General features: G+C 39.8%; 1 protein-coding gene across 3 annotated transcripts; it reads right to left on the bottom strand.

The window, feature by feature from the left end:
* Nucleotides 1-1,489: 1,489 nt before the first annotated feature.
* Nucleotides 1,490-105,760, bottom strand: rbpjb (recombination signal binding protein for immunoglobulin kappa J region b). Of its 3 annotated transcripts, none has more exons than XM_043693566.2 (11): nt 105,703-105,760; nt 74,405-74,443; nt 73,475-73,570; nt 50,758-50,923; nt 39,946-40,120; nt 36,571-36,708; nt 29,519-29,631; nt 26,814-26,954; nt 23,746-23,901; nt 13,831-13,934; nt 1,490-11,838 (listed from the first exon to the last, which is right to left on the bottom strand). In XM_043693566.2, the coding sequence occupies exons 1-11, from the start codon at nt 105,720-105,722 to the stop codon at nt 11,526-11,528; spliced, it is 1,461 nt and encodes a 486-aa protein (XP_043549501.1). In that variant the 5' UTR covers nt 105,723-105,760; the 3' UTR covers nt 1,490-11,525. The 3 variants fall into 3 exon arrangements, with proteins under 3 accessions (XP_043549501.1, XP_043549530.1, XP_043549510.1); XM_043693595.2 differs by lacking the exon at nt 105,703-105,760 and adding an exon at nt 104,776-104,882; XM_043693575.2 differs by lacking the exon at nt 105,703-105,760 and adding an exon at nt 81,268-81,354.
* Between the last annotated feature and the right edge of the window lie 16,136 nt (nt 105,761-121,896).

The following is a 121,896-nucleotide window of genomic DNA, read 5'->3' as shown; positions in this document are numbered from 1 at the left end:
TCCAAATGTCCCATTACAGCTTCCTTAATAATTGATTCCAATTTCCCAGATGGTAAACTAAGTGGTGTCTTGTAGCCTATTTTCTGCCACCGCCTCCTCCCACTCCCTCCTCCCTTTTTAGAATTTTAGTAATCTGTCTTTAAAAGTCTCCTAATCCTCCCGATTGGTGCAACTTTTGCAATATGATATTGCTCAGCTTTTTCCACGTTATCGTTAACTTCCTTACTTAATCATGGATGCTTTCTCTCTCCTTTATAAACTTTTCCTTTTCTGGAATATATTTTAGTTGAGAGGAATGGAATCTCTCTAAATATTTTCCATTTCTTATTAACTGTCAAAACTTTTAGCAGTTCTGCCTAGTCCAGTAGGGTCAATTATGTCCTCATGCCTATGCAATTATTTGTTTAACTCCAGAACACTAGTATGGGACTCAAGTTTCTCATCCTCAAACTGAATTTGAAATTCCATTATGCAATTATTTCCCTTCCTTTACTATGAGGATCTTTCACCATGGAATTAATTTATCCCATCTCATTTCACAGTATCAAATTCAAAATAGTTTGTCCTCTGTTGGCTGTTCAACATATTATTCCACGAAATTATATCAAACTATGAACTTTTTCTTAAAGCTATCCTTGCTAATTTAATTAATCCAGTCTACATGCATATTAAAAATTACATTTATTGTATCTTTTTTACAAGTCCCATTTCCTTGTTTACATTGTGTCCTAATATTAGGGAATCTAAAGATGACTCCCACCAAGGACTTCACTCCATTGCTATTTCACATTTCTATACACAGACTGATTCGGTGTCTTGGTCCCCAGTGTCAGAGTCATAGAACACTATCCCAAGGAATTCCTCAATGTACCAATCTTCATAAAACTACAAAAATAGCTCAGATGTAGACCATTCAGCCTAGAAAGTCTGTTTTAATATATAATGAAATCACACCTGATCTGACAATCCTTAATTCCACACTTTTGCCCATCACCAACCAACCCCACCCCCAAAAAAGAACCCTCAATGCCCTTAATATAAAAAAAATCTTAATACAGTAGCCTGGGAATATATCTATTGGACCAGTCTTGGCAGCCATCTGCAGTAAAGACTTCCACAGATTCACAACACAGGAAAAGATCTCCTGTCATCACAGTCCCTTATTCCAAGACTAGCAGTCCAGAGCCCCAGAGCTCTGTGGTCAGAAGTTGGAATCTACCATGACAGATGGTAAAATTTGAATTCAATAAAAATCTAGAGTAGACAGCAGGCCTAATAGAAAGCACGTAATCATTGCTGACTGTTGTAAAAACCCACATGGTTCACTAAAGTCTTGTCAGGAAAGAAATCAGCCATTCTTATCTGGTCTGGCCTACATTGGTCAACCCACGGCAATATGGCTGACACAACTGCCTTCTGGGCAATACATACCACATCCCATTAAGCATACTACTTATATGTTGTGGCAATAGGAGGGTTACATAAAACATGAAAAATGATCAACTTTAATTCATATGAAATTGTAAATACAGTCACGATATTTAAAGCATTTGAAATTAAGCAAACTTTTAAACATATCAAACCTTTAAAAAATTTAAAAACAGATTATTTCAAATACCTATTTATTTACAAATGCCAGATACTGAGACCTAAGTTTATTAGTATTCTGAATGCAAAATAATCTCAAAAAAGTTGGCTATATTCCAAATCCAGTTAATAATTTGCAGAGCTGAAACTACTTTTAGTATTTCTCTTCCTACAAATCAAATTAATTGTTTCTCTGTTTTATAAATACATAATTTACAGTTACGAATAGCATAGGACTATCATGATTAAGTGCTTTAGGTTTGGAGTCACTGACCACAATCCATCACAAAAACAAGCGGGTAATATTGGAAGTACTTTTAAGGTAATTTTTTTCCCTTAAGTACAAACCTTTAGCTTCTTCTAATACTGCCTTGCCAGAGTGTGCCAGGACAAGTTGAATTCAGCTACAATAATTTTCCAATCCAAGTCCTGAAAATTCCTCCAACAATCTTGCCATCACATCAAATAATTTTGGTATTTGTCCTAATATGCAGCCTTCAGTATGACAAGACCTTTCATAATGATGTATTTAGGAGAGCTCACTGAACTTCTATACATCAAATCCAATTGCACCAGATTTTATTGATCTACATCAGGTAAATGATTGTGGGCTGGACATAATAGTTGGATGTCATTTACATATTATGATATTAATAATAGACCACATTTAACAAAGGAGTTTTCTGACATAGATGAGATATGGAAGCCACACATGACCAATGTGCTTTTAAAAATTTTGCTCCTTGTTTCACTTTTCCCATACTTAAAGCACTGACTCATTTGGCAAACAATTCTATTGGAAACAATAGTATGACTACACAAACATTCCAGCAGGGGTCACTGCTGGAATTCTTCCCTTCCCTTTCTATCCCTGCACATAATTACACAGCAATAATTTAGGTCTAGCTGTGAGCAACCGATTTGGCATACAAAACACACTAACTTGAAATTTTTTGATTGATTGTGGTTTAGAATCTCTCTGCATAAAACACAGGAAACCTGCACATTAATTCTCATCAGAAATTTCACTGTACTGGGTTTGAACGCTCATCCTAAATTTTTAAAAATTCATTTGTGGGACCTGGGCATCGTTGGCTAGCCAGTATTTATTGCTGGTCCAGAGCTGTCCTTGAGAAGGCGGTGGTGAACTACCTTGAATTGCTACAGCTGTTTTGGAGAGAATTGCAGGATTTTGACCCACTAACAATGAAGGAATAGTGATATATTTCCAAGTCAAATTTGCAATCTAAAGTCATTGTTAACATGCTTATTCTACTTTTCTTTTAACAGTTCTTCCTAAAGTGACAATTGCATTTGTTCTTACCAGGTTATTACAGGTAGATGGGAATCAAGAATTGCAAACACAAACAGCTGACTGAAGACCTGAAAGGTTGACTTACGTTTCTATGTCACATATTCATTTGGATGTAACAATTATCCATGCTACCTTAATGCAGACCACTTTGGTTTATAAAGTGCAGATGGTTTGTTAATCTGTTATATTAAAAAAACAAAACCATATAATGCTACTCCAGGTCACAACTATTTCTCTTCTAGTTTTGTTTTTACTCACTATATCACCAGTAACAATATCTGTCACTTATGACTCATTTTGCTTTAAGATATTTTCCCCATTCTGACGTAATTTTCAAAATGAGCAGTTTTGAGTTGACACAGTTCATTAAGATGTGTCACTTTGCTAACTCCATTAGTATGTGCTGAAATTGCTTTGCAATGTCAATTCATTAAAAAAAAATCTCTTCTATAAGCTGGGTAGAACTTGCTTTCACTTATTTGAAATACAAGCCTTAAAAATGAATGGACTCATACCTGCTTCCTAGGGGACAAAAAGTTTACTTTGATTAATGAAGAATTTCCCAGGTCACTGTAACCATCAGAAATATATTTATTTTTTTCCCAAGTATTAAAACTTTAGAATAAATGTACAACTATGAATGTGAATGACATTTATCCAAAAAGGATGTTTGCAACTTCAGAGTATGATAGACTTGCCACACTGCAAAATTTATAGGCATTTAGATTAGTGAACAGCAGCTAAACAAATGCATAGTTGAGCTTCTATTTGCTATCATAGGTTCAAAATAAGCACAAATTTGGAAGAAAAGATACTATCTTGCCCAAGTTCGCGAGGCAAGCTCATTTTGCTGCTTCTGATCTCGATCTGTGGCATTACTGCAGTGTGGATTCTTGGATTATTCAAATCTTTGGAAAGTAGATAAAGAGTGAAGTACTGTATTAGCAACACTGCACATGTAGCTTGGTTTGTAAGAAAAAAAGACAAATTTAAGTTGGAATAAGTCTAGCACAGACACAAACTTTGTAATACTTGTAAACAATATTAAGCAATTGGTGGAGATCTTTTTGACAGCTTTTTTCACTGCTTCACAACAATCGGTGATATAAAGTGGTTGTTTTATTACCATTCTCAAACAACTTTGTAACTGAATGGATCAAGTATCTGTGAAACCCACCTAACAAGCATAGGTGACAGAAGTCTTGGCATCACTCTTATAGAAGTGAAAAGAGGCCAAGTATATGTAGAAGCAAAACTGAATCGGACACACACCGTGAGTTGCCAGAGATCAGCCGTTTGTACTCATGCATATGTTGAATTGAACAGGCAGATGAAATGACTTCTTATTCATGTTGTATTACAGACAGATTTAAAATCAAGACATTAAAAGTGTGAATATATCAAAATGTGCATCCATAATTGTTTGTGTTGCAAACAGCCTGAAATCTACCTGCAACACAATTAGGAAAATTCTACAATTTAAAATTGTCTGTCCTGTATTGACCTCTGATCTAAAAGTGGTTCATATAATAAAACTAGCAAACTGCAGAAATATAAACTGAAAGAAATATTATTGGGTTTAACTTCATAAAATCATTTGTATTTTTGGATAGAAAATGGTACATAAAAAAGCCTGTGAACAAGGCAAAATAACATCAACAGTAAATGAAATCAAATGAATGATTGAAATTTAAGTAGCACCTTTTATGGCTTTGAGATGACACAAAGGTGGCAGGCTGAAGGAATCAAAAGGTATTAAGACAAGAATGGCCAACCGAAAAAAAAAGGAACCCAAAGAAGTGATTGACACATAAAATGGACTTCAAGATGAAAAATTATGCAAAATCAGTAATCAATTAGTTGCTGCAAATGGGGAGCAGTGGCCATAGTGCCGAGGAATGTGAGGAATGAATGCCCTCATTCAAAACCTTGTGGCTCTTATAAGGCTGTATTTTGATGCAGTAGGGCAACTACATGTGTGCAGTTAGTTCCACCTGTCCCATTAGATTTGTCCCATCAGATTTGTCCCATCATCCTTCAATATGAAACAACTGTGTTCACTAATTTGCTGAAAGCGCAGTCCATATCAGATTCATTTAGGCATGCAAATTTAAAAATTCTAAAAGAAACTAAGGCAAACTGCTAGTAGTTAGACTCCTTTTCTGTGCATTCAATCTTTAAGCTATTAAGAATTTGATGTAGTCCAGAATCAAAACAAACAGTTGGACAATTCTAGTCAACTGCAGATCCAGTGTATATTTATCACTATAGCAACAACATAGACCATATATGAAATCAAATCACACTACCCTTGCTCATTGGATTATTTCAGGATCACTTGAGAGACTTCTTTATTCATGTGTTGTATTTACTACCTGCTTTACTAGCTTAAGGCCTTGACCAAAAGTTGAATCAGTATTTTTCTTTCCATTGTTCACTAGCAGTGGGCAAAGACATTCTATTTGAATGCCATTCTTCCAGCTTCCATTTAGAAATAAGATCTTACTAAAAAAATCACATTTCATTTAATGGAACTAATCTCATACAAGTTTCATTTTCCCTTTGAGTGCCTCAGCCTCCATTTGAGTGAAAAAAATCCAATCGTTCTTTAGCATAGTATTCCGAATTAGCCCACCACAAGAAAGTTGATTTTGTAAATTTTAGTCAAATCAATTATATTGCTGCAGAGTTCTCAATTCTTACATTTTTTACTCAAAATAATGCAACTTGAGAATTTTTATATTTTTGTTCATCTCTGCAGATTTAAGTATTCAGCAATTTTCACAAAAACAATCCAACAGCATAAAATAATGATTCAATACAATGTAGTGCAAATTTACAACCACAGACTCAAATTTATTTTTTCAGCCAAGACTTTTGTGGTGGGGGGAGTTGAAGATTTACCTCCTGAGTTCAATTAGATGAATTCTGTTAAGTTTGTGTAAGACATTCACCTCAATGTATATGTAAATACAAATACTAAAAGGACTCTGGGAACTAGTAAGACTTTTGGAATGAAAAAGAGTTGGAAATGTGTACATCAAAAACACTTGATAAAAAAAATCCAGTGAATATTTTACAAAAGCTCCACCAATGCTCAAAATTTATCCTTGGGAAAACAAATGCTACATGCTCATATGGGGTCAACACAAACACAATGAATGAAACCAATGTGCTACATAAGATGCTGTTGCATTAACGAGAGAGAATATCTTTTATAAATCAAAGGATTTTTACATTTGTGGGACTGATGTACAATAGTGCGCTGGCAGGTACAGGCATATAGTAGTGCCATAATTAAGCTAATGGACTGGAAATCCATACGTAGGCCTGGGCTGATAAATCTAGACTGGAGTTCAAATTAGGCAAAAGTGAGTGGGCTTTTGCCTGAAACGTCGATTCTCCTGCTCCTCGGATGCTGCCTGACCTGCTGCGTTTTTTCAGCACCACACTATTCTGGAGTTCAAATTAGACCATGAAAACTTTAAATTCCATTTAAAAATCTAGAAATAAAAGTTATTAAACATTAAGACTGTCATAAAAACTCAAATAGCATGCGAATATTCTTCAGGGGGAAAGTCTGCCATGCTTACCTGATCTGGCCCATGTGCAACTCGAGTATATCACTTGCATGGTTGTTTTAATTGCCTTCCTAGTAAGGCATATATGTAGAACACTGCTAGAAAGCCACCTCAGAGTGAAAAAATAAAGGTCCAACAAACAATGGCACTGTCAAAACAATTAGCATCATAAAGAATGAATTGATAAGGTAATTTGGAAGGGGACAGGGGCAGACTGCGATGGCTTGGATAATATGCTTCACACCATCACTGACCTACGTAATCTACACAGTCAAGAAACCAATACTTTTTAAAACAACCTCGTCCCCAATCCCAAAGGTCTCACACACTATTAAACGAAAATGGGACTGCTCAACTGAGGCTGTCAATTGTCAAATGTGATGATGAACTCGTTAAGTGCAATATGTCAAACATCACTTGATATATTTAACCAGTTGACATTAATGTTTTTAAAAATGGCCAATAGACAAGATTAATAGTTGAACATTTTAAATTGAAAACTATTTGACATCAGATGTCTCTAGATGAACTGATCTCAGATTAGTTAGATGGTAACTTGGCAAAACAGGTTTTATGTAGTGCTGTACTTCTCCCATCTAAACAAAAACCACAAACACGCTTGCATGAACAGCTCTAAGGTTTCTAGTGAAATTCACCAATGCATCCATTCCTACACACAACATAGTGTTTGAAAACTGCAAATTTGAACATTTTGGAATCAAAATTCCAACAGAATAGTGAAAACCCAAGCAATTTTATTTCCAAAATTACCAAGTCTATAAAAACCTAGTCAATAGTATCAAAATACTAGTAGAAATACATCCATATCAGAACAATGAAATCCTAATATATGCCTTGAAAAACACAACTGTTTTAGTCACAAAATACAAAAGGTACTTTCTTCTGCTATTTTGCAGTATCAATTTTGAACTGCTCTTCAGAAAACTAACTTAAGCTGGTATTAAACACTATCCAGCACACATACATGACTATTTTTCATGAGTCTTAATGAGCATCAGTACGGAAACTGGCAAATAAACTTTAAACCTAACAAATGTAATGTAGTGAATTTTGGGAAAAAAGGTTGTACAAGTGGCACAGATACAAAGAATAGAATTAGCAGAGGACTATGCGGGAGTGACAACAGGTTCACCACTTTCAATGTTGAGAAAGTGTGTGTCAGCAATTTAAAAAATGAGAAAAATGATACATAGCATGAATAATAGATTACATGTCGACAAATATCGCATGAAGTTTTACAATGCATGAAACAACTTCCTGCAATATCAGGTATAAATCTGGTTACACTTTAAAATTGATAGAGATGCACTGACAAGGATGCAGAGAACAGTAAAAAGGATTACTGCAAGATGTAAAGTGGATGAGCTACAAGGAAAAATTGGAGAAGTTTAAATTCATCAAGGGAATAAAAATGCTAAATTGTAAAAATAAATATCAAACAACCTTTGTTAGATTAGATGTTTAGTGCAAAATAAATTCAAAACAGAGGCAGGGATGGATTACTGGGTGATAAACTAATCAAAGAATCCAGGGGAAAAGACAGAAAAATCAAACCCATCTGGGTGTTCAAGTTGAAGTTAAAGTGTTAGGTTAGATGAATTAAAAAACTAAAAAGCGACAAACTTAACGAGCTACTTGGCCTTTTCTCACACCTCACAGGAAAATATTGGATGCCCATCCTTCAAACTGACTTCCATTCTAGCCCAAGTTGTCTGACCAATGGAAACAGATCAAAATGTCAAATAACTTAAATTTTATTCCCTTTTTTTACACAAACAGTTGCTTCCATTCATAACTTGTTTATCAAGTGCCAAAAGTATACATGGAGTTGTCTCCAGAATTTGTTTAAATTCACTGTGCAGAAGAAATTACTTTTGATGACAATAGCAAGCCACCTTGAAATTAATAAATCTGAAACCGGACAGCATTTAGCCAACTGTTACAACTTTGTTGGCAAATTAGTAGCTTTTTGATCTTGAATGCCAACTGACCTCAGAGCTACTCAATATTGAGGTGATAAGCAATATCAGGTTAACAATTCAAGAGGGATTGACAACATCAAATCCACTAATTTTAAAAAAATACTTAACTTTGAAAGTACTTCCCTTATTTCTATAATATTTAGAGTTGAGGCAAATATAGGTGGAAATATCTTTCAAGGCAATAACTATTTATATTTTAAAGAAATTATACCCATTTGAGTCTTATACCCACCACGAAATGATTGTCAGTGTGACGCAGTGTACAGCATTCTTCTCTGAATCACAGGGTCTTGGTTCCAGCATCACTAGGAACATAAACACACATGACCTAGGCTGATAAGAGAAGACTGAGGAGACTGTTGCATTGCTAAAGGTGAGGCAACAGCTTTGCTAGATGTTCGATTAAAAAAAAAATCATGGTCCTGCTTGCAGCCGTTGCTCGATTTCCAGACCAACAAAATCTCCAATGTAAGCAGATCTCATATGCAATCAGCTAACATTCTGATACATAACAGTTACTATATTTCAAAAGCAATGCATTGGTTGTGAAGCACTTTGGAGAGTTCACAAGACAGAAAACATTAAGCAGTAGGCTGAGAGATCTTTACTATGATGCCATAGAATTTGTTCACCAAATAAGCTCAGCCATCTTTAACTCTGAAGGGTGAAGGAGGTAGCCATATTAACATTAGAAGGCAAAAAGATCCAGTTCCATAATACATGCACATAGACTATGGAAGGACAGAGGACAGTGCCTAACAGTACTTTCTTTTTCCATATTCTAGTTTTATGATCAATGTTTGCCATTTTAGTATACCCAAAAAGAGGTTATAAATCTATTTTACATTGAATGCCCTATCCATATTTGTTAACATACCTGTGGACACTAACATTTTAAATTCTGTCCAAATGCCAAACCTAGGACCTTTGGATATTCATGTTTCAACTTTTAGTGAAAGGACCAAAGGAACACTGGACCAAAATCCATAGGAATACAATCCTTGACCAAAATACAAACAGCCTTATTGCAGCTTGAATGTAACAGATGTGGCATCAATACGTTAGTGACAAATTTCTAAAGAACAAATTACACTTTAAACAACATTTATCACTTTTAACATGTGTAATAAAAAATAAGGTAAACCACTGTACCAAATAGCCAAAAAATAGAACTCACATGTAAGTGGATATATTGTTAATATGAAAGAGCTGAGAATATGTTTCAACATACAAAAGCAGTGCTCTGAGGGAAAATTACAAAATTAACTCAATACTTAATGGCCACATTCCCAATTCAGTTAATAGCAGAACCTCATTTATCAGGTGTCAGTATATCCATTAAACTTCAGTTTTTACTCAAAAAGCAAATCTATCAGATATTACTAAATACTGCTTTATTAAAATGATTGAAAAAATAAAGCTATGTTTGACATATCTGTACTGTTGTATGTATTGCAGACAGAGCAGAAGCTACTTAAAACTTCTGATATTTTTGTTTTTGAAGTACATTGGGATGCTCCACATGACAATGCAGCAAGAGATGATATGAAAGAATATCTCAATTTTGGATATATATAATAGTTAATGTGATAGCAGCCATAATCTGATCGCAGTGGTAATCCTGAGAATTCAGAACAAAAAATAACCCTTTTGGTATTCTTAAGTATGAGGAAGAACCAGTTGAACAGCACAAAAAAGCAGCAAAATGTGAATTAAAGTGTAGTCAATTGAGTTGTCACATAATGCTAAATTTTATAAAAGGAGATGTACACTAACTGGTATTGCATTTATCCACATTACTGTGTATTAAAACTATTTAAAGCAAGCTTGAAACTGCATGTACTACTCTCCTAATGTGACATCATGAAACTCCGTCATATGGTTTGCGTGTTGCTGTACAACATATCAAGATATCACATGAGGTGGAGCAGACCAAAAAAATTACTCATTACCAACCTGCTTCAAACCAGTGGTTTTTAACAGCAGCTTGGCAACTGAGACATGAGTAAGCATACAGACACCTAAGTTATTGCTGTGTGCTCTGCATAGTTGAATACACACCCCTTTAAAGAGACAGATTTGAAGAACTTACAATCTTATCACAAGGCTTGCAATTCACTAATTTTTCAAACTTATCACTGGAATCAAAGCTGTAATTGAAGAATCAGAATTCAACATTTCCTTCCTGCCTATTCGGTGTGAGTAACCTTTTATAGATTAAAGGAACCAGCTTACATCTGTGTTTAGGTTGCTTTTGTGTAACAGATCACATTTAGCCAGTTTGACTTTAGTGCTTCTTTAAGTTATGATAAAGATCATGATACTGTAACTGATTTTTGTCCCACATTATGGTGTCATATTGAGACATCCATTAAGTACAGTAATGCAGATTGACAGATAATCATAAAAATGAGGTTCTCCTCTCAAACACCACTTTCAATTAATAAAGTCACACGACTCAAGTTTTTTTATAAAAAAAATAAAAATTAGGACAGTTCCAGCCAGTGACCAAAATATAGGTCTTTACTGGTATAGTAGGTGATGAGAATATACAGCAAGGTCAGGCCTGGAACCTGGATACTTCAGAGCCCATTGCTCATAGGAAGAAAATATAAACTATTTGGTAACAAAAGTGTACTATATGTATAATACAAAAAAAGGTATGGTGAAACTGTACCTCCACTAAAGCTTATACAAGTTTCTTGGTCCATAGAAACTATGTTATTTTTGTATGCATTCTCTAGTCTTCTTCACCAACATCCCACCCAAATTCTTTATATCTTGCCCACACTTTAAACAGCTGAAAAATAGATTTCCATTTTAGCTCTTTATAAAGTTTTATACATAGGTGTATTTTCTTAATGTGGTAACACCCCTTGCAGATTATCAATGCTTGACATGTCCACCATCTGAACAAAGAGGTGATTTCCAGAATACCACAATTGTTGATACTAGTAGGGTTTTCTTTGCAGCACTTCAATAGTTTTGCATCTTCTCCCTTCCCAAGACTTGGCCACTGTCTTTAAACCACTTTAATAGTTAGGAGACTACTGTTGCTGCTGATGTGACAATAGTTGAGTTTGTGCTGACAGTTGTGTAACTTCCCTCACTGTTTGTATTCGAGTCATTTGATGCCATCAAGCTGGAATTAGCTCTAAGGATGGCTCCAGCAGCACTGCAGTGTGGTCTTGGTCCAGGCTCTGGTGTGTATGTGAAAGTAAGGCTCGTAGAGTAGATAATCCCATCATTTCGAACCAGAGTGACTGGGACCTGAACAGGTTGACGTACCCATCGCCAACCCTCTCGGAATGCAGAAATATCTGGAACAACACAGAGCATGCTCTCTGCACACCTTTTAAAACAAAATTGAAACCATTTAGCAAAGAGTTAGATAAATGATTTTTATTTCAACTACACCATGATTGCTTATAACAGTAGTGTATGCATTGAACATTATCTTGCACTAAGGGAATAAAACTTCATTCGATACCTTTGAAATTAACCTTATTGTCAGAAAGATCTCAAAGAGATACGAAAATGCAAGTGTGCCCAAAATTTTGGAATATGGGAATAAAATTGCTTCCATTGAAATATTAGAATTCTCACATGTAGCCAGGTTAAATCACATAAGAGTATACACTTGAAACATGTGCGTCCAGTGGATCAAAAACAACATTACCAGATCCCAATGTAAAAAGTGAAAACGCCTTGGTCATTTAAGTTACAGGTTTCCTGTTAAAATAAAACATACTCAAACCTTAGTTCAAAATTATGCAATATGTAATTGCAATAAAAATATAATGAGGTTATACTGCACCACGAGGTACAGAATATTTCAACAATTGTCTATATAGCATAGACTGACTTTGATTTTATTCCAAGGTTTAGGCTTCCATCTTGCCATAAAATTTGCCAGAAAATGATAGCATTTTAATTCTGTTTCAATAAAATACTATTGCCACTGTTGTGTCACATTTGCATGCCACAAAGTGGCATAAATACAACATCTGCATTGGTACTCTCAGCTTGAGCAGCTCAGACGTTGTCTAAAAATATTAAAAATTCACAAGAAATAATAGTACACAAAGAAAACATGCTTATTTCTGGCATTGGATGAGTGGAAAGCTGGCCAAATTTGCCTTTACCTCTTGCGCTGTGTTGAGATCAGTGCTCTAGCATGAATTGATGCCTTTTATATATAAAGGAGTGCAGACAAAGACCACAGCAACAGACAAATAACGAGACAACAATGATATGAAATGTTCAATAAGATGAAGTTGCATATAGGTAAATCTGATTTACAATTGTTTGGTCTGCAAACTAATTCTTTTAGCTTTGGCACAGTTTTTAGCATAGCTTCCCAGCTTCAAAGGCATTGCTGTTTTGCATGTCACTGTAAATTTAAATGCTGGATAAAAATCAAAATTTCAGTGCTACATTAACTGAATTATTTTGTTCACTGCTTATGCTAAATTGTACTACAATACAGTCCACAGGTTTAGAACACTCCAAAACTGCTACATTTCTGTAAGGACAAAATTAAAATCATGAATTCGATCAAACCTATAGGTCATTACATGAAGTCAGTTGGCTCAGTGCTCTCCGAGAGAGTTGGACACTCAAATGATATTGAAAGTTGCTTACACAATACTTCACCACAACTTCCCCAAAAAGTTTGAACAGTCTAGCCCAATGATTGTCACCTCAGTTTGTGTTAGCAATGTGTCTCCCTGAGTGGTGCTTTCATAAAAGTAATATTTCATCATGGAGTTAAGCAAAGTCTCTAGTTTAGCCTTCTCCAGGCTTGACCAGCAAATACTACTGAATTGTGATTAACAAACCAAACAATTGGATGCAGCCTTCTGGACCAGGGAACAAAATAAATCCAGGTTCCCTTATCCCAAAACGTTTCTATCAGTTTGACTTCTAGGTCTATTAAGAATACGCAGATAAAGATTTATCTATTAAACATGCATAAATATTAACAATATGAAACAGTGCTGACAGATAGATTGTGCCTATAGCCAAATAATGAAGCTAACAATACATATGGGATCACGTTTAAGGGCAACACAGCAGAAAAATGACAAAGTAGCAGTACTGAGCAAGTGTCAGTGAGATGAAGCTTCTTTAAATGCATATAAAGTGCCAGTATGTATGGATAACAGATCCTACGTAAATCAGCCAGACAGTAAAATTTAAATTGGGCTTAGCTACGCTAATATGCGGAAGCACAGAATAAAACAAAGTAAACCATTTTTCTTCCACCCCAACCACCTTAATGTGGTTCAACCAAATTAAACTCAAAATAGCCATCTATAAAACATTTAGTAAATTTCTTCACCTGTACATGGTCTCAGCTTCCACATCACCAAACCAAACTCGCAGATTAGGTGTAAAATTCTGTCCCGTGAGCTCAAGCATTGCAACGTCCCCGCCTCCATTTAACTATAAAAGAAAAGGTCAGTTGTACAAAGGCAGCTGTCGTATATACATCCACAATAAACGGCAAAGTTGTTGTATCATCGTTAATAATGATACACAATGCCTTAAACCTACCTGTTGGTGCCCAAAGCAAGAAAAGTAGAGTTCCTTTGCTAGTTTACACAAGGCTCATTTAAAACACTCACCAGTAAATTACAAACAGTTTAGTCATTCCATTGCCGAAAAAAAAATCTTTCAGCATAGAATCAGTTGCTACATAACATACTCGCCTACAGCCAAAAGAAACTCTTCAGACAGTCTCAAATTTATGGATGCTGCTGCAATAAATTTTTATTACATAGTAACCATAGAAGGTGAATCCTGCTGAATTTGGGAGACAAATTTAGCATGTCTCATTAGTGTTTTCCATCAAACTGCACTATATGTGCATCAGAGCATTTTGTTACAAATTCAGAGGGTGTGGGTATCACTGGTTAAGTGAGCATTTATTGCCTATCACCAATTGCACTGGAGGTGGTGATGGTCTTATTAACTGTAGAATGTTGGTATAAGGAAGTTCCAGGATTTCAATCCAATGTTTGTGTAGGAACAGCAACACAGTTCCAAGTCAGGGTGTGTTATTGCTTAGAGTGGAAATTGCAGGTGGTGCTCCCATGCATCTGCTGCCCTTGTCCTTCTCAATGATAGAGGTTTTGTGTTCAGAAAGTGGTACTAGGAGGTGCCTGAAGTTGTTGCTGTGCACCATGTAGATCATACACACTGTGGCCACTGTGTGTTGGTGGCGAAGGGATTGAATACAGAAGGTGGAGAAGGTGCCAGTTAAATGGAGAAAAATGGCAGGAAGCTGCAACACAAAGGGACTTCGAAATACTTGTACACAAGACACAGAAAGCCAGCACACTGGTGCAGCATCAAATCAGGAAGGATAATGCAATGTTGGCCCTTATTTCAAAGGGGTTGGAGTACAAGAGTAGGGAAGTCTTACTTCAACCGTGCAAGGTGCTGGTGAGACCACATCTGCAGTACCAAGGAAAGATATTATTTCATTGGAGGCAGTTCAGAGAAGATTCAGCAGAGTGATCCCTGCTATGGAGGATCTGTCCTAGCAGCAAAAGGTAAATAAATTAAGACTCTACTCTCTGGAGTTTAGAAGAATAAGAAGTGATCTCACTGATGGGCCTGACAGGGTAAATGCTGAGAGGATCTTTATTCATGGAGCGTCTACGACCAGAGTCAGACGTACAGCATGGAAACTCGGTCCAACTTGCCCATGTCGACCAGATATCCTGACCTAATCTAGTCCCATTTGCCAGCACTTGGCCACATCCCTCCAGACCTTTCCTATTCCTATTCCCTATTCCTATGCCTTTTAAAATGTTGTAATTGTACTAGTCTCCACTACTTCCTCTGGCAGCTCATTCCATGCATGCACCACCCTCCATGTGAAAAAGTTGTCCCTTTGGTCCCTTTTAAATTTTTTCCCTCTCACCCTAAACCTTTGCCCTCTACTTCTGGACTCTTCCCCCAACTCCAGGGGGAAGACTAGATTAGATTAGATTACTTAGTGTGGAAACAGGCCCTTCGGCCCAACAAGTCCACACCGACCCGCCGAAGCATAACCCACCCATTCCCGTACATTTACCCCTTAACGTAACACTGCGGGCAATTTAGCATGGCCAATTCACCTGACGTGCACATCTTTGGACTATGGGAGGAAACCAGAGCACCCGGAGGAAACCCACGCAGACAAGGGGAGAATGTGCAAACTCCACACAGTCATTCGCCTGAGTTGGGAATTGAACCCGGGTCTCTGGCACTGTGAGGCAGCAGTGCTAACCACTGTGCCACCGTGCCACCCACAAGACCTTACCTATTTTACCATATTCATGCCCCTCATGATTTTGTAAGCCTCTAAAGATCACACCTCAGCCTCCAAAACTCCAGGGGAAACAGCCCCAGCCCATTCAGCCTCTCCCTGTAGCTCATATCCTCCAACCCATGGGCATGGTTTCAGAAAAGAGGGGCACAGATTTAAAACGGAGATGAGAAGGAATTTATCGGAGGGTTGTATCTCTTTGGAACTCCTTGCCACAGAGAGCTGTGGGGGCATAGTCCTCGTGCATATTAACTTTGACATAGATAGATTCTTGATTAGTTGGGGAAATCAGGAGATCCAGGAATGCTGGATCAGGTATGAAATACCCGAATGGCAGAACAGGCTCAAGGGGCCAAACAGCCCACTCCTCTTCCTTATGATCATTGCTCTGAATAATATTGAGCATCCTGAATGTCGTTGAAGCTGCACTCATCCAGACAAGTGGAGAGTTGTTGTGGTTCTGTTCGCCGAGCTGGAAGTTTTTGTTGCAAACGTTTCGTCCCCTGGCTAGGCGACATCAGCAGTGCTTGGGAGCCTCCTGCAAAGCGCTTTGATGTTTCCTCCGGTGTTTATAGTGGTCTGTCCCTGCCGCTTCCGGTTGTCAGTTTCAGCTGTCCGCTGTAGTGGTTGGTATATTGGGTCCAGGTCGATGTGTTTGTTGATGGAGTTTGTGGATGAATGCCATGCCTCTAGGAATTCCCTGGCTGTTCTCTGTCTGGCTTGCCCTATGATAGTAGTGTTGTCCCAGTCGAACACTACTATCATAGGGCAAGCCAGACAGAACAGTCAGGGAATTCCTAGAGGCATGGCATTCATCCACAAACTCCATCAACAAACACATCGACCTGGACCCAATATACCAACCACTACAGCGGACAGCTGAAACTGACAACCGGAAGCGGCAGGGACAGACCACTATAAACACCAGAGGAAACATCAAAGAAGCGCTTTGCAGGAGGCTCCCAAGCACTGCTGATGTCGCCTAGCCAGGGGACGAAACGTTTGCAACAAAAACTTCCAGCTCGGCGAACAGAACCACAACAACGAGCACCCGAGCTACAAATCTTCGCACAAAGTGGAGTGTATTCCATCACACTCCTGACTTGTGCCTTTCAGAATGTAGACAAGCTTTACGGAATCAGGTGGCAAGTTACATGATGCAGAATTCCCAGCCTCTTTTACCCACAGTATGTATATGGCTGCTCCACTTCAGCTTCTGGTCAATGGTAACCGAGGATGTTGATAGTGGCGAACTCAGCCAAGATAATGCCATTCAATGTCAAGAGAAGATAACTGCATTGTCTCTTGTTGAGATGGTTATTGCTTGGCATTTATGGCACTGCAAGATGTTATCTGCTACGTATAAGGCCAAGCCTGAACGTTGCCCAGCTCTTGTTACTTTGGAGCAGTCTTTAGTACTATTGCAGGAATGTTTTCAAGGACTGCAAATGTTGCACTATTTGGTGTTCTTCAGCCATTTCCTGATATTACGTGGAGCGCATCAAATTGGCTGAAGACTGACATCTGGAGAGCTGGCAGGGGTGGATGAAAGTGCTTACAAAATATTCAGCTTGTTTTTTGCACTAACATGACTCAGTCATCATTGAAGATGGGGATATTTGAGGAGCCTCCTCCTCTGCAAGGTCATTAATAATCACAATTAGTGACTGCAGAAACTCATTCAGATTTCTTCAACAGCACCAATCAAACCTGGAAACACACATCTGGAAAGACAAAGGCAGAAGATGCACAGGAACACCATCACTTGCTAAGTCATAAATCACACGACATCAGATTATAATCCAACAGAGCCATCTGAAATCTCAAGCTTTGAGCACTGCTCCTTCAGGTCTCTTTACCTGACAAAGGAGCAGTGCTCCAAAAGCTTGTGACTTCAAATAAATCCTCTCTGTCACAACCTGGTGTCGTGTGACTTCTGACTTTCTCCACCCAGTGCAACATCAGCACCTCCACATTATGACCTGCCAGTTGTTCAAATCACACACCAGCCTCACTTGAAACTGCATTGCCATTCCTTCACTGGTGTGAGGTCAAATTTCTGGAACTTCCTTCTTATCCACACTACAGGTCTCCTTACACTCAAGGTCTACTTCAAGAAACGGGCTTAACACCACAATCTCTTCAAAGACATTCAAGGACGACAATAATTGCTCTCATAGCCAGTGGGTGGACAAAAGTAGAGGGGAGATGCACGCAAGGCAGATAGGTCATTACCTTTTATTTCCTGCATTGTCAGGCAAGGGAGCTTCTCTTTGTCCACTGATGGACCCTCCAGCACTTCCCAAGATGAGACAAACTTTTCCCTTGATCTCCCCAACCACATGCTCAAGTCTCCAAACCAGACCTATCTAAAATACCAAAGTGCCTGTGAGTTCAGACTCAAATGAGTTTTCTCACAGGGAGAGTTTCTAGTCTCAGGAACATTCAGTGCTCGACTATACGGTGGCCAATGACATTTGCCTAAAGTGGAACATGCTCCCATACGGATAGAAGTTCCATTTAAACAATTAAGAACTTTGCCAGAATAATATTACTGACAGATATCCAGTTCTGCATTAGTGGGCTGAAAAACAACTTTTCTACCACTTTGGAAGAAGACATGTTTTACCATTAAACCTATGCCATCAATGAACTTAAGTCAACAGTTCTGACATGAACACCCCTGTGTTGCAGCCTTGTAGCATATTTGGTTTTTTTCATTTCTTCTATCCACTATGACTACAAAAGTTGTGTTTTTAAAATATTGCCTACTGTTCCAACCAAAATTCACCAGTAAGATTCTCTTGGAAAATCATGTAGAATTTATTTCAATTTGTGATAACAAATTTAAACAGAAATTTCCTTACAGTAATTTACTCAACATTAAGTATCAGCTGCATTGTGAAAGAATGACAGAGGAGGATTCCAGTATAGCTGTTTAAATTTTTAAAAATCTGCAAAAGGAAGGACCTCCTTACAGTCCTTAGTCAGGTTCCAAAGATGCCCAAAAGACAAAGCTTAAATAACCTAAAGTTAGAAAAGACTTCATGAATAACCAGAAGTCTATTTCAGCTGAGGAAAATTCTGGGAAAAGGAAACCAGGAATGTCAGGTTTTCCATGTTATGTTAGGACATAAATAACAGATGAACAAATATGACAAAACAGATATGTTAAAACAGAAAAAGAACTCAATCCAATAAGACATGACTTAAAAAACCCCTCACACACAGCAGGTATCCCAGGGAACAGGTGCAGGGAGTGAAGTGAGGGCCTGGCCTACATTAACCTGTTACTATAAACCCTGGGTGGGCACCTGCCTCTTCTTGGAAATCATGGATTTACCAAAACTTCATACAAGGATGAGGATTACAAAATAATTGACAAGCAACTTTTTTACATAGTGTTTAAGGCCATAAGTCATAGGAGCAGAAATTAGGCCAATCAGACCATTGAGTCCGCTCTGCTGTTCAATCATGGCTGATAAGTTTCTCTACCCAATTTTCTTGCTTTCTCCCCATAACCCTTGATCCCCTTGACAATCAAGAACCTATCTTAGTCTTAAATATTCAGAATGAGCTGGCCTCCACAACCTTCTGTGGCAGTGAATTCCACAGATTCGCCACTCTCTGGCTGAAGTAGTTCCTCTTCATCTGTTCTAAAAGGTCTTCCCTTTAAGGCTGTGCCTCAGGTCCTGGTCTCTTCTACCAATGGAAATATCTTCCCATCATCCACTCTGTCCAGGGCATTCAGTATTCTTTAATTTTCAATTAGATCCTTCCTCATCCTTCTAAAGTCCATCCAGTATAGACCCAGAGTCCTCAAACATTCGTCATATGTTAATCTGTTCATTTCTGGGACCATCTCATGAATCTCCTCTGAACACGTTCCGGGGCCAGTACATCCTTCCTCAGATATGGAGCCCAAAAATGCACATAGTACTCCAAACATGGCCTGACCAGGGCCTCAGAAGTACATCCCTCCTTTCATATTCATGTCCTGTCAAAATAAATACCATCATTGCATTTGCCTTCCGAACTACTGACTCAACCTATAAGTTTGCCTTGAGAGAATCCTGGACTAGAACTCCCAAGATTCTTTACAGTCAGACTTCGGAATTTCCTCCCTACTTAGAAAATAATCCATTCCTCTGTTCTTGCAGCCGAGGTGCATGACCTCACACTTTCCCACATTGTATTTCATCTGCCACTTCTTTGCCCACTCTCCTAATCTGCCCAAATCCTTTGGCAGCCTCCTCACTGCCTCAATGTTACCTGTTCCTCTACCTAACTTTGTACCATCTGTAAACCTAGCCAGAATGCTTATCTGGAACATTAAGGTTCAAGTAAGCTATCCTTCCACTGTGCTGAAGTCAGAGTTATGTATACTAGAATCATAGAGATATACAGCATGGAAACATACCCTTTGGTCCCTGACGAGATATCATAAAATTTATCTACTTCCATTTGCCAGCATTTTATCCATACTCCTCTAAACCTTTCCTATTCATTTCCCATCTTGATGCCTTTTAAATGTTGTAATTGAACCAGCCTCCACTACTTCATCTGACAGCTCATTCCATACACACCATCATCCTTTGCATGAAAAAGTTGCCCCTCAGGTCCCTTTTAATTTTTCTCTTCTCACCTTAAACCTTTGCCCTCTAGTTTTGGACCTTGCTATTCACCCCAACAATGACCATCATGAATTTAGAAACTTCTATAAAAGCTCCCTCAGCCTCTGCTCCAGGGAAAATAGCCCCAGCCTATTCAGCCTCTCCCTACGGCTCAAACCCTCCAACCCTGGCAACATCCTTGTAAATCTTTTCTGAACCCTTTCAAGTTTCACAACATCCTTCTCTAGCAGGGAAACCAGAAGTAAATGCAGCATTTCAAAAGTGGTTTAACCAATGTCCTGTACAGCCACACTACTGCTCATTTTGCCAGGCATCTACCTTAATTGAACAAAGCAACTGCTATCAACCATCCACCCACAAACCTGGGTGGAAAAAACACATTTTTGCTATGATTAGTACTGTTACCCCATTAACATCTTGTAACAGGTTATGTCATTTTCATGCTTTCAATGCCTTTGAGCTACAATTTGCATTGGAAGTTAGCTCGAGACTGTCCTGCAAAGTTGAGCGTTTGGATGGGGTGCAATTAAGCATTTATTGGTCCATGATTCGCTCCAACAGGTGTTGTTAGGAATTAAGCGAAGTTTAGAAATTCATCTTATTAGATGGATGGAGAGAATTTACCACTGCTCTTAGGTCATTTCCTCTTGAACTCTAAGTCAATTCCTCCACATCAATGATGCCTATGTCTAAACTCCAAAATAAACTCTCTTCACTTTCTAACTCATCTATCCTCAAAGGTTTACATGTGAATTTGCTTATGGGACAGCTTATTTTGAGTCAACAGTGTGGTGCTGGAAAAGCATAGCAGGTCAGGCGGCATCTGAGCAGGAGAATCGACATTTTGGGCATAAGCCCTTCATCATCATGTCCAAAATGTCAATGCTCCTGCTCCTCGGATGTTGCCTGACCTGCTGTGCTTTTCCACTACACTCTCCTCTGATCTCCAGCATCTGTAGTCCTCACTTTCTCACAGCTTATTTTGACTCCATTCCCATTAAACTGATCAAATTTACTTCCAAAATGTCTAATTTTCAAATTGCTCAATCTCCCAAGGTGTTATGCTTCCTCAACTGTCTTTTGCACTCCCGTGTTTACAAACTACCAAATCTCCCAACCTGTAAACTCTCTACCCTCATTTCTCACCAAATGTTTGAAACAATTGTCATGAAAATTTTTGTCCATTTTCCTGAAACACTGAGAAGTTCCCTAATCAGGATACTGCCTTGCTAGACCACTGACCATGCCAAAATTACATGATCTATGTTCTTCTGACCATAAGAAATTAACCTTCCTTATCCTGTGACTACGGATATAGTCCTCCTTTAATTGCATACAGCATTCTTCTGCAATGCCATCTCCACTACCACTCAGGTTTGTGGATGACCTTCATTTTGTTTAACAAACATAGCCGCATGGGTAGGCCAGTCAGCCTTTGAGTCTGCTCAGCCATCCCAGATAATGACTGATCATCTACCTCAATGCAATTATTCCATGTCTTCCCTATATCTGATGTCATTAGTAAATAGAAATTTATATTTGAACTAAACGACTGAAACTTCAATACTGAAGCAGAGCAAACGTTCCTCATCTAAAATGCCTTGCCCTTTATTCTGAAACTGTTTCCCCTGGTTCTAGATCTCACAGTCAGGGGAAATATCCTTTCTTCATCTCAACCGCAGTCCAAGTAGCCAACAATAGCTTTGTTTCTATACTTTGCAACATTGTCTCTGAAGTTGCTCAACTGATATACACTCAAACCTTTATCCTGGTTATTCAAGACAACCTTAGCAAACATGAAGCAGGTGTCCACTGATTACATCAACTTTATTTTTGCAAAATCTCTCTATACTTCTGCTGCCCATGTTATCCAAGTGATTGCTCAATGTCAATACTTCAATTAGCTACATATTTTCCAATTAAGCAGATCAAGCTAATTTAAACTTAAAAAAAATGTTCAAGCTCAGTGCACCTGATTAAGGTTGTTTATCCTATTTGACGCAAGCCAATCTTCCAATTATGTATCATCTGTAACAACGATGCCAGAATTCTTGTATAATATTGATAAATCCCATTCTTCATCAGCCAATTTGTTTTTAAAAACTTTTCATCTCTCCTTTGCCACCTTTGGATTTAATTCTTCCAGCTGCCCCTTTGCTACACTGTGTAAACATAACATCCAAAACTGAGTTACCTGTATTTCAAAGTACATGTCCTGCTCATCCACTACATTCCCTCAATGATCTACCTTGAGTTCTTGTCTCCACATTACCTCCAATTTAAAATTCTCACCTTTGTTTTAGCACTTTTCCACATAATCCTTCCTATATTCATGAACAGCTCTAGCCTTGCAATTCAGAAATCTCCATACTTCTAACTTTGGCTTCTAGCTTACACCCCTCTTTCTTCACACCACTCCTGATGCCATCAGCCACCTAAACTTAATATTCTGGAATTTCCCTTCGATGTCTCCAACACAGAATTCTTTAAATGTCTTAAAAATCAACCTTGGATTAAGCTTTTGTTAAATGCTCCAGTTTTATTTTTATCATCTTGACAACTGTTTTCTTCAGATTGCATCTTTCAAGTAGCTTTCAATGCGGTCTGTGTTGAAAGGTGTTATACAAGTGCAAATTGTTGTTAGATGTGCTTGCAGGGTCTCTTTGAGGTCAATTGACTTAATAACTTGCCTGTTATAGATTAAAGCAAAGCTGTACATATGTAGCCAAGCCTTAAATATGATATGCGAGCTAAACAAGTCCACTATTTTCCAAGATGACAACTGACCAATTCCCTGGAGGTTGTACTGTATCTAGGCCTCTTGTCACTTAGCCTTGAAAGCTAATTTGCCAAGTACACTGATGGACAAGTAGTAAAATTATCACTGCTCTTAGATTAAAGCACAAGTTTCAGTTGAACCTTTTTCATAAGGCTAGTCTTTTAACGATACTTAGCTAAGTTATTTAATTTTAAAGATGTGGGACTTGTTCTGTCACGTGCAAATAGAAATTGTGTATATTTTTTCCAATAGCTGGGTTCAGAGACTTTTAAACAACATGGTATATTCTGTCTACTACACACCTTGTAGAGCCGAAAAACAAACTTTCCCCCTCAAAGTCAAAGAGCACCTAATTTGTTAGCCAGTTTCTTCAGTCAATGGTTGGTTCTTCTTGGGCACACCTTAAAGCTATAGCATTTTCAAAAAAACTTGCACTGATACGTTCTTGCCCTTAATGTAAAGAGATTTAGCCACTGTAATCTAAATGTAAACAAGCAAACCTATAAATGTTCTAAGTCCTGTTACCTGAAGACTTTCTACAACAGGTACAGGTGTCACTGGTGCATGTACGGGCCCCATCCCCTCGTAGAAAGTGTATTCAGCCTTATCTGTGCTTATGATTGTCCAAGAGGCTCCATCGTTTATCATTTCTTTGTTTGGTTCTTTTGGACATGGAGTGGCCTGTTAGGGGAGGGAGGGAGGGGGCAAAATTAAATTAAAACACACACTGACCATGAAACACAAACTAAATCCAAGTTGCATTGATTGACTTAATGGAGACATAAGTTTTTAAAATAGTGAAAGATCAGTTCAGTCTTCAAAGTACAGTGGAACTTGTATTATTCATACTCCAATTATTTACCATTATATTCATTGGTCAAAACATTGTTTCTTTAGTTAACCTATGATCAATCTCCTGCATGAGCAAAATTACAATTGAATCATCATTAATGTTGTGCTTACTCTAAGTTTTAAGACCTGAGTCTACTATTATTGATATTCCAGAGTTTTAATATTTCTATAATAGGCCCAACACATGTACTATTTGGTACATGTACAACACCAGTGTTTTGAGATTCTCAAATGCCTTTTTTAATTTCAATTCCCCAATCAGTAAAGTCAATTACAGCAGTTAATAAAAGTTCCACTGCAAATATACTTGAAAGTTTAATTTCATAGAATTGAAATCTACAGCATAAAACTTTAAAAATATTTGAAAAATAATTTTGGTGCAACTTCCTGATTGCAAATGTTTGATGTAGTTAGCCATGGAAGTTCTGGTTAAAATAAAAAAAACCTAATATTTTGATAAGGAAGCAACATAGTGCATTCTTACTAAAATACAACTAACAGCACAAAAAGCTAAAATTTAAATTGTGCTGGCAATGACGTATCGGCTGCAAACCATGCTGTTCCAAAAGAAATACTGAATTGAACATATGTGCATTTAACTTGCTGCCAAGGACTTTTAGTTAAAAATAAAAAGCTGAATTCTGAACATTGATTTTCATTTATTTACATCCAGAATTGAACAGTTAGTGCAAGGATTTACATCCATTTGCTTCAGTGATAACATTCTAATGTCTCAAACAAAGGTTTAGATTCAAGACACACAGCAGAAACCTGAACCAATGGTGTAGGTCAACATTTCAGCAAAGTACTGAGGGAGAGCACCATTATTAGAAGTGCAGTCTTTGGGCAAGTCAAACCACAATTCCTCCCTACTATACAAACATAAATATTATTCAAGGTCAGAACAGCTACTTCTGAGAACATACTGCCTAACACTTATTCCCTCAACTACTAACAAAAACAAACTAGTAGCATATTTTAATGTTTGTGAATCCTTATTATTGACAAGTGGCTTCTCTGTTTGCCGACCAAATAACTGAGGCTTACCATTAAGAAATAATTCTTTGGAACATTGCATAGATGAAGAGGACACCCATCTATATTGTGTATTCTCATGTAAACTTACATTGATTGAAGTAGCAGTTAGGTGAATTAAGTTCAACAGATTTTTATATGGGGAGCAAGCAATAATAATTTATACTGCTGGTATAGTTCAAAGATTTTTTTTTTTTAAATGTTCTAATTAATTTCTGAACACTGGTAGTCTTTTCAAAAGCCAGAAGTATATTACATTTCAGATGGAAAACAATTGTTGAATTACAATCTTAACTTGGAGAGTAAAGTGAACATGAAGTTCTGAAACCAGTACATTTAACCAGAACAGATAAACCTTCAAAGTATATTGTCAATTCCATTATTAATTTACCAAGATTCTTGACCCAAGTATAAGTATAAAGCTGGTTCAACTTTAGATATTGTGCACAAGAAAAGGGATGGATATGTTATACAAGGAACAAACAACACAAAGAACAGCTATTTGGATGAAGTACAGATGGTTGCTGATGTCAGAGGAACAGCTTATCAAAAGCCAGTTCCTCCAGCATTTGAAAAGTGAAGAAAAAGGGTGAGATGTAGAGAAAATGCAATATTTGCTACCAGGAAATAAAGGAGTCACCTACAATCTAATGTAACTTCTCCTCATATAACACCCTTAGGCAACAGAGAAGACATGTAACTTGCTCAAGTTTCTGTCATGTTACCTTGAAACCAGTAGCTACAAGATTGTTGTCAAACCAAACATTTGAGCCTATCCCTTTACATGGTAACACAGTTCCTTTTCACAATTGTCTGATGACAAAGTAGAAATCAGACACCAATTCTGTCTAATGCAAATCCTTTGTTTTTAAAATAATTTTCACAAAATGTGAGCATTGCTGGCAAGTCAGCATTTATTGCTCAATCTTTACTGCCACTTATAAATCTTTTCATAAATGTTTTCAAAACAACTTGAGGTTGAAATGAAAGGAGGAAAGAGTCTGTCTTTTGCTGTAACACAACCGTGTCCGTGCAGTGGACATTTGTATTGGTTTACCACCATGTTTATGACTGCAAGCAGATTAATAATAATAAATTATGTAGCAATGTATAAGAAAATGACTTTTGTTGACCATGTACTTCAGTCCATTTGATTTGCTCAGATTGTTCAATTTAACTCTGTTCTTCAATTAAATAATCATTGCTAAGCTATAAAAAGGGGAAATTTGTAATAAAGGCTGCTTTGAAGACTGATCATGGTTTGAAAATTCAAGACTACTGGGCCATACTTGCATCATTTTAATGGATTGTATTTATAATTTTGACGACTTTGTTGCCCTATTCTGTATAGTCTTCCCATGCCTGAACTCATTTCCTATACATCCAAGAGATCTATTTTCTTTGATTGCAACCAAAACAATGAGATGTGTCCTCTTGACATGTTGCTAGTTGGCTTGTATCTAACTTCATTTCAGACAATGCAACATCTGGAACAGTACATAAAACTTCAAATGCAGAGTTAGTTATCACTTGGAGAACTATAGCTACTGCTATAGAAAACTAAATCTGTAACATGGCCAATTGATTCATAAATATAATTTCTCAATTCTTTTGGGGCCCATAATTCAAGATGGATCTAAGAAACATGTCTCACTTACCCACACACAATTGTTTGATACAACAGTCAAAATAATTCATTTTCTTACTTGAAATTGGATTATCCTTTCTTGAGAAAGGCACAGATACATCCTTTCTGTATCTTTCAGATAAAATGCACACTTATGGAGCTGTGACACTGGGTCATCCGCATCTAATAATGCTGTTTGTTTATCGACTTTACGAATTATCTACGAAAGATCAAGAAATTTAATGTCAGTTTATTGAATTCCACAGTGGTGCTGTGAACATTTGTCCATTTGATACCCAAGCATCAGCTTGCTTTTGACCAAGTAAATATTATGTCACCAAGAGAAACAGACCCCTCTCTCATATACAGTATAAACTACCAAGAGCATTTGGTAACAGAACTCCTGAGTAATGATAGCCTCCATGACATGTTACCCAAAATTTGTAAGTCAATATGTTGTCAGTGTTTTTGCCCAAGCATCAACTTTGCTAAAGGTTTGAAGTTCGAAGAAGTCTTCACTACTACACCAAAAGACAAAACAGTGTGTGCATGCTCTTTAATAATTTGCGTGTAGTCATAACTCAAATAATAGAGAGGGAATATTGATCAATAAACCAGGTGAGAAAAGCCAGTACAAATGACATCATCCACAAAGTGTGCTTCACCTGCACTGGATATAACAAACATCCTTCCCTGGTAGAATAATAAATCCAAAACGACATGGAGGCATAAAACCTATGTACTAAATGAGTCTGTCATATGTTCTTCTCAGAAATACCGATGTGTGTCAAAACAGATTGAACCATAGTTTTCCTGTTAATGCGGCAAGTCACTATTGAAAGAGAAAGTTAAAAATCACAACACCAGATTATAGCCCAAAAGGTTTATTTGGAAGTACCATCTTTTAGAGCTCTGCTCCTTCATCAGGTGATTGTGGAGTATAAGATTGCAAGACACACAGTTTATGGTAAAAACTTAGTGTGATGCAACTGACCTGGATTGAAAAAGATCTGGACTGTTTGTTAAGTCTCTCATTTTTTAGAATGACCATGTTGATTTCAGTTTTTTCATATGTAAACCCCAGAACTTCTTTTCACAAGTTACCTTCTCAAGTGAACTTGATAATAGGTGCCGTGTCAGCTCAGATAATGCTTTGAAGGCATGAGGTGCTCGTGCCCCAATGTTCAGACAGATTCTGTAAATCCCTTTATTAGAAATGGAATCATACGTGGATTCATACATTTTTTGAGCAAGTTAAATGTAATTCTGCAAGTACAAATTCATCCCACAAACTTGTGCGCCTGAGTGTGTAAAGGTGTATAAATCTGAGAGATTGTGGGTGTGGGAGGCAGGGGGACAGGGCGGGGGGAAGAGTAGTACAGTAGGATCACCTGTAGTCTTGGGTTCATGTCACACTACAGGTGACCCCACTGCACTACACACACTACTACAGACTCATACATTCACACAGACCCTCTCTCATAACTCACGAACACATCCACATATGCACAGATGAGCGACTTAAACAATCCAGGTCTTTCTCAATACATAATCTCAGTTTTGACCAAGTAAATATTATGTCACCAAGAGACTTTTGCTATAAATTCTGTGTCTTAAGACCTTATAATCCACAACCACATGAAGGAGCACGCTCCAAAAGCCAGTGTTTCTGAATAAACCTGTTGGTCTATAACCTGGTGATGTGATTTTTAACTTTATACACACCAGTCCAACACTGGTACCTCCAAAATCTTGAAAAAGAAAGGCATTTTCAGCAGCCTAGCCCACATTCATCCCTCAATGAAAACCCCCAGAATCAGATTAACAAATCACTAAGTTCAGTTGGTATTAACTTCAGTTTGATTGGTAAAAACTGCCACTTTTGTTGATAGGGTTAGGGATAACCCTTTCACAGGCACTACATTTGCAAAGTAACTTCTTGGCAATGAACTGTTTTGACAAAGTCTGATGCTGTAATAAGATGCTATGCAACTTTTTTTTGCTGAAATCAATTTCACTAACATGAATATTTCATCGTAATTAATCTGATCTAATATAACTTTTAATGTCAACTCAGCCAGCTGTAAGTCAAATCTCAGACAGCAAATGTATCCTAAGCTTTAGTAGAAAGCATCGTATCTCAAGTGCATTGTTTATCTGTTCTGAGGAACATGTCTTTACACTCCCCACTGAGGGAGTAATTGGAAGTCACGTTTCCAAGGTCACTGTAGAAAAACCAAAAGGGCCAATCAAGCTTGCTCCACCACTGAACTAGATGGTGCCTAATTATTTACCTCAATAACACTTGGCTTTGCTATTGCCGCACCAAGAACGAAAGGCACGAAAATTTTGAAAGGTACTCATTACAAGCAAAGAGCAATTACTGTCCTGATGTTCAATATTGCATAATCACAGCCCTCTGGGGTAGAAAATGCCAAAGAACCACCACCCTCAATGAAAAAGTTTTCTTCATCTCAGTTCTAAAGAGTTGACCTCTGTTCTGTGATTATGTGCCCTGGACTTTTTGGAGGCTCACAATTATTTTTAAAAAAAAAGTCAATTCTGCAACAATAGCACCCTTCCCAGCTCCATGGTAGTGCAAGAATCAGATGAAAGATTGACCTTGAGCAAACTGCTAAAGGCCTGCAAACTGCCATACAACTGTACTGTCATTTCGCTATCTTTGAGATACAAAAGTGACAAAATGAACATGCACAAAATACCAAATATTTACGTTTGAACACTAAACCATTAAAGATATACAAAAAAAGGAAGCCACTATACCAGTCTAGGAAGTGCCATCCCAGTAACAGAACACACCAGCTTCACTGTCTGACCATAATGAATGTATCCATCACGCACTGTGAATTCTTCGCCCTCTGATTCTTCATCATCCACTGTCGACAACAAATATATTTATTATACATACTAGGACTGCAAATTAGTTTCATACTCAGTTGCTACCATAAAAAAAAATGCATTATACATACATGGCTATTGAAAGACAACCTCAAATCACTTATACTCTTCACACCAAGAACGAAAGGCACGCAAATTGTGAAAGGTACTCATTACAAGCAAAGAGCAATCAAAAACAAAAACAGAAGTTGCTGGAAGAGCTCAGGCCTGGCAACATCTGAAGAGAAATCAGAGTCAACGTTTCAGGTCTGGTGACCCTCACCGGATCAGAAACTAACTCTGCTTTCTCTGCACAGATGCTGCCAGACCCGCTGAGTTTTTCCAGCTACTTCTGTTTTTGTTTCTGATTGATAGAAACTGCAGTGCTTTCAGTTTTTAAACTATCACAATCAAATGTATTACACTAATCTGCAATTTTGCTCAACAAGACAGACATGTTTTAGGGTCAATGTTACATTGAAGGAACGGATCCACAGGAGAACAAAGAAACTTAATACTCTTGATTACAAGTACTTTCCTTCACATACCTAATTGTTAAGTTTGAAAATGATCACACAAACTAGGCAAAGGTATGGAGAAATCCTTGGAGAAATTTGCTACTTTGAAAGTTTCATTACAAAAACAAGTGCAATTCGAGAACAAACTATAATGGAACTAGTTCCAAAGCTCAGAAGGAATGAAAATTTTAGAAGAGATCAGGTATTAAAAATTAAGAACTGTAGATTTAGAACAGGTAAGCAATAACAAAAACTGTTTATAGTTTATTACAGCTAGCACTGAAATTTACAGTTTTCACAAAAAGCAAAAGCAGTTAAATCAGAATGCACATTATACTTGAAACCATGGGCTACCAAGTCAACTAGGCTTTTGTCATCAGTGTTCAAACCAGTTTTTCTCCTTTGCTTCATTTTTCTCCCCTAAATCTTAGCATGGAATAGTTCTGAAGAGAGACATTTTATCTTGTACTCATTAAGTTAAATGCGAGAACGCCAAATTTCAAATTATCACAACAATTTGTACTACAGGAAAATGGGTGCAGACAACAGCAAGTTGACTGTGATTGGCCAGAGCATTGCTATGGAGGAACACAGGATACCAAGCTCTACGGCAAATCAAATAACATATCTCTTTAATAATTTGCCATGCTTTGTTCTTCTTGGGCAGTTAGTGTCAGCAAGCATGCCCAAGTCAGGTATTATCATCAAATGAAAAGTCCTCTTCTACACTACCTTACCCTGGCAATGCAGGCTTGCCCGAGCTGCATCTTCAGGGTATTCCATCGTTCCTTAATCATCTTTCCCAGAGACCAAGAGCTGTTACCTGAATTTGCTCTTAATTTTAAACTCTTATGTATGGCATCTGTCATTGATGTAGACACCATGGTAAAAGTACACATGACAATAAGTTTCTTTTATTCATTCTGCTTTAGAAACCTAAGATGTTACAGATCTTAAGATCCAAGATGTTATATACAACATAGTTCCATTTTCAATAAAGCAGAGAAAAATCAAAAGAAAGATTGGCAACGATCAAAGATGTTGAAACATGAAAATGGGGGTAAGCAATTTTGACCTTCAGGCCTGCTCTACTACTCAACACGATCAGGACTGATTATCCTACTCATTACCCTGTTCCCACTTTCTCCCCATATCTTTTGACCCCTTTAAGTCTATGGACTATACCCAACTCCTCCTTGAAAACACTCAATGTTTTGGTCTCAATTGTTCTGTGGCAAAGAATTTCACAGGCTCACCATGTCCTGGATGAAGAAATTTTCCTCCTCATTTCAGTCCAAAATGGCCTACTCTGCATCTTCTGAATGGCATATGCCTTTTTTAAATGTTCCTATTAAGTAATACAGAATATTAAACACATTGCCTAATTTCTGAGCAACTGTGAACAGGTCCATACTCCAAACTCTTATTCTGAGATTACGTCGTTTGGTCCTAGACCCTCCCACAAAGGGACACAACCTTGCTGCATTCTAGCCTGTCAAACCTCCTTAGAATCTAGTATATTTCATTCAGATTTACTCGTTCTTTTATACTCCAATGTTACAACCTACACGTCTCATCGTAAGATTCCTTCTGTACTCCGGATCAGCTGAGTGAACATTCTCAGAATTGCCTCAGATGCAAATACACTTTTCCTTTGTTCAAATCAGTTCAAAGTACTTTGACTGTGACTTGGCTACTGCCTTGTATAGCTTTATCAAAACCTCCCCATTTTTATATGCGTGCCCTTTGTAATACTTGTCTCCTCTCTGAACTTAGATGCCAGCTTTTTGTGATTTATGCCTTATGACTCCCAAATCCTTTTGCTATGGCTTTAAGATTTAAGTAACATTCAGCTCCTCAATTCTTCCTACCAAAGTGTATAAGCTGAAAATATCCTCTTTGCCCTATTTCTGTCCTCTATTGTGATTTCCCCTTTTAAAATAAAATCTAGGTCAGTAATTGCACACTTATTCTAGCTTTTTTAAAATAAATATAGAAATAACTAAACAGATGCAAGCATAGTAGGCTATTCAGCCATTCAGCCCACTATCATTCAACAATCATGACTGATCCTCTTTCTCAGTGCTATTCTCACACTTTGCCCCCAACTCTGACTTTTCAAAATCTATTTTATTTTTCAAATATATTCAGTGACTACCCCTCCACAATATTTTGCGGTTGAGAATTTGATAAGTCCACCACTAAGTGAAAAAATGTCTCATTGCAATCTGAATGGGCCTACCACATATCCTGAGACAGAGACCCTTTCTTCTGAAGTCCTTGGCAAGGAGAAACATCACCCCTGTATCGAGTCTGCCCAGCCATCAGAATTTTGCATGATTCTATGAGACACCCTCTGTTCTTCTGAATTCTATGAATACTGGCACACTCGACCAAATCTCTCCTCATTTAATAAACTTGTCCCTCCAGGAATCAGCCAAGTGAAGGTTAGCTACACTCCTTCTATGGCAATTTTATCCTCTCTTTGGGAAGGAGACCAAAACTGCATACAGTACTCCTGGTGTGGTTCACCAAGGCCCTATACAATAACACTTCATTGCTCTCCTCCTTCAATCTTCTTGCAATGAAGAACATACCTTTTGCTTTCCTAACTGCTTACTGCAAATTTGCTTTCAATGACCAGCATACAAGAATGCCCATGTCCACTTGTATCGCAACATTTCCCAATCTATCCACTATTTAAATAACAATCTCTTCTATTGCATGCAAATTATTTCTGCATTCAGAATCAGTTCAACAAATTAATAGCACAAAACTGCTGCACATGGGTAAAATAGGATTGTGATTGTGGAGACATGACTGTAGAGTCACCATGATTGAGAACTTAGCATCTAAGAGTATTTAATCTTTAGGAAGAATAATCGAAAGGAAAATGTGGCATTGTTGTGAAAGACAAATTCAATGCAAGAGAGAGAAAGGATTTTGGGTAGGAAACATAAAACTGGAATTAGGTTGACTGGAGCTAAGATACAAGAGCACCACATCTGGAAAAGTGGCCAAACCATGGTTAACAGAAGCACTGAGCGTAACATTAGATTTAAAGAGTCGTATAAAGTTACTAGAACAATTAACAAACCTTAATACTGGCAGCAATTTAACATTTAGCAGAGGAGGATCAGGGGTCTGAGATTAAGAAGGGGATAGATATGGTATCAGCGTAAACTTGCCAAGTGCATAAAAGACTAAGAACCACTATATGTATAAAAAGAGAAAGCTTAGAGAAGACAAATGCAGGATCCTTATAATCTTAAAACAGGTTCGTTCACGATGTAAACAAAGAAAAGGTTGAGCAATTAGACAATTACATTTGCTCTGAAGACACAAAAAAAAGCTTCCTAAAATGCTAGTGTCTTTCAGGAAGGAGAAATAGAAGGAAATAAACTATAGAAAAAAAAAGGAGCTGGAGAAACTAATGGGACTGAAAGCAGATAAATTTCTAGGGCCTGATAATCTCCACACCAAAGATATAAAGGTGGCGGCAGTGGATGCATTTGCTGGCATCGAAAATTATTGTCTGAGATTCATGTCAAACTCTATTGTGCAGGTAAACAGGATAAAGAGAAACAAAATTTGTGATAATTATTTTTAAATTACAATGAATTGTCCCGTAACTGTACTACAATGATTATGATTGTTTTTGAAATAAAACTGGATACACTGTAGCACAAATTACCCAGTAATTATATGTTGTTGTTACATCAATTATCCTGTTAATGAAGCGGCTGTCCATATGCTATATTTAGTTTCAGCACTCATTTTGAGATGAAAATAACTTCAGACTATTATTGATCTAGTCTCATCTCATGGATGGTACTATCCTTTTCCCTAGTGATCAACTGAGATAGGAGATTCTCGGATGATGTGCTCAATGAAATAGGTAAAGTCTCTTTCTGCAAAGCAAATACTTTAAATAACTAAATTCAGGTGATATATAAATCTGATGTATTCTGTGGCAGTATCATGTACCATTTGGCATGAGGTTAGACAGATGTAAATATTATTTGTTTTTCAAGAGTTTCAACTGTACCCGGTTTCACTTATTGTGACACCAATATCCGCAACTTCCACTATTACCAATAATCCAGGTAGTATCTGCCATCACAGATCATGCCTTTTTATTCAAGACCTTGATACATTAAGTACACGCGAAAGGGATTCAACACATCTCAAAAATAAATGGAAATACCATGGACAAACACACTGAAGTTTCATCAAGTCAACTACTTTGGTAATGTCATTATACTATATCAAATAAAAAAAGCTCAGATTTTACAGAAATTTATCCTTCACTCTCATTGCTCTCAGTTAATATTTTTGCTATTTTTATAATTACAATGATCATTTTACAAAATTAAAATCAATTCACAAATGTTGATTACTATTATGACAAATAAAAAGTGAACTAAAAGCAAAATTTGCTCACGTAACTTCAATGTTGGTGACATTTCAATGTAGCCGGTTGTGCATCCAGGAACCAGTATATTATGCTAATACTACATTACTGTCACTCCAATTAAATTGTATTTGAATATTACGTTGTGTCCAATCATACTTGATTTTATGAGCAATTACAAATTTGATTAAAGTGTCTGTAACTATTCTGATATAAAGAAAACTTATTAGAAATTAACAAAATGGCACTTCAGAGATTAATAAATGAAGGCTTTCATTAAAGATTCATTGAGGCTCTTCTTAATACACTCTTTACAGTAAAGTATTCATTTGCCTTGTAAAATTACATCACCCACAATTACAACTAAATTGCCGATTGCTCAAAGCTAGTGACTTGTTGAGATGAAGGTCAATAAGTAACAGCAGCAATATGGTATCTCACTCCATCTTTGAAGCAACATAATGAATATCTGCAGGCCATTGTACTGTTAAATAAAGCACAATAAAACCCTAAACTGTGCTCAACAAATATTCATACTTGCACTTTCCAGGAAAGGAAGGGAACTGGTTCACTCAGTAGCAGTTAGGAGTGGAAATTATAGTTGATATATAACTCTTATGTTGAAGTCAAAAATGATTGTATTTCAATTGTTGTTCTGGCCAACATCTGTTAGTGTGGCAGAGAGCAGTAAGCAAAGCTGAGAACGTTAGGCCCACATGGCTCATGTTATGGTGCAACTAATATTATTGGTCAAATCGCATCCCCAAATTAAAATTGGACTTGATGTATAATAGCGTTGCGTGTTGTGTTCTAACAAAGTTACCCCCCCACTGGGACAGATGCATGCAACATTGCAGATTTTGCTTTCAAGAGCTTAAGATAAAGAAATGAAGATGAAATAGAATAAACCAATTTACTTATAATACAAATTCAAAGAGTTTTAAACACAGCAGCTAAGGAGAATTCCATTCATCCCAAACACTTCTTGAGGTCACAAAGAGAACATCTGTAGTACTGAACCCAACACCAACCTTTGGTCAGAGTTCACACTAGAACCCTGTTCTCTAATATCTGAATCAGTTTAAGGTAACTGACTTTAACTCCAAGTCTGGAAACACTGATAGCTCCAGAAAGAAACTATCATAAGCCTGAGCTTGAGCTAACTCAGCTTCAATTAACCTCTTCAAAGTTTTAACCTAATGTGGCTGGAGCAAAACCAACTCCTAACTGAGGCAATTTAATATTACCATATTCTCTTTCACTCAGGAGCTTGCTGTACACATGCAAGGACTTCATATAACTGGCCAAAACAAAGTACAAGTAAAATAAAAACCTCTCCCCAAGCTACAGGTGTTTCTATTAAGCTTAAAAAACCTCAAATCTCAAAAATTTCAAATAGGCCTTGAAGCACAACAGCATTTTCAACTTAGCCAAGTGAGCCAAAACAGACAAACATTAGGTTGTAAAACTACTCCCCTCCCCACAGTATTTTAAAGGAAATACAAGTTATTTATTAACTTCTGAAATACAAAACTGAGGCTCCTGAACAATAATTCAAAACAGACTTAAAATAAGTGATAATAAAATGTATCAGTTTATATCTCATTCACTGACATCTGAATTTTAATTTTTAATTTTAAAATTTTAGATGGTCTTTTTTCATACATAATGTGCTAAAGCTGGATACAAATTTCTTGCCTATGACAGCACCTCAGTTATAGAAACAGAGAAAAGCTCCTAACCCAGCACATCTGCGATCTTGCAATTTTAGGGATCAAGCTGCCAGAAGGACACTGTGCGCGCAAGTGTATGGTGGAAGAGGAGACACATTCTAAGAACCAAGGAGAACCCAGTGCTCCAAAGTTGTTGCTCTCTTCTGGTTGGATTTTGTTTTATGAATACAGTGGGGATATGTTTTTGCAAGATGATGGCTGTGTCTCAAGTAACGTTTAATATAAAAATAATTTCAAGCAAAACACAAGCATTGGTTAATTGTTGTTACTTACATAAATGGATGTAAAAAGCTCCCCACTGTTGTGAACTGGCATGGAAATTTCCTCCTTCTACATGTAGATAACGTGTGCTGACAGTCTGCGAACGAAGTCTGTTAAATAATGCCACCTTTGTTCCTGATGCAATACATACTAAAGATAAAAAAAAGCAATTGGAGGATATCACAACAAAATACAGAGATAATAGCTGGGGGTGTTCTACATTGAACATAGACACAGCAGTCCAACATTCAGCCACTTGAGCGTGTTTCACAATACATGGCTCATCTGTGGGCTAACTCCATACACCTGCAGCACGGTGGCACAGTGGTTAGCACTCCTGCCTCACAGCACCAGAGACCTGGGTTCAATTCCCGTCTCAGGCGACTGCCTACGTGAAGTTTGCACATTGTCCCTGTGTTTGCGTGGGTTTCCTCCGGGTGCTCTGATTTCCTCCCACAGTCCAAAAATGTGCAGGTTAGGCGAATTGGCCATGCTAAATTGCCTGTAGTGGTAGGAGTAGGGGAATGGGTCTGGGTGGGTTGCGCTTCGGTGGGTCGGTGTGGACTTGTTGGGCCTAAGCGCCTGTTTCCACACTAAGTAATCTAATCTAATTCTAAAAAAACCTGCCTTTGGCCTATATCCCGGAATGCCTATGCTTAAAGAAATTCTCAATCTCAGATTTAAAATTAACTGATCCAACATGCACTGATATTTGCGGAAAAAAAAGTGTTCCAAATATCTACCAATCTTTGCATTTATGAGTGCTTCCTGACATCTCTCCTGAATGGTCTGGCCCTAATTCCCAGTCTATGCCTGGTAGTTTCAGAATACCCAACCAGTGTAAAGTGTTTAACCTGGTCTGCCCTGCCTCCTCTTGTTTCTACCTTGAAGAATTCCATCAGATCACCAGTTAGCCTTCTAAATTCTACAGAAAAGATGCCTAATTTGTATAATCTCTCCACATAATATAACCCCCGAAGTCCAGGTATCATTCTTGTAATTCCACATTTGACTTCCAAGGTCAATATATCCTAAGATGTGGTGCCCACATCTCCCCTCAGTACTCCAAGTGGGGTCTAATCAGGGTTTGTATAACTGCAGTAGAAATTCTACATCCTTATACTCCAGTCCTCAACATATCAAGGCTAGCATTCCATTTGCTTTTTTGATTTTTCTAAAACCTGTTTGAGACATGTAAATACCTATGCGCCTAAACACCCAAGAGTCTCTGGACATACAGCTTATTTAACTTCATAGTACTTTCTAGATTCTATCCATCCTTTTTCAGTCCAAACTAGATAATCTCACACTTGCTTACACTGAACTCTACCTGCCACAGTTTCGCCGATTTAGTGTTGCTCTGTAATTTTATGCTATAATCTACATTGAGGTTTTATTTTTTTCTCAATTTATTTTGTAAGTGCTTGAGGTTGTAGGCATTTAATAAGAACGACAGAGTTTACAAAGTGACTACCTTTACCTCAACTAAAATATCAGATCTGATTTCACTTATTTCCTTTGCTTTTTACTGTTTCACTTCCCAATTTATTCATTACTTTTTCTTTTCATTAGCTGCTCCTTACTATTCCAATGATAAAATCCCATTTTTTTTTTTAAACAAAATGACTATTTTGATCTACAATTTTTCAATTGTTTCTATAACTTTAAGAAAATATTCACTTCCATGCTAATTCAATAAATAGTTGATCCCAAGACCAGGAAGGATTCGGATTTGATCCTTTGACTACACCAAATTAGCTGATCTCAGCAGACTGCAAACGTAAATATTTTAATTGGACTTGGTTCCAATAATTTAGATGAAACCAACTTTTGCTCCTATTAACAGCTAAGTTGCAGAAAACTCTGTTGTAAATAAAAGATGTGTAATTAAGAAGGACAAGTTTAGGCTCAGCAGTTAGGCACCCACAGTGGAATGATGTAGAGTTAAGGCTCACAATGAACAATGGTCAACTTGGATGGAAGGGACCAGACAATAAATTAAGTCTATATAACCTTAAAGCAGTAAGGAATTAATAATTTCTTCAGGAAAGAACAGAAGAGGATTCATGACAGCAAAGTAATGTAAATTATTTGAAATGTGAAATGAAACAAAATGCGAGAAATGCTCAGCTGGTCAGGCAATCACTGTAGAGAGAAACAATGTGTTATTTCAGGGTGCGACAAAGCCACTCTTTTAATAAGGTTATGCAGTCCTTGGTTTTGTTTTTAAGATAGGTCATAAATGACACAGACTCTGAAAAGTCTGGGGTGTAGGGTTTTAGGGTTAGTTTGATAATAGCTAACAGATACTGCCTCAGGCAGAGGCTTTTAAGTTTAAAAAACACTGGTACAATGAAAGGGGTGCAGCCAGTTCTCCCAGAGCAACTTTTCTCTGGCTTGGTTAAGTTTTAGCAGCAGTGAAAAAAACCTGCAGGGCCCAGGCTGATACTCTCTCTCCTGTAAGAACGTGTGTTTGATTTTACCTGTTGTGGCAAGGGGTGTTTATGGGGATTACAGTCATCGAGATGTACAACATGGAAACAGATCCTTTGGTCCAACTCGTCCATACCAACCCGATATCCTAACCTAATCTAGTCCCATTTGCCAGTACTTGGCTCATATCCCTCTAAACCCTTCCTATTCATTTACCCATCTATATGCCTTTTAAATGCTGCAATTGTACCAGACACCACTACTTCCTCTGGCAGCTCGTGTCATACATGATCAACCTGTGTGAAAAAGTTGCCCCGTAGGTCCCTTTATATCATTTTCCAAAATAGATGCTGCCAGAGCTGCTGAGCTTTTCCAGCAAATTCTGTTTTTGTTTCCGATCTATAGCATTCCGCAGTTCTTTCAATTTTTAATTAGATTCTTTAAACATTGTCTGGAGGATAGACAATCACCTCCCCTAGTTCCCACTCTCTCAGCCAACTGTACGGAGCTAAAAAATCGTCACAGAGAAATGCAAACAAATTCAAGTCAGGTATGTGGTGCATTAAAGCAGCATAGCTTTAGATGATAAAGATCTTACTCAATGTTGTGCTGTGCAAACGTAATTCAATTACTATAGTTTTCCCTCTGATGGAAATAGTTGATTTGATTGGAATTTTTCAACCTAAGCGTAAACATTGCAGTTTAGCTTCTCCAGTCTTCCTACCAAACTGGAAATCAGATGACCAATTACTCCTGTATGCATGGTAAGCTTGAATCTTAAAGCTTGAGAATGACCAACTTGTTTCTAAGCGAGCCATTTTCCAGGGCATTAATTTTAAATAATGCTTGTTTTTAAAAAAAAAAACTACAAACCTTTCAAAACGAAGAGTTGTGTGCAATATCATCCATTGTACAATGACATAGTATTTGAACACAAAATGCATAGATACTCACAGTCTGCATTTTTCAAGGATTGTTTCTTTTTAGAAGGTTTGGAGATTACTTTGATCCGCTTGCTGTGAAAGACGCCGATGTCGTCACTATTACCATAAAACATTTTTACTGATAACATGAAGTGCTTTCTCTTGTCAGAGTCTGATATGTACAATGTTTTGGCTGTGCAATAGTTCTGCAACAGTAAAAGGACAAGATTTTATTTAAATAAGCAAATAAAAGTAGAAGCAATATGGCCCATGTGACTGAGACAAGATGGAATTTCATGGAACTGGTCTCAGGTTTTCTAGACATCAATTGCAATGTAAATATACAATGAAAAGTAGAATCGCACATTTTCAAAATAGCTAATACATGACACTGAAGCTTGTTGGTCCAGGTTCAGTGCTTTCAGGTAATGCGTGAAAATTTATTAATTGTGCATCTTTTCTGGGGGAAAGAGGAAAAACAAATTGAAGTCAAAACTATCAGTCATTACAATAATAATTAAACAAAACAAGGCAAGTGATTAAAATCAAATTCTAAGACTCTGACATGCTATAATCAATTCCACCAATTTTAACTGACTACTTTGATCTTTCTTTCTACTGCCCTGCAAAAACATGGCGAGATTAGTTAAGGATATCTGGTGGGCATGGACGAGTTGGACTGAAGAATCTATTTCTATGTTGTGTAACTCCATAACGAATTTTAACAGACTTGTTAGGCAGGACTTCCTTCGCAAAGCTGTGCCCACTCAGCCTAATATTCCCATGCACTTTCAGTACCCCGCAATCACATCTTCAGTAATGGACTCAATCTTATTAACGACCAAGGTCAGGCCTATAGTTTTCTATCATCTGCATCCCTCTTTTAAACAGGGGTGTCACATTAGCCACTTTCCAGTCCTTTGGGACCCTCCCTCACTCCAATAATTCCACAAAGATCACCAACAATAATTCCACAATGTCCTCAGCTATGTTCTTCAGCACTTTGGGGTGTAGTCCATCCAGTCGGGATGACTTACCTGCCTTCAGACTTTCCAGCTTCCCCAGCACCTTCTCCTTAATTATGTCCACTACACCCCCTGCTGCCCTCTGATTCTCAAAGTTGTGGTATGCTGCTGGTGTCTTCCATTGTGAAGAGAGATGCCAAGTACCTATTCAGTTTCTCCATTTCTTTGCTCCCCCATGGTTACTTCTCCAGCCTCATTTTCCAGCAGTCCCAACATCAGCCCTTGCCTCTCTTACCTTTCAGATACCAAAATAAATCCTTGTAATTTATTACTAGCTAGTTTACTTTCATATTTCTTCACTCGCTTTATTGCTTTTTTAAAGTAACCCTCTACCAGTTTTTAAAGGCTTCCTCATCCTCTGGTTTCCTACTAATCTTCATCACATTGTATGCTTTTGTCTTTTGCTTTTGTATAGTTCCTCATTTCCCCATCAGTCAGGGTTGCCTCATCCTCCCCTTAATAAATTCTTCTTGGTGGGGATGAATTTCTTCTGTGTCTCCTGAGTTAACCTCAGAAACTCCTGCCATTGCTGCTTCACCATTTTCCCTACTAGGCTTCTCTTCCAATCAACGTTAGCCAGTTCCTCCCTCATGTCTTTGTAGTTACCTTTACTCAATTGTAATAATGTTACAGTTGATTCAATTTTCTCCCTCTCAGACTGCAAAGTAAATTCTACTATATTATTGTCACTGCCTCAGAGGGATTCCTTCACCTTCATCTCCCAAATAAAGTCATTTTCATCACTTAATGTTTGTAAGCTTTCCATTTTTGGTTTGTAATTTGTAACGGCAACAGTACAGAGGTCCAGGGAAGAAGAGTCAGATAGTCATTAATATTATTTAATTTTAAGGACAAACTAAAGGTTTAAATTAAAGTCAAGGAAGGAGAACTTGGCCTTCTCAAGGGTGAACCCACAGAAAGCAACTAGCCTGGATGGAGACCACATCATGCACACAATGCTGCATGGGCCAGCTGGCGGGTCTATTTGCAGACACTTTAATCTCTCCTTACTAGGATGTGAGGTTCCCACTTGCTTCAAGACAACCACTATATCCCTGGTGCCAAAGAAACATTAGACAATGTGCCTTAATGATTACTGCCCAGTGGCTCTGACATCCATCATCCTTCAAAAGCACACATCCAATCCAGCCTCCCAGACTGCCTTGATCTGCTAAAATTCATCTACCATCACAATAGGTCTTTAACAGGTGCCATCTCCCTGGCTCTAAGCTCATCACTGAACAAGAGATGGCATCAGTGTCCTTAGAGAACAATTGGATCAACTGCAATTGGTAGACCGTAAATCAGTGTGGACAGGTGACAACACCTCCTCCATAATAATTTTCAACACCAGGGCCCCACAAGGCTGCATACTCAACCCACTACTATATTCTTTACACACTTAAAATTATGTGGCGAAATTCAGCTTTAATTACCTTTACACATTTACTGATGACATCACCATTGTGGATCACATCTCAAACAGCTTTGAGGCAGAGTACAGGAAAGAGATACAGTTTAATGGCATGGTGTAACGACAACAATCTCTCCCTCAATGTCACTGACTTTACCAAATGCAGAAGACACACTTGTCTGTATCAATGCTACTGAGGTGGAGGTGGTCAAGAGCTTCAAGATCCTTGGAGTAAATATCACTAATCTACCCTGGGGTCCATCCACACCAATGCTGCAGTCAAGAAAGCACACTAATACCTCTACTTCCTGAGAGGGTTAAAGAAATTCAGCATGAAATTCACAAAGACTCTTAGCAAGTTTTATAGATAAACCATAGAAAGCATTCTACCTGGATACATTACATCTTGGCATGGAAATTGCTCTGCCCAAAACCACAAGAAATTACAGAGATGTGAACACAACACAGTCAATCATGAAATTCAGCCCTCTTTCCTACTGCCTCAGGAAAGTGGCCAAAGACCCCTCTCACCACCTCTTCCATCAGGCAGAAAATACAAAAGTTTGAAAACACGTACAAATAGATTCTGCCCTGCTATCAGACTTGTGAACGGACGTCTCATTAAGAGTTGACCTTTCTCTGGACCTTCTCTGTAACTGTAACACTAACTGCATTCTGTCCTATTACCCTGATGTACTTAGATAAAGTATAAATTGTCAGGTTAGCATGCAAAACAAGGCTTTTCACCATATCTCGGTACATGTGACAACAATAAATCAAATCAAAATCAAATAGCGTGCTCCATCTGCTCTAAGTGGTAAGTCAAACAGTTCAAATACTTGGAATCAGAACATCTGCATGAAGTGACTCCAGCTGAAACTAATAAAAGCCCAAGTTCTGAAGTGGCAGCTGGGGACACTGTAGAGCACCCACAAGGCTGAATGTATCATTGATGGCACAGGTAGACATGGTGACTCCGCAGGCTGAGATTCCATGGGCAGAGGGGGAATGGATGACATTGCAGTTCAGGGAATCCTATGGCCATCCTCTGCACAATGGATGTATCACTTTGGATACTGACATGGGGAATGGCCTGTCAGAGGCAAGTATCAACTGTCAAATTTATTGCAACATTGTTGGCTCTGCTGCTAGGAGGAGGAAGAATAAGTGTGGTAATGCTACAATAGGTGATTCATTCACAAGGGGAAAAAAATGTTTCTTTGGCAGCAAACAAGACTCTAGGATGCTCTAGGGTCAAGGATATCTTGGGAGTGGTTACAGGACATTCTGGAGTGGGAGAGTCAACACCCAATGGTCACAGCACACGTCAGTACCAAAGGAATGAGTCCTAAAAGAATACAGTGGGGATTGTATATAGAACCCCAAACTGTAATAGAAATGTTGGGGAAGGCATTTAACAGAAAATTAGAGAGTCAAACAATAAGGTAAAGATGTAATTATGGTCAAATTGAATCTGCATGTAGATCAAATAGCTTATATGATAACATTCTCACACTTCGTGACCTGCTGTACTTTTCCAGCAACACATTTTTCAGCTCTGATCTCCAGCATCTGCAGTCCTCGCTTTCTCCTTACTGAAAGATAACCAACAATATAGCTACCATTTCTACAGTCACTCCTTTAGTATTCTGGGATGCAGTGCATCCAGTTAAGGGGATTTATCGGCCTCTAATCCCATCAATATTCCTGACCCCATTTCCCTACTAACCCTGATTTTCTCCCATTTTCCCTCTCTGGATCTCACGTTCCCTAACATTTTGGGGATTTTATTTATATCCTCCTTTGTGAAGACAGAATCAAAACATTTATTTAACTAGCCTGCCTTCTCTTTATTCCCATTATAACTTCTCTTGTTTCTCACTGTTCTCACTAGCCATTTTCTCTCCACACACTTATCGAAGCTTTTGTAATCGATTTATTCCTCAAGCTTAGAGTCATAATCTACATTTCTTCTCAATCTCTTTGTCCTCCTTTGCAGAAATTTAAATTGCTCCCAATCTTCTCTTTTTGGCCAATTTGTATGCCTTTCCACTGATCAAATACTCTTCCGTACTTCCCTTGTTAGCCATGGTCAGACCATCTTTCCTTTTTTTTCCCCGCCAGACAGCAATTATGATTAGATTAGATTACTTAGTGTGGAAACAGGCCCTTCGGCCCAACAAGTCCACACCGACCCAGACCCATTCCCCTACATTTATCCCTGCATCTAACACTATGGGCAATTTAGCATGGCCAATTCACCTAACCTGCACAGTTTTGGACTGTGGGAGGAAACCAGAGCACCCGGAGGAAACCCACACAGTCAGTCGCCTGAGGCGGGAATTGAACCAGAGTCTCTGGCGCTGTGAGGCAGCAGTGCTAACCACTGTGCCATCGTGCCGCCCACAGGAATTAACAATTCTTGCAGTTCATTTAGGTGCCCTTTAAATGCTTACCATTGCCTATCTACCATCATCCCTTCAGTAACGTTGCCCAATTTACAATAGCCAGCTCACACTTCATATCACTGTAGCTTCCTGCATTCAGATTCAGGATCCTACCTCAGAATGAACCACGTAACTGCGCATCTTAATTAAGAACTCCATCATATTATGGTCACTTTTCCTCAAGGAGCTTCACACAGCTAGATTGACAATTATTTCTTTCTCTTTACACAATTCCCAATCTAGGATGGCCCTTTCCTCAACACGTTGATCCAGAAAACCATTTCTGACACACTCCAGGAATTCTACTGAACTGGACCGGATTTGATTTGCCCAACCTATAGTTCCTATGGATTGGAGGGAGGAAATTGTAACACCACAATGAAAAGAAGATAGAAAGGAAACAGTTAGAGACCAGTTAACCTGCCACCATGCAAAAATGCTTAATTAAGATTTAATAACAGAGCACTTGGAAAACAGTAACAGGATTGGACAGCGTCAGCATGGATGGACGAAAGGGAAATATAGCTCAACAAAGCTACTGGAACTTTTCAATTATATAATTAATAAAATTGATAAGAGGGAAGCACTGTATGAGATTTACTTAGACTTTCAGAAAGCTTTCAACAAGGTCCCACATGAGCGATTAGCACAAAATTAAAGCGCATAATGGTGCACTGACATGGATAGAGAACTGGTTGGCAAACAGGGAACAAAGTAGGAATAAATAGGTCTTTTTCTGAATGGTAGGCAGTGACTATTGGAGTACCACAGGGACCACAGCTATTCAAAACATATATTAATGATTTAGATGAGAGAACGAAATGTAATATTGTTACGAAGTTGAAGGCGTGTACTGTACTTTTAGGAGTGAATGCTGTTCTGCACTGAGAGCTTCCAAGAGCAGTCTCAGTGTACTGGAAATTGAAAATATGTTACATTTGGCTGTGAAATAAATACCTGAGTTGGTTGCTATTTTGACAACAATTCAAATTTAACCAGTTTAAATTATGCTCCAAGATACTAAACCCAATCGAGTTTGAATTTATTGCTGTGCCAACATTGAATCAATGAAACAATCTGATGTTGGGAATATAAAAAAGGCAGGCAGTTTGAAAATCAGACAGTAACTGCCACTGAGAGAAACCCAACACATTGAAACATTGTACCAAAAGGTACATTTTCCCATTTGAAACACATTTGTACTAAAAGATGACAATCCAGGGATATCTTCAGCCAGAAGAAAGACACCAATGACGACAGCCGCTGTATGGTTTTGAAATTAGGTTGTCGCAATTTTAAGAAGTGTGTTATTGGAACATTATATTGTTATAGATTTGGAGGCAGGTAATAAGCAGCTAAGAGAAAGGGGAACTTAGAGTTGTGAACAGTTGCTGTTGAAACGTTCACTTTTAGAATTAAATAAATTCATACTATTGATATTATTTTCTTTAAATAGTAGAATTTGGGAGTTCTCTGTCACTCATTTTACAGATTACAAGGTGAACAATGTCTCCAAGTTTGCAGACCCACAAAGACAGATGGGAGGATGAACTGTGAGGACGCAGCAGAGATACTTCATTGTGATTTGGACATGTTGAGTGGAAAATGTATGGCAGGTGAAACAATGTGGTTAAATGTGAAGTTATCTACTTTGATAACAAAAATGAAGGAGATTATCTGGATGCCAATAAAGTGGGAAAGGGAAGGTGCAATGAGATCTGGGTGTCCTTGTATACCAGTTGCTGAATATGCAGCAGGTGAAGGCAAGTGTGTTTGTTAGCTTTCATATTGAGAGGATTTGAGTACAGGAGCAGAGATGCCTTGTTGCAATTGTACAGAGCCTTGGTCAGATGGCACCTTGAGAACAGCTTTTGTTTTTTTAGCAGAGGATGGATGTTCTAGCCAGAGGAAGTGTAACAAAAATTTACCAGACTAATTCCTGGGATGGCAGGAGTGACATGAATAGAGACTGGATCGCTTCCAACAATATCCTTGGACTATTGAAGAACAAGGGGGTTTTCATACATTGGTTCTGCTATAATGTGGTTGCGGAGAAAGTGAGGTCTGCAGATGCTGGAGATCAGAGCTGGAAATGTGTTGCTGGAAAAGCGCAGCAGGTCAGGCAGCATCCAGGGAACAGGAGAATCGACGTTTCGGGCATAAGCCCTTCTTCAGGAATGAGGAAAGTTTGTCCAGCAGGCTAAGATAAAAGGTAGGAGGAGGGACTTGGGGGAGGGGCGTTGGAAATGTGATAGGTGGAAAGAGGTCAAGGTGAGGGTGAAAGGTCAGACTGGGGTGGGGGCAGAGAGGTCGGGAAGAAGATTGCAGGTTAGGAAGGCGGTGCTGAATTCGATGGATTTGACTGAGACAGGGTGGGGGGAGGGGAAATGAGGAAACTGGTGAAATCCGAGTTCATCCCTTGTGGTTGGAGGGTTCCTAGGCGGAAGATGAGGCGTTCTTCCTCCAACTGTCGTTTTGTTGTGGTCTGACGATGGAGGAGTCCAAAGACCTGCATATCCTTGGTGGAGTGGGAGGGGGAATTGAAATGTTGAGCTACAGGGTGGTTGGGTTGGTTGGTCCGGGTGTCCCAGAGGTGTTCTCTGAAACGCTCCGCAAGTAGCTGGCCTGTCTCCCCAATATAGAGGAGGCCACATCGGGTGCAGAGGATGCAATAGATGATGTGTGTGGAGGTGCAGGTGAATCTGTGGCGGATATGGAAGTTTCCTTTGGGGCCTTGGAGGGAGGTGAGGGGCGAGGTGTGGGCGCAAGTCTTGCACCTCCTGCGGTTGCAGGGGAAGGTGCCGGGAGTGGAGGTTGGGTTGGTGAGGGGTGTGGATCTGACAAGGGAGTCACAGAGGGAGTGGTCTTTACGGAATGCTGATAGGGGAGGGGAGGGAAATATATCCTTGGTGGTGGGGTCCGTTTGGAGGTAGCGGAAATGATGGCGGATGATGCGCTGTACATGGAGATTGGTGATTGCTCCAATCTCATGCAATTCCATGTTATAAGAAAATCTCGTAATAGCAGCATCATTTAAATGTTCAAGCTATAACAAGTGTCCCCAATTCGTCAATCATGTTTGAATTTGTATAAATGAAACACGCTTTATAGCAGAGCAACCTATACAAACCTATAAAACTTAACAGAACTAGATAGGCAATCACAGGAAGGATGTTCACAACGACTGGTGAGTTCAGAGTCATGGATCACATTTTAAGGATGTGGAGTAGTCATTTAGGGTTTAGATGAGGAGAACTGTTTTCACCTGCAGAGTAGCGAGCAATTAGAATTATCTGCCACAAAAAATGAGGCCAAAATTTTGAATGCTTTCAAGGAGGGGTTAGATATCATTCTCAGGGCTAAAGGATAAGGTTCGAGGAGAAACAAAGAACACAGTCCTGATTTGCATGATCAGTCACGATCATGTTGAACGACACAACAGACTGAAAGGGCCTACGCCTGCTCCTAGTTTATAAGCTTTATTGAGTTTCATCAACTCCTCTGGCAGAAAGTCCAACTTTACCCAAAGAATAAATAAGCATCTCTTCTATTTTCAAAGAACAATGAAATTGATGGCAATGAAAACCAGACTCTACCCAAAGAATGGACTTTTGATGAAGCTTATGACTTGTGGTAGGGGGACAGCCTGTCAAAAGTGTCATGTAAGCAGAACCAAGTGCAGAAAAAGCTTGTCAGCATGCAAGCCATAATATAACCTTTAAAATTATGAATTAGTAAGGGTGAATAATTATGCAGATTATGAACAGAGTCATACAACATGGAAACAGACCCTTCATTCAAACCAGACCATGCTGAACATGTTCCCAGAACAAATTAGACCCAGTGCCAGCATTTGGAAATATCTCTCCAAACCTTTCCTATTCATGTCCCTATCCAAATGTCTTTTAAATGTTGTAACTCTACCTGCATCCATTTCTTCTGGCAGTTCATTCCACACACTAACCACTGTGTAAAAACAAAAAGTTGCTCATGTCCTTTTTAAATATCTTCCTCCTTTCACGTTAGAAGTATGCCTCTTAGTTTTGAACTCCCCCACCCTGGGGAAAACACCCTTGCTATTCACCTTCTCTATGATTTTAGAAACCTCTATGGTCGCCCCACAACCTCCAACACTCTAGCGAAAAGTCATCTCAGCTTATCCAGCCTCACCTTAAAACTCAAACCCTCCAAACCTGGCAAATCAAGTTAGTTCAAAACAGCTAAGCCTCAGGATGGCTGTTGAAAGCATGTTGAAAAAAACGAGAACACAGGAACTACCAGCACAAGAAAATAAACCTCTCAAACTGTAGAAATCTGAACCACATTCATAAGTAAAGTTGCCCTGAAATGTCTTTCATTACAGGAGACAATATATTCTCTGTAAGGGGAGCAATATGAATCTCCAAATAAAGCCACATTTGTGAAACAACTTGAGGGATGGGCAACCAAAAGAAAACACATTAGGTAGAACAGCATTTATTCATGTGATGGTTGAATAAATCGTTAAAGTCAGATTCAAATGAACATAGCCGGTCATCCAGCACCTCAAACGCATTCCAGCATTAAACTTAATCATGGCATCCCAACTCAATGCCCCAACAATAATGCCAAAGAAAATTTGTTAATCTGTAAAATTTCAAATGAATTAGCTGTCAGAGGAAGTGGTGGAGGCTAGTACAATTCCAACATTGAAAAGACATTTGGATGGGTACATGATTAGGAAGGGTTTAGCAGGATATAGGCCAAATGCGGACAAATGGGATTAGATTGATTTAGGATATCTGGTTGGACTGAAAAGTCTGTTTCCCTGCTGCACATCTCTAGGACTCTATTTGCCCCAGTATCTAGAGCATATTGGGAGAGCAATTTACATAATTTCATTATCGTTAGCAAAGGCATTTCCTAGTTTCTCTATTAAGATCATGGAATCCCTACAGCGTGGATTAAATGATAACATTTTATTTATAGTATCAAGTGTTCTCATCCTTATTCCCCTACCAGAGGAATATTTCCCTGAAAGTACCTTGTTGAATTCTTTAACATTTAAAACCAATCAAATCACCCCCTCAATCTTCTGTACTCCAGGAATCAAATACAAATTTACACAAACTGTCCTCATAAGTTTCCAAACCACAATAACATGCAGAAGAATTTGAACTACACTGTCAAAGTATATTTTCTTTGTGATGTACACAATGAAATGTAGTCCTCTGGACTGGGTCTACCTGAGGCCCTGTGAAACTATTCCAAAAACATTCATTTTGTAACCAAGCCCCCTTCAAATAAAGATGAAAACTATTTTAGACTTTGTTCTGTCAATCTGTTTAGACATACCTCCATGGCCATCACATCCCGAGGTGGGACTTGAACCCTGACCTTCTAACGTTGGAAGTAGGGATACTACGGCTGTGCCACAAGACCCACCATAACTCACTAAACTTGTTAATAACCTTTTTGCACCTGTTTATTAGCTGAGCCACTAAAGATGACCACACACGTGATTTTCAAATGCAGCTGATCTTTGAATCTAAGCCAGCTCTCAAATCCTGTAAGTCTGCATCTCAACAGCTGCTTTACTTTTCACTTCTACTAGCTTCCTAGGTAAAATATTGCAGTTATTGTCCAAGAACATAAAAGTAAAAATATGGACAGAAAAAAATGAATGCTATGAGAAGTTTCCATTCTGCTTATTTTACTAAGCTTTATTTCCAATATTTCATATGGTCCACAGAATTCTCAGACCATATTGTGCTGAATGAATGATATTGTAACCTCATCAAAATATCGCTTGATGCAAAACACAGCCAATAAACTAGTTAGTTTGGAGTGTATTTGCAACTAGTTTGCACCAGTAGACTATTTCAAACAAAAATATACAAGATGTACTTTAAATCCATGTTTGTTGTTTATCGTTGTACTTGCAACACAGTCATGCTTATTACTTAATAGGACTCTACCTTTCCTTCCAAGTTAAGTTGCTGCATTTCTTGGTCACTATTTCCAATTCCAATAAATGCACATGGCTGTGATTCTTGTTCGTTGCATCCATCTCGCTCCATCTGATCTTTCTTTTTCTTCCAGCCACTGCCCATTAGATATACACATGGAGGGGGGCAGAAAAATCTGCAATATAAAACATTCAAAATGTTTAACTAATATGAATATGCTAGCCTTGGATTGAAATACATGAATACCAGTACCCCAAGTGGTATTTAATCCGATTTCCACTTCAGCTCCAAAATCTGATCACTTTCTGGCATGTTCTTGGTTTTCATGTGCAATGGCCAATTCAAATGGATCAAAATGAAACTGAACAGCCACTCAATCATTCTTCCCCTTCAAGTTCATAGATCACAGAATCCCTGCAAAGTGAAAAAAAGACCATTTGGCCCAAAAGGTCCATACCGACCCATTCCCCCATTACTCTACAGTTACCCCTGACTAATGCACCTAACCTACACATCCCTGAATACATTTACCTGACCTACACATCTTTGGAAACCCATGCAGACACGAGGAGACTGTCTGTTTGGAGTTTGCAGAGTCTCCAGAGGCTGGATTTGAACCCGGGTCTCAGGCATTGAGGCAGCTGTGCTAACTGCTGAGCCACCATGCTGCCCAAAGTTATAACACCACCTTTCCGGGCCTCTTCTGATATTTACTAGCTGCCAAGTCAGTGTAATGATGCACACAACTTTGCATTGCAAATGCTTTCTTCTGAAAATAAACCCGAATTGCAACAGCATTTTGTCAAGTACATATTTTAGCAAATATGCCATGACACTGCAGCCGAGTTAACACAGAATGGTACAACACAGGAAGGGGCCCTCAGCTCACGGTACTGTGCCAAACTGGACACCAAATTAAGTTAAATCTTTTCAGTCTGCTCTTGACTTACATCTTTTCATTCCTTGCACATTTGTACTTTTCTAAAAACACCTTAAAACCCCTATCGTATCTGCCTCCACTACCACCAATCCCTGGAAGCGCGATCCGGACTCTTACCACTCTAAAGAAAACTTGCTCCTCACCTCTGTTTTTAGCTTTCCCATCTCTCACTTAAATGCATGTCCACTCCTAGTATTCGACATTTCAATTCTGGGAAAAAAACGACTCCAACTGTCAACCCTATCTACACATTTCAATTTTGTAGACTTTTATAAAGTCACCATCCATCTTCTGTCATTCCAGAGAAACAATATTTGTTTGTCTCGCCTCTCTAGTCTAGAAGTCTCAACCTCTAACTCAAGCAGCATCCTGGTAGACTTCTTCTGCACCTTCTCCAAAGCCTCCACATCCTTCCCATAATGTGGCAACCAGAATTGAACAATACTCTTAAGTGCAGCCTAACCAAAGTCTTATAAAGCTGCAAGACACCCTGATCTAGTAGTCAATGCCCGACCAATAAAGGCAAGCATGCCATAACACCTTCTTTACTGTTGTAACTACTTGTATGCCCACTTTCAGGGAGCTATGGACTTCAAGTCTAATATAGTGGTGTACATTAATGATGTTCGCAGTCCTGCCATGAAATGGATAATTTTCCTTAGCATTTGATCTTCCAAAGTGCAGCACTACCACAAAATGCCATAGTTTTATTTGACCAACCAATACTACTGTACACTTCTTTATAGTTCTGCAATGTATTGCAATTTTATAACTTTGTCAAACCAACTCACTAAATGAATTAGAGTAAACTAGGACTACAGGAGCTGTTAATTAGATATTACTTTTCAATACTGTATTCTTTAAACAACCATTTTGCGTTACTATTTCTTGCATCACAAGTTTCAACTTACAGTCCCAAATGTTTGTAAAGGGAAAATGACTTCATGATGGCTAAGTAGATGTTGTCTTACCAATCCGTTCAGTGATGTTATTATATATCGCTAGAACAGGTGGGATGTGAACGCAGGCCTCTTGGTCCAGAGGTTGGGACACTATCACTGCACAGGAGCTCTAATAGTGACTATGCAAACATAACTTAAAACCACAGGTTAGTTGACCTCAACAGCAATTTTAAAAAAACAATTCATTTCAGAGAAGCAGAGTCAACACAGGGAAAGTTAAGTGATTTGTTAAAAACTAGCCATTTGTAGTTCCCCCCCCCCCCACAAGATGTTGAACAAAATATAGCACCTTGGATTTCCATGAAAATGAATTTATCCTAACAAAAAATGGGACTGAGGATATAAAATCAGTAAGTTGTTCTAGTTATTCTGAACAGAAGTATTCTATAGAGAAGTAGAACTACTCTGGACCTTATAACAGTGCTCACTTCTGCAGTTTTCTTGTGGCTTACCTTTCAGGTCTTTCTGAACACATGAATGAGAGGGGGGTAGCTACATTTTCACTGGAAGAATAAGGAAGCAATTGAATGCTGCACATCTGGGTGGCGTTGAGAAACAAGGCAAACTCAAAGTACAAATACAATCATTAAAAATTGTATCACAGGTTAGTACAAGGGGCATGGACAGGATAAACAAACAAGGTCTTTTCCTTGGGTTCGGTGGGGGTGGGGGAAGAGGAGAGAACTAAAGGGTTTAGGGTTAGGGTGAAAGGGGAGGATATAAAAGGTGCTTAAGGGGCATCATTTTCCATGCAGAGGGTGGTGCATGTATGCAATGAGCTGCCACAGGAATTGATGGAGGCAGCAACATTTAAATGGCATCTGGATCAGTAATATGAATAGGAAGGGTTGAGAGAGACGTGGGACACATGCTGGCAAATGGAGCTAGATTTATGTCGATTATCTGGTCGGTATGGACAGGATGGACCAAAAGGTCTATTGCCGTGCTGTATACCCCTATGACTCTATAACCAAATAATTAAGAATTTATGAAATTTGCTACACAGAAAAATTAGGTGAAAGGATAGGACAGAGCTACAATGACAGATACTTAAAGGGATATTTCAGAACACAAAATAGCTTAATCTGCACAAGAAAAAAAATCCAGGGATTTCTACCTTTCTGTAGTTAGGTAGAAATGTTAACAATAAAACGTAAAGACAAGTGCCTTGTCCTTGTGGACTTCATCTTACAGGGGGTTATAGAAATAGTGGATACATTTGTGAAAATTAAAACCAAAGTCCTTGGATTTGGGGAGGGTCTAAATAGATTGATGAAAGCGAAAGCAGGGAGACAAACTGTGGGAAACTACAGGCCTTTAGCAGATGAAACTGCTCCTGTATCATGTGGAATACGACAGAGTATCAGTGACTTTAGAGAATAACGTAAATGCATAGGAGACAGTACAAGGCTTTACACGGCCTATGCATAAAGGTTGGACAGGTTAGGTTCATATCTGCTACAGTTTAGAAGACTAACAGGTGACTTAATTGAAACAAAGATCCTGAGGAGTCTTGGCATTGTAGAGGAGGACAGGATGTTTCATCATGTAGGAGAATCTGGAAATTAAGGTCTTGTTTTAAAAATCATGGGTCACCAACTTCAGACAAAGGTGAGGTGAGACTTTATTTTGAGCACCAAAAGTCTTTGAATGTTCCCATCATCTTTTCAGAAAGAAAACGACTTGTTGCATATTTTGAAGGCAGGGGTAGACAGATTCTTGTTAAATAAGGGGGTGTAAAAGGTTATCATGGGTCGGTGAGAATGTGAATTTGCAGTTACCATCACAGCTGTCATTGAAAGGCGGAGCAGGCTTGACAGACTGAATGGCCGCGGAGGTTTGATGCTTGGTTTATTTCAGAAAGACATTAGCTTCCATACACAAGGTGAATAGTTCATTGTCTGTTCTCAGTGTTATAACAATTGGGGTGAGGCAATTGGGGTGGGGCAAGCGTCCATCTTGCTTCTCACACTTGATAATCAAAAATCATGCATGGCTGTGAAATGAATTAATATTGAAGGGGAAATAATGGTGGAGCAGGCTTGATAGACTGAATGGCTTACTCCTAATTTATAGGATTTTATGTTCATATTTAAAATGCAATATTCCCAACACACAGCTTTGCTGATATTGTCCAAACTCAAGCTTCCAGTTCCATTTTTCAAACATGAAGCTAAATTTATTTAAATTTCATTTATTTTTAAAACTTCTCTTGGTCCTTGATCAAGTTTTACTTTAAAATTTCTGACACTTCAAAATAAAATTTTCACTTGACAGTGGTACCAATGAATGTTTGCGCTTTGCTACAAAGGTATACATATCAAAGTACAAAATTCCAATAATTCTCAAAATTACTCACCTGTGGTTATTAAACAAAAGGATTTCAAATGTAACCTGTTGCTGATTTCCTGCTCATGTTAAACCATGCTATAGTAAATTCTTAGAACCTGAATTCTTAAAACTAACTGTTGTGGTTAACCAGCAGAGTCAATTTCCTCCGGTGTATGACACGTTATTTACCTAACATTCTTGTTGTGTGCTTTGACTATTTTAGGCATCTACACTGGAAGTAGTTGAATTTCTTTCTAATGGCTTTGTTGCCATATTTCTGAAACACTAAAATTAAACACTATTACATTTAAAAAGTTTCATTATTTCCCCTCAATAATAATTCATTTCACAGCCATGCATGATTTTTGATTATCAAGTATGAGAAGCAAGATGGACGCTTGCCCCACCCTAATCTAAAAAAAAATCTAATCTAATTGTTATAACACTGAGGACAATGAACTAGTCAACTTGTGTATGGAAGCTAATGTATTTCTGAAATAAACCAAGCATCAAACCTCTGAGGCAATTATTTCCCATCATCAAAATCTGAAATTGCACAATGCTCAACACAACTGATAACTCCTCTTTAATATTCCTTCACAGGATGCAAGTGGCACTGGCTAGGCCAGCCTTTGCTGCTATTCTCAAGTTTCCCTGAAGAATCTGGTAGTGATCCTTCTAAAACATCTGCCGCCCATCCTTTGCTGGTACAAAACAGTGCTGTTATGAAGGGAGTTGCAGGATTTTAACAGTGACAGTGAAGGAATGGCAAATTTGTTCCAAGTTAGGATGGTAAATGACTTGAAAAGGAGTTTGCAGATAATGTTCCCATACATCTTTGTCTTTTTAGGTAGTATAGGTCGCAGATGTAGAAGATGCTGTTGCAGAAACCTTGGCAAGTTGCTGTATCGCTACCTTGTATACAACACGTCAGGGGATGCGGTGGCAATGCGCACACTTGGGTCGGGTGAGAGGGCGAATAGGTTTGCTGATGCAGACTTTGGGCAATAGTTGGCACTGGCAGAGGTCACAATTTGGAAGGGGAGCGCATGTGACAAATAGGTCAGATACTGTACACAACCCTACAAACAAACAGCATAATATACTATACAAAAGTCAATGTGATGTGCAGCTCCAATTCCTTAAATTGAAAAGTGGAGTACCTATATTTATCTGCTCCCATTTCTATAATCACTGGTGGACTGTACTGGGACCAATCCAAAGATTGCTACCATGGAGAATCTATTACTCATCATCTTAGCTCTTTGGCCTACACTGCCATTCAATATGATTACAGCTCATCTCTCTCAACTCCATTCGTCCATCCACTCTAACTCAAGACCTATTTCAGGCTTGGAATCTCCATAACCCTCTTACGATCAGGTGATCCTCTACCACCAGGATCGTTACAGAAGTATGGACATCTTTTCATGAGCTTGGATAAAAGCTTGAAATGTAGAAGCAAAGTTTAAGCCCAGCCAAACTCTGCAATTTGTGAACCGCAGAGTCAGAATAGACAATACTCATTCAGCCAGGCCTTGAATAATCAACTTCCTGTTGAAACCAGACAGGTCTGGAACTGCCTAGCCAGACGCTAACAGCCACATGGTTTGTTGTGAAACAATTATTTTACACCTCCAGTGAACCTGCTTTGTTACAAGCATGCTACAGATCTGGCCCCACTCAGTACTAGCATTGAACACTAGCCTCAGAATAAGAGGGGATAAAAGGACAACTGGAGACCCAGCTCTCTCTGCTTTGTGCATTTGCCTCAACAGCATCTCCAGAGACCACCTCCGTGAGATGACTCGAAAACCAGAACCAGACTGAGACAAGAGAAGCTCAAATCAATGACTGCAGATCCTGAAATAACAACCAACCCTCAAAAATTGAGGAACAGAATGCTCCAGCTTTATTGAATGGTTTTACCAGTCATTTCAGATACAGCAGTAGGGACCTGAAGATAGGGTGTAGCAAATCCTCAGTCAAAACATAGATAGCTAGGTGTAGATTTGAGACAGTTTACTGAAGATCCTGTGAAGAGGTTGATACAGTTTGATAGAATTTATTTAAAGTAGAATAAGAGTCTAATAAATATTGTTTTTCCTTGACAAATTGTTCAATAAAGTATTCATTAAAGTTGTGTTGGGGCCTTCCCTGACTCTTGGCATTTTTGTCTCATGCATCACACCCCCATGTTAAAAAGGGTTACTGCGATCTGGTCGAGATTTGTCAGGGTAAATATACGCACACTTTCACTTTACAATACTATATCAATGCTTTGCTGACTTTCTAATACTGAGGGTACCTTGCCAATCTGAATTTTGTTGAGGACCATAAGTTATTATAATACTATCCCTTAGGCTTAACCCCTTCCTGAAAACAGTTGGAGCAAGAAATTCCCAAACTGTTTATTCTAATGAGCAACTTTCAAAGTTGAGCTTTGGCTCAATTATTTTAAAAAAGCACCGTAGACTAAAATCACTCATCACATGACTAGCTGCATAGAAACTGGAGAACATGCATACAACAACCACTCAAACTGCAGAAACAATCCACATTATAAACCATTGTTCTAAAATCCCACTTGCTGAAATTCTCTTCATAACTTTCATGCGCATAACCTTGCACATAATAAAGTGCACCACAGCAAAGTGCATAGTACAAACTAACTGTTCAGGACATGGAGAGCAAGTCAGGAAAGGGGACGGTCAGTTGTTTGCTGAGCTTTGAGTTTCTAGAAAATAATTGAGAGGATAGATTCACAACATGTTGAATTGCTGCAACTAATGCTGTGGTAGCGTGGAGGGAAAGTTTAGACCGCAAATTGCTGAAATGAGAGATTCTGGAGTTTGTGTGTTTGGTGGAACAGAGAAAGCCAATCCATTGTCACAAGGATCAGTTTGTGCAGAGCTATAAAACAGCAAGAGCATCAAATAGTGGTAGTAATTGTTTGCAAGCCATTGAACAGTAGCAAAGTACAGCACAATATAAATCTGGAAATTAGCGGTGTTGGTAGCAAGAGCAATACAGCAATCATAGGGGCCTTCAATCTACAGATAAATTGGGTAAACTAAATTTGCTAACGCTGTGAAGGACAAATTAATAGCACGTGTTGAGGAACCACAGAATGGATAATTTTAAATCTGGGATTGCACAATGAGAAAATGATAATTAATAATCTTGTTGTAAAGGTACCTTTATGGAAGTGTATTCATTAAATGATAATGTAAAATTCTAAGCCTGAAAGTACAATGATCATTCTGAAATTAAAGCCTACCTTGAAACAAAAATCTATGGGTAGATTTGGATTTGAGTTTTGAAGAGCCAATGAATTGTGCTCCACTAGAAATACTAAAGAGGTGTGACTGCAGACAGGAAATGGATAGCATTTGAACAGTTAATTCATGGTTTACACTAAATTCGGATTCCTTTGAAAAACAAAAATCCAATCATGACAAAAAAAATTGTTCTAGGTTAAAGGAAGACACCAATGAAGTTGGCAGAAAATCAATATAATTGCGGATGGGGAGCACTTTAAAATTCAACAAAGAAGAACCAAAAACCCTTGGAGAAAATGTCATATGAAAGTAAGCTAGCAAAGCCAGTACTGGTAGTCGCCAAGTTACGAACGGGTTCCATTCTGGATTCTATTTGAAAGTTGATTTGTATGCAAGCTAGAACACAATGTAGGACAATGTAAAGCAGTCGTTTGTAAGAACAAATTTTTTTAATGCCAGGTCAATAATTTCGCCCGTGGGGAATCATGTTGGTAAGCACAAGCATTCTTAAGTTGGATGCTCATAAATTGACAGCCCCTGTAAATGCTTTTACAAGCATGCAAATTGGAAAAGATTAGCAAAAACAAACATGAGTGAGTATGCTCCAGGCAGAGACAAGAGAATCTACAATGGGAAACAAGAAAATGCACAGAATCTAACCAAAAATGTTTCGGTCTTCAGAGAACAAGATAGAAAAAAAATCTCCCAGACCAAATGGACTAATGAGAACAAGGACTGAAAGAAATTAGCATTAATTTAAAAAATAATAGGGATATAAACGGGAATGTATGTGGATAAATCTTCTGAACCTCATGATTTCAGAACAATGGATTAGGTGGCTATAAAGATAGTGAACAGGTCGGTGGACATATAAAATCCTATGAATAAAGAACTGTTCCAGCAGACTGAAAGGCAGTGAATCTCACCTACCTATGCTTATAGGATATGATAGCAGGACATTTTGAAAGTAATGGTAGGATCGGGCAGAGTCAACGTGAATTTACGAAAGGGAAATAGTGTTGGACAAACCTGTCAAAAGGTTTTGGATGATGTAACTAGCAGAACAGAAAGGAGAACCTGTGGAGACAGTGTATTTGGATTTTCAGTAAGCCTTCAGCAAGATATTAATTTTGATACTGAACAAAATTACACCACATAGGATGTGGCAGAATAGAATCACAGTTTGAAGAGGCCCTTCAGTCTATCATGTCTGTACTGCCAAAGCTACACAAAACCTACACTATTTCCACCTTCTAAGACCACAGCCTTGAATTTTATGACTTTTCAACCTTTTGAAGGTTGAGAAGTTACCTGCTTCTATTACACACTTTAGTGCATTTCACAGCCCCACCACATTCTGCATGAAAAACATTTCCCTCAAATCCCCTCAAATATACTGCCTTCCACCTTAAAATTATGTCCCCTTTTTATTGGCCCTTCAAGTAAGGGGAACAGCTGCTTTATATTCACCTTGTCCAAGCCTCAATTATACACCTCTATCACCTCAACCTTCGCTGATCCAAAGAAAACAAGCCAAGCTTATCCAGCCTCTCTTCACAGCTAAAGTGCTCCAAGTTCAATGGTGCAATACCTTAGCAGGGATGACAGTGGAGGAACAATGGCTGATATTTCTGTGTATAATGCAGAAGATGCAGGATCAGTTCATTCCAAAAAAGAAGAAAGATCCTAGGAGGAGGCATGGGATGCCGTGGCTGACAAGGGAAGTTAAGAAAAATGTAAAGTTAAAAGAGAAAAAGTATAACATAGCAAAGATAAGTGGGAAAACAGAGGACTGGGAAGCTTTTAAAGAACAACAGAGGATTACTAAGAAGGAAATACGCAGAGAAAAAATGAGGTACGAAGGTAAACTGGCCATAAATATAAAGGAGGATAGTAAAAGCTTTTTTAGGTACGCGAAACGCAAAAAAAAGGTTAAGACTAAAATTGGGCCCTTGAAGACAGAAACAGGGGAATATATTACAGGGAACAAAGAAATGGCAGAAGAATTGAATTTGTACTTCAGATCTGTGTTCACTGGGGAAGACACAAGCAATCTCCCTGAGGTAACAGTGACTGAAGGACCTGAAGGGAATTTATATTTGCCAGGAATTGGCGTTGGAGAGACTGTTAGGTCTGAAGGTTGATAAATCCCCAGGGCCTGATGGCCTACATCCCAGGGTACTAAAGGAGGTGGCTCTAGAAATCGTGGATGCATTGATGATTATTTTCCAGAGTTCAATAGATTCAGGATCAGTTCCTGCAGATTGGAGGGTGGCAAATGTTGTACCACTTTTTAAGAAAGGTGGGCAAGAGAAAGCAGGAAATTATAGACCAGTTAGTCTGACGTCAGTGGTGGGAAAGATGCTGGAGTCAATTATAAAGGATGAAATTACGACATATCTGGATAGCAGAAACAGGATAGGTCAGAGTCAGCATGGCTTTATGAAGGGGAAATCATGCTTGACTAATCTTCTAGAATTTCTTTGAGGATGTAACTCTGAAGCTGGACAAGAGAGATCCAGTGGATGTAGTGTACCTGGACTTCCAGAAAGCTTTTGACAAAGTCCCACATAGGAGGTTAGTGAGCAAAATTAGGACACATGGTATTGGGGGCAAAGTACTAACTTGGATTGAAAATTGGTTGGCTGATAGGAAACAAAGTAGTTATAAACGGCTCCCTTTCGGAATGGCAGGTGGTGACCAGTGGGGTACCGCAGGGATCAGTGCTGGGACCGCAGCTTTTTACAATATATGTTAATGATATAGAAGATGGTATTAGTAATAACATTAGCAAATTTGCTGATGATACTAAGCTGGGTGGCAGGGTGAAATGCGAAGAGGATGTTAGGAGATTACAGGGTGACCTGGACAGGTTAGGTGAGTGGTCAGATGCAGTTTAATGTGGATAAATGTATGGTTATCCACTTTGGTGGCAAGAACAGGAAGGCAGATTACTACCTAAATGGAATCAATTTCGGTAAAGGGACAGTACAAAGAGATGTGGGTGTTCTTGTGCACCCGTCAATGAAGGCAAGCATGCAGGTACAGCAGGTAGTGAAGGCGGCTAATAGCATGCTGGCCTTCATAACAAGAGGGATTGAGTATAGAAGCAAAGAGGTTCTTCTGCAGCTGTACAGGGCCCTGGTGAGACCACACCTGGAGTACTGTGTGCAGTTCTGATCTCCAAATTTGAGGAAAGACATTCTGGCTATTGAGGCAGTGCAGGGTAGGTTCACGAGGTCAATTCCTGGAATGGCGGGATTACCTTACACTGAAAGACTGAAGCGACTGGGCTTGTATACCCTTGAGTTTAGAAGACTGAGAGGAGATCTGATCGAGACGTATAAGATTATTAAAGGATTGGACACTCTGGAGGCAGGAAACATGTTTCCACTGATGGGTGAGTGCCGAACCAGAGGACACAGCTTAAAAATACGGGGTAGATCATTTAGGACAGAGATGAGGAGCAACCTCTTCACCCAGAGTGTGGTGGCTGTGTGGAATGCTCTGCCCCAGAGGGCAGTGGAGGCCCAGTCTCTGGATTCATTTAAGAAAGAGTTGGATAGTGCTCTCAAAGATAGTGGAATCAAGGGTTATGGAGATAAGGCAGGAACAGGATACTGATTAAAGATGATCAGCCATGATCATATTGAATGGTGGTGAAGGCTCGAAGGACATAATGGCCTACTCCTGCACCTATTGTCTATTGTCTTATCTTGGCAACACTTGCTGGAAAAACTCAGTAAGGTGTGGCAGCATCTGTAGTGAGAAAGCCGAATTAATGTTTCAGATCCAGTGACCCTTCAAGCATAAACATGACTCAATTCCCATTCTGAGGAACAGTCACTGGACCTGATTTACTCTTTTACACTCTCTCTCTCTCCATCGATGCTGCCAATCCTGCTGACTTTTCCCAGCAATTTCTGATTTTGTTTCATTTTCAGCATCTGAAGTTCTTTGTTTTTTTGTTTACAGTCCAGGCAACAACCCAGTGAATCTCACCTGCAACCCCTCGAGTGTAATCACATTGAGTGTCTAGTGTGGAAACCAGAATTACACATAGTACTCCAGCTGTGATCTAAATAAAGCTTGATACACAACCTCTCTGTTCTTATAATCTATGCCTCCACTGATAAAGGCAAGTGTCCCAGATGCCTTAACTATCCTATTAACCTGCTTTGACACCTTCAGATATCTTTGAACAAACATCCCAAGATCCCTCCGCTCCTCAGCTTTATAGTATTCTACCAAACAATTACTCCTTTGTTTTGTTACTTCTATCAAATCATCTCTCACTTATCAGGGCTAAATTCCACTTGCTACTGATCAGCCCACATGACCAATCCGTTTATATCTTCCTTTAATATAAGATCCCCTTCCTCACTTTCAAAAACCCAGTCAATAATTCTGTCATCTGCAAACATACTGATCAAACTCCCCCTCAACACGCTCATCTACATCATTTATATACATTGGCATTAATTTGTTAGCATGGATTAGGAATTGCAACTAGGAAGGAGAACAGAACATTATTGGAATAAATGGATCATTCTCAGGTTGGAAGTCTGTGACTGGTGGGGTATCACTAGTAAGAGTGCTTAGGCCCTAGCTATTCACAATCTATTTTAATGATATGGATGTGAGATCAACATAATATTTCCAAGTGTGGCAATGACAAAATTAGGGAACACAAGTTGTGAGAAGAATCCAGAAGTTAAGGGATTTTAGACAGGCTAAGTGAGTGGGCAAGCACATGGCAGAATCAATGTTGTGTGGAATACTGTGAAGTTATCTGCTTTGCAAGGACAAACAGAAATGCTGAGTATTTCTTAAATGGTAAGAAATTGCCAACTGTTGTTGCTCAGAAGGGCTTGGCTGTCTTTATTTATATAAGTCATACGCAAATGCAGTAAGCAATTAGGTAGATAAATCAATTTGTTGCTCCAGATTTAAATGCAGGAATAAGAAAGCCCTATTCTAGTTCAACAGAGCCTCAGTCAGACCTCATCTCACGTGTGGCTAGTTTTGCTCTCCATATCAAAGGAAGAATATACTTGTTATTCAAAGAGTACAACAAAGGTTCACCAGACCACCTCCATTTGCAGCAACAGTAGGAACAGGGAGATCAAGGACCAGGGGGCTGCCAGGAAGGTCAATTTTCATCTGAAATCATGAGGTCCAGAAGATTTATCCACAGATTCCCATTTATGTTTTCATTACTTTTTTTAAACTTGTGGAATCAGCGGCCTCCATTTGCACCCAACTCCAGCTCCTCACAGACCGCGTTAGGAAACTGGAGGAACTTCAGATCATTCAGGAGGTTGAGGAGGTGATAGAGAGGAGTTTATAGGGAGATAGTCACACCTACGTTACAAGATAAAGGCAGCTGAGTGACTGTCAGGAGAGGGAAAGAGGATTAGCAGGCAGTGCAGGGACCCCCCGTGGCTGCTCCCCTCAAGAATAAGTGTACCGCTGTGGTTACTGTTTTTGGGGGGACGACCAGGGGAAAGCCAGTGGCCAGGTTTCTGGTACTGAACCTGGATCTGTGGCTCAGAAGGGAAGGTGGTGGTGGGGAGGGGAGGGGGGAGAGAAGAATAGTAGATAGTAGATTCAATTGTAAGGAAGAGACAGAAGATTCTGTGGTCACGAGCTAGACTCCTGGATGGTATGTTGTCTCCTGGGTGTCAGGGTCAGGAATATCTTGGATCGAGTTAAGGGGAAGGGTGAGCAGCTAAAAGTCTTGGTACACATCGGTACCAAGGATATAAGTAGGGAAAGGGAGGATGACCTGAAAAAAAGAGTACAGGAGGTTAGACTGGAAGCGAGAAGGCAGGATGAGCAGAGTAGTAATCCCAGGATTGCTACTGGTGCCATGTGCTCATGAGGTTAGGAGTAGAGAGTGTGCAGATGAACACGTGGCTGCAGGGCTGTATAGGAGGGAGGGCTTAAAAAAATGTGGATCATTGGGATACCTTCTGGGGAAGGTGCGACCTGTACAAGGAGGATGGGTTGCACTTGAACTGGAGGGGCAAAAATATCCTTGGCTGGAAGTTTGCCAGAGCTCTTCAGGAGGGTTGAAACTAGATTGGCAGAGAGTGGGAACCTGAGCTATGGATCAGATGATGGAGTAGGTAGAGAACAGCCAGATACACATGCAGAGAGTCTGTGAGGAGGGATAGGCACTCATTGGGGCAATGGTGCAGTCAGTATGATGGGTCGAAGTGTGCCTATTTTAATGCAATTAGTATAGGAATTAAGGGTGACAAACTCTGAGCACGGATCAGTTCTTGGAACTTTGATGTTGTGGCCATGATGGAGGCTTGGATATCACAGGGACAGGAATGATTGTTGGATGTTCCAGAGTTTAGATGTTACAAAGGGTTTTTTTTGCAGGGGGGAGAAGAGTGGCATTGCTAATCAGGGATACGATCACAGCTGCAGAAAGGGCGATTGCCGAGAACGGTTTCTCTACAGAGTCTATATGGGTGGAAGTCAGCAACAGGAAAGGAGCAGTCACTTTATTGTGAGTTTTCTATAGGCCCCCGAATACCAACCGAGATACGGAGAGCAGATTGGGAGGCAGATTTTGAAAAGATGCAGGAGTAACAGGGTTGTTATCATGGGTGACTTCAGCTTTCTTAATATTGACTGGAACCTCCTTAGTTCAAAATAGTTTGGATGGAGCAGTTTGTGTCAGGTGTGTCCAGGAACTGTTCCTGACACATTATGTAGATAGGCTAACTAGACGGGAGGCCATATTGGATTTCATGCTTGCCAACAAGCCATGCCAGGTGTCAGATCTCTCAGTGGGACTGCATTTCAGTCAGTGATCACAACTCACTGACCTTTACTGTACTTATGGAGAGGGATTGGAGCAGATGGTATGGGAAAGTAATTGATTGGGATGAGGGAATTACAATGCTTTTAGGCAGGAACTGAGGGGCCTAAATTGGGAATACATTTCTCAGGGAAATGCACAACAGAAATGTGGAGGCTGTTTAGGAAGCACCTCCTGATACTGCTAGACAGGTTTGTCCCACTGAGGCAAGGAAGGGATGGGAAGCTGAAAGAACCTTGAGTGACAAGGTAAGTGGAACATCTAGTCAAGAGGAAGAAGGAAGCTTACTTAAGATTGAGGCAGCAAGGATCAGATAGGGTTCTGCAGGGTTACAAGGTAGCCAGGAAGGAACTGAAGAATGGACTTAGGAGATCCATAAGGGGCATGAAAAAGCTTTAGAACAGAACAGAACATTACAGTGCAGTACAGGCCCTTCAGCCCTTAAATGGTCAGTGCAACAATCTGAAGCCTATCTATCCTATACCTCTCCATTTTCATCCATATGTTTATCCAATTACTATTTAAATTGCCCCCAAAGTTGGTGAATCTACTACTGTTGCAGGCAGGGTGTTCCAAGCCCCTATTACTCTGAGTAAAGAAACAACCTTGGACATCCGTCCTATATCTATCATCCCTCAATTTAAAACTATGCAACCTTGTGCTCACCATCCTGTGAGGAAAAAGGCTCTCACTATCTCTCCTATGTAATCCTCTGATTATCTTATATGTCTCACTTAAGTCACTATCAACCTCCTCCTCTCTAACAAAAACAGCCTCAATTCCCTCACCCTTTCCTGATAAGGCCTTCTCTCCATACCAGGCAACATCCTAGTAAATCTCCACTGAACCCCTACTGTTTTATATGTTGTTGCATTGTTCTGGAACTTTGGAGAAAAAAGTCAAAACAGCAGCACTTTTAAAAGGGAGAGGAACAGACAAAGGCAGCATAGGTGAAGTCAGTGCAGGGGAGAGGCGGACACTGGTAACTGATACAGCAGTGAACCTGTGCAGTTACTGCCTTTGCTGTTTGAATTCATGTATTGCTGTACATCAGAGTACATCTGGTAAAATTAACAAACAAATTCAAAACTGATCTTGGAGGAACCTGCTTGGGAGAGGTCACAGCACAGGCAGATAAGCGAATAGCTTTAGGTGTGGCCTTGGGGCCTTGCTCGAAGTCTGCAGTAGTGAATAGAGTGGCTTCTTTCTTGATTAAATGTTTTATTGAGAGGAGTCTCTTGACTAAGCTTAAAATAAGCCATAAGTATCGTTAGCCTGGAGCAGTATTTTGTAGAGGAATAAGACAGTGCTATTTTCTGGGTCTGCAGATTGTGAACAGCAAAATGGGCCCTTAGTAAAATGATATGCTCTTCTTGACGGATGTGAGAGTTTAGGGAGAGTTTGTGTTACTGAGGATTTTATCTGCAATAAATGCCATTGGTTGCAAATCCTATCAGATCGAATGGAATGGTTGGAGTGACAGTTAGAGGCAATAAGGAATTTACAAGAGCAAGGGGGTGTGATGGATGGCAGTTATATGAAGGAAGAAAAGTCACAGATGCAGTCACATAGATGGGTTAACTCTGGGAAAAGTGAGAGAGGTAGTGTAGAAGTCTTTGGTGGCTATCCCTACTTCAAACAAGTATGCTGTTTTGGAATATGTAGGGGCTGTTGGGTTCTCAAGGAAACATAGCATGAATTGCCAAGTTTCTGGCATTGAGATTGGCTCAATGCAATGAGGGGTAAGTCGGGTTCCAAGACTGTTAGGGGACTCTCTAGTCCGAGGTACAGACGTTTCTGTGGCCAGTAGCAAAAAAATCAATGGTTTTCAGCTTCCCTGGTGCCAGGATCAAGGATGTCTCAGAGAGGGTGCAGAATACTCTCAGGTGGGGGGGGGGGGGGAGGAGAGAAGAGGGTCCAGCAGGAGGTCGTTGTACACATTAGAACCAACAACATAGGAAGGGAAAAAGTCGAGATCCTGAAGGGAGATTACAGATAGTTTGGCAGGAATTTAAAAAGGAAGTCCTCGAGATTAGTAATATCTGAATTACTCTTGGTACTACGAGCTAGTGAGGGCAGGAATGAGAGTATAGAGAAGATGAATGCATGGCCGAGGAGCTGGTGTATGGGAGAAGGAGTCACATTTTTGGATCATTAGAATCTCTTCTGGGTAGTAGTAGATGGAAGGTTATCAGCCTGGAACTTAGTGACCAGCGGTGTTCTGCAGGGATCGGTTCTGGGACCGCTGCTTTTAGTGATTTATAGAAATGACTTGGACGAGGAAGTGGAAGGGTGGGTTAGTAAGTTTGTCGATGGCATGAAAATTGACAGCGTTGTGGATAGTGTGGAGGGCTGTTGTAGGTTGTAACATTGACAGAATACAGAACTGGGCTGAGAAGTGGCAGATGGAGTTCAACCTGAAAAGGTGTGAAGTGATTCATTTTGAAAGGTCTAATTTGAATGTAGAACATAGGGTTATTGGCAGGATTCTTAGCAGTGGGAAGGAACAGAGGGATCTTGGGGTCCACATCCATAGATCTCTCAAAATTGTCACCCAAGTTGATAGAGTTGTTAAAATAACATATGGTGTGTTGGCTTTCATTAGTGGGGGATTGAATTTAAGAGCTGCGAGGTTACACTGAGGCTCTATAGAGCCCTGGCCACATTTGGAATATTGTGTTCAGTTCTATTTGCCTCATTATAGGAAAGACGTGGAAGCTTTAGAGAAGGTGCAGAGGAGATTTACCAGGCTGCTGCCTGGACTGGAGGGAGGTCTTCTAAAGAAAGGTTGAGGGAACTAGGGGTTCTCACTGGAGAGCGAAGAAGGATGACAGGTGACTTGATAGAGGTGTAAAAGACGCTGAGAGGCAGAGATAGAATGGATAGCCAGAGACTTTTCCTGTGGTGGAAATGGTTATTATGAGGGGACATAATATGGTTAACTGGATGAAGGTTTAGGGGAGACGTCAGAGATTGGTTCTTTAATTAGGGAGTGGTGGGTGCGTGGAACGCACAGTTGGCAGTCATAGTATAGGCTAATACAGTAGATACATTTAAACAACTCTTGGATAGATACATGGCAGATAGTACAATGAAGGGTATGTAGGTTAGTCTGATATGGTATTCAAATGGATGATCAGACAATAGACAATATAGACAATATGTGCAGGAGTAGGCCATTCTGCCCTTCGAGCCTGCACCACCATTCATTATGATCATGGATGATTACCCTCAATCAGTATCCTGTTCCTGCCTTATTTCCATAACCCTTGATTCCACTATCCTTGAGAGCTCTATCCAACTCTTTCTTAAACGAATCCAGAGACTGGGCCTCCACTGCCCTCTGGGGCAGAGCATTCCACACACCCACCACTCTGGGTGAAGAAGTTTCTCCACATCTCTCTCCTAAATGGCCTACCTCTTATTTTTAAGCTGTATCCTCTGATTCGGGACTCACCCATCAGTGGAAACATGTTTCCTGCCTCCAGAGTGTCCAATCCTTTAATAATCTTATAATCTCAATCAGATCCCCTCTCAGTCTTCTAAACTCAAGGGTATACTGTTTTAAAAAATTCTCAAGGTCAAGGACCAGGCTCGCAGGAAAGTAGTCTGACACAGAACAAACAGCCAAGAAGCGAGTCTGCTAGAATATAAGTGTTTTATTCCCCGCAGCGTCGCCACAACCAGTCTCGTACTTACAACGGGTCTGGTTTATACTCACTCTACGTGTTACCGGAACTGGGAGCCGTCAGTTCTCGTAGAGCGGTTGCCAACAACCCACGCTCGGCGGTTAAACGCAACCCCGGAGCAGACTCTACCGAACTGGAGACTTTTCCAGCTGATATACTCTTTTCCAGATATAAACATTCATGTGAACAGCAGAGCAAGGCTAAAAAACACATTCCATTCTGGTTACATACAGATAAGAAGATTCACACGGGAAGGTGTATAATAAGATTCACACGGGACTAAGCGACACCTTCCATTTTCGGTTAGATTCACACATGTATTGGGACACAATTTTAACCCTTTCACCACATTCCACTGCTTGGCCCAATACATGTGTTGCATAATGATTCACACATGTATTGGGACATAATTTTACACCACATATACAAGCCCAGTTGCTCCAAATCTTTCAACTTAAGATAGTCCCGCCATTCCAGGAATTGACCTAGTGAACCTACACTGCACTCCCTCAATAGCCAGAATGTCTTTCCTCAAATTTGGAGACCAGAACTGCACACAATATTTCAGGTGCAGTCTCACCAGGGCCCTGTACAGCTGCAGACGAACCTCTTTGCTTCTATACTCAATCCCTCTTGTTATGAAGGCCAGCATGCTATTAGCTTTCTTCACTACCTTCTGTACCTGCATGCTTGCCTTCATTGACTGGTGTACAAGAACACCCAGATCTTTGTACTGCCCCTTTACCTAACTTGGACTCCATTTAGGTAGTAATCTGCCTTCCTGTTCTTGCCACCAAAGTGGATAACCATACATTTATCCACATTAAACTGCATCTGCCATGCATCTGACCACTCACCTAACCTGTCCAGGTCACCCTGTAATCTCCTAACATCCTCCTCACATTTCACCCTGCCACCAAACTTTGTATCATCAGCAAATTTGCTAATGTTACTATTAATACCATCTTCTATATCATTAATATATATTGTAAAAAGCTGCGGTCCCAGCACTGATCCCTGCGGTACCCCACTGCCATTCCGAAAGGGAGCCGGTTATCACTACTGTTTCCTGTCAGCCAACCAATTTTCAATCTGAGTTAGTACTTTGCCCCCAATACCATGCGCCCTAATTTTGCTCACTAACCTATGTGGGACTTTGTCAAAAGCTTTCTGGAAGTCCAGGTACACTACATCCACTGGATCTCTCTTGTCCATCTTCAGAGTTAAATCCTCAAGGAAATTCTAGAAGATTAGTCAAGCATGATTTCACCTTCATAAAGCTATCCTGTTACTGCTATCCAGATATGTCATAATTTCATCCTTTATAATTGACTCCAGCATCTTTCCCACCACTGAGGTCAGACTAACTGGTCTATAATTTCCTGCTTTCTCTCACTCCTTTCTTAAAAAGTGATACAACATTAGCCACCCACCAATCTGCAGGAACTGATCCTGAATCTATCGAACTCTGGAAAATAATCACCAACGCATCCACGATTTCTAGAGCCACCTCCTTTAGTACCCTGGGATGTAGACCATCAGGCTCTGGGGACTTATCAGCCTTCAGACCTAGCAGTCTCTCCAACACCAATTCAGCTGTGATTAGTTGAATGACAGAGTTCAGAAGCTGAAAGGTCTACCCTGCTCCTAATTTGGAGGTTTCGATGTTAGTGTTTAATTTAGAAGAAAACTTGAAGGTCATTGATTAGCTGCCAATTTGTCACAGAAATAGAAATCTGTTGAGCTACAAGTTTATTAACCGAATGCAAATAATAATTCTATGCAAATCAATATCCTGCAGGGATCCAACCTTTTTAAAACTTACACATTTCAGATAGCTTGCAAGGAATTTTAGAATCTGCAAGTGTACTCAATTGTACTTCTGAAATTAACTTGAATTGGCTTGCGGGTGACCATGATTAAGCATTCTATGCCTGATAACTCATGTTATCATTTAAAAACACAGGATTATATTATTACTTTAAGAAAATGGGAAAAATCTTGACCCAAGTGTAAGATCTACAAAACTGAACATTAAGAATCAGTGGAAGAGTGCAAGAAGCAACATATACTTGGAAATGAGAATGCCAAGGAAAGCTAGGTCAATACAGATGTGCATTGTATCTGAAGGGCAGAGCTTGGGTACCTAGCTGCGCACTGATCTCTGCATACATTGATTTGCTCACAGACCCATTACTAATGCACTACTTTGTATGAGTTTGAGTGTATGCTGTAATGACATAGGCAGTACACATGAAGCAAGCACAATCAGCCCAATTCATCCTACAAAATCTTATTCACTTAATTCTGACAACTTGCACCAAAATTGAGAACTATCCAAAGACTAGGTGAGCAAGAGATCATCATACTCACCACGATCATATCTTTCAGCATGTCCCACACTCCATCACCCACCAGGTATGCCCTGTTCCACCAGTGATAAAGACCCACCACTGAGTGTTTTTGGGAGTTTGAGTATAAACTGCAGAGTTGTTGACACCAAATATTACAAAAAGGGACAATCAGCCCAATCAAGCTTAAAATCCTGTTCATGCACATCTGGGATCTTGTGTCCATGCAGTCATCAACACTGACTCAGGACTTCATGAACTCTCATGCAGTCAGGTGAACTATGCTCAAGGAAAAATCTGACAGATTATAACCTTCCACCCTTTCTTGTCTGATGAACCAATATTCCATTTAAACACAACTGAAAAGGACAAGAACAAAGAATGCACTCTGGATTAAAAACTTTAGCGACCACAAGAGTGGCTCAGTAGCATCACTACTGACTGAACCATAGAATCAAAGAGGTGTACAGCACGATTAACAGACCTTTTGGTCCAATTTATGCATGCCAACCAGATATTCTACCCTAATCTGGTCCCATTTTCCAGCACTTGGCTTATATCCCTCTAAACCCTTCCTATTCCGATACCCTTTTAAGTGTTGTAATTGTACCAGCACCCACTACTTCCTCTGGCAGCTCATTCCATACACGCACCACCCTCTATGTGAAAAGGTTGCCCGTTTGGTGCCTTTTAAATCTCCTCTCCGCCCTGCCCATCCCCCCCTCACCTTAAACCTACGCCCTCTAGTTTTGGACTCCCCATCTCAGGGAAAAGACCTTATCTATTTACCCTACTCATGAATAAAAAAAGAATAATTCTGCCAGACTTGGACTATGGCAGGTAATGAGAGAAGCAGCAAAACAGAAAAATGTTATTTCATCTCAACCTCACTAATTTCATGTACCACAAATACCTCTGGCAGTATTGGTAGGTGTAACCAATATACAGTAGAGACAAAGTCCTATATTGACAGTGAAGGGAACATCCACTGTAAAAGGTAGCATTAACACTGTGCTACACAGGAAGGATTAAGACCACTTATAGCAGCTCAAAACTGAGAAACAATGAAGTGCTCCCAGCTATCAACATCAGCATTGTATTTAACCACAATCTGTAAATTCGTGACCAAACATATACCTCACCTGACAACCAAGGTTAAAAGATAAAAAAAGACTGCAGATGCTGGAGTCCAAAATAGACAGGTAGGAGGGCTGGGAGGACACAGAAGCTAGGCAGCATCAGTGGTCGGGAAGTTGATGTTTCGGGTGAAACTCTTCTTCCGGACTTGGGGGGTGGTGAAGATGGGATAGGTGAAGACAAGTAGAAAGTATGACCTGGTTGGCCAATGGGAGGAATGAATCCGGTTGGTGGCAGGGAGCAGTGGGAGGGATGGAGAGGAGCTCAGTGAGCCATAAACTTAGGGAGCAGTTCACTGAACATCACAGCCAGGGCCACAGGGGCTGACTAAACCTCCCAGTCACTGCCCATTTCGATTCCCCCAACCGCTCCCTTTCCTTGACCTCCCCATTGCCAAAACAAATCACAGCGCAAATTGAGGGAACACCACCTCATCTTCCGCCTGGGCAGCCTACAGCCCGGAGGATTCAACATGGAGTTCGCCAATTTCAAGTAATCTCCCTCCCTATCCTGACTCCGTTCCAGCCCCTCCCCATCCTTCCATAATTCCCATCATTCCTGGAATTGACCAACCAGGTCGTATCCTCTACCCGTCTTTACCAATCCCCACTTCACCACCCTGCCCCCCACCTCCCCCGTTATCTGCAGCTTCCCCAACACTTACCCCCAGTCCTGAAGAAGGTTGACACCCAAAACAAACTTCTCCACCTCCTAATGCTGCCTGGCTTGCTATGTTCTTCCAGCCTCCTGTCCACCTTACAACCAAGGCAGTGCCAACTGCATTTCAGGGAGTGTAGGAAAGCATGTAATGAGCATCAACAAGCATACCAAAAAGTGGGGCACCAACTTGATGAAACTACAACACAAGACTTTACGCTTGCTAAATCACAGCAGCAGTATTTCATCAACAGACCTAAGCATGGCACTATTTGATAAAACACTGCTATCCAGCAACACACTTACTACAAAATGGATCATTTTGTCCATGAGCCAATTGCAGTTTGCTAGGGGTTATAAAATAATCAGGTATTCGTTAGAGTGGCTCCATTTGTAAAGCAAAATAGTAGTTGCAAAGTATTTTACAACAACCCCGGAGCATTACAAGACAATAGAAATGCAAACTCTATCTTTTCTTTCTGGATAAACAACAAGCACAATCACAAAACATATCACAAATTCAGTTCCTAAGCAACTCACCTTTTCTCATTCCCATAAGATTTTTGTGCAACCTTAGCATGTAGAATTAGTACAGTTTGATCGCCACGCTCCTTAAGATAATTTCGCATTGCTTCCCTAAATAAACATTCAATAAGGAATTCAGATTTAAACTCATGGTAAATTCAAGCAAGAGTTAAATCTTCACAATAGATTTCTATAGACTGCAAAAATAGGTGTGCATAAAAATTCATTTTTAACTTGGTATAAAATTTGCAAATATGACATTAGTTTTTGAAGAAAAAAATTTTTCTTCAATAAGACTTAAAATACTTCAAGAGTCATAAACACAGATTGAAATTGCCACTGAGTATTTAAAGGTCACAGAAGAAACTAATGTTAAATTAAGTGATTTACTCAAAAGGCAAAAACAAATTTGATAGACATCATTTCACATTTCTCAATCTATGTTATCAACTATACCCAAAGTAATTCCATGCCCAAAGCACAAAAAGTTTCAAAGAATGAAATGCACTCAATATGCACAATAGTAGAAATAAGGTTTCATAAGTATATTGAGCTATTTCGATAGACTTCATATAACAGTCACCACAGAAAATTTAGATATTTCATAGAGTTAGAGAGATGTACAGCATGGAAATAGACCCTTCAGTCCACCTTGTCTGTGCCGACCAGATATCCGAACCCAATCCAGTCCCACCTACCAGAACCTGGTCCATGTCCCTCCAAACTCTTCGAAATTGGTTGGGTATAACTTTGGTCCCCAGTATTAAACTTATAACATTAAAGTGCAAATCATTTTTGCAGTTTTTCCCCACGTATTTTAAACTGTAACCCAAGCTGTATGTTCTGTTGCAACACAATAATGTAACTGTGAAGCGGTCGGTGGAATTTTTGTCTTTAAACTAAAATTATAGTGATGCACAACACACCGACGTCACAGAACCTTACCTGGTAAGGCGTTTGGGTTGAGGTCGCTCCCCAAATTTCCTGCAAAGCAAACATTTAAAAAGCGCATTAATAAATTGTAAATCCAAATTTCAAAACTGCTACAACTGTCACCAAGAACATTTCTCTCTATCCAAAAACACCCCTCACCCCATAAACGAGTATATATTTTTCTTGCCATCAGGACCCAAAGCCAAATTTTATCCATCTAATTTTCCAAGATTTTCCTCTTAAATTCATGTCTCAACCTTCCTTAGTAACAAATCTGGCACAATTCAAAGCTGCAGATAGTCTAAGCTCCATAAATTTCAAGCCAGGTAACCCACTCGAATCTCAAACTGAATTATTACTTTATACAAAATAAACTTAAATACTACTTCACAATACTGGACTAACAAGACGCAAACAGGGCACGAACACTACATAACTAAATAATCTGCCAACACCTACTGATCAACCTAATTTTATTGTGACTTGGTTCTGCAAAGTGATTAGGTAAAAAGTAGGCTGAGATGACAAGTTCAAATAGTCAAATTAAGAATTGATGTTTTGCCACACTTGCAGTGAACAGACTCAAATGGAGTTCTACATTTTGGGCATTACATCTCCAAGGGTCACAGCTACAGACCAAAAATGGGTAGAGTGTTCAGATAGAGATCAGTCATGGGCCAAATAAATTGGGATAAAGCCTCTTATGTCTTGCTCCCTTTTGTATGAGATTAGGAATATCAACTCCACAAATGGAGTAAAGTATAGAATAGATCCAATAAAGCTAATAAACACAAAAATCCTTGAATTCTTATATAGCTGCATATACCATAACATCAAGATAGACATGAAAGGGGATGATAAAGCTCATTTTATCTCTGCCTTGGTTCACTTACATACTCTGGACCTGAACTGCAAGGTTAGAGGTTTAAACCTTACTCTAGATATTTAATTTTTCATTTGAATGCAGGAGTAAAATGCGCTGCACTGCTAAACATACCTTCTTCTAGATGTGATTTTAAAACTGTGGCAACACCTGCCCCTCAAGGGATTGTAAAAGATCCCATAACATCATGAGAAGTTTGTCAAAGTTAATTTAAGATTATCTAAAGCTCATTTTTTGCCTTTTTTGCTATAACGGGTACCATGTGGTGAGCAAATCAGTGTCTATGCTGCTTTATATTTCAAAGAATTGGGTTTCAAAGTACCCCTATTAGCAAAGTGGTTTGGGGTGACCTGACACCACTCAGATACAAGTCTATTATTCCTTCCAAAGCTATTCAAAGGCATGATTTTTTTTGTAATTTTAGTTTGCGAAGAACATACCAAAATCAATATTGCAATATCTTCAGCTAGTATTAAAAAAATGCATATGGCTGCAAGAAAGCAACTGTAGAGATCAAAAATGGAGAAGGAGGATAACCATAATGCTGTGGTACGTATTTCTTCCCCGTGGAAATTTCTTGAAGAATTAGGTTCAATTTTCAGAAGATTTGTTTTACTAAGTAAATTTTATATATTTGCATTAAAATGAATGCAGATCTTATGCAAATCAGCATTTAAGAAGTAATTTTCCAAATGGGATCCTACAAAGAAAGTACACTATCAATTCTACATCAACTGATTGAGGTTTTATTTTGGAACTGCCTCTATTGTTCCAGAGGCTTCAAATCTGCTAAGTCTCTTAGCAATTTACAACTAAAATAAGGCCAAATTCTAATTTTACTGTGTAACCAGCTGCTGCAAACATAAGACCATGTTACTGCACTCCAGTTGGGACATGGGAAGATTGGATAATCATGAGTGAGGGAGAATTAAATGACGAGATACATAGTATGGGTAGCAAGACATGCAATTCAAACATCACTTGTACTTTATTATCAACATTTGTCCATTGGTATTGAAAAGCTGCTCATTTACACAAGGATTATTTTAAAACACAAGCTACAATGGCAGTGTTTCAAATTACAATATCAATAAGAACTTGCATTACATAGTTAAAAATCATAACACCAGGTTTTAAACCAACAGATTTATTTGGAAGCAATAGCTGAAGAAGGAGCAGCCTTCTGAAAGCTAGTGCTTCCAAGTAAACCTGTTGGACTATAACCTGGTGTTGTGCGATTTTTAACTTTGCACACCACAGACCAACACCAGCACCTCCAAATCATTGCATTACATAGGATTTCTGGTTTAGAATAGAATACTTCACTAACAATGAAGTCAACTGGTGGGAAAAATAGATTAAGAAGTTAGTTAAAAGTTTGGCTGAAGAGATGAACAGGGCAGCACAGTGGCTCAGTGGTTAGTATTGCTGCTTCACAGCATCAGAGACTGACTTGCTTCCACAATGTAGGGATTCCATGATGTGAAAAAGACACGGGAAACGAGAATGCAGAATATTTCAGGAAGAAGTGACATTCCTTCCAAGTAGCTTTATTGTACAGAAAAGCATGGTCTTTACTGGTTATCGGATTCTCTATTATGAACTTTAACCTATCCCTGACCACATTTCCTCCTGGCACCAGGTCTATCCTTCTTCTAAACTTCCTCGCTTTCTACCTCCTGCATTTCCTACAATTCAAATTGATCCTGTCAACAGCATTTGAGCTATTTTCATCTCTGTAACCAATTCCTCATATCTGTGTAAATCAGTACTTTTTCCACTTTGCTGCTTTTTTGTTGTGCAATTTAACTACTTGAATAATTTAGGTTGGAGGCTCTCTGCAACTATCATATTTTGGGATTCCCTTGTTAATGCTTGAAAGATCCAGTGCTGAAGGTCAGTTGAAAGACAAATAATCAATTAAAAGCAGAAAATGGCTAAAACAGATGAAGTGCCAGTAAATTCATGATAGTAAAATACAAAACCAATGGCCATTGCAGACCTCTTCTTAATTCCAATATGAAAATATAGCACTGAATGAAAATGTGCATAATTCAAGCTGTACTCAAATACTATTTAAGAAAGGTGGTAAGGAAAGCCAAGGAACTGTAGACTGGTAAGCCTGACATCGGCAAGTGGGCAAGTGGTTGGAGGGAATCCTGAGGGATGGGACTTGCATGTATTTGGAAAGACAAGGACTAATTAGAGATAGTGAACATGGCTTTGTGCATGGGAAATCATGTCTCATGAACTTGATTAGTTTCCTGAAGTAACAATGAAGAGCTGTGAGCAAAATCATTTTGGAGTTCAGTACAGCTTTTGCCATTTATATAAACCTCTATGGATATGTATGGATGTGAACACAGAAGGTATAGCTAAGTTTGCAGGTGACACCAAAATAGTGGACAGTGATGAAAGTTACAGAGTACAACAAAATCTTGATCAGATAGGCCAATGAGCGACAGATGGAGTTTCATTTACATATAAGAGGTCCAGCATTTTGGAAAAGCAAATCTTAGCCGGACTTATACACTTAATGGTAAGGACCTGGGCAGTGCTGCTGAACAAAAAAGACTCGAGTGTGTGTTCATAGTTCCTTAAAAGTGGAGTCGCAGGTAGACAGGGATAGTGAATGTAGCATTTGGTATGCTTTCCTTTATTGGATTCAGCATTGGAGTATAGGAGTTGGGAGGTCACGTTCAGCTTGAACAGGACATTAGTTAGGTCACTTTTGGAATACTGTGTGCAATTCTGGTCTCCCTCCTATTGGAAAGATGTTGCCACCGCATGGGTGGCACGGTGGTACAGTGGTTAGCACTGCTGCCTCACAGCGCCAGAGACCCGGGTTCAATTCCCGCCTTAGGTGACTGACTGTGTAGAGTTTGCACATTCTCCCCGTGTCTGCGTGGGTTTCCTCCGGGTGCTCCGGTTTCCTCCCACAGTCCAAAGATGTGCCGGTCAGGTGAATTGGCCATGCTAAATTGCCCGTAGTGTTAGGTAAGGGGTAAAAATGTAGGGGTATGGGTGAGTTGCGCTTTGGCGGGGCGGTGTGGACTTGTTGGGCCGCAGGGCCTGTTTCCACACTGCAAGTAATCTAATCTAATGTTGTGAAACTTGAAAGGATTCAGAAAAGATTTACAAGGATGTTGCCAGGGTTGGAGGGTTTAGGCTACAGGGAGAGGGTGAATAGGCTTGGGCTGTTTGCCCTGGCTGAGGGGTGACCTTATAGACGTTTATAAATTCATAAGGGACATGGACAAGGTCTTTTCACTGGATTTGGAGAGTCAGGAAATGGAGGACATAGCTTTCTTCCATTGGGCAGAAGATACAAAAGTTTGCAAACACGTACCAAAGGATTCAAGACAGCTTCTTCCCCACTTATGGAGACTTATGAATGGACCTCTCATATTAGAGCTTATCTTTCTCCACACCTTCTGTGTGGCTGGAACACTATATTCTGCATTGTGTTCTTTTGTAAAAGATACTTTGTCTGGATAGCATGCAAAACAATACTTTTCACTGTATCTCAGTTCATGTGACAACAACAAATTAAATCAAAATTAAGTTGATATTAAATCCTGCTGGTTATCACTCATATTCCTTTGTTACAGTCTACTTCTGGAATTAAACCTGCGCTTATATTTGTTCAACATCATTGTAATTTCCTCAATCCGATGAATTTCTCCTGCCTCTGCTTTTAAGTGGCCTACATTTACTTTAGCTATTCTCTTTTTATATACTCAAGTTCTCATTTATATATCTTTGTGTTTATAGCTAGTTTACTTTGATATTCTACTTTCTCCCTTTTTATTAACTCTTCGATAGCTGTTTTCTGGTTCCTAAAACATTTCCAAACCTCACACTTGTTACTTTTGTTTTATATCAGCTCTTCTCTTAAACACTATTCTTAACTTCCTGAGTTATGGATATGTCTTTCTCGCTGAATTATTTTTCAATGGAATGTATTTTAGCAAACTAAATTGGTCAAACTTCTATTTTATCTTCTTGGGACAGCAAAAAATTGTACAAATCAGTGTATTTGTAAAATGAACACTTCCCATCATTGAGGAATCAATACAAATATTTCAAAGCAACTTGAAGTATAGGATGACTTACTTCCAAACTCTTATTCAATGTCATACCAAGAGTCACAAAATATTTAGGTTAATGGTAGTCAATTTTCATGCAACCATAAAATCTAGAATAAACTTCATATTTCACCACAGAATCATAAATTTACAGCACAAAAGGAATTCATTTCATCCAGTATGTTGGTGTAAGCCAAACAAGCCAGCTAGCCAAATTTCACTTTCTAGCACAAGTGCACAGCACTTATGGAAAGTGAAGTCATTTACCTTTTTCAGACAGTGAATTTGAAACCTTCCATTACCTTGAGTCTGAAAGAATGTCATTTTAATGCTCTAATTCTTCTGCCTGCCACTTTAAATTCATATGACTGGTCAACTAACCACATTGCTATTAGGATTAGGTCCTACTTATCTCTCTCACCCCTCAATTTTATGTACTTCAATTTACTAATATTTCATTTAGTTTTTGCAAACTCTTCCTGTTCTTATAATCCATGTCCTTGATTAATAAACAAAAATATACGGTACATTCTGTCTACCTGACCTCTTACTTTCCAGATTCTGATGACTTGTACTCCAAGGTCCCTCTGCTTCCCAGTATCCTTTCATTTGTGCATTTCTTGTTCTTCCAAACCAATGTCACGGACTGAATTCTATTTGCCACTTTTTTGCCCACCAGACCAGTCCATTAATATCTACCCACAAAGTACAATTTTTGTATCATCTGTAAATACAATTACATTCTTTACATTTACATCTAAATGTCCTGAAAGCAACAGACAAGTATTGACAACCTAGTCACAAAATGCATTGCCCACTTTCTACAACTGAGGCAATTTCAGATCCAATTTGACAGTCACTCTTGGATCCCATCAGCCTTAGTTTATTAATATGCCATGTGTAACCTTGTCAAAATCCACAGATTCCATCAAAAATATTACCTCCTCAAAATTAAAAGAGGGTAGCAAGTAGAATCAAAGTAGTCAGAAATAATCACCCCTGAACAAATTCAGGTTGACTGCCCTCTCTTAATTCATCTAAGTAAGCATTCAACTAATGAGAATGAGAATATCACTCTTGTGATGGTTCACAGATCATTAAGTAACTGCAGCCCCTCTGTGGATCTAGATAGTGGTAATGCAGGAAACTTATTGAAACTACATCAGAATGGACCCAAGATATTATACATGAAGGGCAGCACAGTGGTTCACTGGATAGCACTGCTGCCTCTCAGCACCAGGGACCCAGGTCGATTCCTGGCTCGGGTGACTGCGTGGAGTTTGCACATTCTCCCCATGTCCGCGTGGGTTTACTCTGGGTGCTCCGGTTTCCTCCCACAATCCAAAACATGTGCAGGTCAGGTGAATTGGCCATGCTAAATTGCCCAATGTGTCAGGTGCATTAACGGGGGTAGAGGTAGGGAGATGGGTCAGGGTCAGTGTGGACTTGTTGGGCGAAGGGCCTGTTTCCACACTGTAGTGAGTCAAACTAACCTAATTACTGATACTAAAAAGCAAATTCCGTCACTGACAGTTTCTACTAATTCAAAAACCACAATACAGATTATTGATTGGTTTCAAGTTTAGTTTAAGAACATTAGGAATAGACAGCACTATTGCTGCATATGTACCTTATAGAAGTCGCAAAATTATAGGCAAATATTCTCCAGGACACATTTTATCTCCAGTTGGGCAATATGACTTGATTTTGTAAGGGGAAGATCATTGCTAATAAATTTGACTGAGTTTTTTTGAGGTGGTGACTAGGTGTGTGGATGAGAGTAGTGCAGTTGCTGTAGTTTACACTGATTTCAGTAAAGTTTGTATCAAAGTCTCACATAGCAGACTGGTTAAGAAGCTAAAAGCCAGGGGATCCAGAACAATTTAGAATCAAAACTGGCTTACCAGCAGGAAGTTGAGGGCGATGATGGAAGGGCATTTGTGTGACTGGAAGTCTGTACCAGAGATCAGTACTAGCTCCCTTGCATTTGTAGCGGATATTAATAATCTAGACATGAATACAAGAGGTATGATCAGATGACAAAAAAAATTGATGGTGTGGTAGATAGCAGGGAAAGCCTTCGACTACAGGACAATATAGATGAGCTGAAAATTCAACTGAGCAGCAAACTAAATTTAATCTCGAAAAGTGTTGGTGATGCATTTTGGGAGGACTAACAAGGCAAGGGAATACACATTGAATAAAAGGACCCTAGGAAGTACAGCGGATGAGAAGAACATTGGTGTGCATGTCCACAGATGCTTGAAAGCAATAAGGTGAATAAGGGGGCACATGGGATACTTGTCTTTATTAGTCAAGGCTTTGAACGCAATAGCAAGGTTATGATGGAACAGTATGTAACATCAGTTAAGTCACCATTGGAGTATTATGTGTAGTTATGGTCACCAGGCGAGGAGGTGCTACGAGACTGTTTGAGATGGGTTGCAGAGGAAATTCTGCTGGATGTTGCCTGTGAAGTGTTTCAACTATGGAGAGACACTGGATAGGCTGGCGTATTTTGCCTTAGAGCGGGGAAGGCTGAGGGAGGATCTGATTAAAATGTACAAAGTTCTAAGGTATATAGACAAAGTAGATGGGGTGAAGCTTTCCCATTAGACGAGGGATCAACAACCAGGGAGTTTAGTTTCAAGATAAGTGGTGAGTGGTTGAGACAGGATTTGATTGAAACTATTTTCACCCAGAAGGCTACGGGTTCCTGGAACTTTATGTCTGAATGGATGATAGAGGTGGGAATTAGAACATAGAACTATACAGCACAGAACTGGCCCTTTGGCCCTCGATGTTGCACCGATCTATAAACTAATCTAAGCCTGTCCCCCAACACTATCCCATCATCATCCATATACTTACCCAAGGACTGTTTCAATGCTCCTAAAGTGGCTGAGTTAACTACATTGGCAGGCAGAGCATTTTCCACCTATCACATTTCCAACTCCCCTCCTCCAAGTCCCTCCTCCCTACCTTTTATCTTCTCCTGCTGAACACTCTCTGCTCATTCCTGAAGAAGGGCCTGTGCCCGAAACGTCGAATCTCCTGTTCCCTGGATGCTGCCTGACCTGCTGTGCTGTTCCAGCAATAAAGTTTCAACATTCTACACCCTTACCACTCTGAGTAAAGATCCTGCCTCTGACATCTGTCTTTAATCTATCACCCCTCAATTTGCAGCTCTGCCCGCTCATTCAAGACAACGTCATCATCCTAAGAAAAGACTCTTCACTGTCTAACCTATGTAATCCTCTGATCATCCTGTATGTCTATTAAATCCCCTCTTAGCCGCCTTCTCCCCAATTAGAGCAGACATAGGTCCCTCAACCTTTCCTGATAATTGAAACATCTAGCCTACAGAGCTACAAGCCAAGAAATGGAAAATGGGATTAAAATCGATGGATGCCTGAAGACCAGCACAGACACGATGGGCTGAAGGATCTTTCTGTACTGCAAATACTTTATGACTTTACAAAGATTGCTTAAGAATAAATCTTTACCAAATATTTTATTCTTTTAATTATATTACATTGAACGATATTTGCTCTTCAATGGATTTTAAGTGGTAGACTGTACAGGACTGGGACGAGGGTCCAACAGTTTGCTGTAATCAGAACCACACTCTGGAAAATGAAACACATACAGATTACAGTCCATTCCAGTCTGGCACAGTGTTATCAACTGCTTAAGACAGAAAAAGCCATCATTCCAATTACTGCATTTCAACTTTTTGTTTAATGATTGAGAATATAACAAAAATAACTGTGTAAAGAAAATTATAACAATCTTGAAATTCAGAACTCAGCAGGATTTAGAAAACCCATCCCAAAGGAAAAAAAAAATTCTAAATGGTCACTACACCTAAACAAAGCCAAAACTGGTTCCACAAACATGCTCAGAATATATCTACAGATGCAGGAAATGGCTTCAAGGCTCAGACAAAATGTCCAACTCTGGAAATTAAACAGTAGAGAAACAGATTTGAAGGCACAGCATGCAGAAATGGCAAGAACGTGAAAAACCACAGAGCTAAGTATGGATAACCAAATGATTTTATGGGAAATAACAAGTACTTTTAGTAATTTGTGGACCTGCACATTTATCCAGATCAAAAATAAAAAAGTTAGAATTGCTTTGAAAAGGTAACTTGGCAAAAGTTGGTTAGAAGTACACTTCCCAATGATTACATTTTGGTCCTACAGTTACATCCAGAAGAGACATTACTCATGAGATAATTAGAGCCATCTCAAAATTGCAGCAAAATGCAGAATCTATTTTAAACAATTAAAAAGGAGGAATTTCCTCTAATAATTGCCCATTAGATTTGCCCTTGCACAGTTGCTCATAAGTCATGACTATAACTTCTCTTCTGTTTACTACCTTTACTTGATACATAAAAAAATGAAAACTCCAGAGCAACAATTCCTCATACTTGAAACATTTGTGGAAAATAAACGGTTAATACCAAACTTAAGAGTTTATCCAGCTTTCTCCATTTGCAATAAGTTGTTTTTTAAAATTAATTCAGGATGAGAGCTATCAAGACATTTATTGCCTATCCCTAATTGCCCAGAGGGCAGTTAAGAGTCAACCACGTTGCTATGGATCTGAAGTCACATGTAGGCCAGACCAGGTGAGAATGGCAGTTTCCTTCCCAAAAGGACATTAGTGAACCAGATGGGTTTTTCCAACAATCAACAAAGGAATCAAAAAGTCAGTGGACTCTTAATTCTAGATTTTTACTGAATGCGCATTTCACCATCTGCCATGATGGGATTCGAATCAGAGTCTCCAGGACTTTATTCGGGTCTCTGGATTAACAGTCTAGTGATTATATCACTAGGCCATCACCTCCTGCTCTGGGTATATTTACTACAGGTACTTGCTTTCTCATGGATGGTTGATTTCAAGTTGCCATTCTGATTTGACTTTGTCAATAGAATGGTCTCTGCAGGCCCGTATTCAAATCTTTTGCCTGAACAATATAGGTATGCTCAACTGACTGTTTACCTCGTCAAGACAGCACTGCCTTCAAACACCTAAATGGAAACTATTTATTTTGGTTAGCATACTGCCTCTGTGGGGGAACAAGTTAGCTTTTTTACATACTGTAGTTATCAATAACAGAATTGCCACAAAGTCTTGAAGCCTCAAGCACAAGATAACTTTCCCACTGTACTTCAGTTTTTCTGTGCAAGTCTACAACATTAATCTGTTCAGTTGAAACATACAATGTCTTTAATCCAGAATGTACCTACATACAGCTCAAATTCTCCCAATATTTGGCCAGAACGCTACCTAGTTTTCTCATCCTATGTAGCAATGCAGCTACTTAAGTTGAAGAACAGTTCTTGCACAACAAAATTAATGCGCCCTGTTGGTAAACAAAGATATGCAACCCTGAGAAAACCAATGTACATAGCCCTGTCCAACGATTTTAAAGTCTCAGTTAAATACCTGTGAAGTCAATGGGATGAAACATTCTAAACACGATTTCAGAAGTAAGTTTAGAAAACTTCTCATAGATCCAACTAAGCAAGAGATGTTGCTTCAAAATTGCTGCAGATTCACGAAAATGTGGTGTGCCAATTCAACAACTTCAATTCCAAACTAGACAGAAGTTTTTCTGATTAAAGCCTGCTCTTCATATCTTGAGCCACATACTGTCTACATCCAGTGGTGGCTCATCAATTTCCTCTTTGTGCAGACATCATCTTCAGTTTTGTTTTCTACCAATCCCTCACTTTCCCATTAGGTCGAAGAAAATAAAATGGCAAAGGATGAAACTGGATTCCACATTACCTCATCAATATACTTAATTTGAACGTCAGAGTTAAAATCTCAACACCAGGTTACAGTCCAACAGTTTATTTGAAAATACAAGCTTTCGGGGCGTTGGTCCTTCGTCATGTGGCTAGAGGGACAGGATCATAAGACACAATTTATAGTAAAAGATCAGTGTCATACAACTGACGCAATGTATTGTAAAAACATAGATTGCTGTTAAATCTTTAACCACTTAGAATGGGAATGAAGGTTACGATTCATTAATATATAAATCCCAGAACTTCTTTTGTCACAGTCCAAAGCACTAGCTACCTGACGAAGGAGTAGTGCTCCAAAATCTTGTACTTTCAAATAGACCTGTTAGACCTGGTGTTGTGTGATTTTTAACTTTGTCCACCCCAGTCCAGCACTGGCACCTCCATATTAAATGTCTGAAAAAGTCAGTTCATAAAGGTTAGTTTCATGCCTGCTGTAAGCACCTGGCAGAAGCAGCAGTGTCACAGAAATGGGAAAAGAGAAAGAAAAGCAAAATAATGCAGATGTTAGAAATCTGAATTTAAAACAGAAAATACTGGAAACACTCGTAGGTGTCAGTCGGTACCTGTGGACAAAAAGTTAAAAATCATACAACACCAGGTTATAGTCCATTAGATTTATTTGGAAGTACTAGCTTTTGGAGCACTGCTCCTTCATCAGGTAAGTATGGAGTAGGATCATAAGAAAGTATTTAAAGCAAAAGATTACATTGTCATGAATGCAACTGATACGATATATAGTAGAGGAACCTTGATTATCCAAACGTCAATTATCTGAACAAGCTCACAAGGTCCTGACGCTTGGCTAAAATGTGTTATCCAGCATTCGATTATCCAAACAAAATACTCTCCACCCAAGTTGTTCGGATAATCGAGGTTCCTCTGTGTTGAACAAACCTAGATTGCTGTTAAGTGTTTCATCTTTCAGAAAGAGTTGCAGGCTTTGGTTCATTAATATGTAAATTCCAGAACTTCTTTCAAGTCACATTCCCGAGTTACCTTAAGGTTTTATAAAAAAGGCAACATCTCAGCTCAGCCAATGCATTAAAGGTTTATGGTTAGAGTCTGTCTGTATCCAAATCTTGAGTCAGACCGGTTCTGTTTCTAAAGTAGAAATTTATGAAATGTATTAGACTGACTCTAACCTCAACTTTAATGCACTGTCTCAGCTGAGAGAGTCAGAAACAGAGACGTACAGCACAAAAACAGACCCATTAGTCCAACCCGCCCACGTGACGGATGTCGTAACTTCATTTAGTCACATCTGCCGGCACTTGGCTCACATCCCTCTAAACCCTTCCTATTCATATACCCATCCAGATGCCTTTTAATGCTGTAATTGTACCAGCCTCCACCACTTCTTGTGGCAGCTCATTCCAGACACTGAAAAAGTTGTCCCTTAGGTCCCTTGCATATCGTTCGCCGCTCATCCTAAACCTATGCCCTCGAGTTCTGGACTTCCCTACCCCAGGGAAAAGACCTTGTCTATTTATCTTATCCACGACCCTCATGATTTTAAGCCTCTATGAGGTCACCCCTCAGCCTCTGATGATCCAACTTATTCAGTCTCTCCCTACAGCTCAAATTCTTCAACCCTGGCAACATCCTTGTAAATCTTTTCCGAACTTTTCCAAGTTTCACAACATCCTTCCGATAGGAGAGACCAGAATTGCATGCAATATTTCAAAAGTGGCAAAACCAATGTCCTGTACGGCTGCAATATGACCTCAACTCCTATCCTCAATGCTCTGACCAATAAAGGAAAGCATACCAAACGCCTTCTTCACTATCCTATTTACCTGCAACTCTACTTTCAAAGGAGTTATGAACCTGCACTCCAAGGTCTCTTTGCTCAGCAACACTCCCCAAGACCTTACCATTCAACGTATAAGTCCTGCTAAGATTTCCTTTTCCAAAATGCAGCATCTCACAGTTATATAATTTAAACTCCATCTGCCACTCCTCAGCCCATTGGCCCATCTGATCAAGATCCCGTTGTAATCAGAGGTAACCTTCTTCACTGTCCACTACATCTGCAAACTTACTAACTATATGTACACATGCAAATCATTTTTGTAAATGAAAAGAAGTGGACCCAGCACCCAGTGGCGTCGCACTGGTCAGAGGCCTTCAATTTCTAGAATATAAATGCAGATAGACTATTCCCTGGTTAGTGAGTGAGAAATTCAACAATGGTCCCATATGTCCTATCAGATGGGTACAAAGCAGACAGGGAAAAATAAATTGTACCGTACTATTCAGAGGGTTCTCAGTCAGCCAACAATAATCAGTTAAGGTCGCTCATTTCCTTGCTAATGTAGGAGTTGCTATAGACGAATCTGTGTTATCTGCATTAGTGACAACATTCAAAAGCACTTTGGGACATTGTGATCATGAAAGCATTGCATGAATACTCAGATGTTTCTCCATTTAACAATTTTCTTCGACCTGAAATAGTACCTGAAATCTATACTGAATGCAGCACAATGATTTTAGAAAAAAAACTCTCTCACTTTTCATTACAAAGCAACTCCCTGGTACTTTACAGTTAAAACTGCAGTGAAACAAACTGCTCCCACTTATTGTCAAAAATAAATTTGTAACCAGAAAAAAAAGGGGAGCACAGGAGAATGTGGGATCAGTCAGGCACAGAAGTTTTGTACTTGCTATGCCTTATTCATTACAATGAATGTGCGCAATAGCTTCTACTTTCAATCCCACTGACTTAAATGTCTACCCTTAGAGTCAGATGTACAGCACTAAAACAGACCCTTTGGTCCAACTCGTCTATGTCAACCAGATATCCCAACCTAATCTAGTCCCAACTGCCATCACCTGGCCCATATCCCACCAAACCCTTCATATTCATATACCCATCCAGATGCCTTTTAAAGGTTACAATTGTACCAGCCTCCACTACTCCCTCTGGCATCTCATTCCATACATATACCAATGTGAAAAAGTTGCCTGTGGTCTCTTTTATATCATCTTTCCCATCTCACCCTAAACCTATGCCCTCTAGTTCTGGACTCCCCCAAGACAAGGAAAGAACTTTGCCTATTTATCCTATCCATGCCCCTCAATTTTGTAAACCTTTAAGGTTACCCCTCAGCCTCCAACGCTCCAGAGAACACAGCACCAACCTCTCCCTATAGCTAAATCCTCCAGCTCTGGCAACATCCTTGTAAATCTTTTCTGAACCCTTTCAAGTTTCACAACATTCTTCCGATAGGAAGGAGACCAGAACTGCACACAATAGTCACCTAACCAATGTCTGTACAGTCACATGACCTCCCAACTTCTATACTCAATGCGATGACCAATAAAGGAAAGCATACCAATCACCCCCTTCACTAACTTATCTACCAGCGACTCCACTTTCAAGGAACCTTGTATGCAAGTGAAATAATAATTCTACAAACCAGAGTTAGCCCATCTTTCAGATCAAAGCCTTCAAGGATCAGAATACATATGATAGTGGGCCACCCAGCCCATCGAGTCAATGAGATCATGGTTGATCTGATTATCTTCACTTTCCTGTCTGTATCTCATAACCTTTGATTTCCTCACTACTTTAAAATGCATCTCAGCCATAAATATACTTAACAACCCAGCCTCAACAATGCTTTGTAGTAATGAATTTCACAGATTCACACCCTCAAACAAAAGATCTTGCCTCATCTATAAAAAGTGCAATCCTTTATTCTGAAATTATGCCCTCTGATCTTCAGGGGGAAAACAAGCTTTCGGATCTACCTTTTCAAGTCACCTAAACTGGAGAACCTCAGCAGGACGGGTACCAATCTGTGGAGAGAAAAGAGTCCATTTTAGGTCCAGGGACTCTACTCTTCTCTTCACAGATGTTGCCCAACCTGCTGAGGTTCTTTAGCAATTTGTATTTGTTTCAGTCTCAAGCATCCACAAGTCTTTGTTTTTGCCCAATATACACAACCTCCCCTCATTAGGCAGCCTGATATCAACCCAGCGTACCTTCTCTGGACTGCTGCCATTGCAAATACATTTTTCCTTAGATAAGGGAGCCCAAAACCATTCACAGTATTTCAGCTGTGGTCTGACTCGTACATTAAGTTTTAACAAAGCCTCATTACTGTACTTTACTGTATGAATCTAAGGACTATAATTCAAGGTTCAAAGGAAAAATTGTTTTTAAAAAATTGTGTGTTCTTGGAATGTTGATCATTCTAACTTTGATCAAATAGACAGCTCTGCTGAGTTGCTTTTGCAGTTGCACAAACATGCAAATTAAGAGGAGGCCACCCCTCGAGCCAGCTCCACCATTCAATTAGATCATGACTGATCTATTCCTCCTCATTCCTGCCTAGCCCTGATAATCTTTCACTCCTTGCTTAAAAGCATACTCAAAAGACTCTGCTTTTACCACCTTTTGAGGAAGATTGTTCGAAATATTCATGATCCTTTATTAGAGGAAATTTCTCCTCATCTCAGTCTTAAATAGGTGACCCGTATTTGTGGATTTTCCATAATATCCAGGCATATTAGCCTTGGGAAGTGCAGGGTTACAAGGATAGTGTGGAGATGGGTCGGGATGGGCTGCTCTTTGCAGTGTCGGTGTGGCCACAACGGGTTGAGTGGCCTGCTTCCACAGTGTAGGGATTCTATGATTCAATACCTAACCTTTTCTTGAAAGCATTCAATGTTTTGGAAGCAACGACTTTTCACATCAGAGAATCGCAGTGAAGAAATTTCCCCTCAACTCAGTTCCCCTACCCAGTATCCTTAAACTATGCCACCTGATTCTGGACTCTCTGGTTATCTGGAACATCTTTCCGGCATTTACCGTTCTATTAGCTTCCCTACTTAAAATATCAAGCTTACTGACCTTTTGCAATTCATACACTGGGACAGCCAGATACCTCAATTTTAGAGCTTTGCAAGTCCTCCCCATTTAGTTTCTATGCTTTTTCATGACAAAATGAATTTCATATTTACTCGTGTTTTATCTATCTGCCCAATCTTTGCCCACTCACTCGCTTATATCTTTATATCTCCGTTTGACCTCTTCATAATTTACTTATGATCATCACCAAACTTAGAAACAATATCTTTGGTTTCTTTAAAGTCATTTTTATAAATTGTAAAAAGTTACAGTCCAACAATGATCCTTGTGGCACACCAGTTCTTACCCCTTGCCAACAGAGAAAAGGTCAATTTATGCTTAATATTCTGTGCATGTCATTAGATTTTATTTCTGAAATTAATATTTGACAAGGCATCTTATCAAATGTTTTCTAGAAACCTTAGTGCATCAACTGCTATATCCACATCATGTCAAGAACGGGTTTAGGATTACTTCCCTTTCACAAACCCACCCGAGTGATTTCATTACAATCCTAACTTCTACCCTGCAGTTAAATACTACCTTGATATTCCTGTAGCTGCTAGGCATTCGCATTCTAATATTCTACACACATCTGTTGGAACACAAAATAAGTATGGGCAGCTCAGGATCTCATGCTAAGCAAGAAATAACTAATTCTCATTGTTATTTACTTCTAAAGATAATTATATAAAACACCCATGATTTTGCACAAATCAAGTGTTGTGTAATATTGAAATTGGAGCATGGTTGTGGTAGTAAACTACTAGTTTGCACTATGCATTCAATATTACAGATCTAACTTAGCAGAACACCGATACAGAGAGCTTTTTGTAAAGTGCTGAGGTCATCGCAGCCTCCAGGATGATATCTGCCTTTTTCTCCCCTGAGAGATTGACTTGCGTAAACTAGAGTGATATCTATGAGTAACAGATGCAACTCAATGTTGACTTGCGGCCCTGCGAACTGGCATCTTAATTTACTAAGCAAAAAGTTTAAAACACTGTAGGGAATCTAATCTGATCTACATCTCAGAAGCCCCAGTTGTCATTTCCCTTTCAAATTCAAAAGCCTACAATTCAATTTCCCATAAATTAGAAATATATTTCATATTTCCATTTTTTTAATGGAATATAATCTGATAAATTGATATTTTTCAGTCCAAAAACATCAAATTAAATAATTTGAATTAAGCAAAGTTACAAAGTGGAAATCAAGTGCACAAATTCAGATCAATTGAACTCTCAATTTGAAGCACAGACTACATTGTTATGATTTATTTTCAGAGGTCTTTGAAAAGTCTGTAGTTTAACTTCTTTATCCACACACAGGATATCCATTTACATATGACATGGTGACTACACTTGTACTTTTTTTTGTTAAAAAGTCACTTCATGGTTTCCAATCTGACCACAAATCTTACTAGAGTCTCTCGCAAGCAAAATCATAGTCCAGTCTATGCCAGCCACCAACCCCCATCCTGACGTCACTACCTTTGTATACAACACCAGGACCGGGGATCATTCCCACAAGAACTGAACTCAAAGTCTTACCCACAAAACCAAGAAAACCAATCTGAGATGAACACCCAAGCTTCTGTTTTACTCACTATAAAACAAATACTTAATCCATAACCCATATATCAGACAATAATTATAATCTATGGAAGTCAAATAAATCCACCAGTAAAACGTCATAGTCATTTGCAGCACAGAACACAGCCAGTCGCCTTTATGAATCTATATGGAACAATAGAGTCAGTCCCATTCCCCACCTCTATTCCCACAGATTTACTTTCAGTAAATGGTTAAACCTCAAAATTGATACTTTAATAACTCAATTTACGAGTCTAACTTCCCTTCACCTCTCACTTCCCTCCATTAAACTTCCAAAAGAAAACCATTCCAGCAATTATCCTCAATGAGTCGATTTTCACATCAACACTTCATTTTGTAACATATATCTCATTTTAAAATAAAAATTAAAATAGAGAAATAGATGAACAAAATTAGAAGTGTATATATGTGAAAGTGGATATTCCTTCAATGACACAATGAAATTAGCCTTCTAGACTTCTATAGATTGAGATCTAAAGAAACCTTAATCATAATATATTCTATGCTCTGTTGTATTACGTCTACTGGCAATGTGTTAAAATTTGCACATTAATATTCATATATCACACTGTTCCTAATGCTCATTAAAATGTTGTTTTTAGTGTAGTTGATAATTTCCAAAGAGTATGCTCTAATTTCCAAAGTTCCTTGATGAAACATTAAAATTATTCAATAGAGAAAGGTTGCATTCTAGCAAATTGTGAAACATTAAAAATCAAATAAAGGTTTCTTGACTAAAGCCAGACCTCACTTTGCAGACTCAGTAAATGACAAAAGAATATCCACAAAGAATATGCGTCTGTTACCAATGTAGATGCTCTAATCATGACACACAAAGTACTCTGAAAAAAAAAACTATCTCCACACTAACTTAATCTTCTAATAAGTTAGATGCATCAAGACACTACTATAAGCCTTACACGTCTATAACGGATATATTTAAAATAGGCAGCAGTGAGGCAAGAAGGAATCCTAGCAAAACTGGAATCAGGGGTGCAAACGCTCTACCAGTTTCAGTCATACCTGGCACATAGGAAGATGGTTAAGGTTGCTGGAAGTCAGTCATGTCAATTCCAGGACATCTTTGATACTTTCGTCAGGCAAGATATTTTCTAATCAACCATATTCAGAGATGTGACTGCACATTTCTGGAGCAGATGAAACTTGAACCTGGGCCTCGTGGTTCAGAGATTGGCACAAGACCATTGTGTCATGAGAGCCCTGGAGTGCCTCAGGTAATATCCTGGACCTAACCTTTTTCAGCTGCTTCAATGACCTTCCCTCTCTAAAAAGGTCAGAAGTGGGATGCTCAAGGATTGCCCCAAGTCCAGGCTTGGGCTCAAGAGTGGCAAGTAACAATTGCACCACACAAATGCCAGGCAATGACCATCTCTGATAAAACACAATATAACCACCGCTCCTTGACATTTATTAGCCTCACCATCACTATATCCCCCACTAACAACATCCTGGGAGTTATCATTGAGCAGAAACTCAACTGGACTCACCACATACTGGTTACAAGTAGTAAGAGGCTAGGAATACTCACCTCCTGACTCCCCAATCCCTGTTCATCATCTAAAAGCACAAGTCAGGAATGTTGTGAATATACAAGGTATTCGCAAAAAACGGATATCCTCGCAATTTCATCAACAGAAGCGTAAGGGAAAGACAACAGAAGGAGGACATGCCGCAACCCAAAGGATTAGCCACACTACCATACATCAAGAACATCTCTGAAATGACAGCCAGACTACTGCGACCACTAGGACTTATAACAGCACACAAACCAACAGCCACTCTCAGACAACAACTCACCAAAACGAAGGACCCGATACCCAGCATGAGCAAAACTAATGTAGTGTACAAAATCCCATGCAAGGACTGCACAAAACACTATATAGGACAAACAGGAAGACAGCTAACGATCCGCATCCACGAACATCAACTAGCCACGAAACGACACGACCAGCTATCCCTAGTAGCCACACACGCAGACGACAAGCAACATGAATTTGACTGGGACAACACTACCATTACAGGGCAAGCAAAACAAAGAACAGCCAGGGAATTCCTAGAAGCATGGCACTCATCCACAAACTCCATCAACAAACACATAGACCTGGACCCAATATACCGGCCACTAGAGCGGACAGCTGAAACTGACAACCGGAAGTGGCAGGGACAGACCACTATAAATGCCGGAGGAAACACCACAGAAGCGCTTCACAGGAGGCTCCCAAGCACTGAGGATGTCACCTCGACAGGGGACGAAACGTTTGCACAAAAACTTGCAGCTCGGAGAACAGAACCACAGCAACGAGCACCCGAGCTACAAATCTTCTCACAAACTTTGTTGTGAATATTCCCCACTTGCCTGGGTGAGTGCAGCTCCAACAACATACAAGCTGACAGCTTTCACGATAAAGCAGTCTGCTTTATTGGTACCACATCCAATCCCTTCACTCAGCAGAGCAGTGTGTATACACTGCAGTAATTCACCAAAGATCCTTAAGCACCTTTTATACCCATGACCACTTTCATCTATAAGGCAGCAGATACATGGGAACACCACCTGCAGGTTCACTTCCAAGCTACTCACCACCTGACTTGGAAACTTATCAGTGTTCCTTCACTGTCACAGGCCTTAGAACCAAGCCTGCTGGATTTTTAACCATTCAAACCAGACTACCCCCTCACTGAGGGATGAACTATCAGTCCTCAGCAAAACGTCTCACCTTCATCCCACTATGCTCCTGGGTCAACGAATTCCATATGTGATGTGACATTTAACTTTTCTTCCGCTGCCGCCATGCTTATGTTTTCAATCGTGACTCCCACCCATCCTCAGAGGACCACTTCTCCCATCTCCAACATACTCCATCCTCTTGAACACCCCATTTGGGCCTCGTACCTTCCCTTGACCTCAGGACAGATTGAGGCAGTCAACCCCTCTCACTCTCGCATCATGCAGTCCCCCCCTCTAACTCCAACCTCATCATTAAACCAGGAGCAGCCAGTGGTTCGGTGCACCGACCTCTACAATCGCCGAAACCAGGTGCCAATTCACTGACACCTCCTCCCATCGCCCCCTCAACCACACCACCCAGACCATCCACAATCTCTGTTGACCTATTGTCTCTGCCTGCTCCTGCCCAATCTAACTTATCTCCTCATATCTCAACACCAACTTGCCCCCATTGGTCCAGGAACTCGCCACATATTTAGGACAGCACCCACACCTGCCACCTCCTCAATGACTTTCATTTCCCCAATCCCCAACACCTCAGCCTAATCATGGACATCCAGTCCGTTTACATGTCCACCCATCATGGCGAAGGCCTCCAATCCCTCCATTTCTTCCTCTCCTGTTGACCTAACTAGTACCTGTCCGACACATTTGATTGGTATAAGGAGCTTCACCCTCAACAACTTCTCTTTTGAATTCTCCCACTTCCTTCAGATGCCTACTTCCTCGTAGGATACTTCGTAGTTGCACTGGCACCACCCCCAACCTTTTCCTCCGCTACACGGATGACTGTAGCGGTGTCATGTCATGCTCCCATGAGGTTGAATAACTCAACTTCACAAACACCTTCCAGCCCTTCTTGGACCTCTCCATCTGTCTCCAACGACCAACTCACCACATATTTATTTGAAATGCACTGACTCCCACAGCTATCTTGACTACACTCCTCCCACCCTCATTCCTGTAAAAATGCAATCCTTTACTCCCAATTCTTGTGCCATATCTACGCCCAGGAGAAGCAATTCCACTCCAGGATATCTCAGATGGTCTCCTGTTTCAAAGACAGCAATGTCCCCTCCCACAAGATCAACAATGCCCTCCAGTAGTCCTCCACTTCGAACACCTCCGCCTTTGAATCTCACCCCTCCAACGGCAAGGATAGACCTTCCACCCCACTAGTCTCCTGATACAATGCATTATGCTCCACCATTTCCAACATCTATAATCAGACCCCAGCACCAACAATATATTTCCCTCCCGACCCCTATCTGCATCCCACAGAAATCATTCCCTCCATGACTCCCATTAACCCACCCTCCACATGCGGCACCTTCCTTTGCCACCGCACAAGATTTAAAACCTGCACCCACACCTTCCCGCTCACTTCTGTCCAAGGCCCCAAAAGGATCTTTCCACATCCACCACAGATTTTCCTACACACTCACCCACCTCATCTACCGTCTTCACTGCTCTCAATGTGGTCCTCTCTACACTGATGAGACAGGACACCAACACACAGAGGGTTTTAGGGAACATCTCTGGGGGGGACACACCAAACAACCCCACCGCCCTGTGGTCAACCACTTGAACTCCCCTCCTTTTCCAAAGGACAAGCAAGCCCTGGCCTCCTCCACTGTCAAACCAAAGCCACCCACCAAATGAAGGAAGAACACCATGTTCCACCTTGGGGCTCTTCAACCACACGGCATCAGCATCAACTTCACTAGTTTCCAAATCTCCCCACCTCATCCCAGATCCAACCCTCCAACTCGGCACCACCCCCTTGACTCCATCTTCCTTCCCACATCTGCTCCACTCTTCACTGACATATCACAATTAGCCCCTACTTGCATCCACATATCGCCCTCCCAGCAACCTTACCCCAGTCACAGCCCCACCCCTATATTTATCTCTCAGCATCCATTCCCCTTCACATTCCTGATGAACAGCTTATGTCCAAAACATCAACTCTCCTACTCAGATGCTGCCTGACCTGCTGTGCTTTACCAGCACCAAACTTTTCAACTATAACAATATTGTAAAATAGTAGTCACAGTCATGACAACACCTACTCTATATACTAAACTTTAGTATGAAACATCTCCACTAAAATATATTGAATGCTTTTAAGATTTAAAATTTACCAATACAAAGCACTTTCACCAATCTGGAATTCAACCTTGAACCGGACACCACTTTCAAAACAGCTTCCAGGACTTTCTTCCAACAATTAAGCATAATTCAGATCGACTGCTGAGAATGTTGACTTAACAGTATTTACGAGGTCATCTCACACCTTGATCCAGAATACAGTTAAGTGTCACTGATTGGGTTTTGTTTCTTCCACTGGTCTGAAAGTGATTATTTCAATTAGTTACGCTGACCACAGTTCCTCTCAAAAGTAGTTTTGGTATTTCCACAGGGCGAGGTCTGATGTATTGATCCATTAAATGTTAGCAGATAAATAAGTACCTAACAGGGATCAAATCAAACTTAAACTCTGCTTTTCAAAGCTGCTAGATTTTATTGCTCCAGAAAGGTGGCACTGCAAATAACATTTCAATAATTCAAGCTATTGTGGAGTACGATGCTGCAAGGGAAGCGTCCATGGAAAATTCAAAATCTACTCACTAAATTCAGTTCTTAGAGTCAGGATCTGGAACTCTTTAAAGTCAAGTCCCAAAACAGATAACAGATTAATTGTGACTCAATAATTAGAATAAGGAGTATTAATTAGCGATTCAGAGACTCTTCCCACTCTACTAGCAAATAATGTGGCTCAGATCCTGTTTTGCCCACCTCCTGGATTAAAATTTGAATGAAAGAGTAGCCACCCAGTTAGGGTTTCTAACTGACAAGGTCTTCCACATTTAAAAAAAATATATTTTCCAGAAGTGTTATTACACACTCCTGGAGCAGGTGAGACTGAAACCCAAGCCTTCTGACTCCAAGGCCAGGAAACCACTATGACAAGAGCAGCCAAGTCTTCCCCCTTCAAAAAAATAATTTAATAAGCTCAACAGTTATTGGTTAGATGATGTAAACCTCTAAAAATTAGCACGTTAAAGCTAAATTGGATTAAATTGTAGACCTTTAAAACTTGTCAAAACTGCCATTTACTTTAAAGTATTAAATAAAATACAGAATAAAGCCAACTGGAGCTCTGCACTGAAAAGGCACATTAAGACAGCAAGACAAAATTTTCTCTTGTGGTTTAGCAGTGTCATTAACTGAAAATGTACCACTCCCTATAGAACTAGAGCTTGTTAATTCTTTACTTTTCAATGTGCTGTGCTGCACAGGAGAGCTTCATTTAGTTTTGGCAAGCAGTTTGATGGTTGGAGCTAGTTCTAGAAATATTGCATGGCATAGTAGTAGAAGGCTTAGAGTCACAGAGCTCAACGGCATAGTAAAAGATGCTTCATCCTATTGATTCTTTGCCAATGAGAAACCTATCTATTCTAGCCCCATTTTCCATCACCTGGCCCACAGTCTTGTATGGCTTGGCATCACAAGAGTACATCTAAATTTTTTTTCAATGTTATGAGGGTTTCCGCCACTATCACCCTTACAGGCAGTGAATTCAAGATTCCCACCAGCCTCTTGGTGAAAAGAATTTCCTCATATCCCTTCTAAACCTCCTACCCCTTACCTTAAAAGGTATGACCCTGAGACACTGATCCCTTTACCAAGAGAAAAACTTTCTTCCCATCTACCATCTATTCTCCGCATAATTTTATACATCACAGTCAGATTCCCCCCCTCAGTCTCCTCTGCATGAAGGAAAATAACCCATCTATCTAATCTCTCCTCATAACTAAAAGTCTCCAGCCCTGGCAGCATCCTAGTAAAGGTCCTCTGCAGTGCAATCACATACCTATTTAATTTTGATTCCAGAACTGCACACAATACTCTAGCTGTGGCCTAACCAATGTTTTATGCAGTTCCAGCATCATCGCCCTCCTCTTAAACTCTATGCCTCAAATAATAAAGACAAGTATGCCTTCTTAACCACTTCTACCTAACCTGTTACCTTAAGGGACCCCTGTACACACACAGCAAGGTTTCGCTCAACCTCAGTGGTCCAGTGAGTGTTACCCATCATATTCCTTTGCCTTGTTTGTCCTGGCCAAATGCATCACCTCCCACATATCCAGCTTGAATTTCATTTGCTTCTGATCAACCAGTTCATATGTTCCTCTAGCTTTCCTTCTCACTATTTATTAACCACCCAATTTTATTTTAATCATTCATGAACTTAAAGATCAATCTTGTTATATTCAAGCCTCAGTCATTTATTGGGCTCCTTGTTGTTTTTGGTGCACCAACTGTGATCCCTGTGGAGCTCCTCTGGACAAGGCTTTCAGTCACAAAAACATCCTCGACCATTACACTGCTTATTGCCACTCAGCCAATTTGCCAAGTTTCCTTAGGTTAAATCTCACACTCGGGACCTTATCAAAAGTGTTGCTGAAGTCTAAGGAGTCTATGTTGAATGCATTGATTAATGCTTCATTAAAATTTACTTCCCTTTAGAAGTTAGAAATTACTTCCCTTTAACAAAACTATGCTATTATTCATTAATTCCTCCAAGTGCAGATGAATTCTGCCTCTCAGAGTTGCTTCCAATGGTTTCCCCACCAGAGATTAGACAGATAGACACTGGTAACACATCCATGTCCAGAAACCTTTTGCAACTCTGTACTACTGTGGTTATATATGTTGCAAATTGTGCTATTCATTTGCCTATTTTTAACAGCTGTCATGTGTTAAAATAAATAGGGAAGGATTTTGTTCTGTGCTAGGTAATTAAAATTTAACATCAGAAGCAATGTTCTCTCACATCAAAGTCATTGAAACAATGCTGGACATTTAAGCAGAGGCATTTTGCAAGGCTGGATATATTTCATACAAGATTCAATAAATTGTAGCTAAATTCAGAATCAGTTTTTGAAGCCAATGTATTTGCATAATATTCTGAGTTTCAAGAATGTTCGAGTCTCCATATGAAGAGAAACAGGAGCCTTTCAAACCTATTAAGTCACATTATTTTGTAAATAAATAGATAAACTCCAATTCTGGAAATCTAAGTCTTTAAGGTTTCAATTGAGCAATCATCCCCAATCTTTGAGGGAAAGGTGGTCCAAATTTCCAATCTGCCTTATGTAAATATTCTTCCACATTTCACACTAAATGTTGCAACAATAAAGGACATGACTGGTAGGCTGAGTCTGCAGTCTGATGAAGGAGCCAAGAAGAAAAAACGCACATGACCTCAGCCTCAACAATATGCCTGACACAGAGGCATTTGTCCATGATTGACAAGAGTAACCACTACAAAATCCACAGGAGATGAAGTCCTATCTTCACATTAAGGGTACCCTCCATAACTTTGCATAGCACTACAACAGTGCTAAATGTGACAGATCTAGAAACTCAAGACTGGTAGCCCACAACACCTTGTGGATACTCATCAGCAGAACTGGAACACAATCTGCAACCACATAACCCAACATACCCATTACTTTGTTATGACTGTCAACCCAGGGTCAATGAAGAATGCAGGAAGGTGTGCCAGCAGCATCACCAGGTGAAGTACCTAAAATTAGGCATGAACTTGGTAAAGCTGCAACACTGGACTACTTACATGCCAAAGACCATAGACAGCAAGTGATAAGGTTGAGAGATTCCACAAATCAACACTTCAGAATTAAACTCTACATTCCTGTCACTTCCAGTGGGAGTGAATGATGGCAGGCAATTAAACAACTCACCAGAGGAAACAACTCTCAAATATCCTCATCACCAATAATGGGAAATTCCAGGACAAAAGAGAAGGCTGCAACATTCATTACCCAGCAGGACAAAGTTAACAAATTTACCTTAGTCTCCTCCAGAGGTCTCTAGCATCACAGATGCCAGTGGTTCAGCCAACTTAAGTCACCTTACATGATAAGAAAGGACTGAAGTCACTGGATGCCACAAAGACCAGAGACCCTGGCAACACTCTTACGTAACACTGAAGATTTGCTTCAAACAAGCTGCACCCCTAGCCAAGATGTATTGGTAAATCTACAGCACTCATCTACCTGACACATGAAAATTGTCCAGGTATGACCTGTACATAAAAAGGACCAATTTATCCTTCTACTCTTGATCATCAGCAAAGCGACAGAAGGAGTCATCAACAGCTGATCAAGCATGGTTGCATAGTAATAACTGATGCTGAGTTTGGATTCTGCCAAGGCAACTTAACTCCTTACTTATTTAAAGCATTGGTACAAATATGGCTATAAAAAAGGTGAATTCCAAAGGAAGACCAGCATGACTGTCTGATATAATTTGACCAGGTGCCATACCAAGGAATCTTAGCAAATTGAGGGTCAACAGAAACCAGTAAGAAAACTGGTGGATTCAAATCTAGCTGAGGTTGAGATTGGGGTTGAAGGTCATTCACTTCAGCTCCAGAACATCATTGCAGAATCCCTTCCACTGCCCTAGTTCCAAGCATCTTCAATTGCTTTGATGACCTTCTCTCCATAAAAGGTCAGAAGTGGGGGTGTGTAAACATCAGCGAACAATATTCAACGCCATTCATGATTCCTCAGACATTCAACACGCACCCATAGCAAGACATGGACAACATCCAGGATTGAGCTGACAAGGAACATGCGTAGTACACGTGCCAGGCAAGCAACATCAAGAAGAGAATCTAATCATTGCCCCTTGATATTCACTGGCACTAGCATTACTGAATTCCACCCTCCTCACCACTATCAATTCCCTGTGGATTACCACTAGATGAGTAATATAGATACTGCAGCTACAAGAATTCAGAAATTAGGAGTCCTGCAGTGAGTAACTCTCCACCTAATCTGCAAAGCTTCTCCAAAATGTAGTGGTGGAATACCCCCCCATTTGTCTCAATACATGCAGGTCCAAAGAAACTTGATACCATCAGGGCAAGGTAGTCTGCTCAAATAACATCACATCCTTGAGCAGTCAATCCCTTCACTACCAGATGCAGTGGCAACAGTGTGTGCCATCTCCAAGATGCACAGCAGAAATTTACCAAGGCTCCTTGAGCAGCACCTTCTAAACCCACAATTGTTAACATTCAGAAGGACAAGGGCACCAGATATACGGGAACACCATCACTTGCAAGTTCCCCTCCAAGCCATGCATGAGCATGATTTGGAAATATATTGCTGTTAGTTCACTTGCACCAGATCAAAACCCTGCAATTCCCTAACAGTACTGCAGATGTACCTACACTAAATCGACTACCGAAGGGTCTGTTTGCATGCTGTACATCTCTATAACTATGAGCAGCAATTCTCAAATTCAACAAGGGATGAGTAATAAATGCTGGTCCAGACAAAGTTCACATTCAAGGAATGATTAACAAAAGTAAAATAGCCAGATTTTCCTTTAAATGAATTTACTGAAGGATAGATATTTTCCTTAACATGTATTTAACTGTTGTGCTTCACAGGACATTTCATATTTACCACAGGGTGAGACGAGTCCTATGTTTAGGATTTGCATCTAAAAGCATCTTCTCACAATGTAGCATACCCTTAGTATTATAGTATCAACCAATATCAAGTTTTTTTGCTTTACAAGTTTAAGGCACAAGAGGAAAATTACTTCGCAAACAGAATTCTCCCCATTTTCAAAGTTATTTTCATTCATACTTCACAGCAATAAAAGTCCTACTCACTCATTACCATGATAACACAGCAATGTGGACATTTGAAACAGATTTTTATCACGCTTATCTAACAAGTTTCTGGCACTACTAAGTTAAGCCATTGAACAAAACTTTCCAATTCATCGACTACAGAAAACCACTTTCTTAGACCGTCCAGCTAAGTTCAACAGACTGGATCACCTTTCATCAACATCACAATAGAGACTACCACTAGCGCACAGCCTGAGCCGCCTTAGCATTATATGAATCCAATATTAAAAAAATCAAATCAGGATACTCAATGTCAAATTAGTTTAATGCTAATTAAATGTATATTGAAAAATGATGATGCAAGAATCAATTCATGAGTACATGTCAAAGACAGTATGTGTGAATAAGGCATAGCAGTGCAAAGCCCTCTGCGTATATAGCACCTTTAACATAAAACATTCCAAGGTGTTTCACAACTGCAACATCAAGCAGAATTTGACACCAAGCCACATAGTGGTGTTTACAAATTAAAAACAAAGTGCTGGAAAAACCAAGCAGGTATCGCAACGCCCTTGCAGAGACAAAAAGTTAATGTTTCGAGTCCGATGAGATTCTTTATAAGTCAGACATCCATAAGCTTGGTCAAAGATTTCAAGCTTTTCGAGAGGCAAAGTTGTTTAAGACAGAAACTCAAAAGACTATGCAGTTGGAGGTATAGTGTAGTACTTAAAATTTGGCATTCTTAAAAGGCCAGAATTAGACAAGCACAGATATCTTACAACATTGTGGAACTGAAGAACAGTACTGAGATTGAGGTGTAGAAGGATTTGCAAACAAGGTTGAACATTGTAAAATTGGAATATTTCTTGCCAGGCGTCAATGTAACTCAGTGAGCACATGAATCTTGTGTGAACTGGGATTGGTGCAAATAGGATACAGGCAGAGAGGAGAGTGACATCAAGTTGAAAGAAAAGAATGCTTTTGGAGGGACAGCTAGCAGTGCATCAGAACAGTCAAGTTTTCATTCCTTTTAAACATGAGTGATGGTTTCAGCAGATAAAAGGTTGAGGCAGAGGCAAGTGAGATTACAGAGATGGATGCTTCAGAGCAATTCTACAGCAAAACCTTTCACTTAACACAAGCTTTTTGGTTTTCATATTATCAGGGTATAATTCTGCATCAGTGTGGCATCAATGAGCCCTTGCAAAATTGAAGACAGTGCAAATCAGGTAGTAAAGCTCTTTTGCTGGTTGGAGTCATACCGAGCACAAAAGAAGATGACCGTGATTGTTGGAGGTCTAACAATGTAGTCACATCAACACAAGTATTCTCCAGCAGTGTTCTAGGCCATTCATCTTCATCTGTTTCCACTATTGCCTTCCCAACAATATACATCCCCAAATAGGGGATGTATATTACTAATACTTGTGTACTGCTCAGCATCATTTGCACTCCTTAGATACTGAAGCAATCTATGACCGAACACAAGCTCAGTTCCATTCCAGGCAAAGCTGCCTATTTAATTGGCATCATGTCAGAGTATCACTGAGCATTTTGTTTCCACATATTTACTTCTCCTGATCTAGACTTGAATAAACTATCCACATAGATTACCTGAAATAAACAGGATGCACAGAATAAGACTGCCACTTCAGACAATGGAAATAGCAAAACTAAATTAAGTCTGCCACAAATTTTCAATGCTGCGTTTAAATTTTAAGAATTTATTCATTTCTCAATGGAGATTGAAGTTTGAATCACAAGAGGCAGGTCATCTTCAGGGTGAGCTTTGCTGTAGGAACAGATGACCTCACAATATAACACAATATGTTAAAAGCACTCAAGTGTAGAGAAAATTCAGCAGCAAAATGCAGTTACTACACAATAATATCAGATTCTAGAATATTCAAAAGTTACAGCATTCTCTTCACAGCACCTAACTACTGTTCATCATTCTCAAGTATGGAAGGCTAATTCCACTTCAATAGTGGTACTACATATTTCAGGCGTTATGCCACTGGACTGATCACACAAAGGAAATAAAAGTTCAAATCCTACAATGGCAATTTGATCTTTAGAAATACATTTTACAAATCTAGAAATAAAAAAAAGTGTTTCCAATAGAAGTTGCCTTTGAACTGTCAGATGACCAGAAAACCCCAAACGATTGATTACGCTCCAAGGGCAGGAAATGTGCTGACTTTAATCATCTTCAGGGTACTCGGCAATTAACAATAAATCCTGCCCCACCCCACACATCCATCCCCATCCAACTGAGAATTTTTTTTTAAATTAAGATTTCAGAACATGTATGCATAGTAGTAAATCATGTTGCCTTATACTGTGGCTCACATAGGCACAAATAAACAAGTTTTGGGAAGACTTGACATTTGTAATGCTTAGCTAAAAAGTTCACACTGATGAACTAGTTTGCAGTACAGCATTTAACAGTACTGAGAGCATTACAGCTGAGTATCGGTAGCTGTACTATGTCAACTGACTTTAGGTAAATCTGAACCATCAACTTATTCACGGCAATTTATGGAAACGGCTAACACTATTGCATTACCAGTATCCTCGTTCGCGAAGGGCGGACGTTAAATGGAACTAGAAAGAAAAACTCCCAGAGGACGCAACAGTTTCTGGAGTAATTCCCTGTAGATACCCTGATGCGTACAAGCACGCTTGTTTGCGCCACAGGCGAGTAGCTTCGATTCGCTCGGCTGGGGTTAATCCCCAACCAGCTGCGTCCTTTCACCAGGGGAACTGTTAGTCCTGGCGATGCACAGTGAAATAGTGACAGGGCTCAGAGGCGACCATTCACGGGGGGCGGGGAGAGAGAAACATGGACAAAACAGCCCAATAATGTCAACACTCAAACTACCTTGACCACCGTCAGTGGAATACTAGGAACAGGAGAAAGAAACTGATTTTTTTAAAATCCCCAAAACACTAGAAAAATAAATCGCTGTCATCAGCAGCGAGAAACAAGGTCTCAGGAGACGAAAAGAGAGGGCCGAAGGGGGTTGGTGGTGGTGTCCGACAGCGGATACTCAGCATAATCAAGTCGCAAACAAAGTTGGCCTTTCTGCCTCCTCATTCTCCACCCTGCGGGGGGCGGAGAACGGTGCATCTTCTGGCCGGGGTCCTCGGGGACAGGGCTCACTCCAAAAGACAAACACCCAAAGGGTCGGGTCGGGTCAGGTCGGGCAGGAGGTGAGCTGAGGAGCAGTCCCGAGCTGGGCTCAGGACCGGGCCTGTGGAGCCCAGCCGCACTCCCTGTCCTTCCTTCCCCTTCAACACCTCCTCCCACCCAGCTTCCCTGCGCACTGAGCCAAGCGGCAGCTCCCGGAGCGGAGAGCCCGGCCCCAGCTGACGGCCGACACTCGGGGAGCTGGAGTCACACAAAAAAATACACACACACACACGGAGCAAACAATAGGGACCCCGGGCCGTATGAGCAGCTGCTGACGGCCCGCCGCCGCCACTTGTCGGCCCAGGCCGGCTCCCGTCCTCCACAGCAGCGGCTCCGGGAGCCGTGGTGGCGAGGCCGGCGCTCGGCAGCGGGCGACGGGCAGCGAGAGCCCTCCAATCGGACACTCACCCTGTCACAACAGGCGCCATCTTCCACAAACTCTCAGCCAACTCCAACTCTCGCGAGAATCCGCCCCATCCCTTACATCTCCCTCCCCGTACCCCCACCAACCCACGCGGGGCGGGGCGGGGCGGGGCGGGTAGGGGGAAGGAGCACATCTCGCGAGATCTCAGAGTGGGAGAAAAGGAGAGTGAGAGAGGTTGGGAATGAGACAGGGGAAGAAAGAGGGAGTGAGGATGAGGTAGAGAAAGTGACACAGACAGATGAAGGGACTGAGAATGAGATAGAGAGACAATGAGACAGAAAGAGAGGTGGTGACAAAGGCAGACAGTGAGAATGAAACAGAGAAAGTGAGAGATACTAAGACAATGAGAATAAGAGAGAAGCAGTGAGAAAAGGAGGGGAGGTACTGAGTGACAGCAGAATGAGACAAAGAGAGAGAGAGGTGGACAAAGATGGGAGACATTCAGAATGAGTGAAAGGGACATTGGAAAGAGAGTGATTGTGAGAATAAGATAGAGAGGGGGAGACTGAGAATAAGAGAAAGAGTAACAGTGAGAATGAGAGAGAGGTAGTAAGAATGAGACTGTGAGGGAAAGATTGAGAAATAGTGAATTGCTCAGAGGATAGATAATGATCAACCACATTGTTGTGGGTGTGGATTCACATGTAGGCAAGACTGGTAAGGATAGTACATTATTTCACTAAGGACATTGGTGAATCAGATGGGTTTTCATGACAATCTACAGCGGTTTCACGTCATCATGAAGTTCTTAATTCCAAACTTTTGTTTTAGTAAATTAAAATTCTCTATCTGCCATGGTGGAATTTGAATCTGGGTCCCCATCACATCAACTGGTCTCTTAAATAATAGTCTAGTAATAATAACCACAAGTCCATTGCTTCTCTTAAATAGTGGTAGCGAGAATGGGAGAAATAAAGAAAGTGAGAATCACAGAGAAATAGAGACAGTGAGAAAGAGAGAGAAATAGAGATAATGATAGAGAAAAATAAAGACTGTGACAATGAGCAGGAAAGAGAGAAATAACAGAGAGAAACAAGGTGGGAGAAAAAAAGAGAATCAAGGAGAGAAATAGAAAATGACAGAAATAGAAAGTGAGAAAGAAATAGGGACAATAGGAATGAAACAGAGCAATAGCAGCAATGTGAGTGACCAGTGGAATGGCACAAGGATGGTGCTCGGTCCACTACTTTTTGTCATTTATATAAATGATTTGGATGTGAACATAGTTATCTTGAGAATGTGACTTAAAAGAAGTTCTGGGATTTACATGTTAAAGAAACGAAACCAGCAAAACCATTCTAAAAGATGAAAGACTTTACAATCTAGGGTTGTTCAATATATTATTTCAGCTGCATGAGACTAATCGTTGCTTTAATTTCTGTGTCTTCTCGTCCTGCTTCACAACCACACAATGAAGAAACAGCACTTTGAAAGCTAGTGCTTCCAAATAAACCTGTTGGACAATAACCTGGTGTTGTGTGATTTTTAACCTTACTAAATGCTACAACTTGCCTCATTAATATATAACTTCCTATCTGACGAAATACACCAGCCAAGCTGGACGTCAAGAATTCTGGATGTGTATATTAGAACAGGTACCTGGCTACTTCAACTCATCTCTGGTTGTGATGGACCCCCCATGTTGCTCACCGTGCAACTCCATTTCAAGGCATGATCCATATTCACCATGTACTCCTGCATCTTAATACTTGCCAATCATCATGGTACATCTCTAATTGACTTGCAGGTCACTTAGGAAGCACAAACTTGCATTGCAGGGCATTCCGGCAAGCAGGATTGAAAGATTGTTGCAAGGGCACTTTGTACACAGGGACAGAAATCCATTTAAGGATTGGACCGGACTGCATTTCAAGTCTGCTTGCTTGCTCTTTTAATAATCATTTAGTAGGTTCATCCCCAACGTCCCTCCCCCAAATCCCTCCTCCCTACCTTTTATCTCAGCCTGCTTGGCACACCTTCCTCATTCCTGAAGAAGGACTTATGCCCGAAACGTCGATTCTCCTGCTCCTTGGATGCTGCCTGACCTGCTGCACTTTTCCAGCAACACATTTTTCAGCAATAATCATTTCGTGCTTATCTGCACTCTTGCAGTATCCATGCATTGCATTGCCATGCATGTTAGCAAATTGCTGCTTCAGCCAGAGCCAAAGACTATCAGTATTGCTTTATAAATATTCTCTTATCTGGAGAGGATTGGAAGGGATGTTGGGGGAAGATTGCTGTTATGAACAATGTACAAAGACATCAATCTAACACCTACAGCACATGCCATTTGCTTGTGTGACAAATGTCCTGCGTGTTTATTCAACCAAATAGGTGGAGGAAAGTTGGCCGGAGAGGTAACTGTCAGTCAGGGGTTCCCCATACCATTATTAAGGTACACAATCTGTACATACTCCAGGGACTTGTTCCCAGTCAGTTAGCCTGTTGTGTTATTCATAGTCAGGGCATCTGTTCGATTACAGTCCAGGGAATGGACAAAGGTCAGTCATGTCGGGCCAGCACCACCTGTCAGGGAATTGTATATTGTTTGTTAGGGAGGTAAAATTTATTACGGTTGGTCTCCACATGGGGATGATGGATGGAAATGGGCTTTTGGGGTAATGTAAGCTGAAAGGGGATAAAGATGGGGGGGTGCAGGGAAGAAGTGACACCGTACTGACTGTATCCATTGTAAGCTGTGTTTCCTACGATTGCTTGCCTTTCTCTAGATGCAAAATGCACTGGCAAATCAGGGATAGCATAGGGAACTTGTGTGTGGAGTCTGAGGAGGTAGGGGAAGCCCTAAATGAGTTTTTTGCTTCTGTCTTTACGAAAGAAATGAACTTTGTAGTGAATGAAACCTTTGAAGAGCAGGTGTGCATGCTGGAATGGATAGAGATAGAAGAAGCTGATGTGCTGAAAACTTTGTCAAACATTAAAATTGACAAATCGCCAGGCTCGGACCAGATTCGTCCTTGGCTGCTTTGGGAAATGCGATTGCTTCACCACTTGTGAACATCTTTGAATCCTCGCTCTCCACTGGAGTCGTACCTGAGGACTGGAGAGAGGCAAATGTAATTCCTCTCTTCAAGAAAGGAAATAGGAAATCCCCGGCAATTACAGACCAGTAAGTCTCACACCTGTCGTCTGCAAGGTGTTAGAAAGGATTCTGAGGGATAGGATTTATGACCATCTGGAAGAGCATGGCTTGATTAAATGCAGTCAACACGGCTTTGTGAGGGGCAGGTCATGCCTCACAAACCTTATCGAGTTCTTTGAGGAGGTGACTCGAAAAGTTGATGAGGGTCAAGCGGTGGATGTGGTGTATATGGACTTCAGCAAGGCGTTTAATAAGGTCCTGAAGAAGGGCTTATGCCCAAAACGTCGATTCTCCTGTTCCCTGGATGCTGCCTGACCTGCTGCGCTGTTCCAGCAACACATTTTCAGCTCTCATCTCACTTTCTCCTTGAAGATTGAATAAGGTTCCCCATGGTCGGCTCATTCAGAAGGTCAGGAGGAATTGGGATACAGGGGAACTTAGCTGTCTGGATACAGAATTGGCTGGCCAACAGAAGATAGCGAGTGGTAGTGGAAGGAAAATATTCTGCCTGGAAGTCAGTGGTGAGTGGTGTTCCACAGGGCTCTGTCCTTGGGCCTCTACTGTTTGTAATTTTTATTAATGACTTGGATGAGGGGATTGAAGGATGGGTCAGCAAGTTTGCAGATGACACAAAGGTTGGAGGTGTTGTTGACAGTATAGAGGGCTGTTGTAGGCTGCAGCGGGACATTGACAGGATGCAGAGATGGGCTGAGAGGTGGCAGATGGAGTTCAACCTGGATAAATGCGAGGTGATGCATTTTGGAAGGTCGAATTTGAAAGCTGAGTACAGGATTAAGGATAGGAATCTTGGCAGTGTGGAGGAACAGAGGGATCTTGGTGTGCAGGTACATAGATCCCTTAAAATGGCCACCCAAGTGGACAGGGTTGTTAAGAAAGCATATGGTGTTGTGGCTATCATTAACAGGGGGATTGAGTTTAAGAGTCATGAGATCTTGTTGCAGCTCTATAAAACTTTGGTTAGACCGCACTTGGAATACTGCGTCCAGTTCTGGTCGCCCTATTATTGGAAAGATGTGGATGCTTCGGAGAGGTTTCAGAGGAGGTTTACCAGGATGCTGCTTGGACTGGAGGGCTTATCTTATTGAGAGAGGTTGACTGAGCTCGGACTTTTTTCATTGGAGAAAAGGAGGAGGAATGGGGACTTAATTTAGGTATACAAGATAATGAGAGGCATAGATAGAGTCGATAGCCAGAGACTACTTCCCAGGGCAGAAATGGCTAACACGAGGGGTCATAGTTTTAAGCTGGTTGGAGGAAAGTATAGAGGGGATGTCAGAGGCGGGCTCTTTACACAGAGAGTTTTGAGAGCATGGAATGCGTTGCCAGCAGCAGTTGTGGAAGCAAGGTCATTGGGGACATTTAAGAGACTGCTGGATATGCATATGGTCACAGAAATTTGAGGGTGCATGCATGAGGATCAATGGTTGGCACAACATCGTGGGCTGAAGGGCCTGTTCTGTGCTGTACTGTTCTATGTTCTATGCTCTATGTTCTAAATCATGAAGGCATTGCCCTACAGATATAAGGACCATTGCGGAATCTCTCAGTTGTACATCTACAAATGGGTCAGAAAAGTGACTGATGCCCCATCTGTGTAAGATCACACTGGTTCATTTCCCAATGACAAGGTCAGAACTGCAGCCTGGGAGGTAGGATTCAGGAACATAGCTGGCTGGGTGCCATTGACTCAGACACTTTGCACTGCAATGGCTGTAACACAATGCTACAGAACTCATTAACAAGAAAATGCTCCATTCAATTAATGTCCAGATGACCTGTGATGTTACAACTTCCTGGAGGTATGTGTCCATGAACTTGGCAGCCGCCATGACTCCTACTTGGTACATTTGAGGATGCTTACCAGTTTGATTAGTGGAGGACGAAGTCTATCCCCTACAACTATGGCTCATGTGCCATTGCACAGGACACTGATGAAGATCGCAGGTACAATGTGCTCATGCTTTGACCAGGGCCATGGCAGAACAGACAATAGGGCTGCTGAAGGTGGTTTCACTGCTTGTAGTAATCTATGGGAGAGTCCACTAGCATAGATTGAACATAGTATGCTGCACCATCCTGGAATGCAGTGCTATGCACAATTAGAGCAGACAACAAGGCAATGTGATAGATGCTGAAGAACTTTGAGAATTAAAGCAATTTTCCAAGGAGGAGGATGAGGACACTGAGGGAGAAGGAGACTCTCCTTGTCCATGACAGCTCAGCTGTGTCACCACAATCCAGGCAGGACTTACTTGTCATCCAGTTCCAGTAGATAAAAGCCAGGTGCAGCAGGCCATCAAAGAGTTATACAGCATAGAAATAGACCCTTCGGTCCCACTTGTCCACACCGAACAGATATCTTAATGTGACCTAGTCCTGTTTGTCAGTATTTGACCCATGTCTCTCTAAACCCTTCCTAATCATGTACCTTTACAGAAGCCTTTTACATGTTGTCACTGTGTTTGTCTCCACCACTTCTTCTGGCAGCTTGTTCCATACATCCACCACCCTCTGTGTGAGAAAGGTACTCTTCAGGACTTTTTCTCACCTTAAACCTATGCCCTCTAGTTTTGGATTCTCTCAGCCAAGGAAAAAGACCTTGGCTATTCACCCTATCGATCTTTTGCACCCTCTCAAGTTTAACACCGTCTTTCCTATAGCAGGGCAACCAGAATTGTACATGGTATTCGAAAAGTCGCCTCACCAACATACTGTAAGCTGCAACATGATATCCCAACTCCTATACTCAATGTTCTGACCAATGAATGGAATGTAAAATTGCTGATGGTTAAGGTTCCAGCTTTTGATTTGCATTATGGAGGCATCCTGCAGGCTTTATTTGTTTTGGTTGTGTTTTCCTTTGGTGGCTGTAATAAAAACTCTTGTTTGGAGTTGTCTGGTTTGCCTGTCGGCATGTGTGGGAATTGGGGACAGAGTAATGGTAACCTAGAAATGGCGTTTAGATGGGATGTAGTAATGGTGGTGAACCAGTGAATAGAGTGAAAGAACGTGGTTGTATTTGTGAGAGAGTGTCAGCCATGCCAGCTATGAGCCCTTGAGCAGTGTGGCTTTGGGCTGCTATGCCATTACTTTGTCAGTGAGGGATAACACTAGATTGCCAGCACTTGGACCTAGTGGTATTATTGCTAGACTATTAATTCAGAGACCCAGCTAACACTCTGGAAACCCAGGTTCAACTCCTGCCATGGCAAATCAGTAATTTTGAATTCAATAAAAATCTGAAATTAAACAACAATTGATGAAAGTATTGCCAATTGTCAGGAAAACCTACCTGGTTCACTGATGTCCTTCAGGAAAGGAAACTGCTATGCCTACCTGGTCTGGACTGCATTGACTCTTGACCCACAGCAATTTGGTTGAGCCTTAACTGCCCTCTGAAATGTCTGAGTGAGCTGCTCGGTTGTAACAGCTGTTAGAGACTGTCAAAAAAAATAAAATCAGACAGACCATCTGGCATCAACCTCGGCACCGGAAATGACAACAGCAAAAACAATGCCTGTTAAGTCCTCCTTATTAAAATCTGGGGACTAGTGTCAAAACTTGGAGAATTGTCTCACGGATTCATCAAGCAACCACCTGACATAGTCACGCAAAATCATACCGTAAAATGTCCCAGACACCACCATCACCTTTCCTGGATATGTCTTGTCCCACTAGCAGAACAAATGGCAGTATGGTGAGATACAGTTGGGAGGGGGTTGCCCTGGAAGTTCTCAACATTGACTCCAGATCCCTTGAAATCTCATGGTATTAGGTTGAACATGGGCAATTATCACAGACATATCAGTGTTTCTTCGGATTTACCAACTCTTGGAGGAAGCATTAAGGGTGGCAAGGGTGCAGAATGGACTCTGGATGGGGAATTTTAACATCCACAATCAAGAGTGGCTCACGGCAGCACTACTAACTAAACTGGTTGAGTCCTAAAACAAGTAGATTTGATCTGCAGACTTGATGAGAGAATGAACAAGGAGAAAAATCATACGTATTCTCATCCACAGCAATCCGCCTGTTGCAGACACAATTGCCTGTGACAGTAAGAGTGTCGCTGCACTGTCCTTGTGGAGATGAAGTCATGCATTCGCATTGAGACTATCTCAAATTATGCTGTGTGGCATTATCACTGTGCTAAATGGGATGGACACAATAGATCTAGCAACTCAATAAACATCTGTTAGGTGGTATGGCCATTGCAACAGCAGAATTATACTGCAACACAATCTACAACCTTGGCATATCACCTACTCCAGCAAGGGAATCAACCCTTGTTCAAAGAACAGTATAGGAAGGCATGTTGGAGCAGTACCAGACATACCTAAATATGAGGTGTCAACCTGGTGAAGCTACAAAACAGGGCTACTTGTGTGTCAAATAACATATGCAGTAAATCAAAGACACAGCTAAACTATTCTGCATCCAATGGATCAGATCGAAGTCATGAATGACATTGGTTAATAAACCAACTCGCATTTGGAGGAGGCTCCACAAAAAGCCCCATCCTCAACAATGGGAGTGCTCAATAAGTTAGTGCACAGGATAAGGCTGAAGTATTTGGAACAATTTTCAGCTAGAAGTACTGAGTTGATGATCCATCATGGCCTCCTCCAGAGGTCCCCAACATCACAGATGCCAGTCTTCAGCCAATTCAATCCCCTCCACATGATATCAAGAAACAGTTGGAGGCAATGAATACTGCAAAGGCTATGAGCCCTTACAGCATTCTGGCAAAAGGGCTGAAGACTTATGCTCTAGAACTTGCCAAATCCCTAGCTAAGCTTCCAGTACAGTTACAACACTGATAGGGCAAAAAAAGAAAAATAGAAATGGGAGAGAGAAATAGAAATGGCAGAGAGAGAGAAAAATAGAAAGCGTAAATAAGGGAGAGTGCAATAAATTGAAGCAGTAAAAATGAGAACAGAGTATGAAAGGAAATAAGAAATACTGTACCTGGCAGACATGATTATCTAAGTTAGTAAGAAAAGCAAATAATGAGCACATGACAACAGTAAAAGAGATTATTAAATAGTGAGAACAGTAACATTATGGTTAATTACTGCTCTTATTCGAAGGTCAATTATGGTTTCCTTAAATTTCATGATCAGAACTATACACAATAATCCAGTTGAGGCCTAAGCAAGGCTTTGTATTGCTATAGCAAATCTTTCTCTCTATACCTGTAGATACAAACCCAACATTCCAGTAGCCTTTTTAATTCATATTTGTATTTGGCCAATATTTTAATAACCAATGATTGTGGAATCCTATATCTCTTTGGACCTCCCATTGTTCCTGGTTTTACACCATGTAATAGTTTTCACCACCAAATGGTTTATTTCACATGTAATTGTGTTGAAATCCATCTGCCACATTGTTATCTAAACACTTAATCTATCAATGTCTTTGTGAATTCATGGATCTTTCTGCATGTTAATATGCTATATTGCTGTGTCATCTGCAAATTTTCAATTGTATTATCTATGTCAATAATATATATAGTGAATACTTGTGACCGAAAAGTTAATGATAAAACATGGAAGTTATCCCAAAGTCACAATCTCCTTTGAAGAACAAAAAAGCAATTCAGAAAAATGTAAGAAAAATGTTCAGAGAAAAAGACTTTAGTTGTGTCTCTCCACTCATTAGCTGTCCATACCAACAAAATGTTTCTCCATAAACTCATTTGCCAAGGGAGAAGCAGGTAATTAAGGATTATAAGAAAATTGTTGGAGGCAGTTCCATTAGTGACTCAGACCTTGGGAATAACAAAGTCATGACAAATATTAAGGTTGAGTTGGTGGCCATGAATATTCGCCAGAGAAGTTACAGGGGAAGTAGCATTGAGAGAAGCAAGATAGCAAATGAACTCAAAGATCAAAGCCATGAGAATGTAGACAAGAGCTTTACCATTTAAATGTCAGTTCCCTCTACATTCAGTTACTTGAGACATCCTATCATATTCATGTGTCACCTGGCAAAAACAAATTAAATTGAGAGCATTTCTTTGTTAGCTTCAAGTGCGTCCTTTTGTTTACCTGGTTGGCTGATTCTCAAGGGTACCTCTCCCTTATGAAGCAATTTTGATGTTGACATTGCACACCAAACATAATACATGATAACTCATCTTGGAGATGCGACTTTGATTCAACATTTGTTCTGCATTATCCAACATTATTCCCTTAAAGATGCTTTAGATTGATTTAAGTGAAGAAAATTTTTAAGTGAAGAGAAAGATTAAAAGAGAATATTTTTGTTTATCCATTATTACACCATTATTAATTAAAATTATTCATGCAAAACCTCAACAGATATCCTTTAATATTAAAAGTAAGAGAAGGATGTACAGAAAGATATGTAATTGTTTGGCTGACATCATATAGGTTCTGACATCTAAAAAAGGTAGACCAAGCCTGAAACCCTAATCTTGGATCTAATTGTGCAGTGTTACATGAAAAGAAGGTAAACAGGAGGACGCCACTATTGAATCGAATAATAATAACGAGATGATGGAAAAGCAGATTACACTGAAAGAATACAGATACTTTGCCACTGTGATGACATCATAAGAAAACTTGGATTAGATTAATAGTGGAAAAGAGAATATGATCAAAGGATTATTAACTTTAAGAAGTTAAATTTATGGCTATGATATGAACTGATGGACCTAGAATAAAGGGAAACAGGTGAATTATGTTTTAGATTATATTATATGGAAGTACATAGTGCCCGTTGTGGTGCAGTGGTAGTATCTCTACCTCTCGTCCAGAAGATCGAAGTTCAGACTCCTTGCTCCAGGGAGGTGACATAACATATCGGAACAGATTGAGTAAAAAAAAACTCTACATTTACATTAAGCTTATTATGACACAGTGTCCTTTACCTCTGAGCCAGGAGACCTGGTTCAAGTCCCACCTTCTCCAGTGATGTGTAACAAACATCTCTGAATAGGTTGATTAAAAGATATCTAATAGTAAAAGGTATGTGTGCCAATCCAGTAAAGTGTAAGGCTCTCATAAGACCATAAGATTTAGGAACAGTTGTAGGCTATTTGGCCCCTCAAGCCTACTCCACCATTCAATAGGATCATGGCTGATCCACAATTTCTCAGATCCACTTATCTGCATTTTACCACAAATCTTGATTCCCCTCTGATCAAGAAGCTATCTATCTCACTTTAAATATGCACATTTCTCAGTGGCTAGGCGTTCCAATGATTTACAACCCTCTGAGATAAGAAATTTCTCCTCACCTCAGTCTTAAATTGCCTTCTATTTATTCTGAACCTATGCCCTTTGGTCCTAGACTGTCTAGTGAGAGAAAATGTATTCTCAACATTTACCTTGTCAAGCCTCTTCAGGATCTTTCATGTTTTAATAAAATTATCTCTCATTCTTCTAAAGTCTAATGAGTAGAGTCACAACTTTAGCCTTTGCTCAAAAGGCAATCCCTCCATACTGGGGATCATCCTCCTGAACCTTCGCTGAACTGCCTGCAATGAAATGTTAGCTATCCTTAAATAAGGAGATGAAAACTGCTCACAGTCCTCATTTTGCAATCATTGACTGTCCCACCTTCCACCACACGCACAGGTAGCAACTTTCAGTTCAATGTCACTTACTGTTTTAAAATAAGTCCTCACATAACTTCTGAATCACTTGCTCAGAACTTTATATCTGTAGAGCATTGTCCTTGTATTATCAGTGAATGGGAATCATGTTTCCTTGTCTACCTTATAAAAATCTGTCAAAATATTATACATCTGTCAAATCTCTATTCAATCTCCTCTGCTCCAAGGACAACAACAACTTCTCCAGCTTGTTGCTTAAAAAAATTCCATTTCTACAACCATTCCTGCATCTTCTGCATCTTGCCAACCCTGACTCCACCTTCTCAAGGACCCTCACCTGATTTTCCTAAACAGTAATGATCAGAAATACACTAGTTCAGGCAGAACCAGGGAGGTAAAGTTTCAACATATCATCCCTGCTTTGTACTCAATGTGTCTATTTCTTATGTCCAAAATCCCAGTTCATCTCACCATGTCCTGCTAGCTTCAAGGATCAATGCATGTATACACTCAGGTATGTAGTGCTGCTGACTGCACCAAAGTGCCATTCCAACACCCTCACTGTGCAAGGCTAATGTCCCTTGGGGTGGTTGTGGGCTTATTGTTGAGAAGCCCATCAATGAGATAGTCAATGTCCAAGGCAAACAATAAGGAGCATGGACAATCTTAATCGACTGGTCATTCAGACAATGAATTTTGTTGTTGTGAACAATAATAATGATTGTTTGGGAGTACTTGTCAGATCCCTCAACCCACTTTTTTGCCTAACTCATGGACATTTGTTTTGGCCTTGTCATCCTTAATCTTTTCTGCTGCTGTCTTTATATTCAGCTATGTCTGGAGTCTGTGCAAAGGAAAATTGGTGACAACGTTTCTAAGCAACTTCCCCTCAGTCCAATAGTTAACGTCTTTCCCTATAAAGTGAAGAATCAACTTCTCTGTTTCAAATCCTCAATTCACTGGAAACTGCTTCTGATTTAAATCCGCCCACCATGGTCTCCACCCCTTCTTTTCCTGCATCTGTGCATTTGCCCAATGTTATCAACAATTTGAGATTAGATGGCACTGGATAAGAAAATGGTAGTATGAGACATCAGACAACTTGAAGGCCACCCCCAAAACGAAAAAAAGAGCAAACTTTTAAATGACTCACACTGGTACAATGTATCTTGAATATCTCAAAATGGATCTTCAGTATACTTCCAAGTATAATAGGTATTTCCTTAGGCAGTTTGGCCGTAAATGAAATTTGAGTTTGCCTTCAAGGTCTTTCCAGTTAACTGCAACAAAAGACTGTGTTCTCAATGTCTGGCTACCATTGATAACTTACCATGGAAAGTTCTCCTGCCAATCTTTTAGGTATGGATGCATCATCCTTGCATAAAAGCTGTATCAGAAAGTTCTTCTGCCAAGTGGATAATAATAATTTAACTTGGTACAGAATCTACTACAGATATTTTGTATGTAAGAGGAAGGTTGGAAGTCCAAGGCTGCTGCTGACAAACCGAGTAGAATTTCAATACAGGACAGTCCAGCAGTATTTTGGAAAGTAAAAGACTATTATGTAAATTTGCAGCAAACCTGGGCATGAGAAGAATAGGTGAGGCTGTTGTTGGAAACTAACCATTATACAGTACTGCCAAAAAAGTCCAAAGAAACTGTCCAAAGAAGAGATTAAAGCACTTGGAGCCAGACTGTTATTGCTCTTGTCAACTTTATTCCCTCAATTGTATATGGGTCCTGGCAAATCCATGCTTTTATTATTACCCTGACTCCTATTTATAGAATGGAAACATCTTGATTGTTTTTTATGAGCCAAGTCCCATTGAGGTTGCGCAACTCGTACTACTATTTATCTGTGAGGATCTTCAACTCACCTGCTGTTCTTATGCCAATACTGAGGAGATTCTTACTTGTTACTGAAGTCTAGGAGAATGGTCTGGAATCCTTAGCTTCAGCAGTTGAAAGAGATGGAGTTTTTAACAAATTACTTCTCCAATACAGGGTTCAGGCTCTATTTCCTCCACAGGTTGTTCTGGTTCTGAATGTGTTATTTTAAGCTTTTTAAATGTTCCTTTCATCTCCTCCAGGCCTTCATCCTCCCTCAATTGTGAGTGTGTCAGTCAGTGCAAGTAAGAGATTTGGCTTGAACATTGAATCAGATGGAGATTGCAATATTTGGAGACTTTATTTAAACATCTCTTGCTTCACTTATCATTTATTCTGGTGGTTCAAATGATTAATATCGAGGAAATGCTGGAGGCAACATATTTTCATCAACCTCCAGAATCTCAAAATTAGGCACTCCACCTCTGCTATCTCTTCAGCAAAAGTGAAAACCCTCACATTAAATTGGAACATTGGGAAATATTGAGACAAGTCAAAATCGATCAAATTAGCTCAAAAAAGTGTGAGGTTTGAAAGATCCCAAAGGTCAAATGATAAAGGAATAGTAAATCTGGATGAGTGTCCTCATGAAGTACACAATTGACAATCTCCTTAACCATTTCTCTTTCTGGGGTGGTTAGGAATGGAGGAAGTACTAAAAGAAATAGAATTTCTATAGAGGCAACCATTAATAGAAGGTGTTAGGCAACAGGGTATCATCTCTGGATGGACTTATGCCAGTGACTGGTCTTTCTTCTGTCTTTATGAAATTACTAAAATTATTATTATTATTATTATTATTAGGATCATCATTATTAGAATAATTATAATTATAAATTATTAAAACTTTACTTGGCCCAGGGTAACTACTCAGATATGGGACAGTCTGGTTTCCAGCTGGTCTGGCCCCTGCCCAGTCTCAAATGTTTTGGATGCTTTCCCAATATTTTTAATTTGAATGTCCAGACTATATAATTGAAATAAATTGTTTTTCTTCATTGGTTAATATTAGTTTATTTAAAATTATCATTATACAGGTTCTGGACATCACTAAACTTAGATTGAATTAATTGACAATGAACTCTATCTAGTCATGTTTAAGGTGCCAGTTCATTGACTCTCTCATGGTTTGTGCTTTCCTGAAGAAATTTCTGTGCAAACCAAGTTACTCAATCATGTCCTCAATGTGGTGTAAGATATCATGTCCAGTGTAAATCTGCTGCAACACTGACTAAGGTATTTTTATCACTGCTCACCATCAAGATGTTTTCTGGTGAGTTTTCTCAACCATGCCCAGACATGAAGCGCATGAGGAGAGTTTTGTGCTCTCTTTATTAGGCAGCCAAGTGCTACTGTTGGATCGATCCTGGAATAAGATAATAAATGCATGCTCAAATAATGGCGGATGGGCACCCATCTGGCATAACGGCTTTAACCCAAAAAGACTGTAGCCTCTTGTCACAGTGATTCTATGCATTTGATCTCAAATTGGGATTCACAATCAGGCTTGATGGAGGACTGTCCAATATTCTTGAATTCTCTGCCACTCTATTGTCATGAATTAGAAATGAGTTAACATCACTCCAATCCTTAAAAGGATGCATTGATTGCCTCAAAAAGAGCTCATAGCAATAAACCCAATATTCCCTCTGGATCAGATGTCCCAACGGCAAGCAGTGGGAATTGTTGTAAATACTCATTAAGTTATAAATTTTTAGATTGAACTTTGTGATTAAGTGGAAGGTGAAACATGGTCCTTCATATTCAGGTCTGGTGAAAACTGTGGTGGAGCCAGCAAGGTAGTTTTTGAGATAGATTAGGAGTTGCTTCACTGTTTAGATGGCGGGGTGCAGGAACAGGAGATGGATGTTTTGCTGTTTCATGAAATGTAGGACTTGGCATTCTATGGGAGGGTGTCGATTGACTTGAAACGGGGGACTGTTGGTGGGAAACAGAGAGAGGCAAAGAGAGAGGGGTTGAAACAAGGGCAGCTTAAGTTTGATTGAGGGGAGATCAATGGTACTTGAGGAAGAGTTAAGAGTCACCATGGGCAGAGCAGGGATTATGGGGGAGGATCAATGGTGAATGCATGGGGAGAGTGGAGGGTAATTGATGGGCAATTGAAGATGACGTAGGGAACAATGAGGATGATAGTGGTGATAGTGGGACATTGCAATCAGAAGAAACTGGTAGAAGAGTAGGCCATTCAGCTTCCCAAATCTGCTCTGTTATCCAGTAATGCGATGGCTAACCAAATTGTGGCCTTAACTCCATTTTCCTGATTGCTGCACCCACCCATCCCCAACAACTCTATTTAAAAATTATTTCATGGGATCTGAGCATCACTGCCTGCACAGCATTTATCACCCACCTCTAATTGTCCAGAGGGCAGCTAAGAATCTATCACATTGCTGTGAGTCTGGAGTCACGCGTTGGTCAGACCAGGTAAGAATGGCAAATTTCATTTCCTAAAGGGCATTAGTGAACCAAAATTGGCTTTTACAGCAGTCAACAATGGGTACATGATCACCATTAGGGCTAGCTTTTTATTCCAGTTTTTTTTTTCTTGAATTCAAATTTCACCATCAACAAGGATAGGATTGAAACCTATGTTCCCTGAGCATTGGCATAGTATTCTGGATTGCTTGTCCAGTGACATTACCGTGACATCACTGCCTTCTCCAAACTCCTTTGGTGACCAAAACCTCTCTACAATTCATCATCTAAAATATGCAGTGACCAAATGTTCACTGCTCTCTTGGGTTGAACATTATAAACATTAATGGTCCTCTGAGAGAAGAAATTTTGTCGTATGTCAGTCCTAAACAGGAGACCCAGTATTTTAAATTTTGTCTCCTAATTCCCTGTGATGGGAAACTTTCCCTCAGCATCCATGCTGTAAAATCCTCTCAAAATCTTATATTCTTCAATAAAATTACCTCTCATTCTTCAAAATTCTTTCCTTTTTGCCTTTTAATTTTCCACATTTCTCAGATACCTTTTGTGTCTTTTACTGGAAAGACAGGCACAAAATACTCTTCAAATCTCTGCCAGTCCCTTGTTTCCCCGTTATTAATTCCACAGTCCCTTTAGTAATTCAATGGAATAATGCTTGGTTTAGCCACCTTTTTCATTTTTATTTACTTATAGAAGATATTACTGCCTTTTAAAAATATTTCTTACTTGTTTTCTTTCATAATCTAATTTCTCCACATATATTACGCTTTGAGTAGTCATTTGATTGTTCCTAAAATGCTGAATTTGTTTGCCCTACCACTAATCATTGCAGCATTGTATGCCTTTCCTTTCAGTCTAGTGCCTTCTTAACAGAATTATCAACAGATTGTACATCCTACTCACAGTCCTTTTTCAGTGGAACACAGTATACTGCTGTTGAAAGTTATGAAATAACAACTGTGATGTTGGGGACTTCATGAGGAGGTGGAGATGGGTCATCCATTTGACAATTCCGTCTGAAGATGGATGTACTGGCCTCATGCATTGTTGAGAATGGCATATTTGTGGAGTCTCTTCCTTCCGTTAGTTGTTTAATTGTCAACCTTCATTCATAACTGGGTGTGG

This window comes from Chiloscyllium plagiosum, unplaced genomic scaffold (assembly GCF_037043375.1).
Source record: "Chiloscyllium plagiosum isolate Xiang-an unplaced genomic scaffold, Cpla_swu_hap1 HiC_scaffold_1, whole genome shotgun sequence".
NCBI lineage: Eukaryota > Metazoa > Chordata > Chondrichthyes > Orectolobiformes > Hemiscylliidae > Chiloscyllium > Chiloscyllium plagiosum.
This window is presented reverse-complemented; position numbering and strand designations above follow the sequence as displayed.

What these genes read in the sequence shown, in the direction of transcription:
- rbpjb (XM_043693566.2), bottom strand. Translation starts at nt 105,722, where the DNA reads ATGGCGCCTGTTGTGACAGG. An exon ending in AAAGGATAATCCAATTTCAA is followed by an intron (nt 23,902 to 26,813) that starts GTAAGAAAATGA and finishes CTCCCCTAACAG; the next exon opens with GCCACTCCATGTCCAAAAGA. An exon ending in GAAGCTGAGACCATGTACAG is followed by an intron (nt 11,839 to 13,830) that starts GTGAAGAAATTT and finishes TTGTTTTAAAAG; the next exon opens with GTGTGCAGAGAGCATGCTCT.